Source organism: Molossus molossus, unplaced genomic scaffold (assembly GCF_014108415.1).
Source record: "Molossus molossus isolate mMolMol1 unplaced genomic scaffold, mMolMol1.p scaffold_m16_p_5, whole genome shotgun sequence".
NCBI classification, from domain to species: Eukaryota; Metazoa; Chordata; class Mammalia; order Chiroptera; family Molossidae; genus Molossus; species Molossus molossus.
In genome coordinates, this window is record NW_023425388.1 from 7,132,415 (window position 1) to 7,273,467 (window position 141,053).

The following is a 141,053-nucleotide window of genomic DNA, read 5'->3' on the forward strand; positions in this document are numbered from 1 at the left end:
GCACCTGCACGGGCCTCACACCAGTCGCTGGTGGGGTGGAGCAGCTGGGTCTGGAGTAATGCACAGGAAGCAGTGTGCCAACAACCCCGCTGGCCTCTCTCCATCCAGGTCGCCAGTTTCTGTTCCCCTCTCTCCCTGCTGCACCCAAGCACAGTTTTCAAAGAACAGGTGCACCGGGGGAATTACCAGACTCCCCAGCTCATGCCCAACCCTTCCTCTCAGCTGTCCTGACCTCACCTGTCCCAGACAGATCCACAGCCTTGCATTTCAGGGTCAGGGTGCACCCACAGAAAGCCCCAGCCATTAGGGGGCTCGGACTCTGGACTCAAGGTGAGAAGGTGGCGATAGCTGTTAAACTGAGGTGTTCCAGGAGTGGGGTGGAACTGCCGCTTCCTGTGTGGCCTGGGGTCCACTTCCTGCGCCGCTCCAGGAGGAGACGGTGGCCTTGCTGGACGCCCACACTTGTCCTCATCCAACAGCTTTCCTCGCCTGATCTACCTGTTGCCTCCAGGTAGACCCGAATTCTTGCCAGTCCTGTCTGCATGGCCCAAATTAGTCTACTTCCCTTGTGGTCATTCTGAGTGTGTACCCCTGGTCAACAGCATGCACCCCTCGCTTCCCTAATGTTCTAAGTACACCCAAGCCCTGCCTTCTGCACGAAGTGGCTCCAACCACCAAGGGCGACGCTGGGTGAGCTGGCACTTCTGTGAGCATCCGTCAGGCCCTCTCGGCCCTTGTCCCCTCCTAAGGTTGATCCCCAGTGCGAATGTAAGTGCCCACCTGACAGATGTCAGCCGATGGCACTATGTAAGCGCACACAGCTTATACCCATCCCACTCACAGGGCCAGGGTCGGGACAACCCGGCACGGGGGGCATGCACATGCTGTTTTTGACCCCAGTCATCTTTACAGGTAGGTGCTGTATGTCAATGCACCACGTATTTAAAAGAAAAGGCAGATCACTCACCACGGGGGCTGGATACCAAGTAGATGACCTAGTGTAGTGCCCTCCCTGAAGAGAAAGTGCCAGGGCAAACCCTCTTCCCAAGGTGACCTGCAAGCATCAACTTTGACACGTGTACCCAGCTCACCTCGGCTCCGCACTCTGTCCAAAATGCAAATGCCAGGTTGTGCCCTATAGGTGCCAGACATTTAAAACTATCGTGTTATCATTAATATTAATAAGTTAAAGTTAGATGCTTAGCTGCCTTAAATATAGGGTATATACTTGATATTTTATACAAAAGCTAGAGAAAGACTTGAGATCACAGCGATACTAGCTAATACTAATTGAGCACTTACTATGTGCCAAAAATTTTTTTTCAAGTGCTCTTTGAGATAACCCCATGAGTTATGATTTAGCCCAGCTTTACAGATTGGGAGGAGACACAGACAGGTTAAGTAGCATGCCTCGAGGTTCCACAGCAAAGTGGCAGAACCAGAATTTGAGCCCAAGCTGTCTGGCTGTATGTAGAGTCCATATTCAAAGCCACCGGTCTCTACTACCTTGTGTTGAATGGAGAGAACAGGATTTACGGCTGCATGTGGTCTTTTCTGAACTTTAGTGTCAGCTCCGTTACAGGAGAATAGTGTGATGTGAGAGACAATGCTTTGCATATAGCAGGCTTTCAGTGATCTGATGACTTCTCTTTATCTGGATGGGAAAATCAGCCAGATTGAAAACAAAAGCTAGGGGGTATAGAGAAGTGGTTTAGGATCCATATGTCCATAATACCCGATAGTAACGGAGTTTTATACTTTATACACACACACACACACACACACACACAATCTGTTTATTTTTAAGATAATAAATCCCCTGCTGGGGATGGAACCGCAACCCCGGCATGTGCCCTGCCCGGGAATTGAACCGGGATCTCTTAGTCCATGGGATGATACCCAATTCACTGAGCCACACCGGCCAGGCTGGAGTTTTATACTTAAATTAACGAAGACCAGAGTTGATGAGATGTGTCCGTTGGAAAGCACATGTCTAAGGCAGGCCAGTGTCCGGGCTGGGGGCATCACCCCCACCCTGAGGTCTCACAGTAACAGTAGTAGAGTGCTTGCATCTTTTTTTTTTTTTTTCAAATATTTTTTCTTTATTGATTTTTAGAGAGAGAGAGAGAAACACTGATGAGAAAGAACCTCCATTAGCTGCCTCCTGCACGCCCCCCACAGGATCGGGCCCACAACCTGGGCATGTGCCCTGACCAGGAATCGAACCAGCGACCTCTTGGTGCATGGGTCAATGCTCAACCACTGAGCCATACCAGCTGGGCTGAGTGCCTGCATCTTAATGCCAAGCTGGTCTCTGGGAAGAATAGTGTTTGTTATTAGGAAAACCTACTAATAATAATGGAAGCTCTTCTGTTTATACCTTTTAAAATTCCCCCAACTTATTTTTTAAAATTTCAAACCTACAGAATAACCTATAAACCTTTTACCTAGATTCACCAATTTTGTTTGAGATATGTTTTACCCTAAATTCTTCAGAATGTATTTTTCTAAGAACAGAGCATCCCCATAAAATACATTCAACACAATTTTCATGCTTAGAAAAATTTTCAGTGATGCAATACTATTATCCAGTACCAAGTCCATATTCAAATTTCTCCAGTAATATCCTTTATAAGTGGCTTTTCTCTTTTTCTGCTTGGGGTTCAAAGATTGTACATTCATAGCATCAGTTGTAATCAACAATTTGACACTTGAAGCAACAAAATTTTTTCACTTAAAATTTTGGACATAAATCTGTCTCAGACATCATTCCAGCCTTCATAGAAGGAATATACTGAACACAGAATTCTTTAGAAGAGGCAATGATGTGACTGAACCCCAGCCCTGTGCTCAATGCCTTGCTATGAGAAATGGCTTGATGTGGATTGATCTCATCTACTTTGTTTTTTGCTTTTGCTGTGACCTGTCAACTTTTCTGTAAGTGACCTGTGTCTATGTATGCTGGTACATATTTAGGATGCAGAGGCCCAGAGAACCATCCATCTGGGCATTTGGGAATTTCGAGTGATGTCACTAGAAGGATGGGTGTGTAAGTGTGTGTGTGTGTGTGTGTGTGGTGCACATTAACAGTAGAGGTCGGTTTGTACCTTTAGAGATTGGGGAGCATTTGGGCAAAGACCTGAAAATGAAGAGATGGTAGTGGCAAGCCTGGGAAAGGGTCCCAAGATGGAGGGAATGGGTCCCCAAAACCCCATGAACCTGTTTGAGGAGCAGAAAGCAGGCTCGACCAGTATGAGCAGGGCAGAGGTGCGAGGCACAGGTGAGGTGATCAAGAAAGGTCTGGAAGGCTGTGGTCCAGACCTACTGTAAACGCCATTGGGAAGTCACTGCAGGGTGTCAGGGAGGACAGAGAGATGAGCCCCGAGCAGCATGACACTCCACACCTTCCCCTCCAGCAGTCAGCCTTCCGCCTGTGGATTCCCTTCTGATGGGGGCTGAGGACTAACCTGATACCTGTACCAACTCATACGAGTGTACCCGGCTGTTGGATAAATCCCCTCTATCTCAATTTATTCTCCCACCAGGAAAGGATGAGACAGCTGGTTCTCTAAAGTCTCTTCAAAATAACGCTGATACTTTTAAAATCTTTGCTAATATAATAAAAATGATCTCACTGCAATTCACTTTTTCTCTTATTACAGCAGTTTCCCTTAACCTTAAAAGCCATTGTATTTTCTTCGTTGTGAACCGCCCACTGACTTTTTTTCCCCCTATTGGGTCGTATTTTTAATTGATTCATAAGAGCTTTACATGTATGAGGGAAATGAGTCCTCACCCATATCAATTTCAAATAATGTCCCCCCAGTTAATCACCTCTCTTTGGCATTATTAATGGGGGTTTTGGCCAGGCAGAAAGGAACAAGGCAGCTTACTTCTCTGAGTCTGAAAGGCTGGGACTAGAGTAAAAGGCTCTCTAGTCCCTTCTATTTCTAATATTTTGTTTCCACACTACATTTGATGGAGGGGGACAAGAGGCCACGCAAGCCCCCAAGCTTGGCAGGAGAAAAGGGGGCAGAAACACTCGGCGCCACGGAGTGGTCTGGCCTCATCTGGCTCCGACCGGGGCCAAGGTGCGACTCTGGGGCTGCCCGCTCAGCAGCCCACTCCACCGGGATTCACGTGCCCGGCTCTGCCACTCGCCAGCCAGCGGCCGAGAATCGCCTTCCCGAGCTGGCTGGGGGCGGGACACGCACTGACCTTTACCGATGGGCTAGAAAGACGGCCAAGAGTCGCAGCAGCCTGTCAGCTAAAATTCACAAGTTATTATTGGGCAGCAAACCTCAGGCCCGATTTAAAAAAACATTCGACCCCTTCTTCAACCCAACCCCCCAAAAGAAATCAAGGCTCGACGTCGCCACTGGAAGGGTGAAGAGGGCTGTGCGAGTCCTCCGTGCGCACCTCTGCTGGGGTTGCGGGGTCGGGCCAGGCCACGCGGGGAGGGATGGCGCGTGGCCGCCGGACACCTCCTCCTGCTCCGGGGGGAGGGCGGTCGGAACCCGGCCCTGTTCTCCGGCCGCTCCAGCTCCACGCAGCCCGCTCACCCCGTGCCCCCTTCTCCCCAGTCCACGCCCTTCGCTCCCGGTCCACACTGCCCGCCGCTCCGTCCACGCCGCCGCGTGCAGGGAGCCGCTCCGGGGCCGCACCGCCCGCGCCGCCTCCCCGCCGTGAACTACAACTCCCACAATGCCCCGCCGCCGCCCCCCGGCTTCCGGTGCTGCGCAGTTTCCGGAGCGGATCGCAACCCGGAGTCCGGATCCGATCCCGCTCTGCACATTCCAAAGGCAGGTAAAGCCCGGGGCCCTGCGCCCGCCGGCCGCCCCCGCGCGCGCCGCCCCCGCCCGGCCCGCGCCCGCTTCCTCCGCGCGCCCGCCCGCCCGCCGCCCCAGCCCCGCCCGGCCCGCCGTCGCCGCCGCCCCGGTCCAGCCGCCATGCCGACTGTTCTTTGTTACATTCGCCGGCTGCGGGCACCGTGGGCGATCGGAGTCAAAACCCGGCTGGATTTCCCGGAGCCGCTCCGGGATCGCCCTGAGTGCCGCCCGCCGCCCGCCCGGCAGCTGGGGCGCTCCGGGCCGGGCGCCCGCCGCCCGCGGGTCAGGCCCACCGTCCCCGGCCCTCGCGGGCCATGGGGCCGCGCTCGCTCGTGGGCGCGGCGCGGGGGGCTCCTCCGCCCCCGGCCCGCGGTCCCCGCCCCCGGTGCCGTGGTCGCCGACGGCCCCCTCGTGATGTCACTCTCACCACACCGGGGCACAGCCCCCGGGGCGCACGGGAGGGTCCCGGGACCTCCGCCCCGCGGTTGGAGAAGCAGGAGTGCGGATGAGGGGGCTGCCCTAGCTCCCCAAGAGCACCCTGCATCCTGTTTCTGTAACCCCGTGGGTGGCAGCGGGAAGGTAGTCAAATCGTGGACAGGTGACATGTGCCTGCCTTTGGGTGGGTGGCCGGGCCGGGAAAGGGCACGCCCGGCGCAGCCATGTGGAGGAGCTGGCCATCTGGTCTCTGGGGAGAGGGACATACTCTCGGTGAGGGTCAGCTCTAGAAGTGGGAATTCATTATGGAAATATAGCCCTGCCTGACAGTTATTACGTGTTTACCTTTATTAAGCTCTTAATGGAGGGGATGAGGTTTTTTTTTCCCACGAATGCTCAGAAATTGCCTATTTCCTCCACCCCACCCGCAAGGGCAGATTGAAATGGTAGAAACAAGTGTGTGACCAGACAGGTGGACCCCTGGTGTGTATGTAAAAATGCCAGACAAAAGTCACATTGGTTTACAAGCCGCTCCTAAAATCCCGACTTACCTGGTAAATTTGGAGAACCCAGCTTGGTCCCTGAAGGTGGTTTTAAGGATGAAAAGTAAAGGAGCAACTGGTTTTGTGATCAGTCTTAAAAGGCAGGGATGAGAACTCTCCCTAGAGAGTGCACCAGTGTAGACATTTGGTTTTTATAAGTGAGGTTACCCCCCTCCAATCCCATTCACAAGCGCTGCACCATATTTTGTCTTAAAACCTGGAGAATATTTTCACTGCTCCAGTTGGCTTCCTGCATTTCCTTGACATCACTGCCTTATGGTGAGTGGTTAAGAAAGAGAACTATAGTTTGGATTTTGAAAGGGAAAAGCAGTAAAATTTATGTTACCCTCTGATAGATTTGATTCATACTTCTGCAGAAACGTTGCCAACAAGGAATACAATGATATGTTTGATTTTGGAAGCAGAAAGGGATAGTTATTTTTTCCAGAAGACAAATAAATTTTCAAGTTTAACCCCAATGGGGGTTAATAGCTTTTTTAGAATATTTATATTTGAGAGATATGTCCATTTCCTTAGGAATACGTCTCATGTGTCATTCTTTTGATATCCTCTGTGTAGAAGGCCAGGAAAAGAACACTCTGCCATTTGGCAGATTTAAGGCCACTCTTTCAGATACGTGATTTAAGATTGTAAGCAGTGACTTAAATCCTTTCCCAGCTTCCTTTCCACATTTGTAAAGTGTGGGTGATCCCTGTCCACTTCACCTCATGGTTCAGGAGTGTGTGTGTTCATTCATTTGGCCTTTCACTCAACAAGTGTTTATTCAGTGGGCACCTGATATGTGCCTGGCACTACAGAGAACAAGAGAGAGGTTCTGCCTGTTGGACCTAATGGGCCGGAGGGAGGGAGGTATAGCCAATGAACGATAAGACCGTGTCAGGTGCACAGAGGTTGGAGCATAGAAAAGAAGGAAGGAAGGAAGGAAGCCAGCAGGTAGAGGCTGTGGTATAGGTGGGGTGGGTACACTCAGGCAGTTGGGACTAGGAAGGACAGTCTGAGCAGGAGACCAGTGCTGTGAGGTGCTCAGTGGAATTCTGGGGTGAGAGTGTCACTGGCACACGAATGGCAAGTGTAACAACCCTGGGGTGGGAATGAGCTTTGTGTGCACAAGGGTGACAAAGGCCAGTGTGGGCGGGGGGAGAAAGCACAGGAGGGCAGCACAGCTGTCCACCAGTTTATCCTGAGTCCCAAGTGGACACCACTGGTGGTTTGGGGCAGGGGGGTGACAGAATATGTGCCTTTTTAGAGACGACCTCGTGGCTGACATGTGGGGAATTCAGGCCCTACAGGGGTCCACTAGAAGTGGGGGATAGAGGCGGGGAATGAGTGAGGACAATGTTTATTTCTAGAGCGAGGCAGGTCTTGCTGTTGGTTTGGTTGGGGAATGTATGGTGAGTGACAGGAGGTACCATTTACTGAGGTGCAGATGACAGGTGTGCTGGGGCCGGAGGTGATTAGGGGGAACCAGGGCCCTGCAGACGAGTGGCATCTTCAAACCACCCTGGGGTGGGATAAACCCTTTCCCAGGGCCCAAGGTCCAGGTCTCTCACCTTCTTGAGGAAGGGTCCCTCTTACTGTCTGGGAGACGGTGACCCACCCCCAATCTTGGTGTGAGCTGTGACCCCAGGGTGTGGAAACCTCAGGGTGCCCACAGATGTGTGGGTGTCTGGGGAGTGAGCTCACTGTGGGCTAAGACCTCAGACTTCTGGCAGATGGAGGGTGCCCTCGTGCTGATAGGGGAAGTGGGGACCCCTTGGCATTGTGGTCATTGGTAAGTGACGGTGGGCACTGCCATAAGCAAGCTCTTCCATTCCCACCTACTTGTCTATGGAGCAAGGTTTCCTGCGTTCACATTTATAAAAACAAAGACTGGGGCAGAGCTGAATGTTTGCTCATGATCTATGAACCGATTGTGGGGAAAAGCCCAACGGCCTCATTGAACACATCCCCCATGTTAATGACTGTTTACCGAAGCATGTGCTGTGTTTCTGTTTTGATCAATGGGGTTTCAATGATTGCAGTAATAACTCGATCCAGGAGAAACTAGCACACCCTTATGGCCATAGAAAATCAAGACCAACTTGATTTGTGTGCAGTATTTGTAGTGTGATCAATAGAGTCGTCTTGAGCGTGAATATATAACATTGGGTTTTAAAAACTAAGAGGTTCCGAAAGAGAAAACAGAAGAAAAATACAAAAGAATTAATACAAGAAAAACTTCAGGCTGAAAGACATGAATGCCAGGGTGAAGGGGCCAACCAGTGTTCAGCATTAAAGCAGGCCACGAAACTTGAGGTCACTGCAGCTAAAATAAAAATCCTAAAAAATTTGGGGGTCACGAACCAGAGGTTGCTGCCTGGAAAGACATCAGACTTCTCAGCTATGACACTGGAAGCTGAAGGACACTGGAGTCCTGCTTTTAGTGTTTGGTGTGAAAGTGACCATGTGCCCCGGCAAACCAGCCGTCATGTGGGATTAGAATAAAGACATTTGCAGACCTGGCGAGTCCTTTCAAAAGGTGTATCTTGGTGGCACCATTCTAAGAAAACTACAGGAAAATGTGCTCCCCAGATCAGAGGACTAAACAAGACAGTGGAAGCAAGAGGCCTCAGGAAGCAGGGGCTCCATTTATACCCAGAGAACAAACAAATCTGGGTGATAGTGAAGGGAAGGCCCAGCCTGTGGCCTGTGTCAGACCCGACGGGCAGCCAGGACAGGAAGAGTAGGTTCCAGGAACTCCAGGGCTAGCCCTGGCTAGACCCTGTGAAAATCAAACCATTGGAGAAGCTATTGCAGGATGTGCAAAGATGTAGCCACTGGTGCCTTACTCACCACACTGTCATCACCACCCCCAGATTCTACAAGACCTGTACGAAACAGCACACAATAAAACCCCCACATCAGCAGCAGAAACAGCACACAACAGTGTCTGCCAACAAGACCTGCACAAAATAACAGCACACAGACAACACAAGAACTGCACAAAGCCATATAATAAAAGCCACACACACACACAAAATGTACACATAACACAAGAAGACCTATACAAAAACAAAATCTTCACACAAACAGCAGAAACAACACACAACAAAACACATACAAAATGATATAAAAATCACACAACACAGCCACACAAATAACATGACCTACATAAAACACAATGAAATCTAACATATACATAAAACCTCAAAATCTACACACAAACAGCAACGCAAATCTACACACAACACCACAAAATCTGACATACACATAAAACAATATGAAGTCTACGCACAGCAGCAGCAAATAAACTTCACATACAAACAACAAGAACTAAGCAAATGTGAAAATAAATCAGTTGCCCCTAGAAGGTTGTACGAGAAACGTATTAGTAATGAACTTCAGGGTTCACTACAGAGCAGTTTTTCCAGCCCTCAGTGTTTTCAGAGTTATATACACTGATTTAACCAGAATTATATTGGGGATAAGGGGAGGGGAGAGCGGGTGAGAAAGCAGACTCTTCACCTACCATGAGAACTAAAAATGCAACACCCAGAGCTGAAGGGATGGGGGCCTCAGTGGGACCCTGTTACTTCGCAGCGCCCAAGCGGATGTAGTGGAAAAGCCCAAGGACCTGAGAGTGGTCGACCTGGGAATGGGATTGGATCGGAAGGAGGGCGGTGGACAGGGTACTTCTTGGCCTCCTAAGGGTACACATGTGCTTCACAGCCACACACGCTAGAATCACAAGGTCTCAGATGGAAGGAAGCCGTGGAAGTAAAAGACCCCGTAACTCTGTCTTGACTTGGCCAGGGGGCTGGTTTGTAGGTCATGTAGGTACATGTCACTCAGGTGTCCCTCCTGCCCGCAGTTCCCACCTGGAAACAGCAGCTGTTGGGGAGCTGACAGCTTCCCGAAGTTAGGCCGCCGCTGGCGCGTTGTCCGTGGTAGCGGCCGAGACCTACGTTCTGTTTCCCTCCTGATGATACGCGCAGAGGGGCTCTGGGCTCCCCCGCCCACTCTCAGGACCCACTGTCAGCCTGCAGATCCTGATTGGGAACCAGTGGGTCAGATGAGGTGGTTCTGCGAAATAGTCTCCACACGGTGCAATGGTCTAGACACAGTCACCACCCCCGGGGCCGTGTCGGACTTGGATCCTGCCCTCCTGCTGGGCTCACAGTGGCAGGAGAAAAGGATGTGGGGTAAACCAGGGCAGCCCTGGGCTTTAACAAGGGCAGTTGCTGCCACAGACAGACAGAGAGGAAGAGAAAGGCTGGACGAGACAGAAGGCGATAGTGCTGGTGGGAGGGGGTGTAATGGAGGATCAGAGAAAATCCAGAAATGGAATCTCCTGGGGCAGGAAAGTCACTTAATGTGTCTGGAGCAGCGCATCATGTATAACGTGAAATAAGACTGGAAAGAGAGGGAGGCCACAGCCAGTTTATAGAGTTGTCAGTGCCTAATTCATGAGTTTGAACTTTGCTGATTAATGAGCAATGAGGAGTGATTGCTGTTTATGTCATTTCTTTATAACATGAAAGCTGGCTTTTGAAAAATACATAACACAGCACACTAGTGATGGGGGATAGAAGATTGTGGGGTGGAAATCTTTGAGAACCACCATTTTATGAGTTTGTAACCATGAACTAGAATTAAAAAGTGCACCTCTGCAGGCTGGAAAGGGCTCAGCAGACATTCTAACCCTCTCTGCACAGATGAGGAATGGGGGCTCATGGATGGAAACTAACTAACTCGAGGTTTCACGTCCAGTGAACGGCAGAGCCAAAGTCTGTGCTCTGGACCGTAGTTCTAGCGTGCGAATGTGGACAAAGGAGTTCTTGGCCCAGGTAAGTTCAGGAACTACTGGGCTAAACAGAGTCCCACAGGTTTCCATTGCAGGACTTCTCAGGGCCTTTAACGTGCCATTGTGTATCAGAACTCCAGAATGGGACTTGCAGTGTGTCACAAATTTATTGGTCACAAAATTCCTCTCTACCCACCTACTACCTCCACCTTGGCCCCACAGAGCACCTTCAGAACAATTCTGCAGCATGTTGGTGAAAATCACTCTTTTTTTGTTTGCTTTTTTCCTTTTGTGATTTTTTTCCTTAATGCTTTTAATATTGTCATGAGGGCATGCGTCCAGTGGGAAATGTCCCTCTTGCTTAAAAAAGTGTCCTGAGCCTCTAGAACAGGGTTAGCTGCTGAGCACTTGAGATTTGGCTGATTCGAATGAGAAAATCTTACCCTTTGAGACAGCATGGGTGGACCTGGAGAACATTATGCTAAGTGAAATAAGCCAGTCAGAGAAAGACAAGTACCATATGATTTCACTCTTACGTGGAATCTAATGAACAAAGTGAACTAACAAGCAGCATAGAGACAGACTCATAGATAGGGGGCAGGCAGACAGCTCTAGTGTGGAGGGGGTGGTGGGAGAGGGTTGAACAAAAAGAAAAAAAAGAGAGAACTCATGGATAACAGTGTGGTGATTGTGGGGGTAGGGTGGGGAGGGGAGTGGATGGAGGTAGAAGGCGGGGCATAGAGATGATTAATAGTGATGGAAAAAATACAATAAAATTTTGAAAGAACAAAAATAAATACAAACTAGATTTCCAAGACTTAGTATGAAAAAAATTAAAAATGACTTCTAATATGAATTACAAGTTGAACTGATAATATTTGGGATATAGTCTGTTAAATAAAATTTACCAAAATTACATATGTGAATTCTGGCAGGAACTTTTGTAGCTATAGACAAGACTGTTCTAAAATGTATGTGGAAGGGCAGAGGGTACCCCTAGCACAGTGGCTGAGAGAATCTTGAAAGAGAAGAAAGCGGAGAGCCAGTCCACCCAGTTACAAGACTTACTGTGAAGGGATGGCAGTCAGGACTGGATTGACTGCTCTCTGCCAAGCGTGGTGTGGAGGAAGGACAGAAATCCACAGAATAGGAGCGAGAACCCAGAAACAGACCCGCACAAATGTAGCCAACTGGTTGTGGACGAGGGTGCCGAAGTGACTCAGCGGTGCTGATGCAGTCGGATGTCTATACGCGTGAAAATGAACTTGGACCGCAACCTCACACCTTATACGAGAATTAGCTCACACCGGATACTAGGCTTAAATGGAAAGTATAAAACTGTAGGTCTTTTCCAAGAAGGAGAGGAGCACATCTCTGGGACTCAGGGCTGGTGCGGAGGTCTTAGACACAGCACCAGAAGCACAAGCCAAAAAAGGAACAACCAGTAGGTTGGGCTTCATCAGAACTGAGCACCTTCGTTCTGCAGAGACCCTGGGAGGAGGGGAAAAGACAAGCTCTCGCAGGGAGAACGTTTGCAAACCACACATTTGACAGAAGATCTAGATCAATGGTTCTCAACCTTTTTAATGTCGCGCCTGGAGACGGACAGAGGAGCGGTGTCTCCGTTCCTAAGACCATCGGAAATGTGTGTTTTCCGGTGGTCTTAGGTGACCCCTGTGAAAGGGCCGTTCGACCCCCAAAGGGGTCGCGACCCACAGGTTGAGAACCGCTGCTCTAGATGTATGAGGAACTTGAAAACACAGTGGTCAGAAAACCAGACAGTCCGACTGGAACACAGGGAAAAGACGCGAAGACATTTTACTGAAGAGGATTTACAGATGGCATATATGCACATGCAAAGATGTTCTGTCTCATTAGCTGTCAGGGAAGGAAATGCCAATTAAAACCACATCAGGAGACAACTGTACATCTGTGAGAATGGCCAAAATAAAACCTGAACCAAATGCTGGCGGGGAGAGGGAGGAACTGGGTCTCGCACACATTGCCGGCATGGCAGTTTCTTAAAAAACTGAACATCCTCTGAACATCCTCTGCATGTGTTACATGCCACCGACTCGGCTCTAACTCCTGGTGACGCTGCGAGTGAGTGACAACCACAGTGTCCTGTCCTCACAGCGCCTGTAGACTCATGCCTGTGGCTTCTTTGGTGGTGTCAGTTCCTCTCGTATGCGGCCGTCCTCTTTTCCTGCTGCCTTCCGTTTTCCCCAGTGTCCACTTAACATGTGGCCCAGGGATCGCGCTCGAGAACTTTTATCCCAGAGGAATGACCACTTATATCCACAGAAAAACCTACGTGCGATTGTTTATAGAAGCTTAATTTGTAGTAGACTGAAATGGGAGAAAAAACCCAAGTGTCCTTCAGTGGAAGAATGGTTCAGTTGTGCCGTGGAATATTATACAGCAGGAAAGAGGAATGAACTATTCACACACACAACAACCTGGATGAATGTATGTGAAGGGCAGTATGCTGCGTTTTTTTTTTTTTGTTTTGTTTTGTTTTGTTTTTTAAAGTTAGTCTCCAAAGGTCACACACTATATGATTCCGTTTGTAGAACATTCTTGAAATGAAAAATTACAGAGATGGAGTTAGGGATGGCGGGGGGAACAGGAGGTGACTGTAAAGGGGACACGGTTGAGGTCTCCCCAGCAGTGGGGCAGTCCTGAGTCTTGATGGCGGCGGTGGTTGCATGAATCTACACCTGAGCTAAAATGACAGAACTGCGCACACACATGCTGTGCCAAGGTCCACTTTTCTGGTTTTGATAGCGAGCTATTCTTAGTGCTATAGTTACGTAAGCGTTTTTACATACATAGTTATGTAAGAGATAAGCCTTGGGGAAAACGGAGTGAAAGGTGCATGGGATCGCTCTGCTATTTTTAAAACTTCCTATGAATCTGTAATTCAAAACTTAACAGCCAAAATAATGTTCCATGTGTGGCTCACCTTGTATTTCCCTTGGGAAGTGCTGGTTTGGACACGGAAAAGGCTCTGGTAGGTCATCCGAGCCAGTGAGACTCCCAGGACCGCAGCCCTCCTTGCCCCCCTCGCCTGTCTCCCTCTGTCCTGTGAGTGGGCGGGGTACGGCCAGGGATGTCCCGGCCAGGTTAACAAAGAGAGAAGCTTCATTTACAGTGACATCAAGCGCCTCCCAGAAAACACCTGTTTCTTTGAGTTACATTTAGCTACCTGTGTTCCAAAATTATGAAGTTTCTATTTTCCAGTGTTTCAAAGCTCCTTACTTTTTCTCAAGCCCAGCCTTTGGAGATCACATTAAAAAATAATATTTTTCCCTGGCCGGTTTGGATCAGCAGTTTGAGCCTCAGCCCACAGACCAAAGAGTTGTGGGTTCGATTCTGGTCAAGGGCACGTACCTCAGATGTGGTTTGGTCCCCAGCCCTGGTTGGGGTTGTGCGGGAGGCAACCCAATCAGTGTGTTGCTCTCACATCAATGTCCCCCCCCCCCAACTCTATCTGAAGATAAATGGAAAAATATCCTCGGGTGAAGACTTTAAAAAGTTAATAATTATCATTTACTACCTCACCCCCATTAGGACGGCTGCTATTGTTTTTTTTTAATCAGAAAATAACAAGTGTTGGGGAGGGTGTGGAGAAACCGGTGGGACTGCTAAGTGCTGCGGCCACGTGGAAGACAGCAAGCGGCCCCTCGAACAGTGAGGCGTGAGACCCACGAGGCCCAGCAGTTCTGCGTTGAGGCGCAGAGACCGAAGCGGGGGTTAGGGAGCGGTCCACTGGTACCCCTCCCATAGGGATACGTGGACGCCACCCTGTGCCCAACCACAGACGAACAGGTGGACAGTGGTCCATCCAGACCGTGGAACATCGTTCAGCCTTGCAAAGGGCGGGCATTCTGACTCGTGCTGCGGCACGGGTGAACTGTGACGACATCATCTCAGTGAAATAAGCCAGTCACAGAAAGACAAGTCCTGTGTGACCCCATGCATGTGGGGTACTGGAGTAGTCACATTCATATGAAGTAATCCTTTTAAAAATGTCCTGTGTACGTTCTCCTGCCATCGAGTGAGCCTGTGCTTCCGTTGCTGCCCCAGGACCCTTGCCTGAGTGTGAGGGTCTGTGCTGGGATCAAGGGCTGCTCCCCGGATTCTCTCAGATCAGTGCTTGAATAGCAGCAGGCTTTAGAACACCGTGTTTTTGTAGAAAATTCGTGAAAAACTCAAAATAGTCTGTTGAGGGTTCTGGGCTTTCCACACGGGGTGGCGGTGGGGCATCTTCACAGCTCAGTCCTGGACGGTGGGCATTTGCAGCCTGGAGAAGAGCCAGCCCCATCCTGCCTGCCTGAGGCCCGGCTCGGGCACCTCAGCTCCTGTGGCTCCTGGAGCTCTGGTCCGTCGCTGGAGGGATGGCCCGGGCTTGGCACTCATGTGGCTGCTCCCGCCCCGGGCAGGTGTGCCACCGTGTTGAACCTGGAGGGGCCACCTGCCTGGTAACCACAAGGAAACCTGCTCAGGTTGTTCAAGATCTTTCCCCCATGTAGAATGTGCAGGGTTTCCCTGGGGAGCTGAAGCATTTGACAGCTTCTCCCCAGAATCGGAAGATGAGGGCACATTTGTTTGGCCAAATCTGGATCCTGCCACCAGCCCCCTGTGTCCTTCCAGCAGCCCAGACTGTCCCTCGTCCTGCAGCGGTCCGTGGAGGAGAGGGCTCATGCTTACCTGCCGCCCAGGTAAAGCAACCCTTTAGCACACCTTGGTGGTGGTGGGTGTCCCGGGATTATCTGGGCAAGAGAGGGACTTTGTCTTATGAGCACTGATAAAATGTTCTCGGGGATGCTGGACACTTTTTGAAAAGCTGCCCTTTCTGTAGCAGCATTATCGGTTTGCAGGATTTCTTAACTAGCACAGATTTTGTTTAAACTTTATTTTAGGTATGTGTAGCCGGAAACCTTTAAACAGTCGTAGTGTCCACGGGAGAGAAGGCAGGGCTCTGTGAAAGCAAGGACAGGCCGGTGCAGCTGCCCCTGCCCCGGGGCCACGGAGGACAACCTCAGCTCCAGGCCTGGCCCGCTTGGGAGCCCTGGGGCAGGTCCGAGCAGGCCATCTTCCGAGCCCTGAGCCATGGTGGTGCCCAGGAGGTGCTCTCTAAATACTGAGAAAGTGGTATAAGCATTTAAGAGCACTTTTAAAACAAACAAAAAAAATGTTTTTTTTTAATCCTCACCTGAGGATTTTATTTTTCCATTTATCTCAGATAGAGTAGGAAGGATGGAGGGAGGGAAGGAGGGAGAGAGAGAGAAAGAGAAACATTGATGTGAAAGAGACACATCGACTGGCTGCCTCCCGCACAACCCCATCCAGGGCCAGGGATGAACTGCAACTGTGGTACGTGCCCTTGACTTGAATCAAACCCGTGACTCATTGGTCCTCGGGCCAGTACTATGACCTCTGAGCCAAACTGGCCAGGGCTAAGATCACTTTTTACTTGGAATGCCTAAAATTTCTCTTCCAGGCATCACTGCTAATCTATCTAAACCTGTTAACTTCTTGGCGTATGTTGTACAAATGAAGTATTTGGAACGTTCAACCAACCAGCTCTTGATCACCTGGAGGTCCAGAGGGAGCCCAGTCAGAAGCTACCAGGGCTCTACTGTATACGGAGTATTAGGTACAGAGCGCAGAAGAGCTGAGTGCTCACATCGCTCCACCCTTGTCTGGCCACGCAGGCGCTGAGCCTGTATTGACGGTCCCGCCGCCCGGCCCTCTGCTCCAGCGATGGAGGAGATGCGAGGTGAACAGCAGACACATTGAGGATCACGGCGGTGAAAATGGGGGTGAAGGGAAATTGCAGGGTGCTTTCAGGAAGTGTTACCAGGGCCCTACTTTGGGCAGGTGGATCAGAAAACACTCCCCAAAGGAGTGACAATTAAACTGACAAGAATGAGTCGGCGTCAGCCAGCGGCAGAGACCGGGAAAGGTTGCCGGCACAGGGAGCATCATGGGAGGGACCTGGTGGCACGAGGGAGCTGGGGACTAAGTAAACAAGGCCACTGTGGCCAGAGAGGGTCAGCGAGGGGCAGGCAGGCGCAAGAGGCTGATGAGTTTGGGTTTGGTGCCGGGAACAGTGGGAAGCCCTTAAGTTCCAGCTTGGCAAGTGATATGATGGGTTCGTGTTCTGGAAGCAGTTGGAGAGTGGGTGGGCCGGCCAGTGAGGAGCGGGAAGAACCACCTTCCAGGTGGGAGAGGGTGGGAGTGGCCAAGGGAGGTCCCCTCTCCCTGCTTGCTTCCTTGTTTCTTCACCCTGCCGTAGTGAAGTTCTCGTCTCTGCTGATGAAAACGCATGTTCTGCAAATCTGAGATTTTGTTTGGACTTTGCATTGTCTGTTTCATTCTTCAAGCTCCTGGGGAGAGGGGTGGTTTGTGGAATAGCTTCAGCCAGCCTTTGGGAAGGTGTGCACATCGGAGGGGCTCGGAGGAGAAGCGCGATGCAGGAAGGATGCACTGGGTTGCCTTATCTGGGGGTGAAGGGCATGGGAGAGGGGGTCATTGAGTGGCACATGCCGGGGTATATCGCACTTTGTGTTCCCCGGAAATGCATGAGGTGAGCATTTTTATTTCCATTTTATAGGTCAGGAATCTGAGGCTATCGAATTACCGTGTCCAGACCACCCCGCAAACATGTCGGGGCCGGAGCTCAGCTGCCCACTGTGGAGGTGGCTCTTGAGCTGACCCTCAAAGGGTGATTAGGAAATAGTAGTGGCCAGATCTGACCGAGGTTTTGTGGCGATCAGGGGCGCTCCCCAGGGTGTCAGGGGCGTTAGGCCCAGGACATCCGACAGCTTCCTGAGGTACAGGCACCATCGGCAGCACGGACGGGGTCGCCCTGGAGTTCACAGGCCGGTGAGGGGGGAGGAGAAAGTGAGTGTGAAAACTAGCTTTTTAAAAATGGTGACACATTTATTTTACAAACGGAAACATGGCTAATATAAAAAGATGAAAGTCTGAATTCATGAAGACTTCCTAACGGAGGCCATTCTAGCCCATTGCTTTTATCGGAAACAACACGTTCCAGAGCCTCCCCGTCCCGCCACGAAGGGGACCCCACTGCACGTCGCTGTGACGCACAGGCGCGAGGAGGACTTTAGCAGGAATTACGTTTCAAAATCGCTCTGGCAGAAAGCCTGTCATTAACGTCTCTCTCGTGTCCCGACAGGTGTCGGCGATGGCTGACGATGGCAGTGAAGAGATCATGTTCATCTGTGAGTGGCCGGGCCTGTCCTCCAGCGCGGGCGGGTGTGGCGCGGGCTGTCCGGGCAAAGCCACGTCCACATTTTGTCTTTTTAATGCAGAGGAGCCGTTTCATTTTCAGTTGAAATGGTTTTACTTGCTTTAAGAAACACGACTTACTACATGAGAAATGTGTTGTGGGGTGTAGTTTTAACAGGCTCATCTTTCTCCAACTCCTGGCGAAGGGCGGTTCACGGGGGGCGGCAGTTAACTCAGCAAAGTAATCCAAGGGTATAGAAGTGATTGACGATGCATTAGATGTATTGAACAGGTGAAATCGGTGACTTTTCATTTATTGTCATTCCGTGGGAAGATCTCATCCTTCGTCACCTTGGAGGGGGCTCTGCCTGCTTTGAATGTGCCATAGAGCTGGTGTGTTTTCCTTGGGGACACGTCCTGTATTTGCACTGTGTTGTCTTTGTGGGGAGCACAGTCGGTTGCCCCCACTGGGTTGGAGCCCAGCGGTGTCCTCTGGTGCCTCTGTCCCTGATGCTGGCTGTCTGTCTGTCTGCAGGGTGTGAAGACTGCAGCCAGTACCACGACTCTGAATGTCCAGAGCTGGGCCCGGTGGTCATGGTCAAAGACTCCTTTGTGTTGAGCAGGGCCAGGTGAGTGACCGCCTCGAGCTGTTTTCACCGGCCTGCCTGTGTGACAGGGTTGTCTGCATGCCGACCGCGGTGAGAGCTGGCGGCCCGGACGTCTGCGACAGGGAGGGAGCGGTGGGGGAGGACAGGTCTGTAGTGGGGCTGTCTCAGCTCCCAAGGGCGCCTGGGATTTCCGTCCCCGTGAACTGAGGAGCTGCCAGGAGGAGCCGAGACGTGTTTAGAGGCTTCGGAGGGAATGTCTGTGTCCAGTTCGTGGTTCTGAGCAGCCAAACGGAGACCCAGATGGGAGCCATGGAAGAACCGATTGGTTGGGTCGGTTTATGGTTGAGGAGTGACAGTCAGGTTGCAGGTCCCACTCTGGGCGAAGTGGGGTGGGGTCGAGACAGCAGTGAGTGCAGGTGAGAAGGCACAGCCATGGCAGCTTCTGGAAAAGCCCCTGCAGATCCCAGGAGGCCCAGCGGCTCTGCCGTTCCGTGTGTCCTGTGGCGCCAGGCACCCAGTGGGCCAGACAAGGACTGAGTGACCACCTGTTCACAGGCCAGGTCGGCCGCGTGGGGCTGTTTGAAAATGGGTGCATTCTCTCTGCACCTCAGTTGTCCTGTCTGTCCAGAGGACAGAATAACAGTACCCCCTGTGAAATCACTGTGGTCATTGTACAGGATGCAGTGCCTGGCACATGGAGACACTACCCTTATCAGTGCTATTTCTGGGAGCCTCCCAGCTGGTTTTCCGGCCTCTTTATTTATTTACTTTTCTCACTGTCACTTAACTTCTTAAAACAAAGAGATTAATATTTTTGCCTAGAGATGGGATCAGCTGTTCCCCAAAACCTTCAGTAACTGCCTGTTGCCCAGCGACTGCACTGGGAGCCGTCAGCCCGCAGTGGGGCCCTCCGGCGCGCTGAGGCCGCGGCCCGTGCTGGGGCGCCGCCATGTGCCCCGTCCGCTGGCACCCATCCTTGACGCCCTCCTAGTTTATCGAGAAGGCCACGTGCTCCATGCAGTCACCAGCTCAGCCCAGCTGGAAGGCTGCTTCTGCCTTTGGAGTGGAGTGCCCTGGCTCTCTGTCTGTCTCGTGGAACTTCCCACGTGGCACCTCGTCTCGAGAGGCTGTGGTCCTGTGTGCTCCTGTGGGCGAGAGCGATCTGCTCCATCTCCGTTGCCCATCACATCCCGCACCTGGAGTACCTGTGCGTTGGCTGTGTCTCGGGCGGGCGGGCATTTCAACCGTCCTTTAGTCAATGGCCCTCTGTCGTGTGCTCGGGCGGTCAGTGAGAGCGAGCTTTTCATCTGTCTCCACCACTGCGTCCTGGTGTGAGTGGCTCTCCAGCCCCTGGCTCTCAGGGACTTGTTTTGTTCTATTCCTAGGTCGTCCCTTCCTTCCAACTTGGAGATCAGACGACTGGAAGATGGAGCCGAAGGCGTGTTTGCTGTAACTCAGCTGGTTAAGCGAACACAGTTTGGTCCCTTCGAGTCGAGGAGAGTCGCCAAATGGGAGAAGGAATGTGCGTTTCCGCTGAAGGTAAAGGCCGTGCTGGCGGTGCAGGGGCCGGGGCTCCGTGACGTCCTCCCTGAGCCGGGCCAAGCCACCGGGTGCCGGGTTCCAGATGGCTCGGGACAGCTCTCCATAGTGCGGTTCTGCTGAATTTCAGCGGTGCTTCTTTTCCTTGTAGTTGGTTTTCTATATCATAAGAGCAACAGAGTTAAGTTAGCATTTTGTAATTTTGAACTTTGCAAGCATGAAAGAGAGTGTATTCAAAATGTGTGCCGGAGGAGACCCAGATGCTGCCCTCACTCCGTTCCAGCGGGGGGTGTTCCAGGCGGTGGGGCTGACAGGTCTGTCGTTTCTTGCAGTGTGCGTCAGAATAGTCATCGTCACACCCATGCGGCACGGAGGCACCTTCTTCCAAAAGAAGGTTTTTGTTTTTTTTAATCCTCACCGAGGATATTTTCCCATTTATCTTCAGATAGAATGGGAGGGAGAGAAAGAGAGAAAGAAACATTAATATGAGAGAAACACATCAATTGGTTGCCTCCCAACCAGGGCTGGGGATGAACCGCATCCAATACTTGTCCTTGGCCAAAAATGAACCCACAAGTCTTTGGTCCGTGGGTGACATTCTGGAGGCTGAGCCACACCGGCCAGGGCAGAAGGTGTTTGGTTAGGCAGTGATAAGACACCAGTACAGTTTGGCATCTCTAAAAGGCCCATCAGACTAGGGTAGGACAGTTTTTATGTGAAATTGAGAAAAACAAAATGAAGGTTGCAGGGAAGGCTTAGAGTACCGAAAATAAGACCTGTGGGAGCCCATGCGGCCAGGGGACACAGGTGTTCATGCTTCTGTGCCTGTGCCCTGTGTCGGCCCAGAGCAAGCCTGTGAAATAAACAAATGAGGGCAGCTGTTACCCACAGAGGTGGGCTTTTCTCACAGACCCTTAGCAGAGACCCACATTTCGGGGTAGGGATGAAATAGATAACCTCCGGTTTGGGGCAGTCCTTGGAAAGTGAACTTACAAGGCAGATTTCAGCCAAAGCGGGGGAAAGAAAAGGCACTTGATTTGTTGACAAGAAAAGAGAGGAAGGGAAGGAAGAAAGGCTGTTGGCTGCTGTCCTGCATGGGGCCTGGGCCACACGACACACAGCATGTGGGCCGCACCCCTTTGAACAAGTCCTGTGTGCCCACCTTGGCTTCTTTCAGTGGCTCGATGCTGAAGGTCGGTGCCTGGCGTGAGCTGTTTGCAGCACGCTCGGCACTGAGCACCTGTGTGCCTGGAGCGGCTTGAGGCCCACTGGACGCACCCCCAACACACCATCTGGGGGTCATTAGCACCTGGTGGCCCCTCTGCCCTCTCCCCTTGTTTTCAAGGGCTCCATTCTCAGAGGGGTCTTCAGCTCATTAGCAGTGGGGGCCCCTACAGGAAAAGCTCCGGAGAGGGGAGGGATTTCTTCCTACAGCAAGGAAGTAACAATTACATCAGAAAATAAGGGACAAGAACTCCCCATACTTGTGTGGTTACTTTGAACGTCAGAATATTTACGCTTCTCCCCTGCTCCCTGCCTGCATCGAATCCCTAAGGAGCGGTGCTGTGCTCCAGGTGGGGTGCACCTTACAGAGACCGCGGAACTTTGCTGAAATCACTGAGCACCTGTAATAGAGCCAGGGAACTCAGGTGTCCTGATGCCCATCTGGACCATGGACACAACCTGGCATCCTAATTCCCAGCTGGGCCACGTGTGAACTCAGGTGTCCCAATGACACCAGGCCAGGTATAGAATTCAAGTGTTCCAGTTCCCAGCTGGGCCACGCGTGGAACTCAGGTGTCCCAATGACACCAGGCCAGGTATAGAATTCAAGTGTTCCAGTTCCCAACTGGGTCATGCGTGGAACTCAGGTGACTCTGTGACACCAGGCCAGGTGCAGAGCCCAGATATCCCAATGCTGCTTGGACCACGAGTTGAACTCAGGCATCCCGGTTCCTACACGGGCCATGGATAGAATTCAGGTGTCCCAGTGACTCTTGAACCAGGTGTAGCACTGCGGTGTCCCAATTCCCTCCTGGGTCATGGGTAGAACTCAGGCATTCTAATTCCCACGAGGCCATGTGTTAGAACTTAGGTCTCCCAATGATACCTGGACAAGGTGTAGAGCTCAGAAGTCTCAATGACATGTGTCCTAGGAGTAGAACTCAGGTGTCCCGATCCCACCTAGACCAAGAGTAGAACTCAGGTGTTTCATGCCCACTTGAAAACTGATCAGAATCTGAGTGTCCAGAGTAGACCTCGAGCAGACCCCAGACGTCCCAGCTCGTCCTGCATAGAACTCAGGACCCCTGATAACTCTTGGCCTAGGAGAGTAACTCAGGTTATACTCAGTGTACTCCTGGCCTGGGAGTGTATCTCAGGTTTCCTTGTGTCACCTGGACCACTAGTAGAACTACCTGGGAACCCACCTGAACCACAGGTCACAATCAGGTACCCAGTTCCCAGCTGGGCCATGCATAGAACTCAGTGTCCGGCCAGGTGTAGAGCTCAGGTGTTCCAGTTCCCACCTGCGCCTTTCGTAGAACTCGGGTCTCCCTGTGACAGCTAGATCTTTCACAAAGACCCTCCTAACTACTGTAAATGCCCAAACAGGACCTGTACGGAACCTGATTTGGCCCCCAGTGCGGCACTGTCCAGACCGGTTACTAGCCCCCCCCCCACATACATGCTGACACACAGGCCGGTGGGTAACCAGATCCTCCATGGCCCCTCGTGCTTCCCCTCAGGTGTTCCAGAAGGATGGGCACCCCGTGTGCTTTGACACCTCTAATGAGGACGACTGCAACTGGATGATGCTGGTGCGGCCGGCTGTGGAGCCCGAGCACCAGAACCTGACGGCCTACCAGCACGGCAATGACGTGTACTTCACCACCTCGAGGGACATCCCCCCAGGCACTGAGCTGCGCGTGTGGTACGCGGCCTTTTACGCCAAGAAGATGGACAAGCCCATGCTGAAGCAGGCCTGCTCCAGTGTCCACGGTATGTGGCGGGCCTCGCCGTAGGGACTGAGGGCCCCTTGGCGGGGGCATGTGCATGTGTGTGTATATTTCTGTGTGCACGCATGTGTGTGCGCGCATTCAAAGAAAGAACCAGTGTCAGTGAGGAATCGTGCCTGGCGAGCTGGCTATGCATGGGGGGGGGGGGTTTGACCCCACGTGGCTGGGTCTTGTTCTGCTTGTTAACATTCGGGCTGATGGACAATTAGTAGAGCTCAACCCTAAGCCAGACACCTGCTGTGGGAAGCTGGCCCTCTTAGCGGTGCTGCAGTGAACCCTGCACGTGGACTCAAGGAGCTGCACCTCAGCTCCGCCCTCGGGGCTTTCCACACAGTGACTCGTCCGGTCCTCTGAGGTTGGGCATTGTCCCTGGTTTGGGGCAGAGGAAACCTACCAGAGACGGTGAGGGGCCCACCCCGCTCACAGTGCAGGGGTGGAGGAATCTGGCTCTGGGCCTGTGCTATCGACTGGCAGCCTTCTCCAGAAGCTGGGGCATGTGCATGTGTGTGTACATTTCTGTGTGCACGCATGTGTGTGCGCGCATTCAAAGAAAGAACTCGTGAAAGTCATACGTGTGATTGGCCCAAACTCGATGTTCCTATTGGAAAAGCAAATCAAAGTGCACATTTGACAAACCGGGGTCCAGGCATCACTTTGTGAAGGGCCCATTACATTTAGATTTAGATCTTTATTGCCTGTGGGTCTTGGTGGCACGGGTCCTGGCCACACCCGAGAGAGCACGCGACATGGCTGACTGGCGCTTTTAACATGCCAGAGCCGCACTTGCTCAGCCTGGTGCGTGGGGTGGGGCGAGGGGGCGTGTTCATTGTTGCCGTGGAGGTTATTGCTCTGACGCCCCAGTACGGCTCTCTGGCCTGTTTCCCTTCTACTGCAAACCCCGCGTGATAGAAACCAGCTCCAGAGCGAGCGCTTTCGCGTTTGGGAGGTCTGCTCGTGGCTGTGGTTTGGTGAGCTTCCCTGGTTACACACCCAGCAGTGTGTGAGGGGAGGAGTCTGTGATGCTGCCCGAAGGACAGATGGATCGTCTCACGATCTGGAGGCGTCAGCACAGCCGACTCCTTCTGGAGGCTTGGAAGGCGCATCCCGTCCAGGCCTCTCCCGGTTCCTGGTGTTGCCGGTGACCCTTGGCTTGTGGCTGCATCGCTCCTGCCCCTGCCCTGTCTACGCAAGGCCCTCTCCCTGGTCTCTGTGTTCTCTTCTTATGAGGACACCAGTCATGGATTTGGGGCCTACCTACCCCAGCCTGACCTCCTCTCATGTCATGACAACTGCAGAGACCCTATCCAAAGCTCCAGGTGGACCTGAAGGTCAGGGGGCCACTCTCCGACCCACTGCAGGCTGGGTGGGGGCCGGTGGGTGGGGAGCCCCTGGGGATGTCCATGGGGAATGTGGGTGGGGTGCCGGACGGCCTGTGCTTCAGGTCTGGTGGCAGCAGAAAGATGAAGAAAGCTTTGCAGTGAGGGGTTCGCCCCTTCAGAGACATTCATGGGAAGACTGGGCTTTAAGGGATGTTCCGTTTTGATAGTGAAGTGGACAGAAAGAAGTTAGAGAGACTCATGACTTTTCACCAGGCTGCTCTTAGCCCCGCCCCCTAGGATTTGCTGTAACCAGACCCCTGGCCCCTGAGAGAGGCACCCTCTGCGTCACCCCTCCACCGGGCGTCACTTCCGTGCACGATGAGCCGGGCTCGCCCCCAGGCTCTGTCCGTGATCACGACCGTGGCTCTGACCTGGCCTTCTTGTGTCCTGGTGTGCCCGGGAGGGGCCCAGACCACACGCCGGGTGTGGGCTGCTAGCGGCCGACCTGGCTCTCTTGTGTCCTGGTGTGCCCGGGAGGGGCCCAGATGCACCCGGGTGTGGGCTGCTAGCGGCTGACCTGGCTCTCTTGTGTCCTGGTGTGCCCGGGAGGGACCCAGACTGCACCCGGGTGTGGGCTGCTAGCCGCCGACCTGGCTCTCTTGTGTCCTGGTGTGCCCGGGAGGGGCCCAGACTGCACCCGGGTGTGGGCTGCTAGCCGACCTGTCTCGTGTCCTGGATGATGGCACAGCCCTCATGGCTCTCAAGGTCAAGGTCAAGGTCAAGGCAAAGGCTGGCACCACTTATCAGAATTACAGTTGTTCTGTTTGCTTTTTACCTGCTAGAGAGCTTTTTAGTCTGGTGCTGATTTTTTAGAGACTGGATTTTAATGGAATTAGCCTGGTACTGTGTCATCCACACCACCACTCAGGAACACAGAGTGACTGTGATTCCTCCTTGAGGCTCTGAGAACACGGGACACTGCTAAAATTATGTCAGGACAGCTAGCATAAGCAGGAGGCATGGTCACCCCAAACAAGTTTTGAATTGGGAAAATAAGTCGACAACTTAGTGCTCTAAAATTTTAGAAATCCTTTTGATGCTCCTCTATTTTGGGATGAATGGCAAGCCCGTATTCCTTGGAAATGCCGTGAGGGTTACTGACTGCTGTTACCTGTTTGGCTTGTTGGCTTCTTTGTTTCCTCTCTCCTGAGAACGCTGCCTGTTGAGGGGTCGCTTAGCTTGGGCAGTGCTGGGAACACTCAGGCAGCCTTCCTGCTGGGGCCTCCGGTGACGGGCACCTCTGTGCACCTGGCCAGCGGGTAATGACCTGGCAGCTGCCCCAGGTCCCCTGCACGGCCTCTCCACCCTGCCTCCCGCCTTCCCAGCCCCTTCCCGGGTCCCCGTCTAGCATAGTGAAGCTTCTGGAACCTGCTGCCGCCCTGCCCACCCTGAGTGCCAGGCTCAGCACCAGCTCAGTGACTTGCTGAACACCTTGCCCAGCTGCAGCCATGCACTGGGAGCCCACCCCTGCCCGCTCCGTAGGAACCAGGGTCACATAACCTGGGAGGAGAGGCCTAGGGACAGGAACGCTGGCCATCAGTGTGATTCTGATCACCCAGATCCCACAGGGAGGGACTCCAGTTCTCCCTCTCACTGGGGAGGCCACTCCCTGTCCCGGCCTCTAGTGTGAACGATCCTGAGACCGTCGACGTCCAGTGGCAGGAAGGGGCTGTTGCCAGGCCCCAGGCCCCCTGGGGGCGGGGCAGAGCAGTGCGTGGGGTGTCTGCCACCGCCGTGTCTTTTGGGAGAGGCATGTTCAGGGCTCATGGACAAGGAACAGTCATCCCTAAGTCATTCAGAGTTTTTCTCGGTGAGCATCAGAACTGCCGAGACTCGTTCATTTAATCCTGCCTCTTTCAGATTTGCTCCAAACATGCGTCTTTGTTGTAGAAATCAGCCAATGTGCAGATTGGAAGCCACCCTCTAAATACAGGGAAAAGTTGGTTTCAACCTGAGGAGCAGTGACCCACTGTTTACAAATTAATTTTTATTGTTTTGTTCTGGTGGTGGATTGATGTTTTGAATACATTAAGGTTGGTTCTTTGCACAAACCTGTGTTGGCGGACGAAGGAGGTGGCCCAGTAGGCACAGTGGGTCTTCCCGGGCCGCTGCTGGGGCTCAGGATCGACCGTCAAGCTCCGATCTTCCCAAGTCCTTTTCTAATGGAGAAGATAAAATACAACCACATTCCATATATGTGGTCACCTGTTTTAAATCGCATAGAACATTTGAACTCAATGACTCTTGACATTTTTAATCAGCTTGCTCTAGTATTTTTTAGAAATAGCTGACGTGTAGTTTACATACAATAAAACTTAGCGTTTTAAGGGTGCGGTTCCGAGAGCTTTGACGGGGCACAGCTGTGTGAGCTGCACCAGTCAAGACGTGGCGCGTGCTCTCACTCGGAACAGGCTCTCGCGTGGCTCTGCACGAGACCCTGCAGGCGCCAGCTCCTTGCTGCCCTGCAGCTCCGCTCTTGCCTGTCGTGTGAAAAGCCTGCGTTTGCACCGAGGTCTTACTGCGTGTGCTGGGCTTTGCTTGCTTTTGTTTCCCTGCACACTTCCACGCCCCTGTGGTAAGCATTTGCCTGTCACTGCTGTCCCTGGACATCGTTTCGTGGCTGTGGCGGTGCGTTTTGTGTAGACAGTCTCTGTTGTTGGGTAGTGTTGGCGATCAAGCACCACCTTCCAATTGTTGGCTATTTTCTTTCTTAAAAAGTCTTATCTTGCCCTGGTCAGTTTGGCTCAGCAGTCAGAGCGCTGGCCTGAGGACCGAAGGGTCGAGGGTTTGATTCCCAATCGAGGGCACATGCCTGGGTTGCAGGTTCGATCCCCAGCTCCTGTCGGGGTCATGAGGGAGGCAGCCAGTCAATGTGTCTTTCTCACATCGATGTTTCTCCCTCTGTCTCCCTCCCTTCCACTCTTACTTTTTTTTTTTTATCCTCACCCGAGGACATTTTTCCATTTTTTGTTCAGATAGAGTGGGAGGGAGAGAGAGGAACGGAGAGAGAGAGAGAGAGAAACATCGATGTGAAAGGAACACATCGAGTGGCTGCCACCCGCACGACCGACCAGGGCCGGGGACAAACTGCAACCGAGGTACATGCCCTTAGCGGGAACCGAACCCGGGTCTCTCAGGACCGCAGGCCGACGCTCTAACCACTGAGCCAAACCGGCCAGGGCCCTTTCACTCTTTCTATAAATAAATGGAAAAATATCCTCGGGTGAGAATTAACAACAAAATGTTTATCTTTTGAAAAATACAGTGCTGCTCTTGATGAGAGGATAGTAGTCACAACTAGTTCTTCTAGTTAGTCCCATCGACCTAGCGTCAGAGGCCAGGTGAAGGGAAGGGCTTGTTTCCAGTTGGTCTGAGTTCACATTCAAGGGCAGCGACCTCGTTCAGGGGATAGCAGCTCATCCAGAGGAGTTGCCTTGATTCATAAGTGTCCTCTTCCAGCCAGCTGGCTTCTCATCCTTTTCTGAAACTCTCCTGGGCAAGTGTGTTTCTCCTTTTTGAACCACGTGTGTTTAGGAAGGTGAGAAATGGGAACTTGGTTCTGACTTCCGTTGTCCTGATCTCCCGAGTCTTCAAGCAGGGATCCCCAGAGCCCCGCGGAGCGCATCGGAGGGGACGGCCGTCACATTCCGCTTCTCCTGACCCCCGCTCCCTGGGTATTAGTGTAACAAAAATTTCATATTGCATTTATATTCCTTCCCTTTTTTATCGTATGAGGACTCAGAAAATGCATGCGGACAATGTCACAACGCTGGACATCTTTTTCTTCTGTTCTTTGCAACCTTACTGCTAGTTTTTGATATAGAAAGAAGTATGTTTTTTCCTGGTACTGAATACATGAGCAGTCACAATTCTGGATGATTTGGTGACGGACCCAGGAGTGTCCACATGGACTTCACAGCGACAGGAGTGGGCGTGCTGGTGACGGCTCATGGCCCCCGGCCAGCCCTGACAGACAGACAGACGGGGTCAGGGAAACGAGGCTGAAGGTTACGGCCCCAACATGTGGGTCGCACACGAGCATCAGTAGTCTTGTATAAAGGAGAATGCAGTTCCCCTTCTCGGCCAGGGTCTCCCCGTCTCCTGTGAACCCAGGTCATCTCCCTCCTTAAACCCCTGTGGTTCTGGGATGAAAGCTCAGAGACCCTGCCTGGACAGCAGCGCCTGCCCCGGTGGCTGTTTAAATCCAGATTCAAATGAGATGGAGTTACAGCCTCGGGGCCCTAGCCCAGGCGGCCGCATCCTGGACAGCGCAGTTGGAGCGTTTCTGTCATTGCACCAGGCTGGGCTGAGGCTGCATCCACACCGGGCTCAGGGCACACTGGTTGGCTGCTTTGGGTCCCACTGTCTCGTGTGTGAGCTGATGAGAGATTGAGGAATTCAGTTTCAGTATTTGCTCTAGTACTTTGTCTTGAGATCGTATGAAGGATGCGTCTGGTCCCACTGGACTGGCTGCTGGGAGGACGCGCGTTTCCGTGACTGGAGACACCTGCGTCAGGCGGCTGTGGCTCCAGCTCTCGGAGCCCAGCTTCCTCATCTGTGAAATGGGGACATTCATGAGGACCGAGTGAGTCCGTGTGTGTACAGCTCCGAGAACGTACCAGTGCCTGGACCACTGAAGTGCTCATGAGCGATCGCCGGTCACTGCCAGCTGTGAGGACAGGTGCCCTGCTGGGCGGGGCCTTCGTGGACAGATGAGGGGCTGTGCATCACCTTGCTTCTCTCTTGAAGCCGCAGGCACCCCGGAAAACAGCGCCCCGGTGGAATCGGAGCCGAGCCAGTGGGTGTGTAAAGTGTGTTCCGCCACCTTCCTGGAGCTGCAGCTCCTGAACGGTAAGGGGGGGCGATTGTTGAGATTTACTTTTTTAATTATTAAATCCTCACCTGAGGACATATTTCTATTGATTTGAGAGAGAGAGACATTGATTGGTTGCCTCTTGCACGCACCCCCAATTAGGCATTGAATCACAACCTGGGTATGTGCCCTGACCGGGAATCAAACTCGCAGACTTCTGGTATGCGGGGTGGTGCTCCAACCATTGAGCCACCCGGCCGGGCCGAGTGAGGGGCTGAAGGGCCCGTGTGGAGCTCACTGGGATGTGGGCTGACCCTGGCGCCATCCTTTCTGAACTGCCAAGCGCATGGCCGTCAGGATGCTCCTGGTTTCACGCGAGCAGCTCAGACCCGTGTGCACGAGGAACCAGACCCTCCGCCCAGCCGCCCCCAGCTCGCACTTGTACGCTTTGGCTTGAAGTCCCCTTGTGTGTCCTGCGCCATGAGGTCTTATTTTCTTTCTCTTGAGCTCAGCAATGTATTACAGTTGGTGGGGGGTCTGTCTTTTGTCTGGTCTTTCCGAGTGGTTTCAGCCAGGTGGGCTCATTCTTCGCCTGTTCTGCCGTGTGGCTGAACTGCCAGACCCTCCCTGCGACGTAACATCGTGCTTGCTCCGTCATGTCCTTTCCCTGCTTCCTGGGCACTCACCCAGCAGTGCCCCTCAACATGCCAGCCGCTGCACGCACAGCTCTGGGTTGGACCAGTGGAGAGTTCCAACAGGAAGAGTCAGTCCCTGGCCCAGTGCACACAGGTGCCTGCTGGCCATTGAGTGCGTGCGTCCCTGGCACCCCCGGTCCCCCCCTCCCTGCCGGGGCCTGAGGTCCAGCTGGTCTGAGCCAAACTCACCTTCATTGGGAGCCTGGCCTGTCCCGTCCAGTTTTCTTGTCTTGGGGGGTCTCTGAGGCTTTCTTCAGTTGAAAATATAGCACAGTTTTAATTTTTTTGCTTTTATGAAGTGTTTTTAAAGACAGTTTATCGATCACAAATTGAATATTTCTCATATTCCTCTTAGAAGTTACATTTTTAAGTAATTTATTATGTATTTGTTGAGGAAAATTAGAAAATACAAATAAGCTTAGAGAAGAGAATCCCAGTTACCATCCAGAGAGAACCACACTGCTGTTTTAATACCCTTCCTTAGTTCTCTTCGCACGCTTGTGTGCACACGTGCCGTCAGTGTGCACAGAACTGTCTGGCGAGCCTGCCTGCTTTCACCACCTAGTGAACGACTTTGGAACACTGGCCGCGCCTGCCGCAGCGGGGGTGCTTCGTGGTCGAAGGCTGTGGGAGGGAGCTGCTCCCCGGTGCAGGGGCGCACATCAGCAAACAGCGGAGAGCAGAGACGAGCCGTGGGGTGGGCACGGACACCCCGCGGCTTCCTCAGGCCCTGTGCGCCTCCCTCTCCTGCAGAGCACCTGCTGGGCCACCTGGAGCAAACCAAAGGCCTCCCGGCCGGCCAGCCGGACGGGGCTCCGGAGAAGGAGCCTGACGCGTCTCGGGGGGAGCCGCCTGCAGCTCCCAAGAGCGTCAGTGCCACCAAAGAACCGAAGAAAAAGCCTCGAAGGGGGAGAAAACCCAAGGCCTCGAAACCAGAGCAGCCGCTGGTCATCATTGAAGACAAAGAGCCTGCAGGTGAGGCTGGTCCTGGGAGGCTGGGAGGGACCTGAGGCCACACCCTGTCACCTGGATTCGGGCATGAAAACTCAGCACTGAGATCATTTCTGTAAATGACCTCCTTTGACCTCCTGCACTCCCAGAGTGCAGGCTGTGACCTTGGACAGGTGGGTCCGCCTGTGTAACCAGCACCAGAGCGAGACAGAACATTTCCATTCCAGCCACTTCCCCACTCGTCTCCTGTGGGCCGGTCTTGCCCGTCCGGGGTGTTCACGTGAACGGCACTCCTGTGTCGGTGTCTCGCACGCAGCCCGGGGGCGACTTGTCCACTCTGGGCTCGTCCGCCCCTCCCCTGCGGCCGAGCAGTACTCACTGTGTGAGCGCCCTCGCCCCTCCTGGTCACTGTACAGACGGCTGTGTGGGCTCTGCAGTAATGCTGGTTTCCCTTCCCTCCCACCCCTGTGGATCTGGCAGTGCGTGTCCACTCTGGGCTCGTCCGCCCCTCCCCTGCGGCCGAGCAGTACTCACTGTGTGAGCACCCTCGCCCCTCCTGGTCACTGTACAGACGGCTGTGTGGGCTCTGAAGTAATGCTGGTTTCCCTTCCCTCCCCCCCGTGGATCTGGCAGTGCGTGTCGCCGTCCTGGCCTGGCTGTGTGTCCGCTGGGCATGTTGTCTTGGTTGGGTGTGTCCTGTCCCCTGCCCTGGTGATGGCATGGCCTGTCCCATTGCTTCTGCACAGAGCAAGTGGCAGAGATCATCACAGAGGTACCACCGGACGAGCCTGTACCCACGACGCCGGACGAGCACATCATGGAGCTGGTGCTGGGGAAACTGGCCACCACCACCAGCGACGCCACTTCAGTGCCCAAGTGAGTCCTGCACAGCACTCGGGGCAGGAAGCATGGCGGCAGCGGACTTGTCGGGAGGGAAGGCCTGCTGAGGGGGAGGGTGGTTCTCGGGGTGGAGACGGACGAGCTTGGCCAGCAGCAGGACTGTTCTGGACCCTGGAGTTTAATGGTATGTCCACTGTGAAAGCAGTTTAAAAAAGTACTTTTAGCCCTGGCCGGTTTGGCTCGGTGGTTAGAGCGTCGGTCTGTGGTCCAGAGAGACCCAGGTTCGGTTCCTGCTAAGGGCGCGTGCCTCGGTTGCAGTTTGTCCCCGGCCCTGGTTGGGTCGTGTGGGTGGCAGCCACTCGATGTGTCCCTTTCACATCAATGTTTCTCTCTCTCTCCCACTCTATCTGAACAAAATATTGGAAAAAAAATGTCCTCGGGTGAGGATAAAAAAAAAATACTTTTATTGTGGTGAAACAGATATAACGTGGAATGTACCATCATAATAATTTTTAAGAGTATAGTTTGATGGTTTTAAATACATTCACATACATTCACCATTATTCATCTCCATAACTTTATTTTCCTTAAATGGAAACTCCATACTTGTGTAATAATTATTCCTTGTCCCCCTCCCCTGAGCCCTGGCACCCACCATTCTACTCTGTGTACGAATCTGAATACTCCAGGTGTCTCATATAAGTGGAATCACACAGTATCTGTCCTTGTGTGTCTGGCTTATGTCACTCTGCATGAGGTCCTTCGGGTCCGTCCGTGTTGTAGCCTGTGTCCGAATGTTCTCCGTTTTAAGGCTGAGTATACTCCACTGTACGTGTGGACCCCACTTTGTTCTCCACTGCCTCAGCGGGCACTCGGGGTGCCGCTACCCCTTGGCTGGTATGAATACCGCTGCTGTGGTAAAGTAGCTTCGTGTTTGAATTTCTGTAAGTTTAACACCTTACCCCGTGTCTTCCTACTTCTCTTGGTGAACAAGGAAAATATGCGTGTTTGTTGTTATTCTTGGGAAGTTTTTGCCCTGAAGTTGAACAAGCTGATAGCAGATTTTTCTCCTCCGTCTCTTTTTGGTGTTCCTCTTAACCCTTGTCAAAGGTGCCTGGTCTTCGTAGTCCGGAAACTTGGGCAAATATTGAAACCAAAGTCATGTTAGAATGATGGTGTCTGTTTATTTACAATCTAAGTGCCCAGAGGGTTTCCATGGAAACAGTCAGAAACATACTTAACAGGCAGAAGAATTTTTAAAAATCAGGTTCAGGGAAAATGTAAACCTTCAGAGGCCAGACCAGACCACACAGGGAACAGCACAGACCCAGCCACTCTGGTTGAAGCCACATCGAGCCTGCACCTTCCGGTGGTGGAAGCTTCCGGTGGCCAGAGTTAAAGGCAGAGAGATGGGTGGCTGGTCGGAAAGCTTCCTGTCCCTTTGTGCCTTCCAGGTACCTCTCCTCCTGGCGCCCGGCTCTGGGCGGTGCCCTGCCTCGGCCCCTTCTTTGTCCCGTCGAGCTGGGACGATGGGGAAGGACTCTTTCCAAGATGACTGTAACCTTGAACTCGTTTCCCCAACAGCCTGGCCTGCCACCTGTCTTACCATTTGCTTGTCCGCCCGGGCAGGTTCCCCCACCATCAGAGCAGCAGCATCACCCTCAAGAGGAGCCTGATTCTCTCGAGCCGACACGGCCTCCGGCGGAAGCTGGTCCGGCAGCTGGGGGAGCACCGGCGGGTGTACCAGTGCAGCGCCTGCAGCAAGGTCTTCCAGAACAGCAGCAACCTGAGCAGGCACGTGCGCTCGCACGGTGAGTCCCGCGGCGTGGGGCGGGGCGGGGGTCTCAGGCCCCGCCTGCAGGCTGGATGGGCTTCTGTGGCTGGTTCCTTAGGTGACAAGCTGTTCAAGTGTGAGGAGTGTGCGAAGCTGTTCAGTCGGAAGGAGAGTCTGAAGCAGCACGTCTCCTACAAGCACAGCCGGAACGAGGTGGGTGTGGCCACGGTCTCTTCCTGGTCACGGGAGAAGCGGGCCATCGACCGAACAGTCAGGGTGGGGAGAGAAGTTAGAGTCAGGACAAAGGGGAGGCCGGAAGGCCCAGCCCGGTGGTCTGGGCGCATGCAGGTGGCCGGGCCCAGCGCGGACGGGGGCCTGGCGTGGGGGCGGCGGGCGGGCGTGGGCGGTGCAGGTGTCTGAGCACGGGGTGCTCTTTCTAGGGCAGTTGGGCAGGAAGAGGGGAAACTCTTCCTGTTCCTGAGTTGAGTAGGAGAGTGGGAGAGGCTCATTGTAAACCCCACACGTGGAAGTTGCCAGAATGTCCCATCAGGGAGCTCCTTCTGCTTGCACCTCCTCGGGGCTCCTCCTGTCCCTGACGCTCCGCCCTCTGCCCAGGTGGACAGCGAGTACAGGTACCGGTGTGGCACCTGCGAGAAGACCTTTCGCATCGAGAGCGCGCTGGAATTTCACAACTGCAGGACAGGTGAGCGGATGCCGTGCCGTCGGTCCCCGTGGCGGTGGAGGCTGCGGAGTGTGTCGGAGGAAGGAAGGCGGGGTGGCCGAGGACCGCACGTGCGGCATTTCCCACCACTCGCGGCCCCTGAGCAGCGCCCAGCCAGTGTAGACAGGTGCACACTGCCGGGTCTGAGGAGCAGTCTCACTTCCTGGTCTTCTGCCCCACGTTGGGGCCCTCACGTCGTCCTCGCCGAGTGTGGTGGGCAGTGGGGTGGGTCTGTGCTAGGCCCACCTGAGAATAGAGGTGGGTGGGTAGTGCCTGCAGGAGGACCGTCCCTCCCTTGTCGGAAGGGGCTCGTAACCACGAGCCTGACCTTGTGCGCAGAGATGCCAGTGTCCAGGGCAGGGTGCTGCGCCACCTCGCCCAGCCCTGTCTGAGCCCTTCTGTCCACCAACCCCCAAAGTGACATGGAGCCTCATTTTCCTCGTACTGCCACGAGCCCGTGCCGAGGGGGCCTTCCGGGGCCCGGACAAGCCTGCTGGGAATGGTTTCTGGGTGATTGGCAGATGGCGAACACCTGTCATGTAGAGGCCCTCACGGCAGCAAGGAGGCAGGGGCAGGAGCCCAGCCAGCGGAGAAAGCCCCGGCCTGTCCCCACTGCGCCGTGGGTGACCTGCGTTCTCCCTCTCTCTAGGAACCCTAGCACAGCCGGGAGAGGGGGGGACCAGAGACAGTCGGCTTAGACACCTACCAGGTTAGCCTTTGACACCGAACCCTTTCCTGTCGACCCCTCTGTGTGCGTCACTATCTCTGTGCTGGTTCTTGTTAAGGTGGGTCTCTGGGGAACCTCAGCCAGCATTAGCTAAGTCTCCACGGCCCCTCCTGCCCCGGCAGTGCCTGCCGTGACCCTTGCTTGGTTCACTTGTTTGTCTGTCCTGTCTGAGGTCCTGTCTGTGACCATGGCTCGTCTTGCGTCCATGCCACCTTGCTCCGTGGCAGGCGAGTCTCATCCCAGCTGAGCTCCAGCTGCTGTGTAGCACCCATGTCTGGGTTTACGTGGCCTCGGATGCTTTCAGACAGACTTCCGGTGGCTGCACCCCCTGCACTCTGAGCCCTGCACCCCAGTGTTGCCCAGATTGGGGGCAGATTCACCCAGCAGCCTCCATGGCTGCTCTGCACAGAGAGGCCCGTGTGGCCATGCAGATCTGGGGGGCAGGAATGGGGGCAGGGCTGTCAGGGTGTCCGGTGTTTGGTGAGTGACTCAGGATCCAGGAAGAGGGGTTGTCTCTTTAATTGTCGCTCTGGACACAGATGAAACACGGTTCCACAGTCAGAGCTGCAGGCGAGCTGACAACCAGACCTCGCCCCCGTCCTGGGAGCGACCGAAGTGCGCTCTTTTCCTGTGGGGCCCGCGTTTCAAAGGCTGGAAGTATTGGATGGAGAACAAAATAGACACCTGGAAGCAGAGCTTGTTTGCATAATGCAGTATTTTCATACTGTTATACTTTTTGTGTATCTACATTAAGAAAATGTGTGTCTTCATAGGCCACTAAACCAAGGATCTGTACAATGCGAGGGCGAAGCTTTGAAATGTGGGGTCTGATGGGTTTTTCTCAAGCTTTCTTTCAGCAGGACCTGTCCTGCGTGTGACAGGTGTCGGTATAACTCTTCTAAGTGGTCCCTGCCCTTGACCATCAGACTGCTAGTGAATGTTAAAGGTTCATGTCCAGACCCTCAAGCAAAACATAGTCCATCAGGTTCCCATGCAGGTTGGCTCCCCCAGAAATGCACCGTCTTATATCAGTGACCGGTGCCCACAACCTTCACTGGAGCCAGCTACTAGGCACTTGATCTCAGTTGCTGCATTTTATTAAAACATACACGTGGACCTCGAAAGCACCAGAGCTATTGGTGGGAGAAAGTTGCTGGTACCAGACGCCTGTCTGCATTCCTGGACTGGTGGCTGTGGGTGCCACACAGGGACACCCCAGCTCTGCTCCCTGGGAAGAGGCCATATCTGAGTCGGGGTGGCTACAGGGGTTTTCACCGTACGCTGGGAGGGACTCATGAGAGAAAGCTAAAGCCCACGGGCACCTGCCGCCTGCCAGGCCCCAGGGCCAGTGGGGCACCTGCCGGGAGGGAGGCTCAGCTGGTGGTTTAGCAGGCCCAGGGTGGGTGGGGGTCTTGTGATCTGGTGGGACAGCCCTGTAAAGGCCTGGTCCTTCACAAGTGCCCTTGGTGTGGTGGTCCCATTCCTGAGAAGCCATGCTAAGGGAATTTAGCAGAAAGGGCGGGGGGAGTTACATTACTAAGGATCAGTAAATTACCTACAGTATCAAAATAAATGAAGTAAATTGTGATCAATGAAGTGGATGGAACATTACGTAGCCATTGAAATAAGTGTGAACATGTTTTGCATACTAAGTGCTCATACTACATACATGTAAATGTGTGTACAGGGGATCATGTAGATGCACCTGAGCTGCACATGGGGTCACCTGAGAACTGCTGTGACCTGAGCCCCTGCCCGGGACAATTTGGTTGTTGCACTGCTGTACTGGGTGGGAGTGGGGCAGGGTGCTGTGGTCATCTCCGTGCCCCAGTCACCCCACAGAGAATGATGTGGCCTGCGTGTCACCAGTGCCCAGTCTGAGACCCAGACGTGGGGTCCTCAGACGCAGCCGGGGGCTCCGTTGTGTCATGCAGCACAGTGGAGGCCATGGGGTGCACTGTAGAAACAGCAGGTTTGTGTGCGGCCCGAGGGTTTGTGTGACTGCAAATGTTCGTCGGCTCCAGCAGCAGGTCGGGCTGGAGCTCAGTGCCCAGAAGTGAGGATGACACAGGCCCTCGCTCTGGAGGGGGTGCACCTGTGACCCACACAGTCATGCCCCTGCATGGGGGACCCAGGGTGGGGCAGCTCTGCTGGGCGTCCAGTGGATTGAATTCTGGGGTTGGTGCTCCAGGAGGGCGAGGACAGTGAGGCTGCCTTCTGGGGCTCGTGGGGGTCACAGACCCCTGGATGGGGAAAACGCTGAGGGGTGAGATGAGGGGCAGAGCAGAGAACAACCCTGCGAGAGGACAGGGCTGTGCTGGGTATGAGGCCCCGAGACCCCTGAACCCGGGAGAGTCCAGGTGGGTCAGGCAAAGATGGACAACCGAGCGGCGCTGACACTGCAGGTGCCGATGGCCGCTGCCTGTGCTCAGGAGCAGGCCTGCAGGGAGCCGAGAGCTGAGGGACGCCCTGGGCACCTGGGGGCGTGCGGCGGACAGATTGCAGGTGGGGGCTGCCAGTGTTTCTGGCGGCACATCACTGAGTGCCGTGGAGGGAGGGGTGTGGAGGGGACGGCGGGCGGCTCAGTGGTGAAAGGGGGTGAGCTAAATGTTTGCTTTCACACCGACAGCCAGCCACTCCAGCCCAGAACTTGGGCAGACGCTACCGTAGCACGGGTGACGCGGCTTCCTGCCTCTGTGGTCCTCCCGCATCTCCGCCCTTCACCTGTGCCCATGGCCACTCCCCTGGTTGCCGTGGAACCTGCATCCGCTGCCGTTTACCTAAAAGCTGCTGTGTTTGCTTCCTTCCTGGACAGATGACAAGACGTTCCAGTGTGAGATGTGTTTCAGATTCTTCTCCACCAACAGTAACCTTTCCAAGCACAAGAAGAAACACGGGGACAAGAAGTTTGCTTGCGAAGTCTGCAACAAAATGTTCTACCGCAAAGATGTCATGCTGGACCACCAGAGGAGGCACCTGGAAGGTGAGCTTGCCTGCCTGGGGGCTGGCCCCTAGGGGTGGGAGGCAGCGGGGGCCAGCCCATGCTGTCAAGAGCTCTGTGGACCCAGCTCGGCTCTGCCACCGTCTGATGGAGTCGTCATGCAGGGGAACTCAGCTCAGGTCAAGAGACAGAGTCCACGGTGTTGGGTGTTAATGGAAACAGTTGGAAATGTCCCAAGTGTCCAGGAGGGAAAGCGTTCAGGAAACTGGCTCTTCATCGGATTGAATGTCATGTGGTCATTAAAAACATTTCTCTCCAAGCTCTTAAATATTATGAGAACATGCTTTCAACATGAGAGGAAGTAAGAAGAAGAGCATGAAACTGCGTGGGGTATCTTTCCTCTGTGCGCGTGGGCAGGAGGTCCCAGGCGGAGGCGGCTGTGGCCCGTGACCTTTTCCCACGCTCTTCCTCCTCCGCGCGTCCCCAGGGGACTCGGACGCCCTCACTGCTCGCAGCAGGCTGGGGCACGGGCCGCCTGTCCACGTGGTGGGTCTCATCGGCGCCAGAGCCGATGGACTTCAGTGGGGCCGGTTATGGGGTGAGGTGAGGTAATGCGATGGAGCTGGGAACAAGGCACGGCGTTTGGGGGCGCAGGGGGCGGAGCCTGAGTTGTGCAGGCAGCACCCGTGTGGGAAGGCGCGGGCACTGAGCAGGGAAGCGCTGGTGTGTCCCGAGCCCCACGAGCCCTCCTGAGGGGCCTGCGACGGCAGTCCTGACTTCCCCTCCGAAACACCGTCTCGTTGACCAGCCCCCACCGAGCAAAGCACCTTTTAATAAAAGCGTGAAAAAGTCATTTGCTAAAGAATTGCCAATGAAATACAGTTAAGTGCTCAATTAGCAGCATCAGTAGGTCCTGCGACTCGAAGTGAGGTGGCAGGTGACGGAAGCAGTGTTACTGCAGGCTCAGTGGCACACGGGAGTTAGGTCCTCCTGCATCTCAGCAGCGTCACGATGAAACCACGTTATCTGAGGACCTGCTGTTTGTGGTTGTTGGGAACAAACAGCGAAGTTGTGTGTAGAGCTGACCGCCACACAAGTGTGCGTGTACCGTGCCGTCACCTGCTTGAACGAGGCTGGAACTGCGGTGCCTCCGCCAGCTTTCGCCTGGCTCCTCCTCACGTGACCTCGTGGGGTCCAGCACGCTCTCCTCTGTGAGGCGTTGGGTGGTGCACGTAGGACTCAGGAGCCAAACTTAGTGACTGGGGGGCCTGGGTGTGCTAGGGTGCCTCGGTTTCCTCACTTGTGCTGTGGGGGTGACTGTCTTGCCTGACTCCCTGCACCACCAGAAGTCAGTGTTTCCTGACCGACAGATCCCTGTACGCAGGTTGCATTTTACAGCTTTATCTTACAAATGATACATATAACTCATCATTTTCTGCTGGAATAAACGCTGCGGTGGCCATTTGGGGGTTCTCCCTTCACCCTAGAGTGTAGTGTGAGCCCCGCGCTGGCCTGGTACGCTGTGGGCCCCGCAGCCGGCGGAGGCTCTGTCTTCTCGGGCGTTCCCGTGGCCAGCTGGGCATCCGCTCCGTGTTGGGGAGGAGCGTCCCGGAGCCGGTCAGCTGTGCAGGAAGGGAGACCACGAGAAGTGAGTTTCCCTCCTGTTCAGAGACAACCTGTTTCACGCAAACCTCTAAAAACCCGTTTCCATCCCAGTTATGAACAATTATGCCTGAAAGCCACCCTGATCCTGATTCAACTGATTTAATTGGAAGGATGAATATTAGCCTCTTTTTAATAAAAAGAGCCATCTCTGACAGGGACGAACATCTCCCTAAGGTAGTTCGTCACATTCTTCCACGTTGTAGAATGGAACACTCGCTGCCTCGTGTGTCCAGATGTCCCCATGCAAGAACCATGTCACCAGACCCTGTGGGCACATGCATCTCCTGACCCTGGGTCTGCAGGAGCAGCGGTTAGTGCCGAGGCCCACATCATAGCCCGGTGACGCCGCCCACTCATTCATTTGTCCCCACGCTGTGGGCAGCTGTCTCCCGTCCTCTGAAATGACACTGGGCCGAAGCAGAACTGATCGACATCACGTATTCACTCTCTTGCTTGGGCGGGTGGGCATTTCAGGAGTCAGGCGGGTGAAGAGAGAAGACCTGGAGGCCAGCAACGAGAGCCTGGTGCGCTACAAGAAGGAGCCTTCAGGATGCCCCGTGTGTGGCAAGGTAACCCCGCCCCGCCCCGCCCCGCCCCGCCCCGCCCCACTGCGGCGCGGTCTGGAACAGAACGCTCACCGTTTCCCTGGGCTAAAGCTCAGAGCTCTCCCCTCCGACTGTCCCGGGAGCAGTTCGGGTGGACGTGGACGCCCACTTGTTTCCTCGTCATTTTGACCTTTTACTTGGAGCTGGGTCTTCAGTGACTGAGCTTAGAAAGGAGCGCTTCCTCTTTTGGAGCCTTTTTCCTTTTTGCCACGATTTGCGCCTGTGTGCTCCTGGTGCCCACGCTCTCGCGCTCTCCTCGTCACATGAGACCTGCCCGTGTGGCAGAGACCTGAGAGCGCACTGGGGAACTGGGGCTGTTGGGGCTGGTCTCCCCGGTGGCGTTTCTGAGCCACAGCACCAGTAACCCCACGACCACGGACGTTCCCTGGCACGTTCTCTGAGTGAGTGGAGTGTGACGTACCCTTAGGAGCAGATCCGTCCAGGAGGCGTCTGAGGGGCCAGCAGAGGCTGACTTCTCAGCAGACAAGCCGGATCGTAAATGTCTAGAAGTTCACTGCCGTCAGAGGAGCCCCCGGGCACTGTCGGGCGGTCAGGCCTGCGTCAGCACTGTGCTGGAGCCTGTCCTGGCACTGCCCCCGAGCCACGGCAGGGCGCCACAGAACGTGGTGGTGGTCGTTGCGAATGAGCTCCATGGGCTTGTGCTCACCTCCCACGACTCTAGAACGTGGCAAGGTCAGCTCTGTGCCAGGACTAGAACTCATGTCCCTCTTCGTGTGCCAGGCACGTGCTGCAGAGGGGCTCCCAGGGGCTCCCAAGTGGGCTCTGTGCCACCACAAGCAGCGGGTGTGGGGAGACGTAACCACCAGTGTGGGTACAGTTGCCGAGTCTCAGCCACGTGCCGTCCACATGAGCCGCCCGGTGCTGGGGCCCTGGAGCCCTGGTCCGCCCTCCGCAGCCACCAGGTCCAGACAGGAGAGAGCGGTGGCCACAGGCGGACAGCCCATGGTAACTTGGCCCAGCCTGCCGCCACGTGGCAACATTGTCTGAGTGTTTGACCTTCTTGAGAGAAGATGGAGACTGTGTTTATGGTCACGGCCTACCCAGCCAGCCCTGTGTTGTGACAAGTGCCTCACGTCCTGCCTCTTTGGCCCACAGGTGTTCTCCTGCAGGAGCAACATGAACAAGCACCTGCTGACCCACGGCGACAAGAAGTACACCTGCGAGATCTGCGGCCGCAAGTTCTTTCGCGTGGACGTGCTCAGGGACCACATCCACGTCCACTTCAAGGTATCGGCCAGTGCCGCCCTTTCCTGGGCGCCCACCCGGCCTGGTGGGCCTCGGCCAGGGTCGAACTCGTCAGCTTGGCCACACGCCCCTTCCAGGCGGTCCTCACAGCTGCTTGCTGGTGGCGCGCAGCCCGCGGCAGGGCTCCGCCCCCCGGATCGGAAGGTGGTGGTGCTTCCCTCTCCCTGCCTTTGCGCAGAGGGAGGGGTTGGCCGGAGCGGGGCAGCGAGGTTCGGGGTCGTTATTAAGAGCAGGCGAAGTGTTGATCCAGGGAAAATGAAGAGTTGACAGGTGGTGCTGAGGCCCAGATGAAGGGGGCGCACACCTGAGATGCCCGCTGCCCGCAGCTCTGACTGGGCAGGTACCAGTGGGTGCAGATTTGTGGATCAAGCTGGGGTGGAAGGAGGGGCCCAAGGGCGGCACCCTCGGGGCAGCAGGGCTTAGACCCGGCAGGGACCTGCCCTGTCCCAGCTGGAACGGCGCCCTGAGCCCTGCCTCGGAAAGTAGGGTCCAGAAGCACTAGATTGGACCCCGCGAGTGCAGGGCTCCGCAGGGCTGGGTGCCGTGCCGTGTGCCCCAAGCAGGTGCTTGTCCTTGGACTTGCTCTTCCAAAGGTGTTGCCCCTTCTTTGCCAACAGAAAGTAGGGATTCAGTTTGGGTTGATGTGAGAACTCACAGTAGAAGAAATGGACCTGTGCCTTTGTGAAAACCTTTGTGCTTCCGCCAGAGGGAGCAGAGGGAGAGGGGATGCAAACTGTCCCCAGGAACCTTGTTTCCCTCCCCAAGCCCTAAATTTTGCTACTGATGAAACCGGCCAGCAGCGCCGTGCACCCCGGTGGCCTCTGCCCGACAACGGCTGGTGGCAGGGAGAGTGGGGAGCTGCGAAGACGGAGCCGACCGCCATGCGTGGCGAGACCTCCTCCACTGCAGACGTGGCTGCTGACCCCCGAAACGTGCTCCCTCAGCGCCTCGGCTTGCCCCACGCAGCTGCTCCCCCTGGCGTTCCTGCCTGTGGAGTGACTGCTGGAGTATTTCTCGCAGTGTTTTTCAGAGAAGGGAATGGAACTTTAGGAACTTCAGGGCAGGCCCGGCCACATCGCCCCGAAAGGCCTTGCAGCCCGCCGATTCCGCTCGCGGACAGAGCCGCCGCCGAGGCCAGGGATGTTCGGCAGCACCAGGCTCCGACCCCGGCACATGGGGCAGGGGTTTTGCTGTCCCTGCCCTCACTCACCCTCAGTGGGTGTCGGCACTGGGCACTGCAGTGCCCTGAATGCGCGCAGGGGCCTGGCGGGTTTGCCGTCGGGGAGGTGGGTGTGCTCAGGGGACTGAGCATCTGCGTCGGGCCAGGGCCTGTCCCAGCAAGGACGCAGCAGGCGGGAGCTCGTAGGACTTCCTGCCCCTCAGAGAGGCTCTGCCCTCTGCACGTGGGGATAAACCAGTCAGAGCTTTGCCAAGCGTATTAGAAGTCAGACTGTGACTCTTCCAGGACATCGCCCTGATGGACGACCACCAAAGGGAAGAGTTCATTGGCAAGATCGGGATCTCCTCAGAAGAAAACGATGACAACTCCGACGAGAGCGCAGACTCGGAGCCCCACAAGTACAGCTGCAAACGGTGTCAGGTGACTTGACGCTCGGGAGTCAGGAAAGGAAGCTCGGACCACAGGGCCGCGGGACCCGGCAGGCTCGGGCTCGCTAGGCCGGGTCCCTGTGTCACAGGCATCCCGGCTGGTGCCCCCTGGCACTCTGGTTCTTAGGGATGGCCGTGGTCTCACTGCTGTCACACGGACCACCCTCTCAGAACCAGTCTCCTGACCGGCCTGTGCATGGCCGAGGGGCTCACCGGGTGGGATCTGGCTCTGTGGAGGTCAGCCGCGGGAGGGGCCTCCTCGCCCCACTCCCCCTCCCCTCGGGCCAGCAGCCCTGCACCACGGCCTGCCCCCCTGCCCCCGTGTGGAAGAGGCGGGAGCTCAGGGACAGTTCTGTTCTTGAGGGGCCCTGGGCTCCGTTTCAGCGCCTGCTGGTCGAGGGGTCCCTGCCCTGGGCTGCGCTGCCTGGGAGAGCGCAGCTCACTCTGAGAGCAGGAGCCCGTGTCCTCCGTGTGCACTGTCCCGTGTGCTCATCGGCACCTGGCCGGGCCCTGTCAGGCCAGAGGCACAGGGAGAGACGGAGTTCAGGTGGGTGGAGAAGAGGCAGAGTCAGGGCCCTGCTGGTCTGGAGAGGAGGTGGGGAGGCCCAGGAGGAGCTGGGGTCCACTTCTCACAGTCCCCTGCTACACGGTTTGGCCCGGCGTTGGCCCTGCCCCTGCCCCTAGGAGGGCCCTCCTCATCCGCCAGGGTGATGGGCTCTCATGGCATCCCTGCACTTTGGTGCGTGGCGGTGCGTGCTGAGCTGCAGGGGCCGGGCTGTGCGTGGGGTCAGCTGAGTGCCTGTCCGCAGCTCACCTTCGGCCGCGGGAAGGAGTACCTGAAGCACATCATGGAGGTGCACAAGGAGAAGGGCTACGGCTGCAGCACCTGCAACAGGCGCTTCGCCCTGAAGGCCACCTACCATGCCCACATGGTCATCCACCGTGAGAACCTGCCGGACCCCAACGTGCAGAAGTGAGGCTCCTGGGGCTGCGGGTGCGGCGCTGGGTGGTGCCTGAGGGAGGTACAGAGAGACCATGCGCGAACGAGCAAGTCCGTCTGCTCTGCGAGCCCGGCCGCTTCCTGGGGAGGCTCCTTGCACATCTGTCCTCCACCAGCCCCGTCCCGTCCCGCCCCACGTTCCTCCTGCCGGACTCCGCACCAGCCGCCGCCTTGCAGGCCTGTGGAGTCACCCAAAGCCCCCCACCCGTGATTAGAGCCCTGAGGCCAGCCCCCCATCTGGCTGCAGCCCAGAATCAGTGCTCTGAGCCTGAGTGGGTGCACGGTGAGGGCTGCAGTGGCCAGCTCGGGCTGCCGTGACAGGACCACAGGCTGGGCGCTTGAACACCAGTGTGTGGTCTCAGTTCCGGAGGCCAAGGCGTCGCAGGGCTGGTTCCCTCGGGCTGGGAGAGACTCTGCTCCAGGCCTCTCTCCTGGGCTTGGAGACGGCCACCTTCTCCCTGTGTCTTCACATGTCGTCCCTCTACCCATGTACTGTCCCAGTTTCCCTTTTCTCAGGACACCAGGCATGCTGGATTAGTGCCCGCTCCCATGACCTCAGTTAACTTACTTGTTAAGACCCCATCTCCAAACACAGTCATATTCTGGGAACCGGGAGTTAGGGCTTAAACACGGATTTGAGTCGGGGGACACAGCAAGCCCATGCCAGCCCTACGGTCTCGTCTTTCATCATCTCCATTACACCTGTTTGGTCTCACCTTTGCTGATCCCTGTGCTTAGGGAAGGTGCACCTGCTGCGGACGTCCCGAGGCTGCGGGGCCGCCCTGAGGCTTCTGTCTGGTTTCAGGTACATTCACCCCTGCGAGATCTGCGGGCGCATCTTCAACAGCATCGGGAACTTGGAGCGGCATAAACTCATCCACACGGGTAGGTGCTCCTGTCTGGACGTCCGCAGGGCCCTGAGCTGAGCTGAGCGGACCGGCTCCTGCGGGCGTCGTGTGCAGGGCGGTCACGCATCGTCCCTCGGTGCGTTCTTCAGTCCCCGCTTCTCCCGTCCTGGCCGTATCTGCTCCCAGCACGGCCTCTCCCTGCCTCGCCACCAGCTCCAGGTCCTCAGGAAGGGATGGCTCCGTGCCTCCAGCTGTAGGCTGCCTTCCCTCCCTGTTACTGCCTTTACACCGGAACCACGGATGCGGATCTTACAGGCTTGAAATTTGGATCCGTTTGTTTGTAAGGTGTGAAGAGCCACGCCTGTGAGCAGTGTGGGAAGTCCTTCGCCAGGAAGGACATGCTGAAGGAACACATGCGGGTGCACGACAACATCCGGGAGTACCTGTGCGCCGAGTGCGGGAAAGGTACGTGCGGGGCGGGGCGCCCGGCCACGCACAGACCCCGGGTCGCAGGTGTGCCACCAGCTGTAGCTCTAACCAGAGGGTGTGCGAGAACTGGCACATCAAGGTGAGGGGTCGCCACAGCCACCAGAGGTCGCCCAGACCTATGTCATTTACTGACTAGAACCAGCCATGAGCCACAATGATTTACTATGACCAGTGATCACTGTGACCTTTATTTTAATCAAGTGAAATTAGTTCATGATAAACCTACTCATAAAATATCTCATCAGTAAATGAAATTCCTAAAAAAGATAATCCCATTCCATGGTGAAATTTTAACCCATTTGTTTTTTTACAAAACCACTAACACTACCCAGAACCCTGCGCAGTGCATCCTCCTTTGGCCTTTTTGAGCAGCCACTCAGCGGAGAGCAGCAGGTCCTCCCGTGCCGTGCAGGACCGAGCGAGTTTGCCTGCTGGTCGTGAGGCTCTGTTTAAGATGTCAGGCTCCGTAAAGGTGTTGTTTAGTCCTTTTGTTCATTGAGACATAATTCACATACAACGCCGTGAAAGTGTGAAGTGTACAACGCATTGGTTTGGTCCATTTATAAACTGCAGTGATTACTACAGTGGGGTCAGCTAGTGCCTCTGTCACATCCCATATTTATCATTTCTTTTTTAAAATTTTTATTTGTTGATTTGAGAGAGAGAGAGAAATAATGATCTGTTCCACTTATTCATGCACTCATTGATTGATTCTTGTATGTGCCCTGATGGGGGATTGAACCTGCATCCTGGTTGTATTGGGATGATGTTCCGACCAATTGAGCTGCCCAGCCAGGACCATCATTTCTTTTTTATTGAGAATAGTTCAGATCTAGACTCTCAGCATCTTTGACGTTTATAATATAACATTGTGAACTGTCGTCACCGTGTTGTGCGTTGGATCTCTAGTTCTTCGTCTGCTGTTTGCTGTTAAACAACCTCACCCCAAGTCCCCCACCAGCCCCTGGTAACCACTATTCTACTCGGCTTCACAAGTGCAGTTTTTAAAGTATCGGCTTATGTGATATATAGTATTTGTCTTCCTCTGACTTACCTCACTTAGCATGATAACTTTAAGGTCCATCCATGTTGTCCCAAATGGCAAGACTTCCTTCTTTCTCGTGGCTGAGTAACGTCCTTTTGTATATATCACATCTTTTTCGTCCATTCCTCTATGCTGGACACTCAGGTTGTTTTCTTCCTTGGCTCTTGTGACTAATGTAGTAGTGAACATGGGGTGCAGATGTCTCTTCAGGATTCTGTTTTCATTTCCTTTGGATAATACCCAGAAATGAAATTGCTGAATCATATTGTAGTTACATTTTTAATTTTTTGAAGAACTGCCATTCTATTTTCCATGGTGGCTATACCCATTTTCATTCCCACCAACAAGGGTTCCCTTTTCTCCACATCCTGACCAATATTGATAATTCGTCTTTTTTATAAAAGTCATTTAAACTGGTGTGAGGTGGTATATTGTTGTGGTTTCGAATTGCACGTTTTCAGGTACCTCTTGACCATTTGTAAGTCTTTAGAAAGTTGCCAGTTCAGGTCTTTTGCCCATTTTTAATTGGATTTTTCTTCTTTTTAATTTCCCGCTATTGAGTTGTATAAGTTCTTTGTATTTTGGATATTAGTCCAATATATGTTTTGTGAATCTTTTCTCTGATTCTGTAAGTTGTCTTTTCAATTGTTTGATTGTTTCCTTTGCTGTGTGGAAGCTCTTCAGATTAATGTAGTCCCACATATTTATTTTAGTCTTTGTTGCCTGTGCTTTGGGGACTTATCTAAGAAATCATTGCCTCTACCAGTGTCAAGGATTTTTACCTTATGTTTTCTTTTAGGAGTTCTGTGGTTTCAGGTCTTACATTTAAATATTTCATCCATTTTGAGTTCATTTTTGTGAGTGGTATAAGATAGGTGTACAGTTTCTTTTACATATGGATACCCAGTTTTCCCAATAGCATTTCTGTTTTTATTTACTTTATTTTTTGTTAATCCTCACTTGAGGATATTTTTCCATTTATTTTTAGATAGAATGGAAGGGAGGGAGGAAAGGAGGGAGAAAGAGAGAGAGAGGGTGAGAGAGAGAGAGAGATATCAAACTGAGAGAGACACACTGATTGGTCACTTCCCTGACCAGGGCCAGGGCTTGAACCTGCAACTCAGGTACATGCCCTTGACTGGGAATAAAACCTGAGACCCTGTGGTCTGTGAGCCAATGCTCTAAGCCCTGAGCCAAACCGGCCAGGGCTCAAGACCGTTGATTGAAGAGACTCTTTTCCCCATTGTGTGGTCTTGGCACCCTTGACAAAATTTAGTTGATTCTTTTTATGATGGTTTATTTGTGGATTCTCTGTTCTGTTTCATGGATCTATGTGCCTGTTTTTGTGCTAGTACCATACTGTTTTGATTACTATAGCTTTGTAATATATAATGTTTCAGGTATAGTGATACCTCCAACTTTGTTCTTTTTTCTCAGGATTGCTTTGGCTACTTGGGGTCTTCTGTGGTTCCAAACAAATTTTAGAATAGTCTTCCTATATCTGTGAAAAATGTCATTGGAATTTTTATCGGGATTGCATTGAATCTGTTGATTGATTTTGGTAGTCTGGGCATTTTCACAAGATTAATTCTTCTAACCCATGAACAAGGGAAATCCTTCCATTTATTTGTATCTTCAGTCTCTTTCATCAACGTGTTGTAGTTTTCGGTGTACAGGTCTTTCACCTCATTGCTTAAATTTATTCCCAAGTGTTTTATTATTTTCAATACTATTGTAAATGGCATTGGTTTCTTAATTCCTCTTTCATATAATCTGTTATTGTATAGAAATGCAACTAACTTTTATAGGTTGATTTTGTGCCCTGCAAGTTTACTTGATTCATTTATTAGTTCTAAGTTTTCTAGTAGAGTGCCTAGGGTTTTCTATATATCAGATAATGTCATCTGTGAACAGAGCGAATGCTTCCTTTCTGATCTGGATCCCTTTAGTTTTTCTTGCCTGTTGGCTCTGTGTAGTACTTCCAGTGCTACACCGGATAGAAATGGCAGGAGTGAGCATCCTTGTCTTGTCCCTGATCTTGAAGGAGAGGCTTTCAACTTTCAACATTAAGTATGATGTGGGTTTGTCAAATTTGTCTTTATTATGTTGAGGAACATTCCTTGTGTACTCAACTTACTGAGCATTTTTATAATGAAAGGATGTTATATTTTGTCAGATGCCTTTTCTGCATTTATTGAGATGATCATATGACTTTTGTCAAACTTCATTCTATTAGTGTGGTGTATTATGTTGATTGATGTGAATGTTGAACCATCCTTGGATCCCAGGGATGAATCCTGTTGGATCATGGTGAATAGTCCTTTTAATGTGCTGTTAAATTCAGTTGGCTAATATTTTGTTGAGTATTTTTACACTTATGTTCATCAGGGATATTGGTCTGTAGCTTTCTTTTCTCATGGTGTCTTTGTGTGGCTCTGGTATGAGGGTAATACTGCTTTGTAAAATGAGTTTGGAGTATTTCCTCCTCCTCAATTTTTTGGAGGAGTTGGAGAAGGATTGGTGTTAATTCTTCTTTAAATGTTTGGTAAAAATAACCAGTGAGACCATCTTCCTTTGTTTGGTTTTTAAAATTAAAAAGTATGAAGAAAACATAAGTGCCTCATAATTCCACTCACTGGATAACCCCTACTAGCCAATACGATGGCAAGTAAAAGGCTAAAAGAATTAACTGCAGAGAAAAGCAAAAAGTGAGAAGCTCCCTTTCTCTCCTCCCGGCCCTCAGTTCCTTCCCCCGAGGCCACCGTTCTGGTCTCGCTCCCAGAATAACGTGGTGCCAGAGCAGCGTGCAGATTGTTTCGTTGGAAACGTAACACAGACGCCCAACCATGCTCCAGCGGGTGGTCAAGACAGAGGTGTTATTCCCACCTCAGACCTCAGTTACGCACGCTCTTCAAAGAATCCACTGTTCGTTGTGTGGGGGAACAGCTCCAGCGGTCTCTATGCCTGTCTCAGTGATGGCCCTGCCGGCTCCGCTCCAGCGGTCTCTACGCCTGTCTCAGCGATGGCCCTGCCGGCTCCGCTCCAGGGGTCTCTATGCCTGTCTCAGCGATGGCCCTGCTGGCTCCGCTCCCGCGGTCTCTATGCCTGTCTCAGTGATGACCCTGCCGGCTCCGCTCCAGGGGTCTCTATGCCTGTCTCAGCGATGGCCCTGCCGGCTCCGCTCCAGCGGTCTCTACGCCTGTCTCAGCGATGGCCCTGCCGGCTCCGCTCCCGCGGTCTCTATGCCTATCTCAGTGATGGCCCTGCCGGCTCCCCTCCAGGGGTCTCTATGCCTGTCTCAGTGATGGCTGTGCCGGCTCCGCTCCAGGGGTCTCTATGCCTGTCTCAGTGATGGCTGTGCCGGCTCCGCTCCAGGGGTCTCTATGCCTGTCTCAGTGATGACCCTGCCGGCTCCGCTCCAGGGGTCTCTATGCCTATCTCAGTGATGGCTGTGCCGGCTCCGCTCCAGCGGTCTCTATGCCTGTCTCAGTGATGGCCCTGCCGGCTCCGCTCCAGGGGTCTCTACGCCTGTCTCAGTGATGGCTGTGCCGGCTCCGCTCCAGCGGTCTCTATGCCTGTCTCAGTGATGGCTGTGCCGGCTCCGCTCCAGCCCCTACCTTTGCCGGAGCTCGTCCAGCCCCTTCCCCCTTGCTGCTCCCAACCCCTCATCTGGAGGAAACTAGGTCAGGGTAGAGGTGGGCAGGGAGAAACCATACCTAGGCTCCCCAGGGGTCCCCGAGTCCTGCTCAGCAGGGCGTACACTGAGGTCAGAGCCACCTCTTACAATATTATTTTTCTTTTTATATTTGAAATGTATTTAATGAGTAGTTTAAAGACTTTTTCCATGAGTCCTGAATACTTTCAGTAAAGACTGGTATTATTCCTTGGGCTACGACATTTATTTCACATAATCCCAAAGCATTGGTACTGTCCTTTGCTGTTACAGCGTAGTCACCAGCATGGACAAGCAAATGCCCATGGTTAGCCGTTCTCTCTGTCCCTTTCACGTGTTTGAAAATCCATCTTAGACATCCTTTCATTCAGGACAACTAAATTCTGCTTTGATTCTCCTCAAAACCTTGATAGCATTCATCCTGTGTATCCTGTAACCAGGTCCTTCTACTGTGTGTGAAGGGCCACTGTGTGTACAGTCTTTCATCATTACAGATGGTGTCGCTGGGAACACTCTTGCATAGTACTCCTTTACACTTTTCCTTGGAAATTCAGGACCTGACTGGGACTTCCCCATGAGAGGCTGTTAGAAGTAATGAGAGTCTTGTAACCTGGCAGCCGGGGCCAGCATGCCATGCCCGCTGCGTTTCCATGCACAGTGGTAGTAGCTGAAGACAGGAAAATACCTTGTTCAAAACCACTTCGGTACCATGAGATGCTCAGGACAGATCTTGGTGAGAGCACCGTGTGGCCTGCGTGAACGCCGTACAGCAGGCCTTTAGAGACAGGAAAAGCCACCCATCTAGGTTTGGGGCTTCTGAGTGTTTAAAAACTCTCTCTGCTTTCCCCTAAGTAAGTTGTAAACGTGATGCAGACTGCGTCGGTCACAGGAGAGAGCCTCGGGACGTCACCCCAAAATGTCCACTGTGTGGCAGTCGTGTGTTTTAATACTGGTCTCAAGTTTTATTTTTTAAACTGGAAAGAAAAACAGGACTGTCGCCAACACTGACTGGGACGAGAGGTCAGGATGGGGGCAGACTTTGTCATCTCTTTGCTTCTGAACATTTTCTCTGTGTGTGTGACTGTTATTTTTGTGATTTAGAATCAATTAATTTTAGATGCACATGGGAGAGAGGTGCTAGATGGGGCAGCACAGTAAGGACCAGCTCCCTCTGTTCATTTACCCACTGGGTGCTGACCCTGCAGTGACCATCCCATCAAGGGTCAAAGCCAAGAGGCTGCTGTGGCAGCACAGCTGGGGTGCTCCCAGTGCCGTGAGGGGAGAAGGCAGGCAGCTGGCGGATGTTGGGTGGGAGTATAAATTGGTACAGTTGGGGTGGGCATTTGGGAAGTTAGCTGCAGCTAGAAGAGTGTCCTGTTTACCTACTGGACAGAGTGTGTTTGCTACGTAAAGATCCTTCCACGGGCGCACTGTTTGTGACGGAATAGTTTAAAACACGGAGGAATTGATTATTGTGGCCTCAGGGCCTCTGCACTGGCGGTTCCCCCACCAGGAATGCTATTCCTCGGAGTCGCTCTTGGTCCCTCCCACTCTTCCAGGTCACTTTTTCAGATGCCTCAGCTGAGGGGGATCCCCTCACACCCATTCCCGCAATGAGCCAGCATCCTGGCTGCCTACCCTCCTGCCATCCTCATCCTCTTCGTTCTGCTTCTCTTCATCCCTTCTCATGTGACCCTCCGCCTTGGCTTCTCTGCCCCTACCCTTGAAAATGGGGGCCTTGTTTGGCTCCCTGCTCGGCCCTGGCACCTAGAACAGTGTCAGGCTGTGGTAGGAGCTCAGGTGTCTGTAATGAACAAACAGGCCATGAGTACTATGCGCTGTTGAGAGCAGTGCTGTGGTCAGGCGGGGCCTGATGTTGAGACAGTACCAAATGGTAGAGCCAACAGAAGCCGGACAGCCGAGGGTCCTGGGGTGCGTGGCCAGAATGTGCCCAGGAGTGTGTCCTGGTGCCAGCATGACCTGGAAGGGCAGGCTGCTGGAGTGCCATCCTCTGCGCTAACCTCTGGTCACCTGTAGTTTTTTTCATTATGGGCGTGGGTGATTTTTTTAAGGGGAAAATGCTGCCCCGCCGTTGGTGCCAGGCCCACACACACCCTCCCCACCCAGAGCCTAGGGAAGCCTTTCTGTATGTATGAGACAGGTGCGTGGCCTTTCAGGGACTCCTGCTCCCTCTGCTGTCTTGGCCTGGCCAGTTTCATGGCTGATGAGAGAACACAGCCAGGAGGTTCATCCAGGCCCACTCTTCAGAGCCCGAGCAGGAGCTGGTTGAAGTTCACGTCTCCGGACGGCAGCAGAGGGTTTTCTGGGTAACCTGGAAGGGAGCTGATGACCAGCTGCAGAGAGGACTCTGGGCAGTGGTCCTCCCACTGCTGTTACTGAGGCCAGTAAAGTAATCTGCCCCCACCATTGCCCTTGCAGAGGCCAGTTTCTGGGTGGTGGTGAGTTAGTGGTGGCCTATCTACTGTCACTTGCTGGGTCAACCTATAGCCAGTGGGATAGATGCACCTGTTATGTGCTTGTGAGCTGCTGCCCCCTGCCCTAGAGTGCCACCTGCCTACAGTCCCTGAGCTCCCACACTAGCCCTTCCTGGGTAGCATTGCCCACCTAGTGGGGTCCCAGGCTAGGACCCTCAGCCCCTAATTCACACCCTGAACTGGGTGGTCCCTCTCCACTGGCCTAAGGTGGTACCATATTTCACATCCTTCAGCAAAGGTTGACTTTGATGTGAAACTGAAGGTAGGTTGAAAGTCCGGGCTGAGACTGTAGAGTTACTATCCCCACTGACCCTATTCCTGATCCTCACTTTCACATCACCACTGCCGACAGGAAACTTCAGGCTGCACAGTTCTTCCCCAGTGACTCCAGCTGAGTCTCAATAGTACGCTTGGGACATTTGCATAGGTCTCCTTGCTTTGAGCTCCGACCGTCAGGGTGGGGCCAGCATTGATGAGATGAGCTGTTTAGACGTTGACAAAAAATCCTAAGGGCCTCCAGTGGCGCATCTGCCTGCCTCCCCGGGTGGAGAGCCTTTCAGAGACGAGCACCGCCCTTCCCCTCCACCCATCTGCAGTCACTGACACCTGTGCCTGCCCAAGGGTCCAGGCTGTGGGCCCCGTGGGGGCTCCGGGCCTGAGCAGGGTCCTGGATACTGGGCGCGGGCACGATGGCGGGGGGCAGGTCCCGGGCGCGGGCACGATGGCGGGGGGCAGGTCCTGGGCGCGGGCACGATGCGGGGGCAGGTCCTGGGCGCGGGCACGATGCGGGGGCAGGTTCTGGGCGCGGGCACGATGGCGGGGGACGGGTCCTGGGCGCGGGGACGATGCGGGGGCAGGTCCTGGGCGCGGGCACGATGCGGGGGCAGGTCCTGGGCGCGGGCACGATGCGGGGGCAGGTCCTGGGCGCGGGCACGATGCGGGGGCAGGTTCTGGGCGCGGGCACGATGGCGGGGGACGGGTCCTGGGCGCGGGCACGATGCGGGGGCAGGTCCTGGGCGCGGGCACGATGCGGGGGCAGGTCCTGGGCGCGGGCACGATGGCGGGGGGCAGGTCCTGGGCGCGGGCACGATGGCGGTGGGCAGGTCCTGGGCGCGGGCACGATGCGGGGGCAGGTCCTGGGCGCGGGCACGATGCGGGGGCAGGTCCTGGGCGCGGGCACGATGCGGGGGCAGGTCCTGGGCGCGGGCACGATGGCGGGGGGCAGGTCCTGGGCGCGGGCACGATGGCGGTGGGCAGGTCCCGGGCGCGCACGGTGGTGCGGGTGGGGCATGGCGGGCGCCCACCTGCCTCTGTCCGGCAGGCATGAAGACCAAGCACGCGCTGCGCCACCACATGAAGCTGCACAAGGGCATCAAGGAGTACGAGTGCAAGGAGTGCCACCGCAAGTTCGCGCAGAAGGTCAACATGCTCAAGCACTACAAGCGCCACACGGGTGAGTCCTGGCCCGGGTGCTGGCGCGGGCACCCGCTGGGGCTGGTGGCGAAACGGCGCGGGGAAGAGCGCCTCGTGCTTCTCACTCTCCTTAGCTCCCAGAGGCCCGGGTTCGAGGAGCTCCGAGCTCGGGGGTGCGGGTGCGCAGCTGGCATCTGAGAAGCGACCCCTCCCCGCAGGCGCCCGCTTCGCGTCACTGCGCGTGCGCACAGGAGTCCGGCGCCGGCCAGACTCACCAGCGTGAGTTTGGCGACACCTGCTAGTTCTGCAGGGCCCTTGCCCTGCTCATCCATTTCCTGGCGAGAATGTGTGCCTGGAAAGTGATCAGACAGCGACCCAGAGACACGTACAAGCTGATCTCAGATCTTGGGACATCTTAAGTGTCCATCCGTAGGGCAACGGCTGAATTGTGCGTCCACAAAAGAGAAGAATGCATCCGTTAGGAGTGGTGCGATCCATGTTAGTGTCGTGGAGTTCATGACGCAGTGGGAGCAAAAGCAGCCTCTGCAACGTCAAATATGAGCCACTGTTGAGGAAACATTTACACAGAACCTGAGACCAGATGGAAGCTTACCCCTGGTGATGGATTTGAGTATGACATCTGGCAGGAACCCCTCTACTTTGGTTTTGTGTCCTCCCTAAAATGGCCTTGGGTCTTGCCACTGCTTGGCCCAGCTTACCTGTGCTCCTGTCTCCCTCTCTGCCTCAGCTGACCAGGCCACCATGTAGGTCTGCTTGGGTCCCCACCTCACTGGCTTTGTACAGAAGTGTGTTGTCCTTTTCCTGGGGAAGCTCACCCATTATCTGCTTCACCTTCTCTGGGAAGCTTTCTTGCTCCCCCAGGACTGGAATATTCCCCAACTGCTAGTGGGTGGTGGCCTGTGTCCCCACCAGCCCCTCTTCTAGCCATGAGGAGCCCAGGACCCTGTGCCTACTGGCGGCTCTGTACATACTCACAGGACCCAGTTGGGCGGACCCTTAAACTCACTTGTCTTGTTCCATTTGGGGGAAACCTTCATTTAAGAGGCTTTCTTGGGGACCACATTGTTGTCAGTTTGGGGAGTAAATCAGCCTGATGACCTGATGCTTGCTTGCAGGGTGTAGGCAAGGGGGATGTTGTCCCAGCCTGAGTGACCAGTGGGGGCACTGTGGTCTAGGATGAAGCTGAAGGCAACCTTAACAGTAACCACCTACGTTTCCTAAACGTGGCGTCTTCCCTCCCTTGTCACGAGCTAATGCAGAATAAAGCTTATTGAATCAGATTCTGTCCATTCAGAATGACTGGCAGACCCGTGGGCCCCGGGCTGAAACGGACCTGCCACCATTCCTGAGGAAGGACCTTGCTAAGCCACCTGCAAGGGGCGACTTCCCAAGCCTCAGATCTCTGATGACTGGAAGGGAATGTTTACTGTCTCCTAGCATTCTGCCTGCCCCGGGACCGCATCAGGGGCAGGACACCCGATTTCTGCACCTAAAGCACCACGAAACATCTGAAATTACTGTGCCTTTTTCTGCAGGGATTAAAGATTTCATGTGTGAATTGTGTGGAAAGACTTTTAGTGAGAGAAACACGATGGAGACCCACAAGCTCATCCACACAGGTAAGCAGGGTGCAGCCTGAGGCGTGTCCTGGCCGCATGCCGCAGTCCCGGCGCAGGGAAGCCAGCGGCTCCCTGACCCTGCAGTGCAGGCGGCTTTAGGATGTTTGGTGCCATCCTGCCCTAATGGTGGCCCATGCCCCCTGAAGATCAGCACAACACAACTTTCAAATATCTATTCTTAAATTTTCAAATATTGGAGCAACGATGTGACCCGACGCTCAGTGAGGGGGGAGGCCTCGTCATACGTATCCCAGGCTGTGCTTGTTCCCGTGGCCTGACCTGGGGACGATCTCAACAGCATGTGCAGAGGGTGAAGCACCCTCCCTGCCTTCCTACAGGCTGAGGGACAGCCTTGCTCATGACCTGTGTGTGTCTTTCCCTTCCTGTGTGTGTGTATGTGAAGTGGGCAAGCAGTGGACATGCTCCGTGTGTGACAAGAAGTATGTCACGGAGTACATGCTGCAGAAGCATGTGCAGCTCACCCATGACAAGGTCGAGGCGCAGAGCTGCCAGCTGTGCGGGACCAAGGTTTCCACCAGGGCCTCCATGAGCAGACACATGCGACGCAAGCACCCAGAGGTGAGCATCCTTCTCCCGGCGCCCGCCCCACCCTGGCCTGGACCTTCTGCCCTCCGCCTGGTGCGTGCTTCTGCTGCCCGGAGACCCCTCCACCCTCTGCAGACCCGACTTTCTCAGTGTAAGCCTGGGTCTTGCATCCCTTCTGAATTGCACTGCCTGCAAGTAGGAGGGGGCACTGAATCCTGAGCAGAGTAGAATAGCCTCACCTATTATTTGCTAAGGTTATAAATTAATTTTCACCGGAATTACAGCAAGATGGAATAACAACCCTACTCCCTTGCCCCCATTCTTTCCTTTGGCTAATACAATGTGCAGAGCAGGAAGTGTCCTGATGGTGTTGGGGGGCCGATCACAGGGTGGATTAGGACCCAGAGGGAGAAATTGTAGAGGCAAGAAGACCCTGGCTCATCTGGAAGCTTGTTCTAAAAGAAGGTCCAGGGCATTAAATAACGTATTGTGCTTTAAAAAGAGGCAAACTGAAAAGCAAAACTTGAAGGAAATGCAAGTAAGTAGCTCTTAGGTCACTGACAGGGAAAGACTATCTAAACATAAAAGGCCCTGGCCTGTTTGGTTCAGCGGTTAGAGCGTCAGCCCGCAGACCAGAGAGTCCCAGGTTCAGTTCCCGCTAAGGGCATGTACCTCAGTTGCAGTTTGTCCCGGGCCCCGGTTAGGGTTGTGTGGTTGGCAGCCAGTCGATGTGTCTCTCTCACATCAAGGTTTCTCTCTCTCTCTTCCTCCCTCTCTCTCTCCTGCTCTATCTGAAGATAAATGCAAAAATGTCCTCTGGTGAGGATAAAAAAAAAATAAAGCAACAAAAGGTGTCACGAACAAAACAATCAGTAGATTTAACTGCATAAGCAACCTAACCTTTAGAACTGATGTAGTTCAAAGGATAAGCGAAGGGCAAACTGGAAAATGTGTGTAAGATATTAGAGTTGTTTACAGATACCAACTTCACTGTTAGAGATGAGAAGCATTCAGTGAGCAGAACATGAGGAACGCATGTGTACACGAAAGACAGGCAGTTTGTGAAAGGAAATGCACGTGGTTAAAGAACAGGAAAAAAGCACTCGCCTACATTGAGTCCTAGAAATGCAGATGCTAATGTAGCAGGTGCTACCCTCCATCCATTGAATGAGAAGGATGTTCTAGATTCAAAGTGGCCATGCTGGCCCTGGCCAGTTTGGCTCAGTGGTTGGAGCATCAGCCTGTGGACCAGAGAGTCCCGGGTTCAGTTCCTGCTATGGGCACATACCAAAAAAACAACAAAACAAAACAAAGTGGCCATGCTGGTTGGCATGAGCCGGGCACTGTGCCGTGGCTGTCCTCTGGAAGGTAGCATGGCAGTGTGTCCAGTGCTTTATGAGTGATCCTTTGGACATCTCAATGTCAAGCAAGAGAAACAGGTTAAATTAGTGAAGGGTTAGCAATGTGCCTGACTCTATAAACACACACCCACTTGGTTCGCCATTGGCTGTCACGGGCCCAGCCCATCGGTTCAAAGCTGCATTTCCCTATTGTCTTTCTTAAATAAGCCACACCCACAATGTATAGTCCATCATTTTCCAGTTTCGTTTTCTTTAGTTGAGCAAAAACGTAGAAATGTGCAAAGCTATTTGGAGGGAGAACACTTACCAGACAGATTTTTACAGTTTTTCCTAATCTTATATCATTTTTCCACGACTAATTCCCCTTTTTTAGCAACACGCCTTCACTGTGCCTTTTCTGAGTGTTCGTTCTCTCTCTGCACGTGTGTTCCATTGTGTCACTTATGATCTGATTCACTTAAATAATCACAGTAACAGGGACAAGTGGCATAGGCAGGTTCATGGATAAGACTCGGGGACAGGACCTCGGAACTGGTAAAAGGGACATGTGGGCCACAGGAGGGGGTGAGCACAGCTTGGGGGCTGCACACTCGGGGTGAGGCAGTGTGGCTTACAGAGAGAAGGTGGGGGCAAAAGTACCCACACTTGGGGCAAATTAAAAAGTAAAGTGCTTAAGGTATAAATCTCATTTTTGGTAATTCCTGATGGGACATTGGTTTGATAGCAAGATGAACTGAAATTTCACTTAATGAATGTACATTAGTAGGCAAAAAAGGGAGGAAATACCATGCCCCCCCTCCAGCATGGGTGGGTGGGCATGAAGTGATGCCCAGACAGGTTCAGGGGACACCATGCAGGGGCAAGTTCATTGCAGACGCTCGAGATGCGGGCACATGGTGTGAGGGGAGGACGGGAGAGGATGGGATTCCGGAAGCAAGGTTCAAGGTCAGTCCTGTGTGGAGCCAGGTGGGAAACATGGGGGATGCCCACGTCAGGTAAAGGGAACCGTCCCCTGTTCACTACCCTGTGCTTTCCCGTAGGTCCTGGCCGTGAGGATCGACGACCTGGACCAGCTTCCAGAGACCACCACCATTGACGCCTCCTCCATTGGCATCGTGCAGGTGAGCACAGAGCAGCCTGCAGGGTGGGTGTCGCGTGGGCATTCTAGATACCCACGGGGCGGGGGGGGGGGCTCCGGAACTCATGCTCTGGCAGGTGTCAGGAGCACTGGGGGAAGCCCTGTAGTCCATGCCTTGTGTCTCACCTTCATTTCACATTCTGTCTTTTGGGTCTGTCTTCTCTCCAAGAGCCTTTTAGTTTAAGTTTCTAGGACTTGAAGGAATCAGCGGGTATGATATGGGGGCTGGTAAGTTTAAAACCTGCAGGGCAGAGGGCAGACTGGAGACCCAGGGAAGAGTTGATGTTGCAACTCAAGTCTGAAGGCCAGTGGAGGCAGAATTCCCTTTTCCTCCTGGGACCCAAGTCTTTCTTTAAGGCCTTCACCTGATTGGATGAGGCCCACCCACAATAGAGAGGACAATCTGCTTCACTTAGCGTCCACTGATTGAAATGTTAATCTCGTCTGAAAAATGCCTCCCGGCAACATGTAAACTGATGTTTAACCAAACAAGTGGCTCCCCAGCCCAGCCAAGTGGACACTTACAATGAACCGTCACAGCTGGTTTCCGGAAACGCTTAGCATAGATTGTTACAGGGAATTTGCTTTAATGTATAAGATGAACTTACTTTTCAAAGGGATTTTTAGTCAGTACCTTTATAAGCATTTCTCTCGTCATGAAGAGAACATGTCACACTCTGAGCTATTTCAAAGTCCCTCTTGCACCTCTTTCCTTTGAAACGGTGTCCTGAGCACAGTGCTCGGGCCAGGCCGTGCCGAGTGAGCAGGACCACCTGTGGTGCCCCAGAGGCCCACGCCACCCCTGGCGAGGCCAGTTCCACGATGGCCTGCCCTGGCAGGCGTCCTCTGGGTCTCTCTGCCACTGGCTCGGACCATGTCTCATGGGAGGGCACCGAGGCCCAGGATGGGTGGAGGATGACCAGGGTGGAGTACCTAGCTGGCCACCACTGCCCAGTGGCCTCAGTGACTCTGAGTGAGCCCCTCATGGGTCAGAAGACACCATAGTGCGCCAGCTCCCAGAGAAGTGTGAGGGACACCACCTGGGTTCCCAGAGGAGATGACCATCTTGTTCTTGTGGTCAAACCTGTTTTGATCCAATCGGTTCTGGGGAGGAGAGCCTGATGGGAAGCATTCTTAGCCTGAGGCTGAGCTCATCGTGGCTGAAACAGTGGCTTAAATTTTTGCTTTTTATATTTCTGTTTATATTGCATCACAAAATATAGCTTTGAAAAATACGACTTGTGTGTCGCTTCCTCCACTTAACAAAAATCCCTGAAACTTGCCCCAATCGTTAGAAGTGCAAGTGATCAGATGAACTGTGGTCACTGTTTCCTGTGGCAGCGGGGTGGCCCAAAAGCCTCACCGCGGACCCTGGAGTGTGTCTGGGGACCATGCTGGCCGCCGTGGGGTCACGACCCATCGACCCGCCTGTTTCTGAAAGTTCTTTCCCTGCAGCCTGAACTGGGGCTGGAGCAGGAAGACCTGGCGGAGGGGAAGCCCGTGAAAGCCTCCCGGAGAAGTCACAAGAGGAAGCAGAAGCCAGAGGAGGAGGCAGGGCCGCCCGTGCCCGAGGAGCCTGCCTTCAGCGAATACTCCGAGAAGGAGCCCACGTTCACGGGCAGCGTGGGCGACGAGACCGACTCCGCGGTGCAGAGCATCCAGCAGGTGGCTATTTCCTGTGCTGGAGTCGGGCCCAGTCCCAGTGTCACTGCCCTGGGCATCCCTTCCGTCTGACAGGCCGTGGGTGCCCTCAGCACAGGGCCTGTTTTTCTCTTACACACTCCGTCTCCTAGACGCTTCCCAGCGTAGACCCAGACATCGCACTGTCCGTGTGAATGGCAGCCTGACGTTCTGGGTGCTGAGGAGAGCCAGCTCCCCTGGTGGGGACCCGGGGGCTTGCAGACGGCCTGTGTCCTCACTGTGGACTGGGCCGTGTACCTGCTGATCAGTCAGAGCGGGACTGCACACCAAAGGGGCCCGGAGAGGGTGGAGGAGGGGAGGGTGCGAGCCAGCCCGTGTGCTCCCTAAAATAGAATCTCTCGATTGCTCAGCCTCCATCCCAGCCCTTTGGTCCGAGGCCCCCAAACTTTCATCAGGGGGTGTCTGGTGCTGCACAGACATGCAGTATTTACTTGGCCTCTCACCCCTCATGAGAAAGCAAGCTGCCTTCTTTGTTATTTATTTATTTTTGTTAATCCTCACCCAAGAACATTTTTGTCATTGATTTTTTTTTTCAATAGCATGGAAGGGAGGAAAGGAGAGAGAAAAAGAAACATAGATGTGAGAGAGACACATTGATTGGTTGCCTCCTGCATGCCCCTGACCAGGGCCAGGGATTGAACCTGCAAACCAGTAACGTGCCCTTGACTGGGAATCGAACCCTCAACCCTTGGGCCCTTGGGCTGATGCTGTAACCGCTGAGCCAATCTGGCCAGGGCTGCTTTCTTTGTTCTGTTTTAGCTGCTGGTACTGCAGACTTGTTCGTTGTCCTTCCTTTTAGTTTTCTAGTTGGGCTTTGCATTGACCGGCAGCAAGGAGCTTTAGAGCAGGGAATGTACGGTGAGGTTGATGCTTTGTCTCATTGTTACTTTCTGTTATTTTGTAGTCAGCCAAATCATGTTTCTCAGACACCTTGTGGCTTCTGTGATTATGTCTGTATCTTGTTTCCCCTTTTCACTAGAGTTATTGTTTCAGGACAAAATTAACTTGATTCCATCTGTTACCCAAACAGGCTTTGCCATAGGATGATTCTGGCGTGACAACGCTGCCTCTGTCACCAAAGTGGCAAGGGACCTTCTGTCGTTCTTCGTTGTGCAGAAACTGTTTAACTGTTTCATGTTGTCTGTGACTCTTGCAGGTGGTGGTGACTCTGGGTGACCCGAACGTGACCACTCCATCGAGCTCCGTCGGATTGACCAACATCACCGTGACACCCATCACCACAGCAACCGGGACTCAGTTTACCAACCTCCAGCCGGTGGCCGTTGGGCACCTGACCACCCCAGAACGTCAGCTGCAGCTGGACAACTCGATCCTGACCGTGACCTTCGATACTGTCAGTGGCTCCGCCATGTTGCACAACCGCCAGAACGACATCCAGCTGCACCCCCAGCCGGAAACCTCGAATCCGCAGTCCGTGGCCCACTTCATCAATCTGACCACCCTGGTCAACTCCATCACGCCCCTGGGAAACCAGCTCAGTGACCAGCACCCGCTCACGTGGCGGGCAGTGCCCCAAACTGCTGACGTGCTGCCGGCCCCGCAGCCACAGGCGCCCCCGCCGCAGGCCGCGCAGCCCCAGGTGCAGGCGGAGCAGCAGCAGCAGATGTACAGCTACTGAGGCACCTGGCAGAGGACTTGCGAAGGGCCCCCCAGATCGGTTTCCTTGTTTATGTTCAGATCTGTTTGCTGGATACCAAACAAAGAAAAGAAATCATACATTGCAATGTACGTAAGGTTGACTTAGCTTTTGCAGAATCATCTCCAAATCCCCTAGCAACCGTATGGTCTGCCAGCTTGACTACAGCTGGCCTGCTGTGGACGTGAGCAGGGTGCGGGCACTGCCTTGGCCAGGCAGCTGGTGGGCCGTGGCCACGCCCCCAGCCGCCCCAGCAGAGCCCGGCTGGTGGAAACCGGCTTGGGAAAGTGGCACTTCAAGAGAAGCAGGATCATAAGAGGTGAAGGCTATGTCATCAGGAGCATGAGTGGTTCGTTTTATTTTATTTTTTTAGAACTCAGTTACTGTATCAAAACATAGACAGTCTTCACGTGCGGCTACAAGCGCAGTGATGTGGAGCTTTCTCCTTGCTTCTGGGTATTTTTTGCAAGTGAGCAGGTCGAAGTTAAAGTAACATTGAGTCTCTTCTTTGACATCCGAGTTGAGTCAAACCAAGTGTATCACGGGCAAGGGGTCACGTGAGGTTGCTGACTCAGGCATAAAGGTCTCTCAATAATTTAATACGTGATTTGATTTTCAGGATCATTTTTTCTTCTTTTACATTATTTCAAGCATATATTATGTATTCAAGACTCTGTTGTGGCCATGATTTTTTTTTTCTGTTAACATGCTAAAGTCATTTGCACTGTAGGACTGTTGGTCCAGGTCCAATTCTACACAGCTGCCCGATGCACAGGGCACAGAGTGGTGTGCAACGAGGAAGCCTGGTGCTGCCCCCGCTGGTGGCACCTTTGGGTGCGGCTTCCCTGCCACCACATGCATTCGTCATGACTGAGGCTCAGCCAAAATCCCCCGAACTGAAGAACGGGGAAGAAATTCATGTGGTTTTTTTCCTGTTTAAACTGTTATTCCAAAGGTTGATGTGGTTCAAGACCAATTTTCTATACAAATGTTGAACAAGCTGCAGAAGCCTAGGTTTCTCTGAAACAATGGTACTGCTGTTTCCTGCCAGCCAGAAATGAACGCAGAGATGAGCCCACCAGCAAGCCATTCATGCCCCAGTGAGTGTGCGAGGAGACCAGCTCTACTCCCCGGACACGCCGTTCAGACGTGTGCCATCTCAGGTGGTGGGCGAGGCCGAAGTGCCCCGTCAGCCAGCCTCCCTCTGCTCGGCCAGGGAAACAGAAGAAGTTTGATCTTTACTCTCCTGATACATTTTAATGCTGTCCACAATGAAATGATAAATTTGCCTTATTTTGTCCTTGATCACTTTGTCCCAGACCCTATGTGACTTGGGAGGCCATCTTGAGGAAATACCGAGTCTGAGTCAGCGGTGGGAAATGAGGCGGGAGTCGCCGGATGTTGCCAGCGAGGCTCAGGACGATTTGTTATGCAAGAGGAATTTTCTCAGCACTTCGCTTTATTCCAAATAGCAAGGTTTTGAGGACAGGGCTGGAATCTGTTCCGTGCAATACACACTGCGTGGACCGCGGAGACCCGTCTCCCAGGCTCCCGCCTCTCCCAGCTCATCCACACGCTCGCAGCTCTCACCCCACTTGAACCAGGTGTGGGAGACTGTTTGACTTTTTAATTTATGATAATTATTTTTATGTTATTTATGTATATGATTAACTGCTTTTTACATAATAGTTTCAGCAAAGGAACTTGGGCGAGGGGTGATAGATTTTCTAAGATGCTGTCTCCTTTCTCCAGATATGGGGAGCCCAGGTTTCCACAGAATCACCCAGAGTGCCAGGGTTCCTAAGATATTTTTTAAAAATCACTGACAATTTCTTTTTTGCATTTGCAGCATATAAAGGGCAAATGACCAAGTGAAAAAAAAAAATCCAAACACGATTAAACATCTGCTAGCGTTTATCTTTTATTCTTCTTCCCTATGAAACAAATGCCTTTTAAATCACAGTTTTATTTTTTTAAAGAAATTGTGTTTGTGCCTAGAGTAAGAACACATCAGATGTTTTTAAAGACCCGAACTTGGGTGTGTGGCCCGGTGCATTACACTGTTTATTGAAATAACAGACGCATAGTAACGCTTCTTGTTACGGTAAGCAAGAATGCCAAGTGAACACGAGGTGTGTCCTGAGTTTTCCGTAGACGGGGTTGGTCCTAACAGGGTTACCGTCTGAGACAGAAGGGGTCCAGGTTGTCTTGAGCCAGTGGCTCTGGAAGTACGTGGAGGAAGCTGAAGAGCAAGAACACCGAGTTCCACTTGGCCAAGAGTCACTGACTGGATGGTTCTGCGCCTACGTCACTGGTCACTGATGGACATGTTGCATTTTTTAACCGACCCCAGGTGCACAGCTGTATCCATAGGAGGAAATGAGATCACGCCTTTGTGGCCACCAGACTCTGTGAATCCATCTTGGTTGTTCTAAGTTAATAAATCGCGAGCAGTTATCTTGGGCCTGTGAGTCTGTAACGCTGTGTCGTTCTGGCCTACGAGACGCGCGAGCCTTGCAGAGCTGACCCCACTCAGATGCCTAAATGCCGAGCTCGGCACCAGGAAGGGGCTGGGCCCCCGGATCACTGTCCAATGGGATGTGTTCTCTGCCAGGGGCCACCTCTGTGTCCCACAGGAAGCCGCCTGGCAGATTGCAGACTTGACACGTTTTCTTCCAGCTACGGTGTCCAGAGGCGTAAGGCTTGTCGCTTCCCAACGGGGGGTGGTCTCGGTGACTTTGCCATTGGTTTGGAAACGCATTAAGACTGTTTGGAGGAGTTAGTGTATTCGTGTCCCATCAGTTTGTTTAATGACAAATAAAGGTGCTGTGACCTGTGTTTTCCATCACTGGCCCTCTCCCTAACCGCCTTTTCCAAGTTGACACATTTGATGTATCTGGAGGTGTCGTCCTGCTGCCAACGACATTTTGGTTTCTCTGCGGTCCGGAACCCATGTAACATCTGGACTCCTTGCGCTGTTCTGTGAGGTCGCAGAGGCTTCCCAGGGGCCACAAAAAGGCCACAAGGAAGGGACACGTAGCATTTGTGGCAAAGCTTAGCTTGGAACAAAACAAGATGAGTAGCCAGAGAGGGGAAAGCGTAATCCAGGCGTTTCTTTGGGCTGGTGGTCTGGAACGATCCCTTATGGATCAAATGTGAAATTATATATTCTGATTTGAGGGATGGTCATTGTAAAGTTATGTGACACCTGAAATGTCATCCAGTCTCCTGAGGATTTGCACTTTGACATGTCTTGGACCCGTGAGTCATATGTTGAGAGCTTCAGGTAGCAGTTAATTTGGCCGGGGAAGGGTTCATTCATTTAACATTAAACGATTCCAAGCACCTTCTTGTGTATGCCAGGCCCGCACGTCCCTGCGCACGGTCAGAGCACCCCGGGCCGTGGAGGTGGCGAGTGCTCTTCCACTCCTGGCTCCTCAGCACCCTGTGCTTCTTGGCGAAGTCAGATCGCCACGTCGTGATTTGCTCCGCTAACAGCCACGGGCTGCACCCACCCGTGGACAGTCCTTTCACACGCATTGAAAACATCCCGACAGAAGGGGAGATGGCTGGGATATCCTCCCATCAGTTTTTAAGTCTGGCTCGAGTGCATCCTCATCAAAGGGTCCTTGCCTCACGGTGACAGGGCCGAAGGGTCATACGTGTGTGGTGAGCAGACCTCAGGTTACCCAGAAGTGGCCCTGAGCAGCCCGCACGAAGAGTTGGCTGGGACCAGCCCTCCCGCCCAAGCCCTGGGCCCCACAGTCCCCAGTGCAGGGGCTGGCATTCCCAGACAGCACCTGACACGTGGCACTCCACGTCCACGTGGCCTTGGAGCCACACGGGCCGCGCCTCCACCCACAGGCCTGCTGCCCAGTTGCTCCAGAAAGCAGGAGACCTGTAGGAGAAAGTGTCCCTTTAACGGGACATAGACCCATCCTGTGTCTTCACAGAGAGCCCGGCCCAGGACACTTCCCTGGGAAGAGGGAGGATGGAGGACACAGATGTCACTGAATTGGGCCTGTTCCATGCAGGGGACTCAGTCCTCCTGAACGCCGGTGAGCCATCAGCTTGCGTGACAATCCGGAGTGTGGCTTGAGCTCCAGAGCTTCCCTCCTGAGTGACCCTCACAGGTAGGGCCTTTCGGAGGAGACTAGACGACCCTCAGGAAGGGATGGGTGCTCTTAGGGAAGAGACCAGAGGGCTCCTCGCCCTCCGCCCTGTGAGGACGGTGACAAGGCGTCTGTGAACCAGGAATTCTGTCTACACCAGGCACCAAATCTGCCAGCACCTTGATCTTCAGCGGCCAGCCACAGAGCTGGGTTTTTGGTCTTTGTTCTTGTTTTTGTTTTGTAATCCTCACTGGAGGATATTTTTCCCACTGAATTTTAGAGAGAGAGAAATGTCAAAGTGAGAGAGACACATCGGTTGGTTGCTTCCCGCACAACCCTGGCTGGGCCCAGGGATCGAACCTGCAACCCAGGTACATGGGCGATGCTCTAACTGGCCAGGGCCACTTCTGGGTTTTTCTAAATACCACCCAATCTATGGTATTCTGTTACAGCAGCCAAGGGACGGTGTGTGTGTGTGTGTGTGTGTGTGTGCGCGCGCGCGTAATGCTGCATAAATTCACCATTGTGTTGGTTTGTGTAACTACCACCACAATCAGTATACTACATATGTCATTTTTTAAGATTGGCTTTTTTTCATTGTGCATAACACCCTTGAGATCTACCCAAGCTGTGTGTTCCTTTTGTTGCTGAGGCTGTGGTGTGACGGTACCGCAGTCTGTTTAACCTGTCACCCACCGAAGGACTTTCCTTTGGGGGTATAATGGATAGAAGCTGCTGTGAACACTGGCATGTGAAAATCTTTGTGTACATAAGTTTCCATTTCTGTAGGATAAATGCCCAGGAGAGAGGTTGCTAGAGTGAGGCTGGTACACAGATCGACGGGGGGAATGGCTGCGGAACTGCCGGACAGACAGCGTCAAGTTGTCCCGTGTTTTCCGTGTCACTAAGGTCGTGAGGTGCAGAGATGGTAAGAGTTATTCATGCTGGATTCTAAGAGCAAAACTCAGAATCTGCGATCCTGGATTTGGGAGTGAAAAAGGGATCGTCCAGCTCAGATGCACGGTGGGGAGGAAGGGTGCCCACCGTTTTCTGCCTTCAACCCACGAATCCGTGGTACGATGTTCTTTCTGAGTGTTGGGGAAGACATACTTCTTTGACATCCAAAGCTTGGGAGCACTTGAAAAAAAAAAAAAGCCCTGAATTTATTATATCCAGTTGGAATTATCACTTGAAATTTCTAAATCTTCACGAGACTCTTGGAAACTGGGTCCTCCAAGTGTGACCCCCCCACGCATCCTCGTCTTTCCTACACAGCTTTCTAGGGTCTTCCCTGTGCTCGTCTGTTACCGACTCTTGATGGATGAAATAAAAGAAGAGAGGGAATTTCCAAAAAAAATACCGCAGTGAAAAAAGTACCCATGCCTCATGTTCTCTGTATTGTGGTGTCCCTGGCAGGGATCTTTTTACTGCATTGGTTATCTTCTTGGTTGGTTGGACGTGGATTTTTTTTGTTCTTTAGAATCTGAGCGCTGGAATCTGTGTGGCTAGACGTTCAGCTCTGAGGTACGTCTTATGAGCAGCCGTGAAAATACGTAACTGAAACAAGCACACTTACGCGATCAGCAGACCCGTTTAGGAGCAGAGGAGTCGCTGTGGCAGGATCCGCCAGCATTAGTTCAGCTGAGCCCCGCCAGCCCTGGGGCGGCTGTCCCCTCGCCGTGACACGGCGGGGCTTTGTCAGCACTGCCGGTGAGATACGGTCCCGGCCAACATGGTCTTCATGCACCTGCAATGTCGTGTTTGTGCAGCTGGGTTTCTTCGCTTGTATGGAGAGCACTGTGAGCCCAGGCCAGTTTGGCTCAGTGGTTGGAGCTTCAGCCCACGGACGGGAGAGTCCTGGGTTCAGTTCCCGCTGAGGGCAGTTTGTTCCCGCCCTGGTTGGGGTCGTGTGGGTGGCGGCCACTTGATGTGTCTCTCTCACATCAATGTTTCTCTCTCTCTCTTCACCCCTCTCTCCCTCCCACTCTAACTGAAGATAAATGCAAAACCAAAACAAAACAAAAAGAAATGATAGCACTGTGAGTACTTTTAGAGAAATGGTGAATTTTGACTTTTTTTTTAACCAGAGACCTATTTTTTCCCCTTTTTAATTTAAAGGGTGACAACAAAGAAATCAACGGACTTTACTGGCTCCTAACTGACTGTGTCATCGTGGCTCCCATAGGAGAGCTCTCCCACTCTGGCTGTAATTAACGCCCACCCCCCACTTGCCTTCAAGTGGAGTCAAAGCCCGAGTGATTTAACCCATTATTCACCAGCCACAGTCAGACTTCTGACTGTGCGGGGCTCCCCGGCACCGCTCGGGTGCAGGGAAAATTGCTGTGAGAACTTCCACATGGACGACAGCTCATTCCCGGCTCCAGTGACTCAGCCGAGCCAAGCGTCCTTTTCTTTAACTTCGGACCCGCTCAGATTTTATAGCCCTTAGCTGTGATTTTGTGGCATTACTTCCAAACCAAGAGCAGAAACATAGCGTAACTTCCCCAGACGTGATTTATTTCATTATGAATGCAGCAAGTGGGAGAGAGCTCCCAACGTCACACGATCATCCATGTGTCCCATCCAAGAACACCGTTGTGTAGGGTGATAGAGGGTATTTCCTCTGGTTCTGCTCGTGGTAAATAATAAGAATAATAGTAAAGATGAAGAAGAGCTGATTATAGCCTTATGTCTAATAACCTTTCACATTATAAATCCACGAGCTAACTCCTTGGCCAGCCGGGCCCTTGAGCATCTTCTCCAGACGTGTGTTGCTCTCCGACCGTCCACTTTGAGGGCTCCGCATGGCGCCTGTAACCCCGAGGCATTGCTGTGCATGTTCCAGTCCAGGCTCCGTCTGTGTGGCTGAAGTCCAGAGACTTTGAAACGCCAAATCATTTTGCCTCAATGAAACATGACTTCAGTCCGTAGGGATTTTCTAGACTCCACTGACTATTGTGCTGTCTTTGGGGATAAAGGTCACAGAACATCCCTGAGATGAGGACCTTTTAAAAATCCTCGTTTTCCTGGGGTGGATGAAACAATGATGTGCCTGAGTCCCTTTCCTGTGATCCGACGAAGGGACACAACATATCCAATTGTTGTGGCAGCATGTGTCTACTACGAGAATAAAGACTGGCTCATGGGACAACTCGAGATGGTCCCAAAAGATCCTGTACAAAGAACATCGCTCGTCCAGCGGTGTGGCTCAGGATGGAGCGCGGACCACAGACTGAGGGGGTCAGGCGCTCCGTCCCCAGTAGGGGGCGCACAGGAGGCAGCCGATCCATTAATCTCTCACACATCAACGTTTCTAACTTCCTTCTCTCTCTAAAAAAATCAATCAAAACATATTATTTTTTTTTTAAAAAAAAGAACACTGCTCAAAAACACCCCTTAGATGCTTCTTAATAACAAGTACAGCGAAGGGGACGGCGCCCACTGCTCACTGTAGGTCCTATTTTTCAAAGCACATAAATACTGTGCTTGTTTCTAATGCCGTCAACTTCATCTCTGTTCTTGTGCCAAAACAGCGCATTTCTGAAGTTTCGTTTTCTATCTAAGCATATGATAAACTTTGAATTTAGTTACTTTGATGATCCGTTTTTCAGGGGAATTTAACATTTTAACTTACCCGACATCCAAAGCATCAAATCTGAGTGTATTTTACAAACTTTAAATCCTAAGCTGGGCTGCACATGCCAGGGGCCTGAGTGCCCCCAAGCGGTACACGTTCTTGAGAAGAGCAGGTACCAGCAGTGACCGTTTCAGTCATGCCAGTCCCATCATAACAGACGGGGAAGGACACTTCCAGGCCCTGCGGCTCGAACCCCTCCATGCTCCACGCATGCCTTCCGTTTCTCTTCCTTTAAGTTGATGTGAACAGCGGGCTCCACTAGACAAAGACTGCAAATTCTTCTCAAGTTAATCATCTTCCTTTCACTTTGGGGCTGCGTTGCAAAAGGAAACATTGCCTTTAGCCCACGGCCCAGCCCCAGCCGAGAAAGAGCCCTCTTAGAATCTGCAAGGACTCGCCCTGAGGGTCGGGCCAAGGAGAGTCGCAGGCACCTGCTCGGGACACACCCTCGGGACAGTGTTCTGGCTTGCCCTTCTTGTCCAGGAATGTTTCCCAAAAATACAGGTTTTTGATCTTGTGAAACAATAGATTCCAGAAGACAGTAAGTCAATTGCTTTTTTTTTTTCTTTTTTCTTGTAACAAATGAAATATTCTTGCAATATTGTGTGTGTGTGTGTTTCCTTATGGTCGAATTCCATTAGGACACAAAGTCTGAAGCTTTGACGGTTTTTGAATCACAGTCGTATGCTATGAATTGGTACTTCATGTTGAATCTGAAGTTAGCTGATGATTCTGTGTTTGTAAAGAGGACCTATGACTGTGCTGGACGGTTGGCAGATAATCACTCAATTTGCAGTTTAGTCTTTAATAACTTCTTTTAGAGTTGAACCCAGTTGACAATACTGTGACATCGACGTCATGGTGTCATTGTGCAATGAAGTCTCACACTAGGGACATTAATGCTGGTGGCAAATGGGCTTGGAACCCAGGCAGATGCCTCTGTGGGGGCACTCACCTTCCTCTCGGCAGCCACTGTGAAATCGCGTGTGATTTGGTCGAAGTGCTTTTTCAAAGTATTATATTTTCATTTGAAGCTCTTTGTAGGTTTAGAACACGTATCACTTATTGTTAAGACCAGGAAAAATGGAAGTTCAGAAATGGAAGGTTTTAGAAAGGTTTAGAATATTTTAAAAGGAACGGTGTCTTTTTCTATGGTTATTGTTTTAAATTCATTTAAAGGAATAATTTTTTTTCTTTAGTGTTCTAATGCATTTACTTTAGGATAACCATCCAATGAATAGCTTCCTCCTAGGTTACGAATTCCTTGACATCTTTATGCTATTGAAGATCTTTTTCTGGATATAGGAACAAGGAAAGACATCTTATCAAAAATCAAAGATGCCTTCATAGGCATTTGTCTTTCATATCTTATCGTAACTTTGGGTGATTTATGGCTGACAAACTTCTTTGGTATTGACTAATTTGGGGCAGTCTCGGATTATGTAAGGAATCAGGGTGACATTGGGCTCTCTGGATACAATAGCACGAAAAGAATTTGGCACTATTCTTGTGAAGCATTAACTCTTAGGAACCTTTCCTAATTTTGTATTGATGTGCAACCCTTTCTCGTAAACTATAAACTGGTTGGTCCCAAATATTCCTATGGCATTAGAAAGGGCCAGAATGTCCTTGATTTCTCCATTTCTAAATGGGGAGAATGTGTATGTAGCAAATTGTAAGATTACATAGTCCATGGCTGGGCTCTCAGGACCCATAATACAATCTGCCTGATTCTGCTTTCAATATGGGGGCCCTGTTCGTAGGAAGCTTTTCTCAAACATCCGTTGAAACAGAAAAATATTTTCTTCTATGTAACCCCATCACACACGCACTCACACATACTCGAACACAATCTCACACACACCTCAAGTTCAAGATTATCAGTTAGCATTTTAGACTAGATTTTTATCTGTAATATTCACTTAATATATATCTTTGCAAATGAGTGTTTAACATTAGTACATAGAGGATAGGTAAGCATGTCTTCTGAAGTATATTTGCTGATTATTGTGATTTTATATCTAAAAATTTTAATTGCAATTTTATTTTATTTTAATTCCTCCCATCTCAACTCTTCGCTTTGTATGATGGGCTTTATTGTTATTGACTTTTGTCGCTTATAGATTTCCAGGGAAATGATGAATTCTATCCTTTAAGAATCTCGAATCTTTCATCAGACCATACTTGACTGATGAGTTCACGTTTAATTTTAGAGCACGTATTATCAGTACTGGAGCAAATACTTGGCCAGTAAGAGAGCGCTTTGGAGCCGGGCCAGAATGCATGCTAAGCGAGTTCCTTGTACATTTCCTCTAAGCACAGACCACTTTGTGGAGATTTTAGACTTCAACACAAGAAAGCCACTTTCTAACTATGTAGTAATCTACTCTGAAAAGGGTAAGAATAAGTCAAATCTTTGAATTTGGTTAGAGACTACATAGTCAAGGAAAGAGAAACTGAGCTGAATCCCTAGAGCAGGTAAAAAATTCATCTTTAAAAAAATTTTTTGACTCCTAATATTCTGAATTTCCTTGTAATGAGTTTTTGTTTTGTTTTTTTAAATGATGGATTTTATTTGTTGGCACATGCCCATGGTTTGATGCTGAATAGCTTAGCATAGAAAAATGTAAGGTTCATCACTGTTGTCTTTCTCTATTCCTACCTCTGACTTATGCCCATTTGCAACTTCTTGCCCCCAGCTGCAGTGTGGGGCACCCCGTTCTCCCTGCACGTTTGAGTTGCCAGGGAGAGCCCCTTCCAGCTGGTATTGCCCCTCCAGGCGGGCCTTCCCTCGCCGATGATGGGACGGGGACAGGAAGTCAGCATTGGAGGGGCCACAACTCTCACCCCAACTACTGCTGAAGAGCCCATCCCCGAAATATGGGCCATGGCGGCTGTAGGTTAAAATATTTAACTAGTGCTTTAAAACATGTCCTAGGTACGCTGCAAGTAGTTAGGGTTTACTGGAAACAGTATATATATAATTCTAAAATTATATATGTGATACTAAATCATGCTTTTTAAAAAAGAAAATTTCTCACCAGAGGATATTTTTCTGCCTATTATCAGATAGAGTGGGAGGGAGGAAGAGGAACATCGATGCAATAGAAACACATCGGCTGGCTGCCTCCCTCACGGCCCCGCCAGGGCCGCAGACGAACCACAACCGAAGTATGTGCCCTTGGCTGGAATCGAACCAGCGACTCAGTGGTCAACGGGCCCTCGCACATCCCCTTGAACGCTGCACCTGGGTGCATCAGGGCTGGGGAACAGGCACGCACACGGTCCCCATCTCCTCTGACGCGCCCTGTCGATGTTTTCCCAGGTGAAGTGTGCCCCGCTCCTTCTCAGCTCGCACCCCGCCTTCTCTGCACACTGGGGAATTGTGCACGAGGCCAGCTAGTTGTAGAAAAACGATTTCCGCAGAACGTGAAAGTCTTTAAAAATGGATCTAAACACGAGGAGAAACAGAACCTTTTTAAAAAGCCATTCACACCTGGCTGGTGTGGCTCGGTGGTTGAGCGTCGACCCTGCACCAAGAGGTCGCCGGTTCGATTCCCGGTCAGGGCACATGCCCAGGTGGTGGGCCCGATCCCCAGTGGGGGGCATGCAGGAGGTGGCCAGTCGATGTTCTCTCTCGTCAATGTTTCTATCTCTCTCTCCCTCTCCCTTCCTCTCTCTCTAAAATCAATGAAAAATAAAATAAAAAGTCATTCACATATATTAAATGTTTAATTCACTTAAATGTTAATGTTAGTTTACTTCATTTAAATGTTAATTTGAAATTATTACTTTATAATAATTTATCAATATTGGCTCATAAACTATAACAAAGTGCCACACTAGTAATGTTAATAATGGGGGAACCTGTGGAGGTGCGGGAGCTGGGAGACGAGGGGGTCTCTGGGAGCTCCGTCCTTTCTGGGGTTTTCCTGTAGCCAAAACCAGCTCTAAAACATGAAGTCTTTACTTTTGTTAAAAGGCAATTGTATATGTATATATTTAGATGTGATATGTGTATATGAATATATATAAAATATTTTACTTATATATCTATAAAATATGTATATATTTATCTAAAATAATTGTCTTTAAACAAAGTTAATGTATATATATGTGCATGTGGATATATATGTGTATTATATGTATTTGTATATATTTATATATGCATGTATGTGTGTATATGTATGTGCAGTGTATTTGTATATATGCATGTGTATGTGTGCATGAATGTGTGTACGTGTGTGTGTGTGTGTGCACATAGGTGTGCGTGTATGCTTGTATATAAATATATAACAAACACTGGTGGGAGATCAAAATGGGTCGATGTCTTTGGAGAGCTGTTTGTCAGTATCTTTTAAAGCTAACATACCTCTCCCAACAGTTCAGCAATTCTGCTCCTAGGTCTGCACCCAGAGAAATGAAATCATATCACAGGGATACCTTAAGGTAGGTGCACCCTTAAGGTAGGAGACGAGGGTGTGAGAAGATGGGGTGCTACACCGCCTTCCCTCCCTGTTTTCTTCGTTACTGATTTTCACTTTCATCCATGTGAAACACACGCCGTAGGTCCTAGGAGGCTCGGTGCTTTCGTGAGCCTGGGAAAGGCCTGTGTCCTTCTCTGGCGATGACCACCTTCTCATCGTCCCTCTTTCTAAAATTCCTGCTACTTGGATGTTGGTCTTCTGCTGAACTACCTTAGTTTTTCTTTCAATTTCTTTTCATTTTTTAAATAATTTTTTTGTTTATTGATTTTGGAGAGAGAAGAAGGGAGAGGGAGAGAGATGAAACATCGATGAGAGAGAACATCGATTGGCCGCCTCCTGCACGCCCCTCACTGGGGATTTGGCCCACAGCCTGGGCATGTGCCCTGACCGGGAATTGAACCGATGACCTCTTGGTGCATGGGTTGATGCTCAACCACTGAGCCACACCAGCCGGGCATTTCCTTCCAATTTTTATCCCTTTGCCTTTAGTTGTAATCTGTGGAAGATATCCTTGGCTTTTTAAAAGTTTTAATTTTGACTATCGAGTGTTAATGTCTGAGTTCTTTCTGGTTCTCCGGGCCTCTTTCCGCCCTGCCTTTCTGTTCCAACTTCATCTGTTCCTCTGAGATTTCACACTGGTCTTGGGCTTTGGACCCCCCCCCCCCCCCGCCCCAACCCCTGTGTCTGAACCGTCACTGTTCCTCCCGAGTCTCCGTTTTCTGATCGTCTTCTGCCTCTCATGCAGGAGCCTCTTCTCACACTCTGCCAACGCTGAAGGTCCTTTGGGCACAGGTAGGGCTGGCTGGTGGGCCCATGGGCTTCACCTGTCCCCTCCCCAGAGGCCTTCAAATGCCAGGGCGTAGAATGTGCGGGTCTTCGGTGTGGTGAACGACGGGTGTGGGGTACATCCATCTGTGTTTGGGGGGTGCTCGGTGCAGCTGAGTGGAGATCCCTGGTTCATGCGCACGCACACACCACGTAAAGAAAAGTACATTAACCTTAGGAGGAAAGGCAATTTGAGGATAAAGTTTGATAAAAATGAACTCGTTTTTTTCATTATTCTCCAGTCATACCTGTGATGCTCTCCTGCTTCCCACTGGATATATCTTTCATCTGAGCCATGGTCTTTAGTAATGAATATTGACTTTTCCCTCAAGAAATTAAGTGTTTAAATAATGCATCATTCATGTAAGCTTTAAATTACAGATGAAATGAGTAGTCACAAAGCACAGACGTATTTGCAAAGAATAGAAAGATTATATTAATTAAAGTCACTTTCATCTGAGTGCCCTCCAGCTTCAGAGCAGCCCACGCTCTGGACGTGAGCACATGGGAACATCACCCGGCTCACCTGCCGGGACCAAGTGGGTGACCCTACTGCGCGCACCTACCAGACCTCTGACGGGGAGTCGGATGAAAACCCTGATTTCTGCAGAACTTATTTTATTAGATCCATGTAGAACTTGGTTCTTCGGTTTAATAACTTTAAAATGGTATATAGCTTTAGAAAAGTGAATATGTTTTGCTAACCTTTAAAATTCATAGTAAAAAAAATAAGAAATCATGATCATCTCATTGTTGCTTATGGAGGAAATAACTGATCAGTCGGGGAGGTGGTTGGCATTTTAAGAAACTGTACGTGAACTTTGAATAGCACATTTCGCCCTTTGTTCTTAGAATGGCCTCAGGGTAGCTGCCTTAAACAATGTCACTTTGGTAGAAATGGGACTTTCGTTGGTAGAAGGTACAGAGGAGGAAGACAGAGTAGTCCCCCAGACATGTACTTAGATGACAACGGATGACTAGTCCAATTTACAACATGTTTGCATTATCCATTTCTGCTGCTGCTGCCTGTTCTGGGCTAGCATTTCCCCCTCAAGCTCAGGGCTCCTCAACTCCTGTCCTCTTGCCCCAAACTCTCCCTTCCCTGTGCCAGGGCTCCCGACAGTGTGAGCATCACACATCCCCACCCGTCCTCAGAGACAACACCCGCAGTGCGATCATGTGATCACTGGAAAAGCTCCAGGACTCTGCCTCCCTTTTCAGAGTTCTTTTTGTCCTTTGGGAGTGACTTCCCAATTCCCCTGTTTTCAAGCCGCTTGGCATGGCTCTGGGTGGTCAGGCCACCCAATGGATGCACATTTGGTCCTTTTGTCTAATTTTATTTCCGCTATTTAGAGATTGCTTTTTAAAAGTTGATTTGTTGTATAAGTACGTAAAATATTTGCATGGTTCCAATCTATAAAACAAAGATGTGTTCTCATCCCAGGTTCTTCTACTCTACATCCCCACAGGTATCTTCAAAATATTGTGGGTTAGTCTCTCAATGCTTACTTTTTGTGTGTGTGTGTGGTACGTGCCCCTCGCAGGAACCAAACCTGGGACTCTCTGGTCCACAGGCCGGCGCTCAACTGCTGAGCCAAACTGGCCAGGGCTCAATGCTTACTTTTAAAATAGAAGCAGATTAGATAGATAGATAGATAGATAGATAGATAGATAGATGACAGACAGATAGACAGACAGATAGACAGATAGATAGCTGGCTGTCTTTCTAGTTCCCACTAGTCTTGGATAAATGATAATGTACAGTTAAGCTTCCCTCTAGCTTACTCTGTTCACAGGGACCTCTGTGATCACTGCAGAGACGATCTTCCTCATTTTTCATGGATGCATAATATTCCTTCATGTCAGTGAGTGATGATAATTTACCCAATGCCCCATCAATGGGGATTTGGGTTACTCCCAATCTTTTGCTTTTACAAAGTGTAAACATTTTAACAGAAATGGGGCTCATTATGTAACTGCCTATGGCTCACTCTTTCATTGAATGTAATTTTTATTTGTCTACTTCTGTGGGAAAATACACCAGGTGAGATTAGTGGCAGATTAGTTGTTTTTGGTGCATTGCCGACAGTCTGGAAAGAGCCCAGACTGAAAGAAGAAGGAGTCAGAGCTGACACGCAAGCAGGGCCCACTCAGACACCGCTGCGAGGAAGCCTTACCTTATCCCCACACCTTAACCCTCACCATGCTGTCAGGTAGGGACCCTAGTTTCACCCTCTTCGTCTACAGAGGAGGATACTGAGGCATGAGAACCGAGCGCGCTGCAGGCCTGGCCTGCCATGGCCGCCCCCGCTGCACCCTGCTGTCTGCTTCCCTCGGGCTGGGGACCTGGGACTTCCCTGAGGCCGGGACTGAGACCCAGGAGGGCAGGGCCATCTGGGCCAAGGGCTGTTCCTGGCACAGAGCAGGTACAGTGGAGTGACTATGTGGTTGGGACCCAGCTGGCTCACTGGTGGGCCGTCCTGATCTCCAGGGGCCATGGCTGCAGTTTCCATGCTCAGCCCACAGATGGCAGGTGGCCACCTGGTGGAACCGCTCCCTTGAGAATCTGGCAAAGCCGCCAGGGTGTGTGTGAGAAGTACCCAGGAGAATTCCTTTCCAAATAGACATCTTGGCTAGAAAAGTCTTGGCTGGCGATGTCAGATCTGGAGCAGCGATAGGAGGGACCCCACTGGCATAGCAACAGGTAAGCGAGGTGCCCAGTCCTGAGGTGGGCGGGACAGCCCTGCGGTGGGATGGGGGAGGGGAGGGGCAGCCTTGTCCCAGGTGGGGTTGGGAAGAGGCGGTGAAAGCTGAGCTCTCCGCACACACACCCCGACCCCCACACACCTTAGTGCAGCCCAGCGCAGCTGCCAGAAGGGAAAACCTCACTTCTCCACCGTGTCTGTCAGAGGACGTGTCCAGACAAGGGAAGACTCACGCCCTAACTACGCATCCACTGACCTTGAACAGCAGCATCAGTTTTCATTGTAGCGGCTTAGAAATGTCTTTTTAAAACCCCAAATGAAATATAAACCACGGAAGAGCCTGCAAAAAGGCAAGTCTACCAGTTTGGCAATAAAATGACTGGCTGGCTTTAGAAAATAGGGTTAAGGAGAAACAGGAAACCTTTAAGGCTCTGAATGTGGCAGGGTTCTCCAGAGAACCAGAAACAATAGGACGCATATTTGCTTATTTGTTTATTTACTGTAAGGAACTGACTCGTGCGATTTTGGAGGCTGACCGGTCCCAAGCTTTGCAGTGGGAATTGGCAGACTAGAGACCCAGGAGAGCCAGCATTTCGGTTGGAAGGCCATCAATGGCAGAAGTTGGCACATAAAGTCACCCAACACAGACCCCACATGAGCTTATGGAGCAGGCCAGTGGCCACAGAAAAAATCAGTCTCCTGATTTGGGATAAGGTAAGGATCCTCGTTACCGTGACAGAGGCTGATCTGGGTGGGTACATTAGTTTCCTGGGGCTGCCGTAGCAGGTAGCAAAGTGCCAGTAACCGGTGCCTTAAAACAACAAAAATGTATTCTCCCACAGCAATGGCTGACATCCAGATGCGCCCTCTGATGGCTCTAGGTGGGGAGTCTTTCCTGCCTCTTCCAGCTCCTGGTGCTGCCTCGGGCCTTAGCATTCTGAGCTCTGCAGCTGCATCACTCCAGAGCGAGGGATTGGGGGTCTACCATCCCCGCCACTCACCCCTCAGGCTGTGAGCTCTGGGCGAGGGAGGCTGACCAGCTGTTCCCAGTGGGCACTTCAAGTGGTCAGATCTTCCCCGTGTGTTCTGTAAAAGTAAACCAGGGCTGTGGGTCACTTTCTGGTCCCAGCACCGCTCTGTATTTAGACTCTCCCGACAGGCTTTTGACATCTGGTCATCACCAGATGCTGAAAGGAGCTGCCTACCTGTTGCTGGACCTCACCCCCAGCGGCAGATAAGATGGCCCAGTCCCCACCGTACTTAAGACCAGCAGTAATGGCATGAGGTCTGACTCTGCTCCATAGCCCAGAGTGCACAACCTTGTCGTCAGCTCCAAGCCCAGGCCCATGCCCCCCACGGAAAATAAAATGCCTCCCAGGGCGTTCCTGGGCGTGTGAGGGTACAGGGCCCTTTCTTGCTCCACCTGCCCTGGATTAGAACTTTCAACACACTGAGGGTGCCCTGTGTGTGTGGAGGGGGCAGTTTGGAAACCTCTGAGGGGTCACTTGCTGTAGCGCCCGGGCACCATGGGGACGCTCTGCAGGCAACCCGAGCAGGCCTCACCTGAGTAACTGAACCACCAGAGTTTTAAGGCGAGTGGCAGCAGAGAGGGTGGCATGGAGTTGGCTGGATTGGTGCTGTTTTAGGTGAGTCACCTCAGAAGGCAATGTGAGGCGGTGACATTGAACAGAGAGAGGAAAAGGCAGGGTGACCTGCAGAGCATGAGGGCCGAAGTCTCCCAGAAGGAAGTTCCACGCGTGCGGGGGGTCTGAGGAAGGAATATGCTTGGGTTTTGGAAAAACAAAAAGGCCAACGTGGCTGGAACAGAGGAGAGGGGGGATGGTCAGTGAAGCTGGACAGGTGTGTGTGTGTGGGGGGGTCATTCAAGTGCTTCTGCCGGGGGAGGTGCCAGGTATTAACCAGCAGCCCCCCAGTAGACACAACGATACACCCAGCCACAGGCATGTGTGCTTGTAACAGAGGAATTTGACTGAGTCCGGGACTTGGGGGAGACAGAGAGGTGGGCTGAGTGGGAGTAAGCCAAGCATCAGCTGTACTTTCCAGACAGACAGGACAGCTTGTGCAAAGGTCCTGGGGAGCCTCAACCCCTGGGAGAAGCAGGGTGGGGAAGGGTGGCCAGAAAACCCAGAGCAGCAGAGACTAGAGGATAAAGATAGAGAGACAGGCCCATTTCCATACTGAAGGAGGTCAGATTTGTGTTTGACCCCGACTGGAAATGACGGTGACTTAGGCCAGGGGCTGGCATGTGAAACAGAGTTCCATCAAGAGATGCTAGGGAGGAAAGAGCTAGTGTCTTGGTGACCAGACTGTGGTGACATTTCTGCCAGGGAAGTGTACACATTGAGGCCCGTGTGCCACCTGTCTAAATTGTTGAACGTTCTACATCAAGTTAACAAGACGTTAAATAAAGTGTGTCCTGTCCTCCTGCTTTGACAAATGCAGCCGCACAACAACTTGGGGGCCAGATTCCAATGGGAATTCTCTGAGCTGGGATATCCCAGCTCCACCGTGTCCCCTGCAGACGGCTTCCTCTGGCCACGCCTTGGGCCTTGGGGCACTCACCCCAGCAGTGGGGTTACCCCCTGGATGATGACCCCATGTAGGGGTGGGAGTGTGGGCTTGGGGATTTTTGGGCTGGAAATTCTGGGGTCATAGGTACCCAGAGCTCGATTTAGGACAGTGAGCACCTCCTCGCCCCATGTAGATGAGTAAGACCAGACGGGGGCCCTTTGGAGTGTGGGCCAGGCCAGGCCTGCCTCTTGCCAAGGTCTAGGATGGGGCTGTTGGCAATGGCTGGATCTCATGGGATGGAGGGTTTATGAGGTGCTGCAGATGCTTTTGGGATCCTGGCCTTCGGAATAGAAGATGGCTTATGCACAGAGATGGGGGGTCTCTGGAAAGAACTAGTTTGGGGGTATAAAGCATAGGCTCATCTCAAATGTGCTGAGGTGACTTTGAGACCTCCATGCTGAATTTCTGGGTCTGGTGCTCAGAAGAGAGGTCTGGTCTGGATATATAAACATGGAGTCTTTGTTGAGTAGATGGAAACGGAGGCAGTGGCCTGGACAAGATCACCCAGGGGTACGGAGGAAAGCAGCAGCGAGGGAGGGGGGGCCTGGATTAACACATAAAGACCAGGATTAGGATGAAGGGCAGAGGACCTGCAGAGCGGTAAGTGTCACTCCACAAGCATCTGCTCAGCTCATGTAGAATAGCTTTGCAAGTATAACCCAACACACATCTGCTTGATGCCACCCCGTTGCACGAGACCTCGAGCTCCAGACGTTGTGTCTCCAGGGCAGGGAACAAAGGGAACAAATGATCTTATGGGAAGACACCCAGGAGGACAGATGCGGGACCACTGGTCAGAGAGGTGCCTCTGAAAAGGGAGGTTTGTGTTAAAATAAATATTAGCTTGAGAAAAGCTAGATGATGGAGCCAGTCCCCCACTCCTACCCCCAGGCTTTCTCCCCAGACCCCAGGGGATTGTGCTTCTGGTCCCCTGTTCGCCCAAATCACTTTTTCAGAATTAATGAATGCAGAATGCGGCGCTGAGCCAGGTATGTTCTTTGAGCAAATAATATTCAGATCATGCAGGAATTTCTCAAAAGCAGCTCTACGAGTTGCAGCAGGAGTCGTCCTTCTAGGAGAGCAACGCCTCTTTTCTGGGGAGGAGCCTGCCGGGCAGAAGGGGGCTGGACTTGGAAGGGCGGTGGGGGAGGGGAAAGGGGCGGGGTGAGGGGCGGGGCCTCCGGTGCCCTTTCCCCGCGGGCTGGTCTAGCGGGAGGACCTCAGAGGCCTGGCTTTCTCCCGGGCTCGGGACCTCGGTCAGTCCCAGACTGGCTGCAGGACCGAAGTGAGCCCTTCGCCAAGAGGGCTGTGCTGCTCCGGGGACCCTGAAGAGGACAAAGATGGGTTTACACCTCACACGGCCGCACACCCACTAGAAGCGACAACCGGCACTGTTATCACCCGCTATACACCAGGCACGCCGTCTCCTTGGAGCCCACGGCCATCCTGAGCAGGGACCCCTATCCCCCCTTTCAGGGACCCGCAAACTCTCCCAGGGTCACGGTGGCGGGACCATCTAGGAGAGTCGTCGCACCTGCCTTCTCCTTGGTCTCCAGGTCGGTCCAGTGCCCCCGGCGGGACAGAGGCAGCTCCCAGCCCTCGCCTGGCTCGCAGGGTCAGCGCGTGGTGCTACATGGCACAGCCCGCACCTCCGGGGCCTGAGACGACAGAGGCGCTTATTGGGATGCGCGGTCCTTGGGGCGAGGTAGGAGGACGCGGACTTAGACATTCTTCGGAAAAACGCCCGCAGACCCCGAGGCTGGCACTTCCCTCCTCGCCCGCCCTCCGCTCCTCATCCGCCTTCCCCGCGGGGTAGCTACCGCTCGTCTGCGAGTCAGGCCCTCGGCCCCTGCGGTGTCCCCCTCCCTGCTGATCACCTTGCACGGTCTACCCTGGCACTTCTCAGACGTGGTCACATTCATCCTCATGACAGCCACATCCTACGTCCGAGATGCAAAACTTGCACTATTATTCACCTAATATTTTTCTTTAACTCGGTCAGCTTTTGTTTTTATCTAAAATGTATTAAAAGTGAAACTATGCTTTGATTAAAGGTTTTTGTTGACATAAATTCTTGACATTAGTGAGCTCTTTGGAGAATACGAATGTTTATAAAATTATGGATAAGTTTGTTTATTAAGAAAATAGTTACAGCTCATTAAGATGGAAAGTTCAGTTTAATACTCAGTTGGTCTTATTTAGTATTTCTGTAAGACATTATATTTTAAAGCTAACGTTGAAAGCTTTAAATGTTAACTTGTATATGCATAATTTCATATACAACTACTGTTAGGATTTATTTTAAAGGTTACAAGTAATAAAACATCTTCAGTTAAAAAAATGACATCTTTATATTTTGTGCCTTTTACATTATTTAAATCATTTCAACTAAATGATTTGCTGTGTTCATTTTAAATCTTTTCACCTAGTTTGTCTCTGCTACTTGCTATGCATTTATTATGCTAAATATTTGCACAGCAAAATAAAACTAAATACTTCCTTCTCTTTTGACACTTTAGTCTCATAACTTAATGTACTACCAAGTGTTCTCTGTCAAAATGGGAAAATATCTTCTATCTATACCTAAACTCTCTTTGGGGTTTTTTAGATGGCCATGGAGTAACCATGAAAATTTACCCCCTAGAATTATAAAATAAACAATGCTAAAATAATCATGAAAATACTGCCACTGTAAGTTACTTTTATACTTGGAAATGTCACCTTACCTGCCAATGACCAATGTCCATTAACATAAATAACAATTACTCTCCTAATAATCCCACAGGATTTAGAACCCTGCTTGTTTTCACAATCCCTTCAAGGGACTTTGACAGGTTAAAAAACTGACCCTCAGAGTGGCCTGTGGGAGGAAAACAGCCAGTTCTGGAGGAGGAGCCGGCCAGTCCCACCCAGCACTGGCCATGACCTTTGTCCCCTCTCCCCTTGCAGCTGGTGGCTGGCTGTCAAGCCTTCTGTGATCGCTGGTTTCCTGGTGGAAGAGCCCAATGCTGAGCCTACAACACATAATCCATAAATATTTGTCAAGGGAAGCAAGCAGATGATTACATAAAATAAAACAAATGTGTCTTATTACTAGACTGGTGTAAACTGTTAGTCACCTGTGTTGCTGGACGTCATGCAGGCGGGACTCTGTTCTAAAGGGAGTCTGGGGAAAGGAGCTGAACTCAGGAAACAGCTCAAACGACTTATTTTCTAGTCAATTCATTTTCTCCCCACCAAAATAGTGACTGTTTACTTCCAAGTTATTTTTATGTATTCAAAATCCCAATTATTTTTCAAATGTTAGTTGAAATTTTAGTTACATTTGCTACAGACAAGCTTGAAATAACCATTTTGCACTCCAGTCTCGAGGGGATCAATTTTGATATCCTGTGGAAAGGATGTGGCAGCCTGGTCTTCCTAAAAGGCCTGGGGACAAGCCCTGTCCTGTTCCCACCAATGAGTACTCTTCAAAGGGAAGCCCTAGTGGGGGAGGGGAGGCAGTGGACTGTTTACAAAGCAGAAATGGGGCTCAGTTATTGGCTGTGAAATAAGATTATCATGTGCCAGGTGGTAGGTAAGGGCTAGGATCAACCTCTTCTTCTGGGGTGACTAATGCAAAAATACAGTTAATGTCATTAAAATGCTTCCTCTTTTAATTCCCCATCCTGTCTTCATTATTCATCTCTGTGGGCTAAGAATAAACCTTTGCTCACTGTACAGTCTTACAGGAATGAGTGTTTTTTGGGTGTGAAAGTTTGCAATCACTCTAACTCAACCTCTGACCCAGATATCTTTCCAAGAGGGGGACATATTCAGGCGGAGAATCCCCCCCCCCCCCCGAAAAGTTGGAAAAACATCTTTCCTTTTCAAGAGATCTGTTTTACATAAAAAACACACTTCTAGGAAAGGATGGGAAACTCCCACCGTCTTTGGAACAACTTTAGATTTGCTGTTGGGATCATAAAAAAATTTACTTCCAAAGTGAAAACTTCGGTGTAAAAAAGTGACACACGAACTCCAGGGAATTATGCTGAGTGGAAAAAGTCGATTCCAAAAGATCCCACACTAGATGCCTTCTGAGTGCAACGTATTTTAAGACACCACAGTTTAAGAAATAGTGGGAAGATTCGTGATGGCCAGGGCTTGGGAGTTCGGTTATAAAGGGACCACAGGAGGGTCACTGCCTGATGGAATGTCCTATGTAAAGACGCGAATCTACGCAGGGGATAACACTGTATACAAGTTATTAACACAGGCAAAGAAGAACAGGTACATTTGGGGAAATCTGAATAAGATCAGTGGATTGTATCCTGGTTGTAATATACTTTTTTCCTTTACTTTACTGGGGAAAACATGGCAGACTGAATTATTTCCTACATCTGCTTGTGACTGTACAGTGATCTAAACACACACGTCCGCGCGACAGCTGCTGCACCGGAGCCGTCTCACCCCCCGCGCACCGCGGGGCGGACGCAGTGACTCCACGCGTCCCTCGGTGGGTCTTGCCGGGACCCGGCCCCTGGGGCGGGGTCGGCGAGGGAGGGGCGCGGGGCGGAAGTGACGTCTCGGGCGGGGCGCGCACTTGGGCACCTGAGCTGCCGCTGAGGCTCCTGGCGGCTCAGGGTGGCGGCGAGAGGCGAGCGATGGAGGGCGACAGCGGGAGCCCGTGGGCCCTGGGGCTGCTGCGCACCTTCGACGCGGGCGAGTTCGCGGGATGGGAGAAGGTCGGCTCGGGTGGCTTCGGGCAGGTGTACAAGGTGCGCCATGTCCACTGGAAGACGTGGCTCGCCATCAAGTGCTCTCCAAGCCTGCACGTCGACAACAGGTCAGCGGCCCAGGCGGGGGCGCCGCGGCGCCGGGGCGGGCGACTGGGCCAGGCTGGGGTCGGGGCGCTGGAGTTCTGGAGGTCCCCTTCCCTCCACCTGCGTCGCCCCCGAGCAGCCTGGCAGGGAAAAGCAAGCGCCGGCGAGGCGGTGAAGCGCCCAGCGGTGTCCGCGCCGCTTGCCCGGCCGCAGCAGGCGGGTTTGGGAGCTCCCGGTCTAATTACGCACGCCGGGCCCCCCAGCCGCGGCTCCCAGGAGCGGCTTCGGGGGGCCGCATTTGCCTGCGACGTTGTAAAGTGCCCAGTGGTGCAACCTGGTGAAACCCCCGGTCTTTAGGGTCGCGAGCTCGCCCTGCGCCTGCGACCCGCGTCCCTCGGAGGCGCGTCCGGCCCTCCCGAGCCCACCTGGGCGCTGCGGTCTTCGCTCGGCTTAGCAAAATTGCCGTGTGGGCATCTGGGCTTTGTGAGTGAGTTAGACTCCGTTTGACTCACTTAGTAATTTACGTTGGAGCACAAATTGGTGTAAGACGGTAATTATTTCGGTCGGAAGCACCGGCTTGACTGAGCCGGGCTTCCTCCGCGCCCCGGCACTTGGCGTCGGCGCTGGGGCCTGGCGGTGCGGCCGCCCCAGTCCCATTCGCTGGGTGCACTGTGGTACGCTTGGTCTGGAGCGTGGGGTGGGAGCAGGGTCGTGAGAAGCAGCTCCTTGGTTTGTTTTTCACTGTTTGCGTTCGCATTTTAATAATTTATACGCACTCTTCAATTTAGTACATTTAAATAAATTACTTATTCGTGGGTGAAGTTTGCATTCTATGTGGAAGTTGGGTTTGTATTGTGTTTGGAGATCCCCCTTATACAGTAAGCCCTCGACACACGCAGACTCAGAAAACAGCTCCTTTTAAACCCCACCTAGCCTTTGCTGGCTCAGAGACCCGGTTTCTGATCCTCCGCTTACTGAGCGATGGGGCCTCTTTCACCTTAGGATGGTGGTGATGTCCAAGGTGACTGTGTCACCAGGACTAAGGGACAGAGACAGACTGCGGTGTGTGCTTCCACAGCAAGTAGTAGCGAGTAAGCCCGGGAAGAAGGGACCCGGGGCGCTCGCGGACTTTGTGTTTTCGTCCTGGTCTAGGGGGTCATACAGTAGATTGGAGGCTTTTGCTGTAAGCCTCAAACCCAGTGTTTCCTGGAAACTTCAGCAGAATGGTGTCAGGTGTCATAGAAATATCGAATGGAGGCTGAGGGGCTTGTGAAGCTGTGCAAGCTTCCCCCCTTCACTGTGCCGCAGGTCCTGGGAACTGCTCCGACCAGGAGGGGCGCTCTGGGTATTTTGATGAAATGCAAACCACTTAGAGTACCTGCCAGTGGTGAGATCCCGAAAGACAAGACCCTCCCTCTCCCTCCGGGTGTTTGTACCCTCTTGGGCACATTTCATGGAGCTTTTTGGTCAAGTGAGTTTCATTCGCCAGAGAAGCTTTTACCACCAGTTTCTTGACTTGGAAGAACAAAGTAAACAAGCTGGTTCCAAGGCGGAGGCGTCAGCCTGCATCCTAGAATCTGTTATTTCCAGCGACTAGGCCCTTGTTTCTTGGGTGGCCCTGCTGGAGGTAGGGTTTCTCCACTTGAGGCGGGTCACTTAGGATCTTGCATAGCCTGGTTGAGAAGTGTTTTGTCCTTTAACTGGAATCCTTTCCTGCCCTGCCCTCACCAGGCAGGTGGTGGCACGTACTGGGTGGCTAGGTCGAGGTCAGCATCGCTCAGCCGGAAACCATTCACCTTGTGCACTCTGCCGGCCGCAGTGAGCAGGCTGGAGTTCTGCCTTTGCCGCAGAAGTTGATTTCTCCGACTGAGGCGGTGGTCAAACCCCTGCTCTTGGCCAAGAAAATGCCTCTGGCTGAACTGACTGGCTTCAGCGTGAGCTTCTCATTAGGATTGGTGTCACTCAGCCACAGTGCAGGGGGAGCTGGCTACAGTGCAGTCTTGCAGGGTTGCAGCTAGACTTTGAAAGTTTTTTTTAAATATATTTTTACTGATTTTTTTTAAGAGAGAGGGGAAGGGAGAGAGAGAAACATCAACGTGTGAGAGAGAAACATTGATTGGCTGCCTCCTGCATGTGCCCTGACCAGGAATCAAACCAGGAACTCTTAGTTCTTGGGACGATGCTCAATTCACTGAGCCACACCTGCGGGGCTTGAAATAGATTTTGTTATGATTGGCAGGTTGGCCTTCATTGCTCTTTTGATGAGATACCTCCCATCCCCCTCCCGCTATTTGCAAGCTGTTCTTTGGAGTGGGACATAAGATTTTCTGGGGTTCTTGGGTGCAGCCCGCTGGGCTACGTCTTATTCACCTGTTAGAAGGGCAGCACCTGTAACCCCTGCCATGGAAGCCTGGGTACTCCTCAGGAGCTTCCGAGGAATAATCGGAAACTATCCCCCATACATGGAGGGCAAGGAGGGACCGAAGGAAAAAGGCCGACCACCCCAGATGGGGAAGGGGCAGCGTACTAAACAAGAGAACTTGCAGCTTGTCTTGGGTGACCTCAGACAGGTAGTTTTCTGCACCAGCCCACCAAGTCTTCAGTTTAGGGAGAGGCCCTTACTGGAGTCAGTCACGTACCCTGGCCTTCCTGGTGACCTTCGCCGACACTGGGCCTCTTCTTCCCCAGGGCGGTTGGAGCCCCTTTGCCCCTCCACTTGTTACATCAGGATCCACCACAGGTACGGGTGTGGGCCAGGCTAATCTTCCTTGGCTGCTTGTACCTTCAGGCAGGCTGGCGTCTTCTGGCCTCCTGCCGCTGCCCTGCCCACAGCCTTTATGCCACCCTGAGCCACAGCACCACCCTGGGGTCCTCAGAGCAGCAGGCTGCCTCCACCATGTGAGCCTGTACTGTATTCCGGGAAGGGGGGGCTGCCCAGCCCCAGACACTCCCCTCCAGGGCCCCAGGGAGGCGGCCAGTGGTGCCTTGTTGATCTGGGTTTCCTGCTCCCGAGCATCTTTCGGGGGTTTTGGGGGCCTGGGTGGAGCCTGGGAATGGGGGTGTTACCACTAGTCCAGAACTGGGGAATCCAGGGCCCCTTCCTCCAGCCGCAGCCCTCAGGCTAAGAGGAAGCCCTGAGTAACTGAGCCCCGGCTGGGCACCGGGCCCAGCAGCTAATGCTCTATCAGCACCGGCTCGTCCAGACGAGCCCGAGCAACCCCCGGGTCTGTAAGTACAGGGCTGACAATCCGACAAGCCCATTTCTTGTCAGTTTTAAAACTAGCAGTGTGGGAACCCTGGCCGGCTCTCTGGGAACATAATTGGGTTGATGTGAGGCTAGAAGGCTGTGCTGGGCTAAGGAATGATTACACCATTGTCCTGTTGCCTCTTCCCGAACGCGGCTCCAGGTCTCCCCCTCTGCGGGGCGCCTTGTTACCAAGCACCTTTCACCCCCGTCCTGCCCCTCTTCCCAGAGTCTCCACTGCTGCTCAGCCTGGTGGGACCCAGGGCCACCCCTTCCCCTTTGCCAGAAAGGGGGGAAGCCTTTGGAAGGCCTTTGGCCTTTGGAATTCCGGACTGAGCCTGGAGGCCTCTCCAGCCAGTGTCTCAAAAACATCCACCTGACAGGCTGCTTTTCTCCCCACCTGCGCCCTCCCTGCGATCGGTGGTGGTCGGGCGTGTTTCGACTAGCCCTACTGAGAAAAATGGAATTGATGCAAGTGCTCTTGAGAAAGGATCTTTAAGAGATCCTAAGAGGCTCAACTTGTCCTATTGATACCCAGAGAGTTTCCTTGCAGGACAGGAGGCTGGCGGGGCCTTGTCCGCTCCTGCTGGGAAATGGACATTACCTCCTCCCCGACCAGTGGAGGACATGCTTTGAAATGATTACAGGAGAGAAATACGACGCCAGTTCTACCAAATTGTCCCCGATTGTGGCTACACTGTTAGCACGGCTCAGTTTTTAGGGTGTTCTAATTGAGACTGATGTCAGTGGATTCGGGTGTCTTGGAACTTCACTCCCAACAGGGAGGAATGGAATTTGGTGATTGTGTGACTGTGACCAAGGCTTGGCACCCTGAAGGTCGGGACACTCCTCAGCCCCCACCCAGCACTGGGACTCTGGGACTCTTTGAGAATCTCGCCAGGTCCTAAAATAGTAGTAGTGATCATGATAATAGTCATCATAGTAATAGAGCTACAGTTCCTTTTGTGTTGTCAACATAAACCAGAAACACTGCTTTGAGGAAAAGTGTTTAAAAAAAATAATTGCCATCGACAGAGAACAGTTGGTTTCTTTCTGTTCATTTGAGGGTCACTTTTCCCTAGTGGCTCCCCGCCCCAGAGGGCCCATTTCAGGCTCATTGAATTGCAAATGTCACCTAGACATTCGATCCGGAAGAGCTGTGGCTTTTCTATGCTGGTGGTGGCTGGCCCTTGGGCTCCCCAGCTGGGGGGTGCGTGGGGGTGCACCTGCCCCCCTCCCCTTGCAATGTGTCCCAGGGGGGTACCCCAGGAGCAACTGAAGAAAGACGAGAGCAAGGGGGTCACTGGGATTTCAGTTTGGTAGTTACTGAAATATAAACAGGGTGACCTTCTTTTGGTGCCGACTCTAGGGGACGCCGGCCAACCCCACTCCCAGGCCTGTGCAACATGGCTGGCCTCTGAGTCCCCTTGAACTTCCTGCTGGGCGGTCCCAGGACCCCCCTCCTCGCCCCAGGGACCTGAGACTTGGACACAGGGTCCTCTGCTGTAAGGCATTTCTTGTTGAGCTGTCATGAAGAAGGTGACCTGTCCCTGGAAACAAGGACTTACTTTCCGGGAGAGCTGGTTTTCCTTGACAAGTGTCCTGTGACATTTGTGCATTGATTCCAAAGAGGGCACAGGCTCTCTTAGAACTTTCTAGCTCTGATTAGCTTTCTGGACCAAACCATCGGCAGTGGCTCTTTTCATTTTATTTATTTATTTTCTTTATTGATTTTAGACAGAAGGGAAGGGAGAGGGAGAGAGAGAGACAGAAACATCGATGAGAGAGAACATTGATTGGCTGCCTCCTGCATGCCCCCCACTGGGGATCGGGTCCACAACCTGGGCATGTGCCCTGACTGGGACTCGAACCGGCGACCTCTTGGTGCGTGGGTAAACGCTAAACCACTGAGCCACACCGGCCGGGCCAGAACTGGTTCTTTTTTTTTTTTTTCTTCTTTTTTTTTTATCCTCACCTGAGGATATTTTTCCATTTTTTGTACAGATAGAGTGGGAGGGAGAGAGAGGAAGGGAGAGAGAGAGAGAAACATCGACAGGAAGGGACACGAGTGGCTGCCACCCGCACGACCAACCAGGGCCGGGGACAAACTGCAACCGAAGTACGTGCCCTTAGCGGGAACTGAACCCGGGTCTCTCCGGACCGCAGGCCGACGCTCTAACCGCTGAGCCAAACTGGCCAGGGCTAGAACTGGTTCTTAACAGAACAGGAAACAGTAGCAGTGATGCTGACCCCGGTGGCACACCTGGGAGTCAGAGTTGTCAGCAGCGGTGCTAGTGTCCTGGAGATAACAAACCAGGCCTTCCTGGGAGGAGAGAGGAGACGGCCCAGGGGTGTCGTTTTCTCTCTCTCTTAAGTGACCGGCTTTGTTTTGAATGATGCTTGACCTTCGCACCAGCCCTTTCTTCTTTCAGATGTTTTGGCACAGGGTTAGGGGTTGGTGCCGGTGCCATCCCCAAGCCTGGCTCAGTGCTGAAGCTTTGAGGAGGGGCTGGCCCGCCTGGGCCAGGCAGGGAACCTGCGGAGGCCCCTCCGAAGGTGGGGAGCAACCTCAGCCCTGCGCAGGGACACAGGGTGCTAAGAAAACAAGTCAGGCTGAACTCCGTTTTGTTTTATAGTGATGTCATGATTCACTCCTGATTCTTGTTTCTCTTGTTTCTAAGGCCAGTGGGATTATTTGTTCCTGATGTGTTAAAAACCAAACTCTTGACCACTCCCCTTGCCCCCTCCCCCCTTGGCTGCTGTTTCCATAAATGGCGCCCCGGGAGGTCAGGGTGGTCCTTGCTGCCTCTCCTCCAGGTCCAGTCACCTAGTCCTGATGGTTCGCCCCCAGCCTGGGACTCCTGCCTGTCCGGGCCTCTCTGTGAGTGAGTTCCTCACGAGCCCTTGCCACCCTTTCCCCGCTGTTAGGGGCTCCCTTTGTGAAATCTCTCCGGGTCCCCACACCCCTTCCCTCACATTTTCAGCTATGCTTCTTGATTTGGTGCAGTTTTCCGTCTTCTCCCCTAGAAGGTGAGCCCGGTGGAGGCATGGAAGGGTTCTCTTCGTCATCAATTCTAATACATAGAGGGTGCTCAGTAATTACTTGTCAATAAGTGGATTTTTTTTGTTGTTGTTAACCTTCACCTGAGGGATTTTTTTCCATTGATTTTAGAGGGAGGGAGTAAGGGAGTGAGAGAGAGAGAGACACCAGTGTGTGAGAGACACATTGTTCAGTTGCCTCCTACACACATCTTGACCAGGGATCGAACCCGCAACCCACATACGTGACCTTGACTGGGAATTGAACCCACAACCATTCCATGCAAGGGCTGACACTAACCACTGAGAACACCGGCTAGGGCAAGAAGTAAATATTAATTAGATATGGGTTAAAATTCAAGTGAGTGCTGGGAGTATTTCAGTGGGTGATTTCAGACTAGTGGTTTATTTTAGGTTTGGCTGAAATGCATTGACTTGGTCTGAACCAGGGCTTCTCAGACTGGGCACTGTTGGCACTTGTGTCTTGGGGCCTGTCCTGCGCATTGTAGGATGTTGAGTAACATCCCTGGCCTCCACCCACTGATGCCAGTAGCAGCCCCCATTTGTGACAACCAGATGTCTCCAAACAGTGCCCAGTGTTCCCTGAGGGTGAAGCTGCCCCTAGGTGAGAGTCACTAATCTGTACACGGGGATCCTTCCCCAGACTCCCACCATGCAGCCCCTTGGCCTGTGCTCACACGTGCTCAGCTCCCAGCTAGTGGGACAGGTGGGTGGGCAGAGGGCCTGATATCCTGGCCGAGCCTAGAGAGCCGAGTGCAGGCTGAGCTTGGCTGCTGCAACCTTTGGTAAAGGTGTAATCCTGGCCCCTCCTTGCCGACCGCCTCCCCCAGAGCAGTGTTTTCCTAACTGTCACGGAAGCCTGGGAGCATGTTGTGGTCTCAAAGAGGAGGTAGATCAATAAGAAATGAACTCGCTTTGTTGGTCCCATGTTGGATTCTCCAGCGGGATTCTGTAGTAGGCGAGAGTGTGGGAGCAGGTGCAGGAGGGCGGGCAGGTGCATCGGAGCTCGGGAAGACCCTGTGGTGGCAACTGGCCTGTTTTGGGTTATGGGCAAAGCTGTTCGTACTGGACTCTGCATTCTGGGGGTGGGGTCCCTGAGGCGGCCCAGCCTTTGTATTCCTCTGCAGGCGCTGAGCTGCTCAGTTCCCAGCTCCACGTGGCATGTCTGGGCTTGAGGTCTGGGCTTTTTCCTTAGGAGCTAATGGGAAGGCAGTTGCCCCAGCACCCTCTCAGAGCCCATTCTCCAGGAGTGGGGCCTGAGAACCTGCATTTCAGCCAGCTTCCTGAGTGCTTTGTACCATGCATGTGGTCAAGCCCTGTCCTCATGGGATTCCGCCTTTTTCCCTGAGTGCACCCTGAGACTTGGACCTAAAATGCTAATAGTGGCCGAGGCACTGGATCTAGTCTGTACGTCCACGGGCTGCCCCGGGAAGTGGCCTCAGACCAGGCCTTGCGCTTTCTCCAAGGGCTAGAGAGGAAGTGTCCGGGCTGTGTCGGCTTAGGGTTGGTGTTGCAGCTGCCTTGTTCTCCGCCTGAACACAAGCGCCGCCTGCGTGGGCACGGATGGGTGAGACGGCCTCCAGTCAGCCTTTGTTTACAGAGGACGCAGGCTGTGCACAGCGGGTTGGCAGATTCTCCAAAGGTTCACGGTAGAACTACCACCTGACCCCACAATTCACTTCTAGGTGGGTATCCAAAGGCAAAGCAGGCACTCGGGCGGACCACACGCTCCTGGCAGTGCCAGTCACAATAGCCAAAAGGTGGGAGCACCCCAGGTGCCCATCAGCAGGTGGCTGGATAAACACGGTGAGCTGTGTTCATACGGTGGAGTATTACGCAGTCGTGAAAAGAGTGACGTTTTGGTATGTGCCACAACGTGGATGGACCTCCGTGGAAAGCATGATCAGTGAAGCAGGCCAGTTACTGAAAGATAAATACTAGATGATTCCACTTCTGTGAGGTCCCTAGGGTACGGACCTCAGAGAGACAGAAAGTAGAGAAGGGGTTGGGGGGGGGCATGTTGAAAGGGTCACTGTTGAATGGGTACAGAGTTTCTTTTGGGGATAATGAAAAAGTTTTGTGTGTCTGATAGTGGTGATAGTTGTCCAACATTGTTACTATATGTAATGCCTTTGAATTGTATACTTATGAATGGTTAAAATGATACATAGTGTGTTATATATATTTTACTATAAATTTTTAAAAAAATGGTTTACAAAAAGTGGTACTCCAGTAGCATTTTCTGCATTAGAGGAATGTACCATTAATTCAAGTGTGGGCTGGACTCAGGAATAATTGGGCCAACTTAAGTGTTCACCTTAAAGAAGGTGAGTTAGGTTCTTTATATGGATACTTTGTTGCAACTTCTAGTAGAACTTAAACCTCTCTTCCCGCATCCCAACAGAAGAGAGTCTCGGCATCCACTCCTTACTCACGCCCCCAGCGCGTGTGGGCTCCGTGCTGCCTGTGGATTTTCAGATAATAATTAGGTGCGGTTGAATAGCTGTGGGCCTGAAGGTTTGGACAGCCCAGATTTTAATTATGCGACATTAAAGTGAGCTTACATGTGTGTGTGTGTTTTAGTCATTTTCTCAGCTCTGTGGACCTGGTTATGTCTTGGCCGTGGAGCTGTGTTAGTGGCCAGGAGACCAGTGCATGCTCCTCATGTCTTTGACCTTTTTCAGGGAGCGCATGGAGCTTCTGGAAGAAGCCAAGAAGATGGAGATGGCCAAGTTCCGATACATCCTGCCTGTGTACGGCATTTGCCGAGATCCTGTCGGCCTGGTCATGGAGTTCATGGAGACAGGCTCTCTGGAGAAGCTGCTAGCCTCTGAGCCGTTGCCGTGGGATCTGCGCTTCCGCATCATCCACGAGACGGCCGTGGGCATGAACTTCCTGCACTGCATGTCCCCGCCGCTGCTGCACCTGGACCTCAAGCCCGCAAACATTCTGCTGGACGCCCACTACCACGTCAAGGTAGGAGCCTCCGCGCGGGCCGGGGCGGCGGGGCACCGCGGCAGGTGGGAGGGGGGACGAGGGCGCGGTTCTCGTGGACAAAAACTTGAGCAGAGAGACAGGAATTCTCCGTCTTGTCCCGGTTGGTGTGAACACCAAAACGAGTGGCCAGAAAGTGGACTCTGAACACAGGTCACACCCCCAAACCCTGGAAACATGGCTCTAAATTCTTCATACCCTGGACAAAGATTGTGGGTTTGCAGATTCTGGTCACAGTGGAAGTCCTAGGAAATAGAGTGAAGGTCAGGCTGGGGGTCAGCTGTCTCCGTGGGAGACAGTGGTTTCGGGCTGTCCCCCTCGGTGGGTGCAGGGGCTGGGGCGGAGGGACGTGGGTGCTCTGACATGGACACAGTGGACACAGTGGCCATAGCAAGGGGCTCTGATGGGACTCATTCTGTTCTAATAACTTGAGGCCTGTGAGGGCTGCTCTTTTTATTGTTTCTGGTAAGTTTATAAAACAGAAAAGTATGAGGAATAATAAAACTAAACACCAGGCGCCAGCCACCTGGAATTGGCAGTTAGGAATGCTGTCAGGTTTGTGTTTCTGTGACTGTGTCTCTCTGGCTGGCCTTCGTGTGATGGTTGTTCTGTGGCCCGTGCCACAGGGGGCGCATGCCACGGCTTCCCCCCTTGTAGTGATGCTCGTGTGCTTGGGGGGCCCTTTCCCTTCGTCCTGTGCGTGAACAAGAAGGATTCAATCCGAGAACGTTGGCCTGAGTCCTGTCTGGTCTGCGATGGGGACAGCGAAGGGACCCTCTGCGCTGTGACCCGCTGTCCTGCTACACTTGCAGACCCTCCCTGTTGGCCTGAGGAGCAGGGGCCTGAGCCTAGTCCAGCCCTGGCCCCGGCTCCCTCTGGGCCCCCGTTTTCTCACCCGTGACAGGTCAGTGGCACAAGGGTGGCCTGCACAGGGCCACTCCCTGGGCCCCATCTTTGAAGCAGGCATCTCCCTCCGGCCGAGCCAGCCCGAGGCTGTGGGGAAATCCTATTTTCACTTACACAGTAATTACAAGTTGTCCCTTAAGTAGGTGTCGCTGAGCAGCAAGGTTTTAGCTGACGATGAAAGCGGTGTCTTGTCCTGTCTCCTTGGGTTGTGGTGCTGCCTGCACCCCACGGGCCTTTGCTCGTGAACTTGACCACATAGGAGAAGGGAAGGGAGTGACAGGTCCCCGCTGTGTGCCTGAGGCCCCGCCTGCGGGATCTGCCCGCGTCTTCAAGTGGGGGACACAGTGGACGGTGGCTTCCAGCTGCTGCTGAGCTGAGGCTCAGAGGGCTTACATCATGGGCCAGGGTCACCCAGCTTGTGTTCCCTTGGCGTGGGAGTGGGTCCTCACATAGTGGCAGGCTTTTCTGTTGTCAGGAGTGGGGTGCAGGCAGAAGAGCCTTTAGGTGGAGGAATTAGCCTAAGAAAAATGGAGAAATTCTGGGTTTGGGGTGGCGAGCGGGAGGAGTACTGGGACTAGGGTGGAGGGTCGGGAAGGCCGTTCCCTGCGGCCGGAAGGACTGCTGGACACAAGGCTGCTGGGCACGCGCTTCGCCCAGGGAGACGGCTGGTGGTTGGGCCCCGGGACGCAACGGGCGTGTCTGCAGCCAGGGGCCCGATCGGCCTGCCGGGGCTTTCGCATCAACCCGTTCCCTTTCCACTGTCCTAACAGGTGGTGTGGAATGTGTGGGGCGTGTGTGCGCCCCTGGAGGACCACAGTGACCTCTTCTCTCTAAGTGTCCCGCGTGGGAGCACTGTGCCCTGGCGGGTGGGGTAATACCTCTCTGTTGTTGTGAGGGGTCAGTGACAGCAAAGTGTCTGGCCCTGCAAGTGCTTGGTGAGGGTTGGTGTCCTGGGTGTTGGTGTTTCTGTGACCAGTAGATAGTCACCTTCTCACGTCTGGGAGGGTCCCCAGGCTGGGTCCACAGCAGGTGCTTAATACTTGCTCAGTAAGGGGCCCAGGGCTATTGTCTGACTGGCTGACACTGTGACCTTGCTTTCCCTGGACGTCATTTCTGCCCCGGCTCTTAGGGGCCTCCGGTGGCCTTTCCTGCCCCGGCCTGTATGCCGGTTTAATGGGTGGGTGACGATTCCTGAACGAATCCAGTGGGGCCTTGTTAAGGACCCTAGGCCGGCGGAGCGGGGGCGGGGCCGAGCCTGCGTGGATCCATCTCCGTGACAGGAAGCGAGGTGATGCTGCTGCTCCCAGGCCCAGGGCACCCCGAAAGGCCCGAATGGCAGCTTTTCTGTGACTCCCTCTTAATCAGGCGAGTTAGTCACCTCGCACAGCCCCGACAAACAGAAATGTATTTACATAAGCACGTCTTTCAGCCTCAGGAATGGCTGACAGGGTGTGGGAAGGCAGCGGGGCCTCGTTCGAGGTTGCCACTGACTGATCGGCCAGTTGGACACTTTCAGTTCAGTGTTTATTGGCAGCAGTGACCCTTTATCCTGGAATAAGATAAGCTGTCAGGCTGCCTCCTTCCCTGGCGCATCGAGACCCCCTCTTCCCTGGACAGGGTGATTCGACGGCAGGGCCGCCTGCTCTGCAGAGTGTATTGAAGACAGTCTTAAGTTACTCCTTGACAGTAATGCTAAATATGCTAAATAATATTAAAGTGCTAATTTTAACGTATTAGCAGTGGACCCATTTTAAGCTGGAGATGAAATAACTTAGTTTCAAATCCCAGGCTTACTTCTGGCCCCGCTGGCCCGGGCGAGACGCTATTCTGGGAGATTCTGAGGGGCCTGGTCTCCTTGGTCTGCCGTGGCCGTTCTATCAGCCCAGTCCGGCAGGCGGCCCTGGTCCCACCGGCGAGGAAGCGGGGCCAGGCCAGGCAGGTTCTGAAGGTCGGTGGGAAGGGTGGGCTAAGTCGCAGGTGGAGGGTCGGCAGCCATCAGAAAATTCTGATTTCTGAGTTTGCATTTTGATGTCAGAGCTTTTTGCACAGAATCTATGCTTCTTTTCTTCCATCAAGTACATTTGGAAGCAGAATGACTGTGCTTGAAAAAATGGCAGAAATGAAGAGAAAAGGCTGCCCGTGGTGGGCGGGGGGGCAGTGGGTGCCAAGATGCCCGCATGGCTATGAGCTGCTTTATGGATCTGCAGGGTCGGGGTGATGGGTTCATTCCGGAGAACTAGCACCTTCCTTTCCAGAGTGGGGCGTTTCTGTGGGGCGTTTCTTGGCCAGGGAACAGACAGCTGCCAGGGCCCAGAAATGCCAAGCCGGCTTCCCTGGTGGACCCGTGCCTGATGGGGCACGGCCTGGCCGCAGGAATGGAGGGCCTGGTCCACTCTTGCTGGCTTTCTTCCCATCACCTCCCTACAGATGTGGTTAGAGGTCCCCTGACGGATCAAGTCACCAGTCATAACTTCCCTGCCTTCAGCGCTGATGACGCCAGGCCATCGGCTCGCCTGCGACTGGCACAGCTAGTTCAGAATTCAGCCCCGGCTCAGCCCTGGCTCCTGTCATTCCCCAGCGGTGTTTGAGCAGGAGCCTGGGGTTGATTAGGAGGCTTCGACGACTCCATAAGCCTTGAAGAATATAAAGGGGCTGTTTCCACATGGAGTCTGAGCCCCTTAGTGCTCGTGCCCGTGGCCTAGTACCATGCACAGTGCTCCAGCGGCTTCCAAGGAGGTGGGGGTCTGGAGGGGCAGCTGGTGATCCCCCGAGAGTCTGACTTCACTCCCCCCATTTTGGCATCTGTGAGCTGTCAGGACACCTTTGCCCAAAGGAGACAAAGAGGTGGAGGTGCGGGGCCTGAGAGGCTGGGACCAGCAGCTCCTCCCGGCTGGCAGACCCCAGGCAGAGATGTGCGTGAGCCCTTGATTTGGGTGCCATGTGTTTGGTGGGGGAGCCAGCAAACAGCTGTCCATCACAGAAATTCCAGGTGGAGGATGAGGTTTGTGGCGTGTGTTTTGCTCACTTTAAAGGGCTTCTGAGGGTGCACTTCCCTTTAAAGAACTTGCTGCCACTTGCCCGTCTGCCCAGCTGGCATGGTTGCACAACCGGATTGCTTAGCACTGGGCCTGGCCAGCCGCGCTTCCACAGGTCGTCTGAAAACCCGGAAACTCTGAGCATTGCCTTTTCCCCTTGTGCCAGCACGCTGTCGGCCGCAGTGGCCGACTTGCTGCCCAGCACGGGCAGGTGCTGATTAGTCTGCAGCGCTCTCCCAGTGAATTCCTCCCTTAATGCCTAATCTCTCCCCGTCCATCGAATTCTTGATGGCTGCAGACCTGGTTCTTTCTAAGCCGCTGTGGCTGCCCCCCCACCCCAGGGAGCACAGGTCATGGCCCCGAGGGCACCTGTGCCCACACTGCGGTGTCAGGGGCCTGCGCCATCGGACCTGGCCGGGAGAGACATGGCGGCCCAGGGCGGCACGGTGCCAGGAAGCGTGCTGAGCCGTCTCTGGCCCTCTCTTCCAGATTTCCGACTTTGGGCTGGCCAAGTGCAACGGGCTGTCGCACTCACACGACCTCAGCATGGACGGGCTGTTCGGCACCATCGCCTATCTCCCTCCGGAGCGCATCCGCGAGAAGAGCCGGCTGTTCGACACCAAGCACGACGTGTACAGGTGTGTACGGGCGTGCAGCCCCCGGGCCGCGTCCGGCTCTGTGCCCAGCTCTGTGCCCAGTCCTCCAGGAGGCTCCTTGCTGCCGTCAGATGTGAGGTTCAGCCCCCATGGAAGGGTGTGGGGTTTTTAGCTGGTGGGTACAGGAGACAGCTGTCTCCTGGGACGTTGCTGGCCAGGGGTGGAGGACGTGAATGGCCGGTGCCCTGAGGGCCAGTTATGGGACAGTTCGACAGCGAGGAGCCCTAGAGAATGTGGGTTGTATAGCTTGTCTCTGAACGAACCCACACTTTTAGGGGCCTGTGACGTCTGGCTCTCCAGAACCCCGCCCCCTGGCCCAGCCGCTTGCACGTCCTGGTGGCACTCACCTTTTGTTTCTCTCTTTTTCCTCCCCTGATGTCACTTACGTTGGACAGAGGAGCTCAGACAGCCACAGGCTGTGCAGAAGCCAGCGTCTGCGGGCTTCATTCAGAGAGCACACGCTAATTACTCACACTCTGGGGCACACCAGTGTATTTTTTGCCAGTCTGACACACCAAAAGAAAAGGTTTCATTTTGATTCATTCACACCGGAGCGCTGTCGTGTGTTGGCTGTTGTCATTGTTTATTTGACAGTCCGAGGGGAAGGAGGCCAGCGCCCCTGGCCGGTCAGGTACCGCACATGGTGAAGATTCTTCACCGGTCGGAAGTCGCTGCCCTAGAGGACAGCCCCGGGTCGACCAGGCCTTCCTTTCCAAACATGGCAAAGCCGTCTCGGGGAAGAAAACAGGGAGGGAGGGTGCGAGCAGGCACACAAGCCCCGCGCTGTGGTTCTGGTGTTACTCACGGTGACTGGGACCCGGAGCCCCGAGCGCTGGGGCTCTGCCCTCTGTCGCCGCTGCGGCCCGGGGTCCTGGCAGACGGGTTCGGCAGTAACCACAGTGCGCGTGCTGAGCGGGCTTTGAGCCGGAGGCTGCTGGCCAGTGGCACTTGGGGTTCTAGTCCCAGCTTGCAGAGTTTGGGGGGAAGATTATTTGGTTTAGAGTGGGGAGTTTGGATGTTTGAACTCACAGATTTCAACGATGATTCAGCGGAGAATTCCTGGGCCTCTGTAAACAGCCACTACCAAGAGGCTGTAGGGTGGGGCTCAGTGTTGGGCCTCCTCTGTTTGTTTTCTAATTTATCAGATGGAGCTATTTTTTGGTGTACCCAGGGTAATTATATATATTATGTATACAGGGTAGAGCAAAAACAGGTTGTTCGTATAGAACGTAATACAGTAATTAATAAAAAATACAAGAATAAACTTTTCGTACTCACAAGGGTAACCCTACTTTTCCATGCCCTTATATAATTTCCACCAGCCAAAGAGGGCTCAGGGCAGCTCGGCTGGGTTGCCAGCAGGTTTTCCACACCAGGCCGGGCACTGTGGTCAGCACGGGACACCTGGTGTTTGCAGGAGGACGGTGGTGAATTCGGCCGACACGGGTCCTTCTGCCCATGAGCTGATGCTGGCCCTGCTTTGGAGGACACCCTGAGGTGCTGTAGCTTACAACTCTGTTGGCAGGGTTCTGCCCACTGCTCAGCATCTCCCCGGTCAGCGTGTTTGCCTGTTTAAAACAAAGTCCTGGGACCTGTCTTAGGGTCAGCTCTCTTTTGAAGACCAGAGGGGCGGTCCTGACGCGTGTTGCTTTGTGTGCGAGCTTCTGCTCTGGCAGAGGGACTGGCCCCCAGACACTGACCTGCCCGCTTTCCCCGCAGCTTCGCCATCGTGATCTGGGGCGTGCTGACGCAGAAGAAGCCGTTTGCAGGTGAGCGGGCTCCTCTTCGGCGGCGGGGCCTCTGCCCTCCTGGGGCAGGGCAGGCACGCGTCGTGGTTCTCGGCTTCAGGGCTGCCTGTGGCCCACACTCCCACGGTAGGGCCGTCCCGAGAGAGCAGGGCTACTCTGTCCTGGCCACCTCTTTGCAGGTGGTCCTGTATGCCAACGCTCAGGTGTGACTCGTACAGGAGCAGGCACAGGTCCGAGGGGCTCTGAGCGGGGGTCTTAGGTACCAGCTCATTCTTTTGTGTGTGTGTGATGTAATACACAAACAGAAAATGGATCATTTTAACCATTTAAAGTGTGCAGTTCAGTGGCATTAAGTACATCCACAATGTTATACAGTCACTGCCACTATCTAGTTCCAGAACATTCTCATCCCTGTGCCCATGACGTCATCACCCCCACCGCCAGCCCCCAACAGCGGCTAATCCACTTTCTGTCTCTGTGGGTTTGCTTGTTGTGGTTATTTCCAGCTAGTTCTTTTCCTTTTTTAAATTTTCTTCTTTTTAATTGTGATAAAATACACTAGCATGAAATCGACCACCTCCACCATCTTTGAGCGTACGGTGTGGTTGTGTAAAGGACACTCACAGTGCTGGGCAGCCAGCGCCGCGACCACTGAGTGGATTTGACACAGACGGGCACCCCGGGTCACCAGCACCGCTCCAGACCTGGTGTGCTCCTCCCCCCTTGCGCCAGCCGCCGCTCTGATTCCCGTCCTCAGACTTTAGTGCCTTGGCTTGGTACTGAGACTTACTGTGAAAGTCAAGTACATTTTTGTCTTATTGGAGAGTTTTATTTTCCCTGTCGGCATGTCTGGGCCACTCATAATAGTGTGGCCTGAGCAGAAATACCTAAAAATGCAGGTCACAGTCAACCTGTGGCCCCGGGTCATGGAGCCTTTGCTGGTCAAGACGCAGATGAGGCCATTGTAGGGTTGTGTCCATGTTGTCTTTCCGCCCGTCGTCCGGTCTCCTCATCTTGCTCTGGAGGTCCGTGGTCTGGCTTACTTTAGGGTGGCAGCGTGCCAGCCCGACATGAAATTATCGGACGACGGGGCACCCAAGGCCAGGTGCCTGTTATTGACAGGCGAGGCCCACGTGCTCCTTGGTGCGGTAGATAGGGGAGTTCAAGGTGCAGCAGCGAAGGCGTCTCGCGGACTTTTCCCATCTGCGCAGCAGACTGTCCGCCAGGTGTTTCGTTTACTTTCGTTGTAGTCAGAAACCGCTGTTGGGTTTGTGGAAGTCTGAGTTCTCATGGAAATAATGTGTAGATACCTAAGACAGTTATTGCACAAGATTTAACGGGAAAGTGGAACAAAACATCAGAGCAGGATCCTGGCAGCTGTCGGGGACTTTGAGCCAATTTTCCACACCTGCTCATGTGCCCGGACTCTCCAGGCTCCCCTGAGCTCCTGTGGGCGTGTTGGGAACGGAAGGGCGGGGAGGCCTGCTGGGAACAAGATGCTCGGAGTCCAGCTTGGTGGACGGGGTGGTTTTAGGCTGAGCAGAGAAAAAGTCTTGCCCACTGAGGGTCACATGGGGCCCCTTAGTCTGTGACCAAGATGATGATGGAGATATGATGATGAGGTGTGTTTCTGAAGGATGCTGGAAAGGATCCAGCGTTATGAATTTGGGGGAAAAGACCCCTGTTTGCACACCCTAGACCCAAGCACTGCAGAGGCCAGCGTGGGGTCTGCACTTCGGGACAGAACCGGAGTTCAGGAAGACTTTCTGTCATCTCAGGAGGTCTGGGCGCACCTGGGGCTGGACGGCGCAGCTCCAGGATGCACACGTGTTGCCTCCCTTTGGTGGGCTCGGCCACTTTGGAACATGTCTTGTCAGATACTCTTCTCCTTTGAACTGGGTTTTCCTTTGAGTTGCCTGCCCAGAAGATTTGCTCTGTGATACAGACGAGGGTTCCGTCTGGGAGCTGCTGGGTTGCTTGTAAAACCTGGCAGGCAGAGGACGGACTTGCCCTGTGAACACAGGGCAACGGAAGCTCTGCTTTGAGAGGGAGTCAGGTGGTCTCCGGGCCACGGCGTGAGGAGGTGCAGGGGCTCGCCCACGCGTGTTCCTCTGCGCTTCCCCACAGCCGCGGGTTCTCCCGGAGGTAAGGGAGCCGGCCTCGGCCACCTCCTCGCTGCCTGACCCGTGTGCCTTTCCCTTGCAGATGAGAAGAACATCCTGCACATCATGGTGAAGGTGGTGAAGGGCCACCGCCCAGAGCTGCCGCCCGTCTGCAGAGCCCGGCCGCGTGCCTGCAGCAACCTCCTGCGCCTCATGCAGAGATGCTGGCACGGGGACCCCCGCGAGCGGCCCACCTTCCAAGGTGAGCGTCCCGAGTCGGCTCCCAGTGCAGTGCCCCCGAGTGCTGCTCAGCCGGTCCGCTGGGGTTCCGGGAGAGAGATGACCGGACGGGGTGGGGGCGCAGGCCCGGAGGGGGACTCCTGTGCAGACAGTGCACCAGGCAGGCCCTGCAGGAACACCTGGCCTCGGCACCTCGGCACCTCGGCAAGCAGGGCGGGACGGGCGGCTGGGAGTTGTAGGTCAGCTCTGGCCGTCCACCCGGTGCAGCCCGGGGTGGGCTTGCTTCCCAGGGAGCCTGTCCCTGGTGTTTCAGGTTCACATACCACGATGCATCCTTTAGAGACTGCTGTGGCCGCCAGCTGGGGGCTTTCTTTGCCTTTTTCTTGGGGTCTTGTCCCCATGGAACGGATGTGTCATTGGGTTAGGAAGCAGTCCTGATGGAATTAAAACTGACCATCGCGTTTAAAACAAAGGGGTCACATGAATGAGGGGGGCCTCACGTGCCAGGTGCTGGCAGGTTGCACCCCACTCCCCTCCCCTCAAAGGCTTCTTTGGGAAACTGGAACAGCATGACTCCTACGCGAGTCTGGTGAGACCTGCACAGGGTCGCTGGCAGGAGGCCCAGCTTTGGCCTGTGCAGAGGCCCCGGGGTTGGCCTGTGAGCTCAGCCGGGGCCGGCAGCGTGGAAATCACAGTGCCAGCCGAGTCCTTGGGGTGTAGGTGCTTCGGGGTGTCGCAGTGTATGCAGAGGTCATGTCCAAGTGACATGCCCTTTCTTGTTTTCTCCCCTAAAGAAATCACTTCTGAAACCGAGGACCTGTGCGATAAACCTGACGATGAGGTGAAAGAGACAACTCAAGACCTAGATGTAAAAGACCCTCCGGAGCCCAAGACTGAGGTATGGGGACCCCCAGATGTCCTGTGTGCTGCGTTGGGGACGAGTTTTCCAGCCCACGGCCTCATTTCTGCAAACCCCCTGCCAGCCTGGGCCCCTCGTCCCCTCATCTTGAGGCTCGGCCTGGCCTCGGCGCCCCATCCCATATCAGTCGGTCACAGCAGCCCTGTGCCCAGTGACAGGGCAGGTCCCTCGGCAGTCCTGGTGGCCCTAGATTTATTTTCTGCCTGACTGTGCCCCATCCGCCACCTGTCTGGTTACGAATGAACACCGCTCCCCCTGCGTGTAGGCCCTGCGTGACTTTAAAATGCCACAGCCTCCAGGTGGATGCTCTTTGAACCACCCTGTCCAGCCCTGTTGGCCGGGGGGTGGGGGTGGGGGCCTGGGCTCTGGGTGTCTGCCTGTCTTTGCAGTCCTGGCTTGGGGATCTTCTCATACGCGATTTGTTTAGTGAGTGCCATGTGGGCAGTGTGAGCTGTGATATGACACTCCCAGCGCCAAGGCTCACGTGGCAATAAGACTTGTCAAGGAAAGTCTGATAAGGAGTCTTCTGGTGTGTTATCTGGTGCTGGGCAGTCCACCCCAGGTTGTTGGCATAAGGCCGGGACAGAAGTGAACATGTAGGGTGTGTATTTTCACTGTCTGAACAGCATGTGTGTGAGGTCGGGGAGCAAAGGTGTCCCGGGGAGGCAACCAGGCCCCCCGATAAGGAAGAGAAGAGCACCCAATGAGTGGGGTGACTACACTGAGCCACCAAATCAGAGCAAATCAGCAGTTCCTCAGAAGAGGGAGGACTTGGGGTCAAGCGGGTGTGACAGGAGAGTCCCGAGTTGCCCTCAGACTCTGATTACTCACCTCCGTGGCTGTTAGGTGAGGCCCTCTGAAGGGTGGGTCGCAGGGTTGTCCCGTCGCTAGGCCTCGCCCTGCCCCTGTCCACCTGCACCGCCCCGAGCTGGGCTCGTACAACTCCAGCGAGAGGTCACAGGTCGTAGGCAGTGTGGGGAGCGCTGGGGGGGCCGCGGCCCCAGTCACCCCGGCCCCAGTCACCCCGGCCCCACCTCTGTCCTTTGTTTCTCACCAGCGCTGACCCGATAGGTGGACGCGGCCCGGCCCTCAGTTTCACACTCTTGCAGCGAGGTCACGGTCCGCCTTGGCCCGCAGAACACCGTGTGCCAGACCCCCGCGCCGCCAGGGTCCAGGCAGCCTGGAGCCCCACTTTCCGTTCCAATCGAGTCAGTCTGTCCTTACAAGGTCTCTCTGCCCAGCAGACCCGCGTGGTGTCACTGGGCTCCAAGGGGCCCTGCGTGTGAGCAGGAGTTAAATTCCCTGCGCGTCCCCTCCCTTCCTCTGCCTTCCCGACCGTGTGGCACGAGCCTCACTGCCCCCCTCTGCTCGCCTGCAGGCGCCCGTGTCCACGCCTCTCAAGCGAGCCTCGGCCCCGGCCTTCGATAAGGACTACAGCCTTTCTGAGCTGCTATCGCAGCTGGACTCGGGCATCTCCCAGACCCTCGAGGGCCCCGACGAGCTCAGCCGCAGCTCCTCCGAATCCAAGCTTCCATCGGCGAACAGCGGCAAGCGGCTGTCGGGGGTGTCCTCGGTCGATTCTGCCTTCTCCTCCAGGGGGTCCTTGTCCCTGTCCTTCGAGCGGGAGCCTTCCACGGGCGGTGAGTGGCGGCCGGGTGCCCTGGGAAAGGACGAGCGAATTACGGGGCTGGCGGCGGGCCGGGAGTGGCGATGGAGGAGCCGCTGAAACGAATCCGGCGCCCCGGTTCTTGACGCGACAGTCATTTGTTTCTCCATCTCGTCACGAATTGGTCCAGGGAGTCAGTGGCATGGTTGGTTCACGGAGCCCAAATGCCGAGGTGCATGCTGGCCCAGCTGGTGGCACCTGCTCTTACTGGGTCACACACCTGGCTGTGCAGGGTGGTCTCGCCTGTGCCCCTGCCGGTGCAGGGCCGACCTCGGGTTTTCAGGTTAAAAACCCTAAGTTGTATCCAGTGAGACCAGCAGATGAATTGAACTCCACACCTTGGCTCTCTCTCTCTCTCATGGGGGCCAGCCCCACCCCCCTTCTTAGTGCTAGGTAGACACCCCATACTTTCTTATTTCTGGCCTCCCCGTTCCCTATGGCCATGCATTTTAATGGGCAAGTTATCCTTGGAGGTTGTAACACCTTTTCTGCAGGGGGGCCCTTCTCAGCTCATCTTTGGATATTAATTTTGTTGGGTTTTTTGTTTGAGAATGTTTCTCCCTGCCCCTCCCTGGTGCTGGTCCGTGGGTGTGGGGCTGGTCTGTCGCTCCTAACTGCACCCTAAGGTGTGGCAGCCCCCGAAAAGACAGCGTGGAGGTTCAGGCTCGGGGCTCCAGCCCAGGGGTGGGGGGTGCCAGAGGGCCGAGGAGTTTGCTTTTCCTGGCGGGTCAGGGAATTCCTCCTGGAAGGGAGGCGTTTTCCTGGATGCTGTGGGCCTCCGGGGATTTTAAAGTGGAGTATTTGGGCCAAAAGAGGGTACTTTGGGCTGAGAAAACACCTTGCAAAGACACAGGTGGGCAAGGCCCGGCTGGACGGCCGGGTAAGCAGTGGGGGTAGGTTGAAAAGGAAAGAAACACAGTCCAGGCTGGCTGCTGGCTGATTCTGGTCTCTTACCTCCCCCTACCCCCACCCCGTGAGGCCCCAGAGCATGTTTCTTGTGAGAGAGTCTAGTTGCATGTGAGTCAGAACCACACGGTGCGGAGGACGTCTGTGCTGAGCAGCGGTCCTCCTGAGATGGGAGGCTCAGACCCCTAAGGGTTATTGTAGGGACTAGAGACGGGGCCCCAGTTGGAGGCGGGTCTGGGAGCAGCCCCGCAGGCCCTCCCTGGGACCAGAGCTGTGAACTTTCAGGAGGACTGGGGGCTCCTGCCGGGTCTGTGCCCACCTCCCTTCCTCCCCCTCTCCCTCCCTCCATGTTAGCAACCCTTGCCATCTCTGACCACCAGCAGGGGCCCGAGTTTCACATCCTTCATCTAGTCCCGGCCCTACAGGGTGGCCAGAGTGCTTTGTATTTTGCAAATCTACAAGAGCCCCTCGGCTCCGGCCAGGGTCTGCCCACTTGATTTCAAATTAAACCAGCAGGGACAGCACGACACGTAGGCAGCTCCAGGAGGCGTGGGGAGGAGCGGGCCACACCAGGACACCAGCCTCGCCTGACCCTCGCATCTGCTCCCCCACAGATCTCGGCACGACCGACGTGCAGAAGAAGAAGCTCGCGGATGCCATCGTGAACGGGGACACCAGCCGGCTGATGAAGATCCTGCAGCCGCAGGACGTGGACCTGGTCCTGGACGGCGGGGCCAGCCTGCTGCACCTGGCGGTGGAGGCCGGGCAGGAGGAGTGCGTCAAGTGGCTTCTCCTCAACAACGCCAACCCCAACCTGACCAACAGGAAGGGCTCCACCCCGCTCCACCTGGCCGTGGAGAAGAGGGTGCGGGGTGTGGTGGAGCTCCTGCTGGCCCGGAAGATCAGCGTCAACGCCACCGACGAGGACCAGTGGACGGCCCTCCACTTCGCGGCCCAGAACGGGGACGAGGGCAGCACGCGGCTGCTGCTGGAGAAGAACGCCTCCATCAACGAGGTGGACTGCGAGGGCCGCACGCCCATGCACGTGGCCTGCCAGCACGGGCAGGAGAGCGTGGTGCGCACCCTGCTGCGCCGCGGCGTCGATGTGGGCCTGCAGGGCAAGGACGCCTGGCTGCCGCTGCACTACGCCGCCTGGCAGGGCCACCTGCCGATCGTCAAGCTGCTGGCCAAGCAGCCGGGGGTGAGCGTGAATGCCCAGACGCTGGACGGACGGACGCCCCTGCACCTGGCCGCCCAGCGAGGGCACTACCGCGTGGCCCGCATCCTCATCGACCTGCATTCCGATGTCAACGTCTGCAGCCTGCTCGAGCAGACGCCCTTGCACGTTGCCGCGGAGACGGGGCACACAAGCACTACCAGGCTGCTCCTGCATCGGGGTGCCGACAGGGAGGCGGTGACCTCCGAGGGCTGCACTGCCCTGCACCTGGCTGCCCGGAACGGGCACCTGGCGACCGTGAAGCTGCTGGTGGAGGAGAAAGCCAACGTGCTGGCGCGGGGGCCCCGGAACCAGACGGCGCTGCACCTGGCTGCCGCCGGTGGGCACTCCGAGGTGGTGGAGGAGTTGGTCAGTGCGGACGTGCTCAACCTGTCTGATGAACAGGGGCTCAGCGCGCTGCACCTGGCCGCCCGGGGCAGACACGCCAAGACGGTGGAGACGCTGCTCAAGCACGGGGCCCACGTCAACCTGCAGAGCCTCAAGTTCCAGGGCAGCCACAGCCCCGCCGCCACGCTGCTCCGGCGAAGCAAGACCTAGTTTGCTGTCCTCGGAGACCGGGGCCTTGTGCAGGGTCCCATTGTTGTGTTCCGAGGGGCGCACAGAATGATGCTGTGCTGGTCAGCAACCCTCACCTTGCTGATGGCCTGGTGGCACTTGACCGTGAACAGGCCATCAAGAGGCTGCTGACTCTTGATTCGTGCCGGAAGTCTGCGTGGGCGGGGTGCCCTCCAAATGAAGGTGGTTAGAAGGTGCTGACATCCACTCATCGATGTGCCTGGTGTCGGACGATGGGTTGAAATCATTTCGTTGTACTCCTGCTCCTGAGGTCGGTTCCTCGGGGACAGTCACGGGCACGCTGTCATCCACGCTGTCCTGCGTGCAGTCCCCGGAGCGCCCGCCTGGGGACACGGGTGGAGGAGCTGTCTTCCTTCCCCATTGCAGCGGCAGACGCAGCAGAACGTTGTGTGGAATTCTCGTTTGTGGAACGTTGTTGCTAGATGAACATAGTATCAACTGTTGCTTTAACCTCGTAAAAAAACTTTCATGTCATTGGATAGGCTAGTCCGTGAGCAACCTGTATAAAGTAACACGGTTGGGTTTTAGAAGCACAGCAACCTTCCCAGCTCTGACACAGATCTGTTCTCAGCCAGCCCTGGTGGGGACCACACACCTCCCAGAGTGCTCCTTGCTCCTTCATTTCTTCTTACGTAAAACGTGCTTTGAACTCTGGAGCCAAATGTAAGTCATGTAAAAATTCACTCGTAACCTCAGTTTTGGACTCAGAGCAGTATTACCCAGTGAGACGAACCCCCCGAATTGTCGGTTTCTTTCCCACTCTGGGGTTTGGTAAGGTGGTCGTCTGTGCGGAGTGCTGCTGTTGGGGTCCCAGAGGGGCTTTCTGACCCGCTTCACACACCTCTGAGCTGTGCAGCCCCCGAGGCAGCTCCAGAGACCCCCGAACATCTGGCTGTAAAGATGTGGTCGTCTAGCCCTCTTGGTCGCCGCTACGCGTGTGCCACGGGGCCCCACCCCCAGTACTGGTGTTAGAGAGGGAGTTGCTGCAGGAGGTCCTGCTTGCAAACGTGCCTGTGGTGTACGATACAGAGATTGACGCTGACATACCGTGTATGTTAACGTGAATCTGCGGGCTGGATACTTCTTTTCCGTGATAGGAACTGTCCAGGCTGTGTAGAACTGGCTATGTTTTAATATGCCTCGTGCGTGTACGGTACTGTGATGTGCTACTGTCCTGCGGAGCGTGTGCGGACGGACGCTCTCTGCTGTAAATAAAGCTACGTTCTCTGCTACTGTTCTGAAGTGAGTGGGACTTTTCTTGTAAACAAGCCCGAATAGTCTGATTTCTGAAAACCAGAGGTTGGCTCGCCGCCTGCGTGTGAACCGGCAGCAAGATGATCTCGTCGCATAGAAGACGCTCCCAACACCAGAGTTTTTATCTCTTTTTAAGTGTTTATAAGCCTTATTTTTATCTGTTAACTGTGCATGTTGAAGTAATTTCAGATTACAGAAAAGTTACGAGACGCACACAGAGAACTCTCACGTAGACTGCGCATTCGTTTGCATTCAGCTCCTTTGCCCGGTCCTGCTCTCTCCTCCGCCCGCCCGCCTCCCGTCCACTCGTATGTCCCTCCGTCCGTCCGCCCTGCCACCCGCCCACCCGTCTGTTTAGGTAGGCTGTAGACAGTACGCCCATGACCCCAAATACTTGTGTGTACTTCCTAAAAACAAGGACTCTCTCCTGGATAGCCACCGTGTACCCATCAAAATCAAGACGTTAACACTGAGACAATACTACAAATCTAATCCGCAAGTCCATTTAAAATTGTCTTGTCTCAAAAATGTCCTTTATAGGAAAAAAACAACAACCAACAGTGACAACAGCCGACTTCCTTTCCTCCTCTCTGACCCCCGACCCCCTGCTCCTGGGGGTGAATCTCCAGTCCCCTGTTCCTCAGTCTTATCTTTCAGGACCCTGCCTTTTTGGGGGAGTAGTACCACCAGCTATTTTGCACAATGTACTTAATTTAGGCCTAACTCTCCCCAAGATTTGATTTAGGTTGTGTGTTTTGGGCAGAAATACCACAGATGTAATAACGTATAAAAATATAGCTCTTCTCTCCTTTAAGTTTTTTATTTACAGGCGTACCTCGTTTTATAACGCTTCACAATGTTAAGTCTGTTAGCAGAGTGAAGGCTAGACCCTTCACCAGGGAAAAGATTTCAACTCGCTTTATTGCAACACTTGCTTCATTGCGGTGGACTGGAACCGAACCCACATTCCTTGCAAGGTCTGCCTGTACGGTCTGCCATTCTTAATCAATGGGTTCTACTCCATTATTATCGTTCATCTTGATGCGCAAAATCACCCTGATGTGGCCAGTTTGCCTTCTTGCTGGCTCTGTGTCCCTTTGACACATCCCTGGCATTCTCTGAGCGTTTCTGCCTTGCTGACAATGAGCTCCAGGCTCATCTCGCTCCTGCCCCAGCTCCAGAAGCAGCCACACCTCCAAGGTGACCAGTTTCTTTTTGTGGGGAATGGTACTTAGAAACCAACATCTGGGCGTTAGATGAGCTCACTGTTCCAGGGGGGGGCACTGCTTCTAGACCCTCTCAGCAGACAGATCGAGGAGGTGTGTTTAGGCTGCATGTATGTGGACATACGCATCTCCCAACCTTTTATTAAGGACCATGACTTCACACCAGTGCCTTCAAGTAGTCTAACTCCCCAGGGTTATTCTAGGTTATCCATAGTGTACCTACTTCCTCTGACAGGGCTGGTCCTCGCCATCTTCAACATGTGTGCACAGCTGATCCATCCCTGTGTACAAGTGTGTCCCTCACACGGGCTGAGCCAGCCTGGTGGCCAGCACTGCTAGTCAAGTTCCCTGGCCTATGGAATGAGACTTTTTTCCTTCCTTTTTTTTTTTCTTAAAGGCCTTTTGTGCCAGGAATCAAGACCTAAGAACATTTTCTCACTGAAACTCTGCCATTCAGCTTAACTTTCCCTTTTTTCCATTAGGTACCTCCATCATTCCCCTTTATGCCTCGAGAGAGCAATAGTTAAATGTTACAGTTTTTCTTTGCTTCCCGGAAAATTTGGGTTTTATTTTCCCTTTTCCTCTGACCCTTATTCCATGCTTTTTCATTCAAGAGCATCTTCTGGTTTGAGGACTGCATGAACTTTTCTCTCAGACTTTCCACTTCAGCTCAGAAGTGCCCCTTTGTTCCTGGGAGGAAGTAAAAGTGAGCCTGGAACTCTATGTGCTGTGCTGTTGCTCTGGGCGGAGGGCCCTCCGGGCACCCTCAGCCAGTCCCTCCTGGGCCCAGCCCAGGGGACATCAGAGGCATGGCGGCTGTCCTCGGAGATGGGCCAGGACAGGCTCCAGGAGAAGCGGTTCCCCTGGCTGGTTCCCGAGAAGCACAGGGCAGGGCCCTTGTGCACAGGCATCGGGTCCATGGATGACCTCGCTCACCGTGGTCTCCCTGCAGCCTGGGGATGACGCCAGAACCACGGGACACAGCAACACAGGCTCCCATGTTACTGGCCAGGATGTCCAGGTTGGGGACACCCCGAAAGGTCACCTCAGCCTTGCTTTCCGTCCTGTCACTGTTCACATTTCAGCAGCTGGGCACAAAGAACCAAGTCTGTGAAACGCTTATCCATCTCCCCTTGGGCCGGATGTGGCTCCTTGGCTCAGGTGCCTTGTGACGACTGTCAGCACCCTGAAGCCACACTGTCTAAGAGCAGAGAGCTTGGACACCTGACCCGTGAGTGGCATGTCCCTTCTGGTTTCATGACTCCGCGGACCACTGAGCTTAGGAATCTGGGTGCAGAGTCCTTCTGAGTCTCTGTTGGGCAGAGGGCAGCCGCCAACCAGCTCCTGGGGCTCTGTCCTGATGGACGATGGTGGGGGACCTGTGTACTTGGGGGCTCCCTTGGCCAACAACTGGTTTACCATGCGGTCGCTCCACTCCCAGCACCCATGAGCTATGAGCGGCCCTCTCCTTCCAGTCGCTGAACCCGATTCCAGTTCTCCGGCCTGTGTCTGCCGCAGCGTTTCCGTGTGCCAGGCATGGAATCCTCATTTCCAAACGTGGGTGTGGTGGGTGGGTCACTGAGGCTGCCCCCCGGCTCTGCCGCAGCAGCAGCAGGCATTTGTGGGAGTTGCACTCAGAGGAGAGAAGCCTGGCCCCCTGAGTTTACCTCGTGGCCTGGTCCTGCAGGCCTCGGACTCGCATCCTGGACGTTTTCCACTCCGCTCGCCCTCCCTCCCTCCCTCCCACCATCCTGCCATCCTCCTTCCTCTCTTCCTCTGTCCCTCCTCCCTAACCGGTGAACTGCTATGTGAAGTCGGGGGTCCAGAACTGCACCCACAAGTCCTGCACCGACATCCCGGGTGCTCGAGTCCCAGGCCTGCCGTTGTGTCTGCGCCAACACGGTGGTGGGGACAGGGGCACTGCTGGGACTGCGTGAAGAGTGAGCAGTCGGTTCCACACAGGGATACCCCACTGCTCTAGGCCCCGTGGCAAAGGAAAATGCACAGTGTCAGGAACGGCTGGATCTAGGTGTTCACGCAGCGTCCCCTCTCCTCGTGTTGGTTTCACTAAGGGGCAGGCCCCTTGGAAAACGGCTCTCGATCTCCAAGCTTCAGCAACCTTAGCCCAGGGATCCCAGGAGAAAGAGCTTCTTCCCCTTCCCAAAGCCCAAATTAAGCCTAATTCATAGATCCGTAGGCTCTTTCTTCTCCCAGCATTTTAATGGCTCTGAAAGTTATGGCATCTTACAATAAAAAAGGGCACCCTTTTTCTGCTTTTGGAGGTGCTTTAGAACACAATACATTTCATATCTCATGGCATCTCAGAACAGAGGCTATACGGTTGCCTGTCGGCCCGGCTGCGCTCATTCCCAAAACCATCTGTGGGGAGAGAGTGTTCTGGTCGACCAGGCTGGGGCAAGCCGGTGGATTCAGGCCTGAACCTAAAGGAAAGTCAGAATGCTCTTACTGGAAAAGGGGGGCCAAGGGTTGAGAAGAAACAGCCACAGGGGACCCTCTGTGGAGAACCCATAACAAACAGCGTCGTGTGTGGAGTGTGTGTCTGCATCTTCTCAGCAAAACGGACGGAGGGCTCCCCGGGGAAGGGCGGTGGGTGCTCTGGAAGGACCGCCTGCCGGCCCAGCAGTACGGACACTGACCGCTGGCTCTGAAGACACGGTGGGTGGGTCAGAGAGGGAATCCGGGGGCCACCTGCTGGAGGTGGCAGAGCTGGGAGAAGAACCCTGCTCCGGGGCTCAGTGGAGCCCCCAGACCAACTCTGGAGTGAGGAAGAGAGTCATCTCTAGTCCTGAGCTGTACCTAGAAGAGGAGGTGCAGAGCCAGGGTCCCGCAGAGTCAGGGTCTCTGCCAAGGAGAGTAGGGCACCTGCATGTTCCTAAGCCTAAAGGGACCTTAGAAAGTAGCCCCCTGATTGAAGGGATGAAGCCATAAGTAACGGGAAACAGCCTGTGAGGCCCGTCCCCTTGCGGGGGGCCACCTCCAGCTGCCGGAGGGAGAGGCATTCTGGGGCTGCCCAGGTAGCTGCTGGTGAAGACGGCCCCGAGGAGTACGCAGTCTCCCCGTAATGGACGGTGCTGAGCCCGCCTTACAAATGTGCGCACCAAAGCAGCAAGCTCACGTTTTAAGACTGTGCTTGGACGCTGGGTTCGGGCCGGCGGACGGCAGTAGGAGGTAAGCAGCTTGCAGGACAGAGACGCCTGCTGCTCGTCTCGCACGCCGGGCTCTGCTCAAGAACGAGCACAGAGTGTGCGAGGCTTAGTGAGACACGCCCCAGAGCGGGAGCCCAGATAGTGTGGGTCCAGGGGGCCGGGGACCCCACTTTTTGTATGACGACATCTGGGTTGGATGGTGACACTGGGAACGAAGCCTCGAGATTTCCACAAGCCTCCATCCCTCTGTGGCAACCAGAAGAATTTGGTCTCCCCGAGGTGTCTTCCTTCCCCCTTGCGTCACTGCTGGGATCCAGCTGTGCCACCGGAAAAACGAGACCCAGGTGAGGTGGCACCTGGCGGGACTGTGAGCGAGGCTGGTGGGGAGGCGGCCCTGGCTCCGAGAGAAAGCGGACCGGGGGCGGCAGCGGCCTCCTCTGCCAGCTGGGCCACGGGCCTCCTTTATCTTGGGAGGCCGTGGGAAAGCAGGCCACGCACAGTGAAAGCCTCAGTGAACGAGGGCCAGCCAGCTGCCCCGGAGGAGACTTCTCCCTGCCTCCCAGGAACACGCGGCCGAGGAGGAGGCTCGCCATGTGAGGGTGCCCTGGGTGGCACAGGGAATGGGAGACCCCACCTTGGCCTTCGGGGGGATGGGGGAAGCAAATGACGTGGCATCACACTGGAGGACCCCGTGCTGGTGACGTGCCCAAACACGAGGCGTGGTCTGAGCTGGTCTCTCCAGGGTGGATGGGCAGGGTCGATAGAGGAGCAAAGCCATTCCCTGTGAAGGAAGGACCTGGGGGAGGGAGGGCAGGCACAAGTCCCAAGGCAGGACTTACAAACTCCTTCCACGGTAACGGCCGAAGGTGCGTTTCTGGGGTCTCCCTTCACCCCGCCACCGGCAGAGGTGTGCTGCGACAAGTTCACCTGGTCCACGGGACGGAGCGTTTCTCAGCTTGACGGGCTGTTTCTCGGGCGTGTCACCCATGGACCAGCCAGGGCCTGGCTGACACTGATATGGAGAGGTGGGGGATCAGTGTGCTGGCCACACGCTCTGTGACCTCTTTGTTCCTGGTCCACACGAGAGAAGCTCCAAACGGAGAACCAGCAGGTGGAATATTAATAGCCACTTGATAGAGTGGTCTTACGATGCTCGGACCTGACAGTAATAACGTGAGTCTTCAGGGGTGAAGGCCCAGGCTCTGAAGGGAAAGGGGGAGATGGGAGAGAAATAGGACCACGGGTGGTCTCCACCAGGAGCAGGGAGACCCAGGCCTCTCCTGCCCGCACAGCCGGTCTCCCTCCCTGCCCCCACTCCCCCAAAGACGGTCGAGTTGGAATCAGCCAGGCCTGGATCCCTGACTCCAGGCTTGAGGCTGGGAAGGAGCTCGGCAGGGGGAACTAGGTTGATCCTCTCTAGCTGAGGGTGAGAGCTGAGCCACCCCTGCAGCCTCTGTCCCTTCTCTCAGCACCCAGGCCCTGCAAGCAGGAAGGCCCCGCCCCCGCCCCAGGCCACACCCACCCACTGATGCGCCTCACCCATGTGCAAGACTTCCGAATGTCTGCCACTAACTCAGGTCTGCGAGGTGGACAGTGAGCCCACTAGGCACAAAGAATGCCCCTCACGTGCAAAACAAGGACATCGTCCCCGCCAACCTGACAGGCAGAGAGAGAAACCTGACAGAACAGAGACAAGTGCGGGTCAGGAAAAACCTTTTGAAAATCTACAATTATCTCAGAGAGAACAGAGAAGATTTTAAATCAATGGAAACCAGAACAGGAGTGTGTGTGTGTGTGTGTGTGTGTGTGTGTAAACATTTAGAGAAAGAAATTGAAAATTATTTTAATATGATGAGAGAAACAAAACTCTTAAAAGATGGGAGGAAGGTCAGAACCATTCCAGGGGTCCAGCATCCCAACGCTAGGAGTTCCAGAAACAGAGGAAGAAGATAATGTCCCCAAACAAAAGGAACCAGTCTCAGAGAGAAGGCCACCGTGTGCTGTGACTGGGAGGACAGGGACATCGAGGTGACCCCAAAGCTCCAGGGGGGTGGGGGTGGGATTCTAAATCTGAGGCCGTAGACTAAGCACAGCTGAGGAGAAGCTACAAGACCCGAGAATGACCAACAACTTTTGGAGAAAGTGATTTTTCATTCTGGGACTCCTTTTAATTTTCTCCTTTTAATTGCTTTATCTCCCCGTGCTACGTTCTGCATAATTGACCTTGAAATGGGAGCTGGGTCTTCTAGTGGCTGAGTGGAGCCGACTGTGGGACATGGAGGCTGCACCTGCTCTGCACTTAACCTGCCATCAAGATGGTTACTTCACTAGCTACCCGTTTCATTTTCAAAAGCTCTATTTCATTGCTTCTGAATCGCCTCCCACCCCCGCCGCCAGCAGTGTCTGTGTTCAACTCTGTGTTTTACATATATAATCATTTTAAAAGTGCCTGTTTAAGCCATTACCTGATAGTCTTGTTACTTAGATCCTTAGGGGTCTCGTTTTTCTGTTTACTTTACTGGGTCTGCTGGGTGTTCACTTCCTTGTTTTAGAGTTTTGGATTGTGAGCTCATTCTCAGCAGGGCTCTACCTGTGGGAATCTTCCGTGTCTGGGCTGAGGATGTGCCTTCGCTGAGAGCGTTTGGGTTTGGAAGGTTCCCCGCTGTATTGTCAGCCTGTGGTCACTCTCATGCTAGCTTCAGGGATGCATGGCGCCCACTACGGACTACATTTAAATCTCAAACCTGAAGAGGAGGGGCCCATCATTATAAATTTCTCGGGGTTTTTTCTTTGTTTCTCCCATGACACAGGCTGAGATAGACAAGATTGTGGGTCTTCTCCTTTTGCTGGTAGGTGGATATATTCTCTTGGGGGGCCCTTCAGGGGTGTCCCGTACATTTAGAGAAAGAAATTGAAAATTATTTTAATATGATGAGAGAAACAAAACTCTTAAAAGATGGGAACTGTAGTAGGACAGTTTTCATTTTAGTGCACACGGCTAGGGGTGGGTCTGAGAATGCTGACCTAGTCACAGTGATGTGTAAACAGCAAATTTTGATTTCATTGTCAATGGTGACATAACCAAGCTGGGTGGCCGTGGGTGTGGGTGGGGTCGTTGTGAAAGAACTAACCCTCCATCTGCCACCTGCAGAAATGCACGGCTGAGCTACCAGAAGACGCAGACGGACCGCAGTGCCAGCACGTGCTGGGCGGACGCGAGGGGCTAGCGCTGCCCGCTGTGAGCGTGGCCACCTCGCCTGGCGAGAGCTGGGTGAGGGTGGGCGCCAGGAGGGCAGGGACAGCCCTATTCGGTTTTCTTGAGGGTTTACCCTGTGTATTCTTACTGATTTGATTAAAAAAACAGAGCCATTCATATCAGAGAGACAGAAAATACTGCCTACCCTCGTTTGACTGCTGATGGGCTGGAAAATGAGGGGCTGGGGGGTGCGATGGCGGGAGACCCTTCTCTGAGGGACCCAAGTTTATGGGAATCACAGGGTCTGCCTTCACTTATTAGAGCGGCGGCCTCGAATGTCAACATCAGCTCAACGTTCTCTGACGGGACTGCGCTGCATGCTGAGGATTTCACGGCCTGACGTACAGCTTCCTTGAGCCCCAGACTGCCCCATTGATTCAGAGCTGGTCGACTGGTTTAGCAATTACTCCACACTGATTTCTCCTTCCACGCAGATAAACATCGGAGGCCCGTGTGGCTTTTTGGAAGTCAGCATTACCAGGGAATTTCCTTCTCATTCCTCTAGCCCCGATGGGAATAATCCATGTTTACCTGGCGCTGAGTAGGGGGTGGGGCTTCCCTAATGAGCCTGTTGGTCCTGCTCCGCCCTCTACCAGGCTCTGGAGACCCCCCTTCCCCCCAGCCAAGACCTCGCCTCTGAGCGCAGGAGGCTTGAACCTGCAGTTCTCTCTGAGGCCCTCACCAGGTTTTTTGTAGCCGCCCCCCAGTGTGGGCAAACGTGGCTATTTCTTGGGGCCTTAGGGGGCAGTGGAAGGCAGTTGGGCCCCACCTCTGACAACACTGCCTGAGGCCTGGCCTGGTGGGTATTGCCCAACCTACTAAGGTGAATGAGACACACCTTCCATTTCCTTCCCTGGGACCTTGGTCATCATGGGGCCATTGTAGGGAGACCTTGGTGTCAGGTCTGGCCTGTTTGCGTCAGCCTCCCAGGACGGTCACCCAGTGGCCATGTGAGCACTGACTTCCCAGGCTGGGGACCTCTAGCCTTCTCCCTTTAACCCTCCTCGAGGCTGGCTCCCTCCACCACCAGCCTTCACAGAGGGACGGAGAAGGCGGATGCTGGGGCGTGGTCCTTTGTAAACTAGCGAACAGAAATGGACCGACGCTGCTTGGTGGGCATGTGGTCCCTGCAGTAAACACGGCCACCGCGCGGAGGAAATGAATAAGTGAAAGAAGGCTGAGTCTGACCCCTGCACTCCATGTAGCTGGCTCCGTGACTTTACTGCACCTGCACAAGCAACAGGCAAATCGAAAGACAAGAAAAACTCCATGTGGGAAGTGGGGGTACGCGGGCTCGATTCCAGGGGTGAGCTGCTCGCCCTCGCCTGGTTAGTAACGCGAGCACGCGCCATTGGCTTATGTTACTTCAGATCCTGGCTGTCCTAGGACTTGCTTCTGATGGGAGCCAATGAAAACAATGTATTGAGGTTAAATGCACACAGTATGAAATAAGCCATATTAAGAGAATAATTGGATGCATTTAGTACATTTGCAAAGATGTGTGATCCCCTCTGTCAGGCCACAGCATTTCCATACCCCAAAGTAAAACCCTGCACCCATTAAGCAGTTGCTCCCCATCCCCCACCTCTACCCTGGCAACCCCCAGTCTGCCTCATGGATTTGCCCATTCTGGACATTTCATATAAATGAAATCAAGCAACAGGTGAGCAATAGGTGACCTTTCGAGTGTGTCGTCTTTCACAGAGTGTAACGACTTAGAGGTTCATCCATGCTGTAGGAGGCCTCTGTGCTTCCGTCCTTTTCAGGGCTGAATAGTATTCCACCGCATGGATCGACCACTTCGGGCGGTTTCTACTTTCAGCTGTTGTGAATAGTGCCGCTCAGAGCCTGCTGTTCATGCACTTCTTTGAGTCCCTGTTTGCAATTCTTTAGGGTATATACCACCTATAGTTGTTTATAGTTCATAAAACTTTGGACCCCATCAATTTTCAGGCATCATGATTTGACCAAGGGCAGCAGGTCAGAAACTGCTTTACCAGCAGTCCTATGCTTTAAGTGTTAATCTCATTCAAAACACCCTAAAGTAACATCAGAATAACATCTGGCCAGGTGTCTGGACACTGAGGCTTAGCCATACTAACACAGTTGTCCATCATCTTGCCCTTCCTCAACCAACAGCCCTGGGGACTGGGGACCTCACAGGGTCACTAAATTACCCAGGCCCCCGCTGAGCCCAGGTAAGCTCAAGGGACCGGGGCAGCAGCTTCCCCCTGGGTGCTGGGCTGTGCTTCTGAGCCGGAGAGGAAGCGCTGGGAGGGAAGGAGTTAACCCCGACAGCCACACAGCGCTGAGGTTGCCCAGTCACCAGAACCGCTTCTACCTATCTGGGCACATTTTTCCTTCATTTATCAAAGCCAGCGGCAGCCTGTTGGGACCTGCCACAGGAAATCATCACCTGAGCCAACCTGAGCTCGGCCTTCCTGGGCCGAGGCCTCCGCCTTCAGGTGGCCTCCTTACGGCCTTCCCAGCAGGCCTCTCCCTCCCCTTTCGGCCCAGGGGGCGGGCTCCCTGTGGTCCCTCGGCCCCTGCATGGACGTTTCCTGGCTGCTGGCGCCAGGGCCATGTGCCTGGCCTTGTTTGTTAACACTGAGCCGATGCCACCATGCCCAGGTGAGGAGGAGGTGGGCATCCGTCGTGTTCACGAAGAGCAGGGACAGAGCTGACCTTGGCTTCTTCCCACTCGTGAACAGAGGCCTCGGTGTCAGGAGACCTGGCACTCAGGACCCCCTTGGCTATTAACTGTGAGGGTTAACATGTACCCAGCCACCCTCCTCCCACACCAGCCTTTCCTTCCCCGCCTCTACCGCCTCCCGCCAGCACGCTTGCCCGCAGCTACCTGGGCTAGGGCACTGCTGTCTCCCTCAGCCTCGCCCAGCCCTGCCTCTCTGCCCCCTAACTGCTTCTAGAACACGCCCTTGCTCTGTCCTTCCCACCAGACCTCAGCCCACAGTTGGCCACCTCTCTGGAGCATTTCCTGGGGCCCCCCCCCCTCCTCATGGACTGGGAGTGAGAGGCAGTTGTGATAAGGAGACCTCGGGGCCCTGCTCTGGGCCCCGCCGGCCTCCTGGCCTGCAGATCTCTGGGAGGGGCATGCCTGGTCCTGGAGGGGGATCACCCCACTTTGTTCTTGCAATTCACTTCCTCCCTCAGGACACCGGCCATCTCCTCCCACAAACGGCCCGTTTCCCCTCGGGAGCCCCCCTTCTGGTCTGGCAGCTTTCGGCCAGACTTCTGTGGCACGGGAGTTCACTCTGCTTCTTGTTGTGGTTACTTCTGCAAAGAAAGAGAAAAGAAGGGAAGAAGGAGGAAGGGGGACTAGAGGATGGTACGGAGCTCAGGCTCCCGGGGACCATTCCCATTCATCTTTTCAGGGGATTGTTATAACCCAGTAATTCTCCATCTGCTAGAAGATGGAACCTCTCCTGGGTTCCTTGAACCTGAGTTGTTTTTGCAAAAATTCTTGAAGAGGAAGGTATGCATCAGCCATGACCATGAGCTTAACTAATCAGGAGATGCCAGACGGGACAATGAGGCATTCAAGGCTGGGGTCTAGTAAATGTTAAGAAATATAAAACAAACAACTTGAACAGTTACTAACTGCTGATATCTGCTTCTGTACACGTAGCTTGCTTGCTCTGCTAAACTCTTGAGTAACCCCTGCCCTATATAAGCAACCCTGCCCCTGAGCTCGGGGCTGCAGTTCTCCTCTGTGTAGGTTGGCTGCAGTCACTGCGCAGGTAATAAAGCTCCTAATATTTAAAATTATTTGGTGTCTGAGTGAGGATGACTCTCCTGGGTTACAACAGGATGGACTGCACCCCATCTTCCTAGCAGCCCGCAGTTTCGCTCTCAGGCTGGGCCCTGCAGCCTCTGGGGAGAGAGAGATCTTCTTTGGGGCCCAGGCAGGCCCCCTGCTCACAGACTGCACCGTGGAGCCCGGATGTAGGGACAGAGGCCAGCACAGGCCGGAGACACTGGACTCCCTCAGGCAGCACCGGGCTGGAGGCCTCCGGCTGTGAGCCCCTCCAGCTCCGAGACCCCACCCTTCTCTGAGACGCCCGCGTCTTGGCCAGTTTGGTGCAGGCTCCAGGGAGTCTGAGCTCAGGACCCTCTCAGAAGGGGACCAGTACACATGACCAGCAAGGGTCTCAGTTAGAAAACAGATTCAGGCTGGCCGTGAGCCAAGGCCGGATGCTGGGCATTTGTTCACAGAAGGGAAATGCCCCGAAGAGACGGGACCCACTGGCATCTCGCTGACCTCAACGCGCACCCATCCTGGGCTGCGCCCCCTGGGTACACAGCTTGGCCTTCCCCAGGGGTGGGGCCTCCCACCCCCTGCAGAACATCACTTGACTAAATGGGGATGGGGGTGAAGGGCCAGCACTGAGAGGGAGCTGAGGCGCAAGATCAAGAGCTGCCTCTTGGCAGAGCAGGGGTGGAGCTCAGGCCGCCTGCCACCTGCCAGCCATCGCTCAGATGGCGTCATCCGTGCTCAAGCCGCTGGCGCGTCCTGGGCTTCCCATGGGCACGTGGGAGCGGCAGGGGTCAGACACGCCAGTCTCAGGAGCGAAGCTGCAACAGTCGCCAGGCATCACCGCTTGTTAGAGCTGCTTGCAGGTCCAGCGAAGAAAAACGCAGGACAGAAAGAATACAGGAAGCCCGGTTACACTTGAATTTCACATCCAAGCGAATGATTTTCTAGTGGACGTCCCAAATATTGCCCCGCCCTCTAGCCCATCTTTAGCCCCATTTTGAGTCACCTTCCTGGACTCCAGCCCCTGAGCGTTCCGTGGCCTTGCTTGCACATCTGTCCCCTTTCTCCTGGGACATCCAGCCCAGCCCACAGCCCTGCCCTCCTCCTCCCCGACCCAGTCTCCACTGTTTTCCCCAGGAAGCCTCTCTGCCGCACACCCAGGTGTGCACCCCCCACCCGGCCCCAGCAGGTGCACTTCCCAGGTGTCTCCTCAGAGGGACCAGTGAGGGCCTTTGCCAGACACCTCCCCAAACCACCCAAGAATTCTGTAAGAGACGGCACTTCCCTGTCAAGAGAAAAGTCTTGTTCTTCCTAGCAGGTGCCAGGGAGATGGACGTAATAAACAGTGGAGGGTTGTTGGGGTGGTGAGGAGGAAAGAACTTCAGGGGTGAGGACAGGCGCTGGGGCAGGAGTTGGGGCAGGGGACTTTAACCCACATTGCTTAGGACAGCGCCTGGGTTGTGAACTTCTATGTTCACCGAGAAACGGGAAGGAAGGATGGCGTGTGTGCGTGTGCGTGTGTGTGCGTGTGCGTGTGTGTGCGTGTGTGTGTGGTCTCTGAAATTCTAACTCCCCCAAACTCTAAACACAAATCAGATCTATTTGGAAGCTGCTTTCCACCCTGCCTGGAGTACGCCTACACTGGACGTGCAGGGTGCGCACAGGTAACAGCTCTCTCTCTTCCCGGTCACCTCCCCATCCCGGAGCAAAGCTTAGCCCACAGAACGTTCTCACTGGGGAATGAACGGGGTGGACGCCAGCTGTGCTGGGCGAAGTCTGAGAGGCCCCATGTTTCTGGCCCCTGTGCACACACTCCTTCTCCCAGCTGTTCCAACAACAAATGGCTCTTGGTGCTGCTGAAGGTGATTTTGCAGGTGTAATTAAGGTCCCAAATCAGTGGATCCTGAGCTGAGATTCCCCAGGTGGGGCTGACCTAGTCACATGAGCCCTCCAGGTGTGGGCCTAGCATGGGATGGAAAGGAGGGTGGAGAGGAAGTCAGAGATTTGAAGTGTGAGAAGTGCAGGGGTGGGGGAGGGAGGTTCTCTACCGCTGGCGCTGACCGTGGAGGGACCGGGGAAACAGAATGTGGGTGTCCCCGTGATGCTGGGAGTGGCCCTCTCAGCCCCACAGTCGCAGGGCCTGGGGGAGCTGGGAAGTGGATTCTTCGCCAGAAACTCCCGCTAAGAAGCGGGCCAGGCAGGTGTTGTTTTATGCGGTTACGTTTGTGGTCATTTGTTACATAGCAACAGAAAAGGCGTCCAGAAGGTTCGGGGTCTTTTCCCTACCCACACTCCCAGTCTCACTTGCTTTATAATAAACACTTCCCCAAGCCTGTTAGCATCATCGCTAACCTCTGAGCATGCTGGGAGCTCAGTGAGCATGCTGGGAGCTCAGTGAGCATGCTGGGAGCTCAGTGAGCATGCTGGGAGCTCAGTGTTCTGGTTTTGCTCCCCAGGAGGCTCAGAGAGGTGCACCATTTACTTAAGACCACCCAGGCGGCTTGGAGGAGCCGGTACCCGGGCTGCTGCCTGCAGAGCCCCACTGCCTTCCCACACCCCACTGCCTCCTGGTCCACCTAATTATTCTCAAACTCATCGGTACTTTCTCCAAGGGAGGTGTAAAAATGGTCAATAAGCACATGCAAAGATGCTTGAGGTCATTAGTCAGAAGGGAAATGCAAGTGAAAACCACAGGAGATATTAGCACACGCCCACCAGAAGGACCACGATGCTGGCGGGGAGCAGGGAGAGCCTGGGGCACGCGTCCCTGGTGGTGGAAAACCATCTGGCAGTTCCGCCAACGATTAAACACACGGCCACCATATGACCCAGCAAGCTCACCCCTCGGCATGTACCCACGAGAGAGGAAAACCGTAACCTCACAAAGGTGCACACATGTTCACGGCAGCTTTATACCGGGCGAGAGGGGGTCAGCCCGCAGGGTCATCAGCGGCTGAGTGGGTAGGGCGGTCCGTCCAGACGGTGGAATACTATCTGGCCGTGAGTACCCACACATGCTGCGACACGGATGCACTTCGAAGCACTGTGCAAAGTGAAAGAAGCCAGTTACCAAAGGCCACTCGTGACCCAATTCCATTCCTATGAAATGTCCAGAATAGGCCAACCCATAGAGGAAGGAAGTCGATTCTTGGTTGCCGGGGGCTGGGTGACGTGGAGGAATTACGGGGTGACAGCTGAAGGGTAGGGGGCTTCTTTTTGAGGTGATGGAAATGTTCTAAAATGAACTGTGGTGATCATGGTTGCCTACACTAAATGCCATTGAAAATGGTAAAGAGGCCCTGGCCGGTTTGGCTCAGCGGTTAGAGCATCGGCCTGCGGTCCAGAGAGACCCGGGTTCGGTTCCCGCTAAGGGCGCGTACCTCGGTTGCAGTTAGTCCCCAGCCCTGGTTGGTTGTGCGGGTGGCAGCCACTCGATGACTCCCTTTCACGTCGATGTTTCTCTCTCTTCCTCTCTCTCCCTCCCACTCTATCTGTACAAAAAATGGAAAAATGTCCTCGGGTGAGGATAAAAAAAAAAAAGAAAATGGTAAAGAGCATTGACTTGTACACTTTAAATGGGTGACTTGTGTGGTATGTGAATTATATCTCGATGAAGCGGCTTGATACCCTGTCGCCTGCTGTCTTGTCCGACCCTCCCCGATGTAAGCCTGGTCAGTTCAGGCGTGGACACAGCAGCTCCCTACACAGATGCTGTCTGCCTAGTTAAAAAGTGCTTGCGGAGATTCACCTTGTCCCCACAGCAGACGTCCCCCCAGGGATGCTGGCACCCACCCCAGAGCTGCCAATTGTGCAAATGGGCAGCAGGCAGTCTCTGGAAACTGATGCTCTCGATCCTGTCCGCACGTGGAGGGGTGGCCCTCAGACCTCCTGTCCACCGGTGAAAGGTTACCTGTCATTTTCTGACAGCTGCGCAAGCCGAGGACCTCACCTTTGTGAGTGAGTTGTGGCCACAGCCAAGCCCCACAGATATTTGTGCATTGTCTGCAGGGAGATCCCTCAGAAACACTGGGGAAGAGGCGGACGACACTCCACGGGGGGAGAAGGGGGAGCAGGATGCCGGGCCCCGTCTCTGGCGCTGACCTTCTTGCCCCGCTGCCCCTGGATTCTGCCCACAGACCTGGCCCAGGAGGGACACACCACCCAGCAGCAGACACGGTTTCTAACAGCCCTTCGAGGGGTGGTGAGCAGGTAGCTGCGTGGTCCTGAGCGAACGCGGAGGGCGCGGTGTGAGGACAGCTGGGCGAGGCTGCGCCTCACTCTCCCTCCTGGAGGACGGGGACTGGTCGTCACCGTTTCTCTAACCCGGTGTGGTGCATGGAACACTGGCCCCAGAAGTTATGTCCCAGTCTTAAACCCCAGAATCTGTGAATGTGACCTGTTGGGAAGTAGGGTCTTTGCAGAGGGAATTCATTTAGGGACCTTGGGATGAGACCACCTGGGCTCAGAGGCTGCTGTGTGGGCAGAGTTTGGGAAGCTGTAGGGAAAGCTGGACCCTCAGGAGGAGGGCCGGGCCAGCGCCTGCGGGGCGAGCACAGGAGAGGAAGTGGCTAGTTTCCTGTGGTTGCTGAAACACTTACCACAGGTTTGGTGGCTTCAGGCCACACATGTTCCTCATCTTACAGGTCTGGTCAGAAGTCTGACAGGGGCCTCCCTGGGGTAGATTCGGGGTGTCAGCTGCTCCTCTTGGGCCCTAAGGATGAATTCTTCCCTTGCGTTTCCCAGCCTCAGGGCCTCACACTCCCTGGCTCAGCCCCTCCTCCGTCTGCAAAGCTGCGTCGCTCTGACCTCTGCTTCAGTCATCGCCACGTCCCCCCTCTGACTCCCTCCCTGCCTCTTGTAAGAACCCTGCGATGCCATCAGCCCCCCGGGATAATGCGGGATATTATCATAATACAGCTGCAAAGTCCCCGTGGCCATTAAAGTAAGATACACGGGTTCCAAGGACTGGGGGCTCATCTTCCCGGGGGCCTCATCCTGCCCAGCACCCGTGAGTGAGAAATGGCGCGTGGAAGATGCTCCGTGGGTCTGGGCTGAGTGGCAGACCGAGTGGCTGCATGAAGCCGAGTCTAGGCTCCTTGTCCGTCCGGACAGGTAACGAGAGCGCATCCACAGCAGCGGGCTGGACGGGGCGCTCTGTGGGGGCCTCGGGGGTGCTTCTGCCCACCTGCCTGCTGTGCTGCATGGGGTCAGCAGGTCTGCGAGCTGGACACGGAACTGTTTGTGCACCTCTGACCCTGCTGCCCGGGTCCAGTCGCGCGAGGGGAGCCGGCGCAGGCTTCCCCTTGGGTGCCACCGTGTGCTCCTGGGAGTGCTGAGTCAATGTCACCTCTGCCCTCAGGGCCTCCTGGCCAGGTGTGCCTGGAGGCTCTGCTGCTGAGGCACACCCAGGACCCAAAGGAAAATACCTGTGAAGACAAGGAGGATGGCCCCAGGCAAGGCTGCCGCTGCCATTAGGTAGCACGTCTGTGAGTGGATCATGGTGCCTGAATGGCAATAATTAGGCCATTGAAGAGAAGGGCCCGTGAATCTCATCCCCGCCCCCTCCCCCCAGGACTGAACCTTGAACCCACAGAAAGTTCCACCTCTGCCGCAGGTGTCCTGGTCTCCGTGGCAACCAGGAGCCCTTTCCCAAACAGAAGGTTATGGCCCCCGTGGGACTGGGGAGATGAGGACATTCCAAAGGGCAGAGTTTTCATTGATAGCACCTTGGTCTGAAGGCGTCAGGTCCGGTGTCAGGTAAGTTCTGCCCAGACGCCTCAGTGCAGAGCGTGAGAGCACGCGGGCCTCCTGGCCTTGTGCCGGTCGGCAGAGTGGCTCTGGTCGCAGAGCCTTGTGGGTAGGGTGCTTTTGGCCACAAATAATAGCATTTCCATCTCTCAGAGGCTGGAAAAAATATGTAATTGATTTGGCAGGGGGAGAGAGAGAGGGAGAGAGAAGGAGAGAGAGAGAAGGAGAGAGGGAGAGAGAGACGATGTGAGGGAGAAACACTGATGTGCGACAGAAACATTGTTCAATTACCTCCCGCACGCGCCCTGACAGGGGATTGAACCCACTACCTGGTTATGTGTCCTGACCGGGAATCGAATCTGACACCTTTTGGTGTAAAGGATGATGTTCCAAACAACTGAGCCACATCAGCCAGGGCTGAAACAATGCTTTTAATGTCCTCATGAAGCCTGAAGGCAGGGCACTGAGTGGGGAGATGTTCTTGGCTTTCCCCACAGTCGCAAAACAGCGGCAGGGCTCCGGCCATCACGCCCTTCCAGTACCACGCCCAGTGCAGGCGGAAGGGGCAGGCAGGAAAGGGCTTCTCTTATCACAGGACCCTGCCTTGTCCAAAAGCCCTCAGGGCTTCACCTCCCTCCTCACTGGCCAGGCTGAGCCTCACAGCCCCTCCTGGAGACCCAGCTCCCAGCTGCAGAGAGGGGTGTCGCCAGGAACCAAGAGCCCGTATACCCTCCAACCACACATTCCAGACAGCACAGGAGCCCTGTTTGGTGGGGGAAGCTGGAGGCCGTGTGACAGTGACTGTCATGCTGTAGATAGATGCCGCCCCAGGCAGGACGCTTCTCCCTTCCTCCGCCCTCCAGCTGGCCAGCGCCTCTCTTGTCCCAGCCCAGACACGGCCGGCCGACTGGGCAGCCGGGGAGGTGCGGCCCAGCCCCTGAGAGGAGAGGCAAGGGAGGCTTCAAGGACAGACAGCGTGGACCTGTCAGCTGTCACACGGGTCCACGTGCCGGGTCCTCTCACAGAACACAGCGTTCAGAAGTCGCACGTTATTGCGGAGCATGTCGAACTGGAGAGCTCTTGACCGTCCCAGGGCGGTGTGCTCACAAACCAGCCTCTACCCACTCTGCTGGCAGGAGGCCCCAGAGAAGCCTCAGGCCCCTCTCTTGGGGACAATTTTGGTGGCGTTATGCTCAGGGGCTTCCTGGTTTCCTAATCAGATGCCGCTCCCAGTTGACAGGAACCCAGGGTAGGGTAGAGGCTGCTCCTTGCCTTTAACCTTGAGTGGACACTCCCCGCTCCCCTGAGAAGGTGGCCTCGGGTGTGCTGTGTTCCCACATGCTGGGGAGTCCATGAGCCGAGACTGCTGTCCCCACCTAGACCTTGACCCAGGCAGAGAGGTGACTGGACTGAGGTTACATCGGAATGTCCTTCCAGACAAATCCCAGGAAGGTGTCAGCTCTCCTTCACGTAACATTCCTACTACTGCAGCAGTGGCAACGCGTGATTCTGTGCCCTAGCTTTGCTTGGTGTGCCCGGGCTCTGTCTGCCCGGGTTCTGTCTGCCCGGGTTCTGTCTGCCCGGGTTCTGTCTGCCCGGGCTCTGTCCACCCCTGGCTCTGTCCACCCCGGGTTCTGTCTGCCCGGGTTCTGTCTGCCCAGGCTCTGTCTGCCCGGGTTCTGTCTGCCCGGGTTCTGTCTGCCCGGGCTCTGTCTGCCCGGGTTCTGTCTGCCCGGGTTCTGTCCACCCGGGTTCTGTCTGCCCGGGTTCTCTCTGCCCGGGTTCTGTCTGCCCGGGCTCTGTCTGCCCGGGTTCTGTCTGCCCGGGTTCTGTCTGCCCGGGTTCTCTCTGCCCAGGCTCTGTCTGCCCGGGTTCTGTCTGCCCGGGTTCTCTCTGCCCGGGTTTTGTCTGCCCGGGCTCTGTCCACCCCGGGTTCTGTCTGCCTGGGCTCTGTCCGCCTGGGTTCTGTCTGCCCAAGTTCTGTCCACCCCGGGCTCTGTCCACCCCGGGTTCTGTCTGCCCGGGTTCTGTCTGCCCGGGCTCTGTCCACCCGGGTTCTGTCTGCCCGGGTTCTCTCTGCCGGGCGGGCTCTGTTAACACAAACCACGGACATGAACAAGGGGGCTCGGAGCAGGCAGGGCTTCTCCGGGGTCACCCCGTCTCTCCTCCCTTCCCCTCTGCTCCTCTCCTGGGAGCTGGGGAGTGCTAGGTTGACTTATGTTCCTCCAAGAGATACGTTAGGGCTCTGTTCCCCCTGTACCTCAGGGTGTAACCGTGTCTGGAGACAGGGTCTTTACACAGTGATCAAATGAAAATGCAATCAGTATGACTGACCTTTGACGAAAGAGGACATTTGGACAGAGACAGACAGGGAATGATGGGCAGGCGCAGGAGGAGGCAGCGGCCGTGTGACTGCAGTCACATCCCCAAGCCAGGAGTGCAAGGAAGAGGCACGGCAGGGCCCCCGAAGCCACTGGGGAGCGTATGGCCCTGCCGGCACCCTGGTCGGGAGCTCTAGTCTCCGGAGCTGTGAGTAGATTTCTGTTCAGCAGCCGGTTGGCGGGGCTTCATTGAGGCAGCTGGGAAGGACCGCAGGGGTTAACTCACCCGGTGCGGGGTGGACGTGGCTTTGCTAACACTGAGTGTCTGTTCTAGTTTATTGATGAGACACACATCCATCCAAGTTTTGAGAAACAGAATATTTTCAGGACTTAAAAGCGCTGCTTGCTGAGAATTTCTCGTACAGATGAAGGATCCCGCTGCAGACCGGCCGTGTTCCTAGACTCGCTTTGTCGGTATGAGCGCCGGTTCGGTTTGCTCCGAAACAACGGACACGTGGGTTTCGCTCCTCCCCTGGGACTGACTGCGAGTGGGTGCCGGCCCCCGGCCGCTGGCAGGCTTTGGAAGCCACGGTGGGAACCCAGCAGCCACCACGGGCTGGAGAGCTTTCCCCTCTGCCCACGGGAGGCTGCGCGGGGGCGGTCGTGGACGTCAATGGTTCCATTGTCAACCTGTGCGGAGGCCTGGTGTGGAAAATATGATGGTATTGATTCTGGCTGCAGGTTGGAACTATTTTTAGCAGCTGGACTGGCCAGCAGCAGTCCCCGGGGCTGTCTCCTGCAGGGTGGGGGAGGTGCAGGCCTTCCCCGGAGGCCTCCGCCGAGGAAAGAGCACCCACACGTTGGCTGGCACCTTCCTTGGCTGCTGGGGCTCGTGAACATTTCCTGTGTGGGCTGAGTCATGCCCCTAACTGTGCTTGGGAATCACCTGGACGGGCCTGTTCACGCGAACACGGGCTGATCCCACAGGGCGAGGAGTCCACACCTTGGGAAGGATGGTTCTGTCCTGTCTGGTCCTGGGTTCCGACCCCCAAGGCGGCCGGTCAGTGGCCTTGACTGCACTTGGCCAGGGGTGAGGGGCTGAAGGAAGTGTGCTGGACCCCGGATTCGCCACCGTCAGCGTGCACAGAGATGACATCGCAGCTCCTTCAAGGGGGTCTTGTGAAATGGACACATGCTACTTAGTGACCAACCAGCGTTCCCCTTTATGTGGCTGGCACCAGGCTCTGGCCGGGCTGTCACTGTCCCCAGGCCTGAGCTCAGTGTCCTCAGTGAGAGCTGCCCTTTCCCAGTAGGTGTGGACCCACGCGTGGTCTGCCCTCCTTCCTGGCTGGAGAAGACCTGAGTCAGCACGAGAAAGTATTAGGGGGGTGGCCCGCCACAAAGAAACTAAGTGCCAAGCCCGATAACCGCTTCCTGGAGACACCTTCAGAAAGGACATCGGCCCAACCCACCTAGGATCACAGACGATCTGCACTGCAGGGTCAGGATCACCTGGCTGGAGGGTCACCAAAGTGTGCCACTTGAGAAAAGGCTCAGAGGACGAATCCCTTGGTGAAGGGACTGCAGGACTTCTCAGGGCCTTGACTTTGCTCTTATGCTCAGGGACTCAGTAAACAGTGGCATGGGTTCAGCACTTCCCAGGTGTGTTTGATTTCAACTTATTTTGCAAAGGGGTTTATTGAGACATCGTTGGCACAGCGAGACGCATGCTTTTCGGTGTATGGTGCTGTGGGTTTGACTAATGCACAGAGTTGTGTAACCACCGTGACAACCAAGACATGGAACACATGGCTGTATCACCCCAGGCCGCTCCCGCCCCAGCCCCTGGCAGCCCCCGCTCTGCCTCTCCCAGAATGTCACCCAGTGGAATGGTACAGAAGGCAGCTCTCTGCGCCTGGCTTCCTTCACTCAGCGTGACGCTCCAGAGCTTCTCCATGTTGCTGTGTGTCACAGTGTGTTCCTTTTTTTATTTTTTTTATTTTTTTTTATCCTCACCCGAGGACATTTTTCGATATTTTGTTCAGATAGAGTGAGAGGGAGAGAGAGAGAAACATCGATGTGAAAGCGACACATCGAGTGGCTGCCACCCACACGACCCAACCAGGGCTGGGGACAAACTGCAACCAAGGCACGTGCCCTTAGCGGGAACCGAACCCGGGTCTCTCCGGACCACAGGCCGACGCTCTAACCGCTGAGCCAAACCGGCCAGGGCACAGTGTGTTCCTTTCAGTGCTGAGTAATGCCCACTATCGGGTGTTACCATAGTTTGTTGATCCATCTACCAGGTGAAGGACATTTGCATTGTCCCCATTTTAGTGCGACTGAATGAGCTGCCATAAATATTTGTATACAAGTTTTGGTGTAAACATTAGCTTTCATTTCTTGGGTAAAGACCTAGGATTAGAATTGTTGGATCATTTAAAATAATTTTTTAAAAAATTATTTTTAAAAAAATTGATTTGAGAGAGAGAGGAAGGGAGAGGAAGAGAGAGCTAGAAACATTGATGAGAGAGAACATCGATTGGCTGCCTCCTGCATGCCCCCCACTGGGGATCGGGCCCACAACCTGGGCATGTGCCCTGCCCAAGAACTGAACCGGTGACCGCTTGGTGCATGGGTCGATGCTCAGCCACTGAGCCACACCGGCGGGGAGACTTTTGGACCATTTGATAAGTATATGTTTCACTTGGTAAGAAACTGCCAACCTGTAACCCGAAGTGGCCACACCCCTTTGCATCCTTCTTCACCAGCACTCGGTGTTGTGAGACGATCGTTACTGTCGTTGTGATTTTAGCCGTTCTGGTGGGAGCGTCGTAGTGTCTCATCGTAGCTTTAATTTGCATTCCCCTGACGATTAATGCTTGGGCATCTTCCATGGGCTTCTTTGCTTTCCATCTGTCTTCTTCAGTAATACTTCTTTTTTTTCTTCCTGTTGGGAAATGCTTTCCTGGCCCAGGTCTCTCTTCCTTCATAGCGATGTACAGAGAGGAGGAATGAAGCCCAAAGTGACTGAGCAAGATTCCCCCCTCCCCCGCAGCTCAGAATATGAAATGCCCCCATTCATAAGGAAATAAGTTAGCTCAGTGGCCCTTGGCCTTTCTTGGGGTTCGGGTTAAACCTTGTAGATTGAATAGACACACTATTTCTATTCCTTTAAAAATGCCTTTAAAACACCAGCACTGGAAAAGTAACAAGTCAACTCACAAGAAGAAAGAGAAAGGGACTCAGCAGGAAGACGTGTCTAACTGCCTGTGACAGACGACGCCTGTGGCCTCCCCAGCAGCCTTTCTCCCTTCCTTGCTGACGTCCTCCTGGTGTGGTGGGGCAGCCTGTTCCCAGTTAACTCGTGTCCCAGCACCCTTGTCCCTGAGGATGTCCCTGTGATCACAGGAAAATACTGGTTCTGACATTGGACCACTCTTCTTCCTCATCGCCTCTTTTCCCTCCTTCTTTTATCCATTTGGAATGTGGACATGAGGCTGGAGTGGAGTGGCTGGCTGGTGACCATGAAGCCACCATGAGGATGGGAGCCACATGATAATGGCCGAGCAGGAAGACAGGAGGACCTTGGGACTCAGCCATGAGCTCCCTTACTTTGGCTAAGAACCACAAGTGCTGTCTGGTTGAGCCACTGGATGGGGTTCTGCTGGGGCAGCCACATGTGGTCTGTGGGTGATGCTCGGCACCGCAGATCAGTGAAAAGGGAGGCAGAACTGCTCGCCGGAAACGGTCGCCACTTACACAAGCAACTCGGACAGCAGGGCTCCAGGTTGACTGAGGAGCCGGAGGCACGAGGGACCCATGAAGGTGGGAGAGGGGTCGGCTGAACACAGCAGAATGGAAACACTGGGAGTATGTTGTAAGAAACACTTAGACCCCAAGATTTCCTCCCTCATCCCACAGAGCCAGACCACTGTCCAACCCCCACTGAAGAGAACTCAGGATATTCACAGTACAGAAAATTTCAACCAGATAGGCTCTGGACTTCGTGACTCAAGAAAGAACAGAAAGAAGGGAAAGTTACCAAAGAAATAATACAAGAAAATTTACCAGAAGTGGACATAACTTTCCTGATTGAAAGAGCTAACCAGCTTCCAAATAATGAATGAGAAGAAAAGATACATCACCTTGAAATTTCAAAACACTGAGGATATAAAAAAATCCCAAATATTTATAAAAGAGAAAGAATAGAGCCCTGGCTGGGTAGCTCAGTTGTTTAGAGCATTGTCCTGATACCACCAAGGTTGTGGGTTCAATCCTTGGTCAGGGCATATACAAAATTCAACCAATGAATGCATAAATCAGTGGAACAAAAATTCCATGTCTCTCTTTCTTTCTTTTCCACTTCTTCTTTCTCTCTCATATCAATATAAAAACAAAATAAAACATTTCTTTAAATAAAAGGACTAAGTGGCCATGTTTTCTTACAAAGAAAACAATGGGATAAATTCAAAGGATCGGAATTTCTCAGTAGTGGTAGTAGAAAGCAGAATACACTGGACAAACACCTTCAAAATTAAAAAACAAAACCAAACTAAAAAACCTCTTATCTGGAATTCTTTATCTATACAAATCATCAATAAAGGGGAAGAACAAAGATGTTTTAAGATATGTAAGACTTAAAAACTGTACCTCACGTGTACTCTTTCTTAAAAAGTTACTGGGGGACATGCTTCACTCGAGCAAGGAAGTAAACCCAAAAAGAGAAAGACATGAGCCACGGGACACACTATACTGAGCACAGAAAAATACAGGGAGATTTCTCTGCAGCTGAAGGTGCTCAGGAGGAGAGCTGTGCCAAAGGCCAAGAGGTCAGCCGTCCCAGGTACAAACAGGAGAACGGGGGGCTCCAGGAAGGATATTTCCACGGGAGAAACAAACAATAACAAAACAAAATGTAAAATGAATGATTACTTGATGTGTTTGACTTTCTTGAGAGGAGTTTCCTAGCTCTGTCAGATAAGTTTAGGGAATAATCGCTCAGTGGTATATACAAAAATGAAGTGTATAAAAAATGAGCCAATAGTTAAGTCCAGGAAAAACAAAAAGTTTCAAAGGAAAGGAGAGATTATGTTAGTGTCCTAAGCTGCTGAGTTGCAAGAACACTTAGGGAGTCATAATGGTGTCAACATTAAACATTGATTTGGCCAGAGTGTGACGTAAGTAAGTAGTGAAGGTGGCGGGTAGGGTGAAAGAGGTTAAGAGTTCTGTGTGTGCGGGTGAGGGGGTAAGTGAGCTAAAAATACCCGGAAGTAATAGGAGAATTATGTTAGTTAAAATGAGGAGGTCATGATGAAAAACACAATGAAGAGACTCGCAAGTAGTGACTGCAGAGAGGAACTAGGAGGTGAGAAGGGGTACAGGGACAACTCCTGATTATCACAAGCCTTGCAACACTATTTGACTTTTTAAACAATTACAAAATTAAATTTAAAAACGAAGAAATAGCCCTGGCCAGTTTGGCTCAGCGGTTGGAGCATCGGCCTGTGGACCAGAGAGTCCCGGGTTTGGCTCCGGCTAGGGACACGTACCAAAAAAAAAAGGAAGAAATAATATCCTGAAAGTTGCTCTCTCTCCTCTCAGGAGAAAATCCTCACAAGTACACGTGGGTGTTGCTGCTGAGCTGATTTAAGAAACCCAAGCCCAGGGATGAACTTCAGGGCAGGCACCCAAGGTGGCCTGAGATGTCCTCTGTGCTGGGTCTGGTGGCTCCAACGGCCCTGGTCACTGAGCAGGCTCAAGCCTGAGAACAGGCGAACGTGACTAAGTCAGAACACCTCCTGCCTTTGGCAGGCTTATGACTTGGCACAGGTGGACTTATTGCTACACAGCCAGCCGCCAATGAACAAGCGAGGGGCTCCAACAGGTCGGAGGGGACACAGTGGGGGAAGTGGAGACGGTTCCCCCGACACTGTTCTCCTGTCTTCTTCAGACCGCGGTGTCATTCCCAGGGGGACCCAAGCACTGTCATTCGCACAGCAGAGGAGCTCGGAGCTTTCCTGTCCTGCTCAGAAGCTGCCCCCTGCTTCCTCTGGGTGCCGGACGGGGCTCTCCTGCAGCCAGGCCCCCGGGGGGCCCCTCAGGGTCCTGCTGCCCCAAGGACAGTGGAAGGGAAGGGTGGCCTGCTCGTGAGCGGACTCATCCCTTTGCTCAGACCACAGGACACAGCCGGATTGGCGTCCAACTCCAAGAAACTGGAACGGAGTGGCTGGTGTCCTGTGGCTGTCCTAACACATACCAACCTGGGGTCTTCAACAGCAGAGAGTTTATTCTCTCAGCTCCGGAGGCCAGAAATCAAAATCAAGCCGTCGGCAGGGCATGCTGCTTCTGAAGACTGGGGGGCTTCCAGGCTTCTCCCCGCACCTCTGGGGTTGCTGGCAGGGGGCTTCCCCCCGTCGTCCGCCTCTGTGTGTGTCTGAGTCCAAATCTCCCTTTTCATCTGCGGACACCAGTCGTACTGGATTCAGGGCTCACGCTAAGTCTCAGCGTCATGACAGCTGCAAAGACCCAGGTCACACTTCAGGGCTCTGGAGGTCAGGAGGTGGACATACCTTTTGGGGGAGGACACAATTTAATGCCCTCCTCGCTGGTTCCCCTTCTGCTGCCTGGCCTTCCACACCCTGAAAAACCCCTTCCTTCCACATGCTGTCCCCAGAAGTCAACTTCTGCCACTGTTTCTCTTCTCTCGTCACCAAACTTTAAAGTTTTCGTCTCTGCTTTCCCATCAGCACCATCCACCGCGCTTCCCTGACGCCCCTGCGCACGTTCCTCATGTCTGGTTCTGCTGCACGCTGTGGCTTTGACACGGTTGTTCCTGGTCACCGGTGGCTCGGACCTCCTGCGGGTGGCCTTCTCCGTGAGGGCACGCAGCTGTGTCCCCTGCAGTGCTCAGCCAGGGGTGGGACGGACCACAGAGAACCTGATCTATGGTGGGACGGACCACAGAGAACCTGATCTATGGTGGGACGGACCACAGAGAACCTGATCTAAGGTGGAATGGACCACAGACAGCCCTGGGCTCACTTTTTCAGTTGTGCTTTTTAAAAATCATATATTTTTACTGATTTTTTAGAGAGAGGAAGGGAGAGAGAGATAGAAATATCAGTGCGAGAGAGAAACATTAATTGGCTGCCTCCTGCATGCCCCCTACTGGGGATCGAACCCGAAACCCGAGCATGTGCCCTGACCGGGAATAGAACCGGGACCTCTCAGTTCATGGGACGAGGCTCCATTCACTGAGCCTCACCGGCCGGGTCTAGTTGTGCTTTTAACTCACAATGACACCATCTAGCTGGATCACCCCCTTGCCTTGGCTCTGAGCACCTTTTGTGTACCTCCAAAATCTATGACACCCTCAAAGGACGGAGGTCAAACCAATGTGCTGAGAGGAGCATGGAGTGGACTTTCCAACCAACTGACCACTGCTGGGCACGTCACATGACCTTTCGAAACCTCAGCTTTCTCATCTGGGAAGTGGGAGTGGGGGCGTGTTCCTCAGGGGGACTGTGGGAATGTAGCGCAGACAGATAAGAGCCCGATGAATAGCAACTATAATTATTCATCCAGTTTCATTTGCCGAGAAGCTGTGGCCTCCCGAGGTGCCCCTGTGAGCTCTGCGGCGTGTTCAGGGTCCGCTCCTGAGTGGACAGGCGCGCTGGCGATGTCTTGCAGGGGCTATTTCAGGAACCTCACGTCTGACTTCTTTCACCAAACCATGTCCTCCAGGTCCATTCACGTTGCAGCCTGTGTCAGCATGGCCTCCCCTTTAAGGCCGAGTGCTATTCCACGGCGTGTGTCCGCGTGCCCGGTCATCTGTGGGGGGCACTTGGCTGCTCCCGCCTGTCGGCTGCTGCGCGTCGTGCCGCCGGGGACGTGGGCGTGCGGGTGTCGGTCCCGGTCTCGGCTTCCGCTGTCCTGGGCACGCACCCAGAGGGGAAATCGCTGGACCACAAGGTAATCCCACGTTTCATTGTCTGAGGAATGGTGAATGTTGTACTTTAAATCAAGGATTTCAAAAGCAGTGTCAGAAGGAAGACTCATCGGGCAGCATGAAGAAAGTGCCCGAGCTCGTCGACCCAGACCGACCGGGGCTGGGATTCTTACTGTTGGCGGTCACAGCCGAGTTCCCTCCCTTTCAGAGCCTTGATTTCCTCGGCTGTGAAATGGGAGTGACACCGCCCGTCCCCTGTCTGGAAAGTGCCGGAGCTGGAGGCTGAGAGCCAGCAAGTCACCTCGCACCTGGATGGGTGCCCCAAGAGCCAGGCACAATTCGTATAGTTGTTAAGGGCTGTGAAAATCAAGGACGACAGAGTCCACGCGTGGCTTGCAAAGCCTGAAGTATGTCCTCTCGTCCCTTACAGGACCGCTTGGACGCCTCTTCGTCCGGGGCGGAGAAAGTCGGGCCCGCACACTCCACTCCAGCGGACATCACACGCCTCACCAATCAGCCTGACCACGGACAGCGGGCTCATTTTTAAATTGATAATTCTGGCGAGTCTCCGAATGATGTTTTAAATACCCAAATGCCCCTCAGCAGAAAAAAGGTCCCCGTCCCTGCTACATGGAGGGCTCTGCAGTCAGAATATCAGGTTCCTGGAGGCCTGCGGTGTGTAACGAGCCTGGGACCTTGGCACCTTGTGCCTCCACCTTTGCATCCATGAAGTGGGAGGTACCCCTGTGCTCCTGGTCGAACCGCCACACAGTCTCCGCTGCTCCCGGCCACGCGGAGCTGGGCTGGCCCGCTCCATGGGGGCAGGACCGTGTGCCTCCTTCACGGCTGCGTCCTGAGCGTAGACCCGCAGGGAGCAGGCACTTGTCAGAGTCGCTGAGCACAGTCAGACCTCTGGGCTTTGTGAGAACAGTGAGGTAGAGCACGGAATTCACTGACACGGTGCTGGGGTGGGTGAGCTCCCTGTGCAGAGTCGCTGCCGAGGGGGCAGGAGACCCTGGGCACGTTGGGGTCCCTCCGAAAGGGCAGGTTCTCAGGGCATCTCCTCGGGGCACCGCCTAGGCCCAATGCATCGTGCGGATAAAATGTCGGAAACACAGCAGAACAGGCCGGTGTGCCTCCTGGAGGCTGACACATGGGGTGTGGTGCCAGCCGGCTGTGGACCAGCCTGGTGATCTGAGGCAAACACAGTCAGCTTCCTGGGGACCTGCCTGACTGGTCCCCACACCTTCTGGAGCATCCCCAGGAGGCGGCCACTGGCAGAGAAATGGCAGGTCCTGTTTGCTGCAGTGGGTTGTGGGAAATAAAGCCGCCCTCTGCAGAAGCCGTCTCCACATCCACGCCGCTCTGTCATGTGACCCCGATGGTCACCCACGGGGACGGCATCTCCCGAGGCTCCCACTCAGCTCACCGTTACTGCCGAGCATTGCCAGGACCTGACCCCAGCACAGTAACCGCCCGGGGCTCTCGCTGTGCAGAGAATGGGTCTTGAAGACGCTGAAGGACCCAAGGACGAGGGGGGTGGTGTCCTCCAGCTGAGGTCCAAGGCTGGGGGTGGGGACTTGACTCTGCTGTAAAGACACCCAACCCTGCTCTGGTGCCCTGCAGCTGACAAGGTGCCCTGACCTGTGGGTGCTCCTGCCTGTTCCCCAGGGACAGGGGGCTTGTGATGTCAAACCTCACCAACAGCAAACTCTGAATCTCCAGGGCCTTTCCTCCTGGCCCCTCGGCGGGTGGCTCCACCTCGCAAATGTGCTGACCTGATTCTAGTCACACATGCTCCCAGCACACAGCCAGCCAGGCTGGGGGAGGAGGGGCAGGTATACGTGGCTTTGTTGACAGAAAAGTGAAATGATGTCATGGAACAAGTGTCTCCCTCAACAAGCAGCGCCAGTCGAGCGACATACCTGCTGCTTGAGGACTCCAGCAATCCGCTAAGACAGGCTAACAGGACGCCCGGGTCCGGGCAGCGGAGGAGGAGGATCGGAGGAGGAGGATGGGAGACACCCCACCCTCCCGGCAGGCATAGAAAAGGCAAGTCGCGTTCTCCGTGGGGGACACCGGGAGGGCCTGCGGACAGGACCCAGGCGAAGAGGCAAGTTACTGGAAAGGAGGAACAAGAAATAGGCTCCCCCATGTGCCCGATGACAAGCACATGGCCACCTCAGACTTTCCCGTCCACCCCCTGGTAAGACGAGGGAAACGGGGACTATGATTTTTTTGCAGGATTGGAGTGCAAACCAGAGGCCCAGTGGCGAGTGGCAGCAGAGAGGGGCAGGGTGGGCTCCAGGACGCGCTGCCTGACCTCAAGCGCGTTTCGGGGTTCACGATGGAGGATGCTAGAACCTCCCTTGGAAAGCTGGTATTCACTGAGCCTGTGCTTACAGGTCCGCGTCCACTCAGTCCTGCACGTACGCCGCTTCCGTCAAGTCCCTGAGACCCCGGAGCCGGGAGCTTCTGTGGCCCATTCAGACAAGGGGAGGAAGCTGGTCCTCGTGGCAGAGAGGTAGGGCGGGGACCCCGTATTCGCTCTGCCTGGAGCCCATGTTGCTGGACGTGCTGGTCACAGAAGTTGAAGTGTGGGTGACTTCTATTTTGCGTCTGGACTCTGAGACCTGGCGACAGCAATACTGAAAGGTGGTGTGATAGTGGGCGCAGCTGTGACATGTCATGGACTTGAGCCCCCAGCCCTGTAGCTGTTGCAAGTCTCAGAACAATGGACTTGTTATTTTACAGGGAAGGCTCAGAGTGGGGACCGACGGATGGCATGTCCCACCCATTAATGGCTGCTCGGGGAGCTGGTCAATGACAAGGACCTCAGGTCCCCCTTAGGCCACCTCAGAGGAAGCCCAGCCAGTGGCCCTTGTAGTCTGGGGATCACGGGCTAACTTGAGAGTAACCAGAAGGCATAAGTATGGCAGGCATGCCATTTGGGGCTCCCTCTGCAGGGGCCCAAGGCCAAGGCGAGGCTTTGCACAGGAAGAAGGTGACGCGGGAAGAGGAGCGGGTGCGGGATTTTGGTGGAAGAGGAACAGCTCACCCCGGCAGGGTTTGAGCCCAGTGTTTGAGCCGTTCAGAAAGAGGGACACTTGCATGGCCTTTGCGCTCCGTGCAGCCCGGTGCTGGGAGCAGCGACAGAGGGGTGCCTATGGGGAGTGTGTGGTCTTCCACTCTGCATCCTCCTACGGGGCCCCAGTGGGTGGCTGATTGTCACATCCCAGCTCACCTCTTCAACAGGCACCAGCGTCCCCTCTCCACCCTCCCTGTTCCTGTCCAGGTCGGCTCCTCTGTCTTTCACCGGGACCGTCGCTTTGGCTCAGCTGTCTCCACAACCCTTCACCGCGGCTCTGACCTGGGACAAGTTACTGAGACTACAGCCTGTGCCTCAGTGTGCTCGTCGGGGGTACGAGGCGTGGCCGAGTCGGCATGTGCTGAGGGTCTGATCAGAGCCCTGGGCATGGTAGGCGCTACACGCACACTGGCCGTTTGTACGATTTCACTTTCCTGCCACACCGGAGCCAGCAAAGCTACCTAGACACATTCCTGCCCACCTCACCTCCCGCCTTTACATCCATCCAGGAGAATTATTCTCCAAATGGTGTGGCAAAAAGATCAGATTAGATCCTTCCTGAGATGGTCTGTCTGTGACTATGAGAGACAAATGTAAGAATCAAAATTATGCTTTCAAAAATGGAGAGAAAAGTAGTTAATTTGATCTCAGTTCTGGGAAGGAGTTGTCAGCATAAAATTACCGGAAGGAATCCTAAACTTGGCAGTATGTTTGTCTACATAAAAACAAAATCTTCTGGCCCTGGCAGGTTTGGCTCAGCGGTTGGAGCATCGGCCTGCAGACCAGAGAG

General features: G+C 53.9%; 2 protein-coding genes across 2 annotated transcripts; both read left to right on the forward strand.

The window, feature by feature from the left end:
• Positions 1-4,756: 4,756 nt before the first annotated feature.
• PRDM15 (PR/SET domain 15) lies at positions 4,757-62,007 on the forward strand. Its single transcript, XM_036243823.1, has 25 exons — positions 4,757-4,806; positions 17,818-17,863; positions 18,406-18,499; positions 19,864-20,017; positions 22,765-23,017; positions 29,163-29,264; positions 30,675-30,896; positions 31,619-31,748; positions 33,342-33,523; positions 33,605-33,699; positions 34,102-34,189; positions 34,857-34,916; positions 37,750-37,917; positions 40,015-40,109; positions 41,262-41,393; positions 42,877-43,011; positions 43,829-43,992; positions 44,825-44,904; positions 45,213-45,332; positions 53,891-54,022; positions 55,539-55,622; positions 56,026-56,201; positions 58,570-58,650; positions 60,123-60,332; positions 61,525-62,007. Exons 2-25 carry the CDS (start codon positions 17,827-17,829, stop codon positions 62,005-62,007), a joined length of 3,477 nt encoding a protein of 1,158 aa, XP_036099716.1. The 5' UTR covers positions 4,757-4,806; positions 17,818-17,826.
• Positions 62,008-85,021: 23,014 nt separating this feature from the next.
• On the forward strand, positions 85,022-109,664 carry RIPK4 (receptor interacting serine/threonine kinase 4). Its single transcript, XM_036243082.1, has 8 exons — positions 85,022-85,211; positions 94,177-94,468; positions 98,917-99,065; positions 100,803-100,852; positions 103,037-103,195; positions 103,968-104,071; positions 105,471-105,732; positions 107,279-109,664. Exons 1-8 carry the CDS (start codon positions 85,030-85,032, stop codon positions 108,436-108,438), a joined length of 2,358 nt encoding a protein of 785 aa, XP_036098975.1. The 5' UTR covers positions 85,022-85,029; the 3' UTR covers positions 108,439-109,664.
• Positions 109,665-141,053: the final 31,389 nt, after the last annotated feature.

Excerpts from the sequence above, each read along its gene's own strand:
- RIPK4 (XM_036243082.1), top strand. The coding sequence starts at position 85,030 with ATGGAGGGCGACAGCGGGAGCCCGTGGGCCCTGGGGCTGCTGCGCACC. Across the intron at positions 85,212-94,176 it reads AGCCTGCACGTCGACAACAG|GGAGCGCATGGAGCTTCTGG; the intron begins GTCAGCGGCCCA and ends GACCTTTTTCAG. Across the intron at positions 100,853-103,036 it reads GCAGAAGAAGCCGTTTGCAG|ATGAGAAGAACATCCTGCAC; the intron begins GTGAGCGGGCTC and ends TTTCCCTTGCAG.
- PRDM15 (XM_036243823.1), top strand. The coding sequence starts at position 17,827 with ATGGCTGACGATGGCAGTGAAGAGATCATGTTCATCT. Across the intron at positions 23,018-29,162 it reads GGCCTGCTCCAGTGTCCACG|CCGCAGGCACCCCGGAAAAC; the intron begins GTATGTGGCGGG and ends TCTCTCTTGAAG. Across the intron at positions 43,012-43,828 it reads ACAGCTGCAAACGGTGTCAG|CTCACCTTCGGCCGCGGGAA; the intron begins GTGACTTGACGC and ends GCCTGTCCGCAG.